This window comes from Bos indicus x Bos taurus, chromosome 2 (genome assembly GCF_003369695.1).
Source record: "Bos indicus x Bos taurus breed Angus x Brahman F1 hybrid chromosome 2, Bos_hybrid_MaternalHap_v2.0, whole genome shotgun sequence".
Lineage (NCBI taxonomy): Eukaryota > Metazoa > Chordata > Mammalia > Artiodactyla > Bovidae > Bos > Bos indicus x Bos taurus.
In genome coordinates, this window is record NC_040077.1 from 120,393,115 (window position 1) to 120,521,829 (window position 128,715).

Below are 128,715 nucleotides of genomic sequence, written 5' to 3' on the forward strand. Positions count from 1 at the left end.
TTTCTCGAGTTTTATCTTTACATTTTATGCAAAAGTTGTATTCTACGCAGATTAAACAACATACCTGTGTTTGTTTTAATACAAAATATTATTTTTCACCAATCTTCACATTGATGATCCAAAAAGATCCTGTACTCCTTACCCTCTCAAAATAGAGGCCCACTTCTCCCGCCTCCCCTCCCCCGCCCACCTCCGCTGCAGGGACGCCAAGCGAGACCTGGATGTTGTTCCAAGTACAGACCCTGAAGGAACAGCTGGCTTTCGCACCCCTGGGAGCTGGGGAATGGTGGGGGCGGGGAGGCGTTTCGCAGGCTGGAGTCCCGGCCCTGCCCCTCCTCTCCCCCGCCCGCCGCGGGGGCGGAGTCACTGGGTCCCCGCCCGCGGAGGCGGGGAGGGAGCCGAGGCCGCCGGCAGCTTTGGCTCGGCTGGTTCCGGGTTGAGAGGCTGCGCTGGGACCGAAGCTGTGGCCTCTGAGCCGGCGAGGGTAAGAGGCCGCGCGGGGACGGGTCTTGGGGCCGGGATCGAACAGCTGAGCTTGCTCACGCCCCTCCTCTCCTCTGCCGGGAACAGCCGAGGGGAGGCTCTTCCCCCTCCCCGAGAATTCCCCATCCCCAGCTTCTCCCCCTCCCCCCACCGCACCCATCCTGGTATTACAGCCCCCCAAGGCCTCCGCCCCCCTCCCTGATCCTCTTCTCTCAGCACCCATACCTCGGGACTGCCCCTTTCCCTAGACTCTTCTTGCTGGGAGCACCCTCCCCCAGACACCCACGGCCCCCTCCCTCCAGCACCCATCGCTCCGGGTCACCCACTACCTCGAGACCACCTTCCTGGGCTCACTTCTCGGATAGTCTCTACCCCGGACCTCTTACTCGCATTACCCCGCTCTCGGACAACACCTCTTCCTTCTCTTGTAGCTCCTGCTTCTCCGGGCCTGCTCCTGGCACCCATTCCCAGGAGCTGCCCCCGACAGCGCCGCGCTCTCCCCGCCGCCCCCTGCATCTCGGGGGACCCTCTCCCACCGCCCCTGGCGCCATGGCATGCAGTCTCAAGGACGAGCTGCTTTGCTCCATCTGTCTGAGCATCTACCAGGACCCGGTGAGCCTGGGCTGCGAGCACTACTTCTGCCGCCGCTGCATCACCGAGCACTGGGTGAGGCAGGAAGCGCAGGGCGCCCGCGACTGCCCCGAGTGCCGGCGCACGTTTGCAGAGCCCGCGCTCGCGCCCAGCCTCAAGCTGGCCAACATCGTGGAGCGCTACAGCGCCTTCCCCCTGGACGCCATCCTCAACGCGCGCCGGGCCGCGCGACCGTGCCAGGCACACGACAAGGTCAAGCTCTTCTGCCTCACGGACCGCGCACTGCTCTGCTTCTTTTGCGATGAACCCGCACTACACGAGCAGCACCAGGTCACCGGCATCGATGATGCCTTCGAGGAGTTGCAGGTGAGCTGTTTGCTCGGCCTGGGGCGGGGGGCGGGGCGGGGCCGGGGGCGGGGTCAGGGCTGGACCGCGCGGGCAGGGCCCAGTCAGAATTGCCATAGGGCGGGGCCGCCGGCAGGGTCAGGGCCCTATCAGAATTAGGACGGGGCGGGGCCGCGGCGAGGAGGCGGTGTTGAGGGTGGGGCCTTGAGCCGAGTTCTCCAGGCTGGGTCTCAGAACTGAAGCCGGGAGTGGGTCCATGGCTGGGGAGAGAGCCCCAGTGGAGTGCGACGGCGGGGACAAATAGGATCAGAGCTGTACTGGCTGGGGCAAGGTTAGGGACGCGGCCGAATCTGAGCTGGGCAAGGGCAGGGCCACTGTGGGAGGTCCTAGAGTGGGACCTGGAGACAGGGCCCACATAAGAATGGTTCAGGATTGAGTTGGGGACAAAGACACAGGTGGGGAATGGGAACAAAGTCAGGACTGGACAGGGGTTGGGGCCGCCGTCCGAGGATGAGTCTGGACTAGACATTGTAGCTGAGCTGCAGGTTTTGGGGCATGATGTCCTTGGGGGTTCGATCAGGTGTGCATCAGGACCTGGGGATCAGTACCTGGGCTAGATCACTCTGAGCAGGTCAGGGTTAAATCTAAGAGAGGGTCTAAATGAGGGTCAGCAAACTGCTGAGAGAGTGGATTTGGGTGCCAGGGGCTAGGGCAAGGTGTGTGAGGGTCTAGGCTGGGATCAAGTTCAGATACTGTAAATATCATTCTGAATTGAAATCACAGTAGAGGCTAATTGAGAGTGAGATAGGACCTATAGGCTCAAGATCTGGGTAATAAGACCCTGAGGTGAGGTGATTCAAGAAAAGAGAAAGAGTGGACCTCTAGGAGTTTCCAGGGACTTTTAGTGACCTCTTTAGCTCTGTCGCCCACATCAGGACCTTGAGGACTATGTGAAACAGTACATGCAGGGTAGCCTGATCATAGTCAGCCTAGGACTGTAATTGATCTCCCTGCAGCCTTCCCATCCTCACTGACCGACTCCTGTTCAACTCTCAAAGCCCTGCTCAAATGCCCTCTCTGTATAAGCCTTCTCTAAACTCCAAAACAATAGCATTAGCACTGCAGTCTTTGTTAATAAGTATAATATTAAAAAAAAAAATAGTGTTCCAGGAACTTCTCTGATGATCCAGTGGCTAAGCCTCCACACTTCCAAGGCAGGGGGCTGGGGTTGATCCCTGGTCTGCAACCAAGAGTTTGCATTGCTGCAACTAAAGATCCCGCATCCCATAACTAAGACCCGGCATAACCAAATAAATAAATAAAAATAAATATTAAAATAGTGTTCCAAGATTAGCTATAATTAGGAAATAAAGTACATTCTCTATACCCTCCTTGGAGAATTCTCAGTGTACATTTGCATATTAAAGGCTTAGAGAAATCTTGTAGCAAAGAAACCCATCTTGCTGTGTTTAATAAAATGATTCCCAAGCTTTTTGTGAGCCTGGAATCTCTTTCTCAAGCTAAACCATTTAAATCTAGCAAACCTTGTGTCTTTGGCCTCAGGATACCAGACTAGCACACAGTCACCAAGAGAAGGGACAGTCTCTTAGTCGTCATATCTGTGGACCTAAAGCCTGGCACAAGGCCTGGCCCGCAGCGCACATCAGTAAAGGTTGAATGAATGACCATCCCTGACCTAAGTTGGCCCAGACTGTAGAGCCTTTGGAAGCAGAAGGTTTTTGACTCCTTAAGCAGGAGCTAAATGACTATTTTCCCTGTTGTAGGGGGTCACCCCCATTATACATGAGTCTCCGTGAGCCCGCCTGCATCAGCAGATACCCTGGCCCTAGGAGAAATGACCCTGTGTTCACCTCATCTGCTCCTTGTTCCTTTAATTCCCAAAACACCGCTGACTCCCTTTCAGTTTGGCTGTGTGGGGATGGAGAGCAAGAGCTGGGGGCTCTGGGAGCTGGCACAAGGATGGCATTGGCCCTCTACTCCCAGAGCCCCTTGTGCCAGGCTCTGGTGCTTCCATCTCCCCGTCTATGAAGTCACTTAAACAGGGAGAAGGAGAGAAGCTTGGACAGGACTGAGCACAGGTAGTAAGAGACTGGAGGGACTCTGAAACCATCTGTCCATCCTCTTCATTATGTAGACTCGGAGACAGGTCCAGAGAGGTGATGCAACATACCCAAAGTCACACTGCCAGATAGTGAGAGAGCCGGCCTAGAAAGCTCAGCCTGACCCCAGCCAGATCCCGTCCCTGCCACTCAGCCCCTCGTCTCTCTGTCTGACTTTCTAGCTAGGGAGAACTCTGCTTTCCAACATTTGAATCCCCTGTCTGCAAACCAGCAAATCCAAATCATGGTGTTGTGGGGTTTTGTCGTCTGTTCCATGACCTGGGGCAGGCAGGAGAAAATGAATATATATTTTCTCCAAATGTTTATTGAAACACTGTCATTCTTGGGTGAAAAGAAAAATAAGACTGCTACTCACTCATCCTCTAGTGTACTGTCCTGGGGTCAGTTACATTTAGGTTCCAAACCTTCCTTCAGCCCTCTCTGTCTAATCGGCACATTTCTTCATGGAAGCCTCCAGGCTCTCGCCTGTAAACTGGCATCAGAATGATTCTTTCCTACCAGGATTTTCACGAGGCTGACCTGAAATGAATCTGCTATTGAGATGCCTGGCACAGGTTAGGGGCTGGGTCAGCACGCACTCCCATCCTTTCTCCTTCTACGTATGAGACCTCAAGTGCCCAGCTGGGCAATTGCCCAGACCTGCCTCTCACCTGAGAAGGAGGCCTTGTTTTGGTACCTCCTTTGGGCTTGGCAAGAAAGTGGCAGAGAAACATCCTCTCCTGTGGAGAAGTAAGCTGCTGGGTGAGGCTCAAGCCACTCCCCACCCCCATGACTCCCTCTCTGTTCATGGGGAAGTGGGGCTCATTAGCTATTTATGCACTGGAAATGAGACTGGGCTTGCCTGTCACACCCCCTCCTCTCCCAGCAGCTGGTGGCTTGTCCCCAGGGCTCCTGAGGCCTGGGCTGGGCCCCTCTCCTGGAAAATAACAGACTCCGAGCCAGCAGGGCCTTGGAGATCATCTGGTACAAACTTCCTTTGACAGATGGGGAAATGGCAGAGCAGGGAGGAGAGGATCCTCCCCTTTCCCAAGGCCCTGAGGCCAGAAGAGGCTACTCCTGGCTCATCAGGAGTCTCCTCACAGCTCCCCCCTCCCCCCACCTCTCCTAACAGTTAGCCTGGAGCTGTTTTCATTTATTATAAATCCTAGACGCAGCAGAGGAGAGAGGTAGACTCTGGCTTTGTACTCAAGCAACTCCAAGTCTGCAGTACCATTTCTGGCTCTGTGACCTTAGGAAAGCTCCTTATCATCTCTGAGCCTCAGGAACCTCCTTCACAGCATGGGAATAACGGGGTTGAATTCAATAAGATGACATTGGCCAGAAGTTGGTGCTGCACTTGATGCATAGTAAGCACTCAATACATGACAGTTCTGGTTTGTTACATCGTACTTGGCACTATTAACATTTGGGGCCAGATAAGTCTATGTTATGCAGTGCTTCCCAGGTGGCACAGTGGTAAAGAATCCGCCTGCCGATGTAGGATGATGCAGGAGATGCAAGTTGGATTCCTGGGTCGGGAAGATCCCCTGAAGAAGGAAATGGCAACCCACCCCAGTATTCTTGCTGGGAGATCCCATGGACAGAGGAGCCTGGCAGACTACAGTCCATGGTATTGCAAAGAGCTGGACACCGCTGAGTGACTGAGCACGCACACACACAAGTCTATGTCATGCAGGGCAATCCTGTGCACTGTGGCCTGTTTAGTAGCATCCCTGGCCTCCACCCACTGGATGCTAGTAGCGTGACCCACCCCAAGCTCTGACAGTCAAAAATGCCTTCAGGCTTCATCAAATGTCCCCTAGGGTAAAAATCACAACAGGCTGAGAACCCAGGCCTGGAGAAGTCCTACTCAGCTTTCCAGGCTCAGCTCAAATAGCCCCTCCTTCATGAAGCTTTCCCTGACCTGCAAGTAGAATGGCTTTGTACCCTAGATTCCAATACTGGGGTCAGATCCTGGCATCCTCACCGATAAGCTGTGTGTCCTTGATCCAATCACTTCATTCTCTAAGCCTCCACCTGCTAACATGGGGATAATACGACCATCATGGCAAGGATGTCGTAAGAGGGAGGTTGTATCAAATGTGCCTGACACTGTGCTTGGCATACAGTTAGTGGTAGCAATTTTTAAATATCTTTATTTTTTCTGAGTATAAAATTAACATAAGAAACAGAGCTATATAATGTAAAAGTTAAAACCCCCCCATAGTCCCACCCCATGAAAAATAGGATTTTTTTCTTAAAGATTTGTTTACAGTTCTACAGAAATTTTGTCATGTAAACAGTGTGTGTGTGTGTGTGTGTATGCCTTCCCTTTTTTTCCACTGCTGAGCACTGGCCCACAGAGCAAAGTGGAGGGAAGGAACCACCATCTCAGAAGGGTTTGGGGCTTCTCAGTTAATATTACTGAGTCCTAAGTGCTAAGCACTTTTCGTGTACTGACTCATTTAATTTTTTTTTCATCTAATGTTTTTCATAACACCCTGTCAAATGGGTACTGTAATTTACTCTTTTTACAGATAAGGAAACAGAGGCTCAGAGGAATTCTGTGACTTGTTTGGTCACCCAGCTGGTAAACAGCAGGGACAGGATTTGAAGCCTGGCTGAGTGGACCATGCATAGCCTCTGAGCTACCTCTCAGGGCCAGGTGGCTGTCTCCCCCGCACCCTGCCTGTCTTTGTAGTTCAAGTGTACAGGGTCAGGCTCCGGACATCGTCTGCCTGTGCCAGCTGATGCTCCAAGGGCAGGTGCTGAATGTCATCTTACTTGGGCACAGCATCCGGCTCTCTGGCCATCTCAGCTTCCTAACCTCCAGGCAAGGGGTTGGATGCAGTCCCAGCCACCCCCTCCAGGTCTCATGTGACCGCTGGAGCCTTTCCCAAGGCCTCCTTCATGCCAAGGGAGACAGCAGTGGATCAGCCTTGGATGGGAGCCCTGAGGAGTTGGGCATGGGGCTCCAGAGACCCCCGAGGCAGCCACACAGGGAAAGAACAGAGCTGAGGGACTGGATTCAAATCCTGACACTGGCTTCTTCCAGCTGAGCAGAAGGTGCTGCCTTCTCTGCACCCTCTCCCAACCTGGGAAGTGGAAATCAGAACAAAACATAAAGAAGGAGAGCGAGTTGCTGCCTATCCAGAGACAGCTGGTGTGAAGGTGCTTTATTTGCTACTGTGGACAGCTGGGCTGTCTGTGTCTGGGGGAAGTGGCCTCTGCTGTTACTTTTGCAGGAGAGGGCAGGACTTGTGTGCACAAAGCAGGCTCCACTGGGGCAAGGCTGCCAGTGAGTCAGACCCACGGCCGCAGTTGGCATCTCTACTTCCCTCTTCACAGGTGTGTGTGGGCAACCAGGAAAAGCCCAGTTCATCCAGAACACCTTGGCTGAGCACAGGTCATGGGGCTGAAACTCAGAATGGAAGCTGGGGACCCCAGGATGTTTATTTTCTAGAGAGGAAAGGATCGGGTAGGAAGTGACAACAGAAACAATAACAACCCCATAAAACGAGCCAGAGTGTATTGGACCATTGTTATGTGCCAGGTGCTGTTACGGGCCTCGAATCCTTACAGAAGCCCTTTTTCTTTTCCCCGCTCCCCGAGTGGGACTAGGATCAGCCCCATTTCACAGATGAAGATGATGAGGCTGAGAGGCTCAGTAACTTGCCCAAGATCACGCTGCAAGTAGGAGGCAAAGCTGGGTCAGACTCTGGTCTGACTCAGAATTCTTCCCCCCTCACCAACACCACCCTAACTGCCTCAGGGAACATCCAAATGAGACCTCAGAAATCCGCTTCCACCCTCTCCCCACTGTGCAAATGGGGAAACTGACTTGCCCAAGTTTGGTCCAGAGCCCAGCTCCCTGGAATCTCAGTCCAGTGCTGTTTTTACAGCATCATTTACTTTCTGGACCTTGAATTCTGTTTGAACACAGAAGTGGTTGTCAAGGATGTGGAGATGGTGTCCTTCTTGGATTCAGAGATTTAGTCAGTAATTTACTCGGTTGACACTCCTCTGCTGGCTCACTGAGGGCCAAGGTCCTGGGCCCAGGAGAGAACAAGACAAGCTTGGCCCTGCTGTGGTTCTTGGGAGACAGGCCTATAAGCTGCCGCGTCATGTCCTAGGCTCCTGTGGGCACAACTGAGGGTTGGCCAGGTTCCCCAGCTGACAACTGGGTCTTGAGAGCAGAGAGAGGAGACGTTACACAGGGAGAAACAACACCCACGGTCCCATGTGCAGGGTGCCGGGGCAGATACCCGTTCTCGTTTCACCCTCACAGCCGCCCTAGGAGACAGGTCTCATTGCCCCATTTTTCACATGAGGAAACTGAGGCTCAGAAGTTGTGCCTAAGGCCACACAACCAGTACATGTTGCTGAAGCCAGAACTTGGACTCAGATGATGATCTGAGTCAGCCAGGGACAGGCATGAAGGTGAGCCGGCGGTTCATCGTGACTGGAGGGCGAAGGGTGGGAAAGGGGCTTGAATGCACCAGTCCTGCCCAAGGAGCTGGACACCAGTCCTGCCCAAGGAGCGTGGACTTGACCCTGGAGATGCGGGGGAACTAGAAACAGGCTGGAGCAGGCAAGGCGGGCCTGGTCAGTGTGCCTTAAGGGGTGGTGTGTGGGTGGGCCTGGTGGGCAGCCTGGAAGAGGGGGCACAATCACGCGGTGCTGCCCTGCCAGAGACCCTGAGGCTCAAAGTGGGCAGGGCAGGCTCAGAGGCCGAGAAGATGCAGCAGGGTTCAGGTCTGACAGAAGAAACAGAAACAGGAGAATCAGGGGTCTGCAAATAGAAGAGAGACCTGGGGGAAGGGAGAGAAGAGGCAAGTTCAGTGTGCCCTGTGAAGATCTGGGGCAGCTCTGGGCCAGAGGAGGGAAGAGAAGGCAGTACTGGGTGTGGAGGAGGGGAGGAGTCTTGAGCACCAAAGGGTCTTGAGTACCTATCGTGAGCCACGCCATGCTGGGCCCTTTCAAGGGTCTCGTCTCATTTTATCCTCATCACATCCCCTGCCAAGTGGCTCTGGTCCTCGTTTTATAGATAAGGCTCTGAGAGGGGAAGATGTGATCTACCCAGGGGCATGCAGCCAGGATTTGAAACCAGGTTTTTCTACACCCAAGTTCATGCTGTTACCACGGGGCAGAAGCGTGACACGGGTGTGAGGGTCCCTGAAGCTGGTGGAGATGGCTTCTGGCAGCACCTTTATCCTCTGGGCTGGAGGAGGAATGGCCTTGCAGGAAGGGAGGTCTGGCCTTGGGGGCCTGTGAGCCCTGGCTCTCTGTCCTCCCCCACAGCTGCTGCCCCAGGCCTGGCCTCTCTGTGCATGCGGGAGCCTCAGAGTCTCTCAACTGACATATTTGCATAATTGTGTGCTTAGGTCTGCACCAGCCCTAACTCTGCCCCCTCTCCAGCGGCTCTGCCCTCAGGAGGGCGTCCCCCCACCCCCCACCCCCATTCCTGTTCTGCCCCAGCATTGATGGGCCTGCAGAGTCCAGCTCCCCCAGGCTGACCTCCAAGGCCAACTCCACCCCACACCCTGCTGCCCTCATCCCAGCCAGCCCCACTGGCCTTTCCAGCTTGAGACTCCACCCACATACCTGACTCCAGCCACCCCCAACTGCCCCTCACTTCCTGCACACACCTGTGCCCCTACCTGACCAGTTCTCTCCACCTGGAATGCTCTGGCCCCACCCTGGAGACTAGAAGGGACCCTGCCCAGCCATCCATCCATCTTCCCAGATCTTTCCGTCAGAAATAAACTCTCTCTAAGAAACTTCCTATTTCACATACAATTATAATTATTGTGATGATAATGACAACTACGAGTGGCTGAGCACTTCCTGGGCCTCCGGACAGGTCCTGTATTAAGTCACCTAATCCTCACAACAACCACAGAGCCGGTGGTGTCATTAGCTGTACTTTATAGATTTGGCAACTGAGGTGGGAGGGAGTCACAAACACAGCCGGGCTCCTGGGTGTTCCCTCCACGTTTATCCTGTTCTCCCTTTGCAGTCTACCTGTTTCTATTTCTGCCTCTCCTACTCACTGCAAACTCTCAAGGGCAAAGGCTGTCTGCAGCCCCCCAGCCCCCTGGAGTGACTGGCCTAGAGCCTGACTGTGGGTGCCCAGACGTGATTGCTGTATTGCTGACAGAAGGACCGAGTGGTTTCCAGCATGGATTTTGGAGTCACTCAGATCCCCACTCCTGATTCTTACAAGCTCTGTCCCCTTTGGCACACTGCCTGACCTCTCTGAGACTCTCTTTCCCCCTCTGAGAGACCGAGTGACAAAGGCACCAATCTCATGAGGTTGTTGTGCGAACTAAGTGACACGCTGACTGTGAAATTCAAACCTAGGCCACACTGCCTCCAGACCCGGTTCTGAGCCTCCAGGAGGGTCAGTGTCCTTCCGCACAGTTAGCTCTATCACTTAGGAGTTCGTCAACAGCTTCGTTTCCTGTCTGACATCTGCTGGGAGATTTCCCAGTTGGTTCTCTGTCAAGCCGTGTGGCCATGGGCCACTCAGTCCCTTTTTCTTGGACCTCAGTCCCTGTTCTAGAAATCCAGATGGCTGGACTAGATGGTCCCTGGGGCCCCTTCCTATTCCGGCCGTCTGAGGAGGAAAGGAGGGGCCTGACACAGCAAACCATAGGGACGTGGAGAAGTGACCCAGGAACCTCACACGGGACATGGTGGCCCCCCGTCTCCCAAGCACCCAGTGTATGCCAGGCTCTCCACTGTAAGGCTAAACAACACTTCTTACCGTTATCTCATTTCACCCTCCAACCCTAGGAGATATTGTTATCCCCATTTCTCAGATGAGGGACTGGGGCCCAGAGAGGTTAGGTTACCTGCCCAAGATGACAAAGCCAGTCTCCTAACCCAGGGGGTCAGGTCTGATCCCAGGCCTGGAAGGAGGGAAGGCAGGGTGAGTAACAAAGCCCAGGCTGCTTCCTAGTCCTGCTCTGTGGGTTCTACATTTTGTTTTTCCTAACTTAGCTGTTCCCTCAGGATCTGTAGCTCACCTGAGGAGAGCTGCCTGCCTGGGGACTCTGCCCACCCTTTCAGAGGTGAGCCCTGACCCAGCCTAGCCTCTCCCCAGGGCAGATTCATGATATAAACTCTGTGCCTGGCCCTCTCCTAGGTACTGAGGGTGTGAAAATCTCTCAGACACAGTCCCTGGCCTAAAAGCCTATACCTCAGAGGGAAGACTGACAGATAACCTTGCTGTTAAGATGCAGCATGTGCCTGATAGTGTGAGGGAAGGCTCTGCACACAGGGATTGTCTGATGACAGAATGGAGTTGAGATATGGATTCTCAGTGGGGGTGATGTCTGTTCTAGGTCTTCCAAGATAAGCACTCACCCCACTCCAGCACTCCTGCCTGGAAAATCCCATGGACGGAGGAGCCTGGTGGGCTGCAGTCCATGGGGTGGCTAAGAGTCAGACACAACTGAAGCGAGTTAGCAGCAGCAGCAGCAACAAGTAGAGAAAACCATGTAGCTGAGCCTTCCAGATAGAGGGAACAGCATGTGTAAAGGCCTGGTGGAGGTCACTGCAAGTTGCTTCATGCATCTAGAGCAGCACTGTCCAGTAGAACTTTCTGGAATAATGGAAGTGTCCTGCATCTGCACCATCTGATACCATAGCCACCAGTCACCTGTGGCTGTTGAGCACTTGAAATGTTCACTCTAGTATAGCTGTTGTTTTTCTAGCTCTAGTATAACTGTTGCTCAGTTGTGTCCAACTCTTTGCAACCTCATGGACTGCAGCACACTAGGCTTCCCTGTCCTCCACCAACTCCCGGAGCTTGCTCAAACTCATGTGCATTGAGTTAGTGATGCCATCCAACCATCTCATCTTCTCCTGCCTTCTCCTCCTGCCTTCAATCTTGTCAAGCATCGGGGTCTTTTCCAATGAATTGGCACTTCACATCAGGTGGCCAAAGGATTGGAGCGTCAGCATCAGTCTTTCCAATGAATATTCAAGGTTGATTTCCTTTAGGATTTACTGATTTGATCTCCTTACTGTCCAAGGGACTCTCAAGAGTCTTCTCCAGAACCACAGTTCAAAAGCATCAATTCTTTGGCATTCAGCCTTATTTATGGTCCAACTCAGTACAGCTTAGGAACTGAATTTCAATTTTATTTTATTTCATTTGAATTTAAATAACCATGTGTGACTAGCAGCTACTGCATTGAATGTTAGGTCTGGATGAAGAGAAAAGGCTGGAAAAGAAATCTTGGGTCAATACTGAAGGACCTTGAATGCCTCACTCAGGCTTGGTGCCCTTTTCCCCAGAGTACGTGTGTGCTCAGTCACTCAGCCGTGTCCAGCTCTTTACAACTCCATGGACTATAGCCAGGTTCCTCTGTCCATGGAATTTTGCAAGCAAGAATACTGGAGTGGGTTGCCATTTCCTACTCCAGGAGATCTTCCTGACCCAGGGATTGAACCAGTGTTTCCTATAGCTCCTGCACTGGCAGATGGATTCTTTACCACTGAGCCAACTGGGATGCCCTCTTCTCCCCAGACAATGTGGAAATCCTACAGAGGGCCCTGGGGAGGAGATGCAGGAACACATCCATTCTGGAGAACCATCATCCCAGCTGCTCTGTGGGGCAGGGAGGAGCCTGGAGCCATGGCCCAGAAAAGAAGTGATAAAAACTGAACCGGGGTGGTGGGTATAGAGAGGAGAGGACAGATTCCAGGGCAAGCCCGATGACCGATTGGATTGGTGACTGGGCCATGTCAAGGGTGACTCCTAGATTTCTGGCTTGGGTAGCAGCAGGGGTAGGGGGTGTGCCCTGCACAGAGATGGGGAACATGAGAGGAAGGGCAGTTTGGGGTGCCATATCACTATTCCAGCTTTCACTGTGATGTAAATGTCTCTGTCCCTGTCTCCCACCCTCCCACCCAGCCCATCTACACACCTCCTGAGGCTTCATAGATTGGGACTCGCCCCCATCCTTCTCCCTGTCACTGACACAGCAGCATGTGGGGCCCAAAGAGGCCTCATTCAGCACATGTTTGTGGATGGATGAAAGAGTGTTCCATTGCTCCTGGGATCCTGTTGTTCCCTGACCCTGAAAGCAGGGAGGAATTTGGCCATGTCCCTGGGGTGCCCTGAGCAATGTGAAGAACGTGGCCTCCAGGGCAGTTTTCTCAGAGAATCTGAAGAAATGCCTGAGTGGTTGGGTCTATGAGGGCCACCAACCAAGAGAGTTGTAGCATTTGGTTCATCTCCTCAAACTCTGCATCTCAAGCAGACTGTCCCAAGCTGGACAGACCCAAGGCCATCAGGGAGGAGCAGTCATTTTGTATTCGTAGGTGAACGTGATCTGTCTATTCCAGTGGCTCAGATGCATGAGAATCTATTAGGAATAACTCCCAACTGTTAGTAATAGAGAGCTGCCCAAAGTAACTGAAATTAGGTGAGGGTGTATTTCTCTTCCACGTAAAACAGGTCTATAGGAAAATAGCCCAGGCAATGGTCTGCCAGGGCCAACTTGCCCCAGTTCCTGAGAACTAAATGTGCAAATCTTGTCTCAGCTCTGCGTCTGATGACCTCACTTGGAGAGCTTGAAATTGGCTTTGAGGGAGCCTTTACACCATGGAAATTGGCCAGCGCTATAAACTGAAGCTGTTTATCTTTTTTACAGAGGGCAAGCTTCCTAGCACATCCCTGAGTGCAGTGATGGTGTGGCTAACCCATCAGAGACCCAGGCTGCTTCTTCCTTCTGTTTCACTAGTTTCGGCCTGTCATATCCGCCTTTCTGGTTGCCTTATGGCCTGAGATGGTACTAGAGTTCCAGTCGTTAATGTCTGTGCAAGCTCTCTACTCCCATAAAACTAGCTATTCCGAGTTTTCTATCTAACTTGTATTTTCAAGGCTGGGTCTTCATCCTTCACCTGTCATCTGAGGTGTGCCCTCCATAGAGAAGCCTTCTCTGACACCCTACTAAATTCATCACCCATCCTACGCGGCTTTATTTTCACTAGAGCATAGACCATGTGTGCATGCTGTGCTGCTTCAGTCGTGTCTGACTCTTTGTGACCCTATGGACCATAGCCTGCCAGGCTCCTCTGTCCATGGCATAGACTATAATGGATAACTATCTGAAGGCTTCCCTGGTGGCTCAGTGGTAAAGAATCTGCCTACCAATGCAGGAGATGCAGGTTCAATTCCTGGGTCGGGAAGATCCCCTGGAGAAGAAAATGGCAACCCACTCCAGCATTCCTGCCTGGGAAAACCTATGGACAGAGGAGCTTGGAGAGCTACAGTCCATGGGGGTCACAAAAGAGTCAGACATGACTTAGTAACTAAACAACAATATTATCTGTCTTCCCCACTAGACTGGAAGATCCCTATCAGTAGGGACTATGTCTGTCTGGTTCTCTGCTCTGTTCCCAATGCCTCACACTGCCTGGTACATCATAATTGCTCAATAACTATTTGTTGAGTGAATAAGGGATAGTAAGCACAGATCATTTTGTTTTCTACATGCTTCCCTTAGCGTGTCATTGTGACCATTTTCTCACATTGCTATCTAGCCTGTAAAATTAGTTGGATTAGATGTTTTCAAGGGCTCTCCCTGCTCTGACGAGACAAGTGATAAGGAGGTGGGGTGAACAGGTAAGTCAGCTCCCTGGCACCACTCACACCCCAGGCTGACTAGAGAGCCCAGGCCAGAAGCTATTTCCATGGAGATTCACTCCCAAAGAAAACTTCTTGGAGCCTGATTTCAATGCCAGGCCATTGATGGGTGCAGGGGAGATAGAAAATGGTAGGGTAAGCCCGCCCTGCATGGGGATGGATGAAGGACAGCCAGAACGACCAGCTGTGATAGCATGGACTAAATGTCCAGAAGTACTGGGAGCCAGGGCCTCCCAGGTGGTGCTAGTGGTAAAGAACCCACCTGCCAATGCAGGTAGACATGAGACACAAGTTTGACCCTTGGGTCGGGAAGATCCCCTGGAGGAGGGCGTGGCAACCCACTTCAGTATTCTTGCCTGGAGAATCCCATGGACAGAGGAGCCTGACAGGCTGCAGTCCATAGGGTCGCACAAGAGTAGGACATGACTGAAGCGACTTAGCATGCACACACTCACTGGGAACCATCCATCTCTATGCCCCATTCATTCATTTGACAAATAATTATTGAGGCCCTACTGTACGCTGGGCACTATCCTAAGTGCTGGGGATAGAACAGTGAACATGTCAGTCAAGACTCTTGCCCTCCTAAAACTCACATTCCAGTGGAGGAGAGGAACAGTAAACACACTGTCAGATAAATAAGCAAGATCGTGGAGACCATGGAACAGGATGCGATGGAGGGTGGAAGGGATGCCACTGTGCGGGGCTGGTGAGGCAAGACCTCTCAGAGGAGGCAGCATCTGAGTTGTTACGTTAATGCTATAGAGGAATGGGCGGGGAGGGGGCGGGTGGCTGTGGGGTTGTGGATCTGAGAGTGAAGTGCACCAGGCAAAGGAAGCAGCAAGTGCAGTCACAGGGCTGAAACAGCCCAGAGTGAGGAACAGGAAGATCGCTTTGGCTGGCTGGGATTGATGGGGGAAGGATGGTGGAGACAGCGGTGGGACGAGCATGAGGTCACTGAGACACTTGCTTCAGGCACAAAGCTGAAGCAAATGCCCCAAAACTCAGTAATCAAGATGAATAATTTTTAATGAAATTTTTAAAAATCACAATTAATGCCCAAAAAACTGCATGATGAACAAAATATCAGATTTGTAAATAGAAACAAGATGACTAGCCATGTCTTACTGAGCCATATTGGAACCAGAGGCAAAGGAAAAATTAGTCATAATGATCCTGTCCTTTAAAATTTTGACATGTTGTCTATCATGGATTTTTGTTGTTGTTCATTACTGAAGAAAATTCATCACCTGGTGTCATGATCATGGTCTCCAGAACTAGACTTCCTGAGTTCCAATTCTGGCACTACCTTTCCGTGCTTAGCTGTAAGTTTGGGGTTATTGGGAGGATTAGATGACCCCATACAAGCTAAGGTCTGAGGACAGTGCCTAGCCCAGTGGAAGTGCTCAGAGGATGTGGGGAGTTTGTCACAGCCCTGGACAGTGGTACGGCCTTGGTTCCTGCCAGAGGATTCTAAGCAAGGAGTCTTGACCAGCACATCAGGGGGTCTGAAAGTATGTGGAGGTGGATTGGAGACTGGGGGGCCAGAAGCTCCTAGAATGGCCCTAGTGGAGGCTGTTACAAAACTCCGGATGAAAGATGGGCACAGACTCAGGAGATACTTGGGAGACAGACTCTACAGGACTTCGTGGTTGTTGAACTGTGACGGGAGGAGGGTGCTGGGGCAGGGGAGGCACGGGGTCAGGACAGCTTCCAGCGCCTGCAGCAGTTAGCCCTGGTCTCTGCATCACCGTCACCAGGAAATACCGGGCTGGCTCTGGCCTGCTCTGCCATTCCTGTCTTGTCTGTGTTCCAGAGGGAGCTGAAGGAGCAGCTTCAGGCCCTTCAGGACAGTGAGCGGGAGCACACAGAAGCGCTGCAGCTGCTCAAGCGACAGCTCGCAGAGACCAAGGTGAGCCTGGCCTGGAGGTGGGGGCGGGGCTGCCAGAGGTGGGGGTGGAGCTTCGTGGAGGCGGGGCCAGTTGGGCACTTGAAGGGCGGGGAATCGAGCCTGCTGCGGGGGAGGGGCTTCGAGGGTCCGAGCTCCAGGTGAGAAGGGTAGGGCATGCGAAACGTGGAGGCTGGGGCTTCTGCGAAGGTAAAGGGGCAGGGACCTTCTCCCAGATGACAGAAGGAAAGGATATGGGCTGGTGCCCGGGGTTAAGGATAGGATCCTCGCTCCCTGCTTTGGGTGAAATTTGAGGTGGGATCAGGGACCCTCTAGGAAAACCCTGACGTCCTACCGGACTGGAAGAAGGTACCTAGTCTCTTTTTCCTCTCCTGTTATTAAACACACCCATTTTCAGAGTTAGCAATCCCTCCAATCTCTTGGAGACAATGTTCCCTCCAAGCCCTCCTGATGATTTGTGGCTCAGCCCTGGTATAATCTCCTCTCCGAAACTCTGATGAAGATATAAACAGTAGGGGCAAACCCTGCAGGCTTTGGATACGATGGTCTCAAAAGAAAAGTCTTTTTCCTTGAGCCGAGAGGAAGGCTATGGGGTCTGATCCAGGCACTCCTTGCTGTGTGACTTTGGGTAAACTGCATACTTTTCTGCACTCTTAATCTTGCCATCTGTGCAGCAGGGACTCTGCCAGGCTCTGTCCAGCCGTGCTGTTCTGGACCCTAGCACACTTCCAAGGGGCTCCTTCCAAGTCCTCCACAGATATCTCTCTAACTGAGCAAGGCTTGCTTTACTCTCTGCTGTCCTTCTGGGACCACGCACCAGGGACCTAGACCTGGCTGCTAAGCTCTTGGGTGATTTCATTGACCTGGTAGCTCAGTGGTAAAGAACCTGCCTGCCAGTGCAGGAGACAAAAGAGAAGTGGGTTCAATCCCAGTGGGTTGGGAAGATCCCCTGGAGGAGGGCGAGGCAACTCCCAGTGTCCTTGCCTGGAGAACCCCATGAACAGAGGAGTCTGGCAGGCTACAGTCCATGGAGTCGCACAGAGTCGGACACGACTGAAGTGACTTAGCACACACAGCACAGTGCTCCATTTGCAGAGATGCCGCTGCCAGCAGCAGCTGGAAGCGAGCCTTAGGAATGTTCTGGGCCTCCAGAGGTCACTGGAGAGGCCATTGGAGATTCAGACTTGTGCCCCAGCTTGGCTGCCAACCCACTGTGGGGTCTCAGGGAGGTCATGACAGACATTTCTTCAGAGAACATTCTGGAGTGCCTCCAGGCAGGCCCCTCAGTGGGCAACAGATGAGAAACAGACCCAGAACTCCGGCATCTTTGCTTCTCACAGCCTCAGTTTCCCACCTGCAGGGGAATCCGGTACCTCTCAGGTGAAGAGAAGCAAATGGAAGCCTCTGTCTGGGTGAGAGGGGAATATTATGGTCTGTTTTTCTCCCCAGCATTCTGTTCTTCTCTCCAACCACCCCCCCTCCATTGTTTTTCTCCACTGACCTCTTCTTCCCCTGCCTTCCTGTCCATCTGTCTACCTCTGGGGGGTCCTGTGGGGCCACCTTCCCCTCCAGTTCCCCCAGCCCTGCTTCCTGTCTGGACTGGGGTGTTTATACAAGAAATGCCTATGGATGCTTTGGAGGTCATATTTCACCTGGTGCCTGACTCGGCTCAGCTTTCTTGCGGCGCCTGCCCCTCCAGTGGCCCGGCTTGAGGGCCCGTCTGATCTCCCTCCCCGGGCCCAATGTTTTCCTTGGTCGGCCCTGACCGAGTGACGCATTCTTGGCAGGGTATTTTTCTGAAACAGCCCCAGCTCCTCCGAGCCCCAGTGTGTTCCCAGGGATATGGTGGGCTGAGGTGGGGGCTGCTTTCCCAGTCGAGGCACTGAAGGGATTGGGGGTGGGGCAGGCCTGGCTCTGTCCTAGAAAAAACTAGAGTAAATGGGGCACACCAGTTTAGCTGAATCTTTCTCTGTGCTGGGAATTGTGTTCCCCATCCATTGTCCTGCTGAACTGCACAGAACGCCACCTTCATGAGCACAGGATTCCCCAGAACCGATACACTGTCCGGCACACAGTAAATCAGTTCAGTTCAGTCACTCAGTCATGTCCGACTCTGCGACTCCATAGACTGCGACACACCAGGCTTCCCTGTCCATCACCAACTCCCAGAGCTTGCTCAAACTCATGTCCATTGAGTCAGTGATGCCATCCTATCATCTCATCCTCCGTCGTCCCCTTCTCCTGCCTTCAGTCGCCTCCTGCCACAATTGTGCCTTCAATTGTGCCTGCTGCCACAATGATAAATAGTTGTGGAACAAACGAGTGAGGAAAAAACACACCTTTTGAAGTAGGAATTGTTGTCTCCATTTTATTAGCAAGGAGACTGAGGCATAGAGAGATTGTGGGACATGCCTGAGGCCCCATGGCTAGTAAGTAGCTAATTGAGAGCTAGTTCTGTCAGATCATAGGACATATTCCAGCCTCACGCTGGGTTGTCCTCAGCAAGATCTCTGGCTCTGTGGTCTGCAAGCCGGGGAGGCCTAGAGAACCCATTAGGGACACACTTAGGGCTCCTAGGGTGGCTGTCACTCTGATGTTTCACTTCTGAGCTGCCCTCTCCCAGCTTCTTTCTCTCCTCTTGTGTTGGAGACACTGGGCCCCCACCAAGAAAGATGATGGAGTCTGCACCCACCTCTGCATATCAGTCTTGGACGAGACCCTTCCCTCCTTCACCATTCAAGCAGGTTCTGACTATCAACCTTGTGCCAGGCCCTGGGATGGGCACAAGGAGTGCAGGGTTAAGAAAGATGTCATTCCCACCCAGGAGGGGTTCATTCATTAGCTGGGGAGCCACATAAAACGTGGGGCAGCATATTAAGAATATTTACAAAATATTGGGAACATTTAGCCTGTTTAACTGGCTTCAAAAGTTAGGGAAGGTATCACAGAGAAGGGAGCTTTTGGTCTGGGTCTCACAGGATGAGTAAGAGTTTGCCAGTTGAATAAAGCATTTGCTGGGGGAGGGGTCCACTCTAGGTGGGTAGACTTACAGTGCAATGGCACTAGAGTGGTAAGCTGGGATTAGAGTAAGGACTTTGAATTCCAGACTAAGGAATTTATCGCTGTACTAGTCATTAAGGCGCCAAGAGATGTTCCTGAACACAAGACTGACTGTGGCCCAGTTTGCACTTTAGAAGGATCACTCTGGTAGCAAGTTTGTTGGCAAAGATTAGGTGTAGTTGACACATTAAACCAGTGAGTTGGTGGAACCCAGGGGCATATGTGGAGGAGGCAGGTGGAAAGATGACTGTAGCGCTCAGGAGACATGTAAGGCCTTCAAGATGGATGGATCTGGAAAGCAGCCTCAGAGCAGCAGGAGTTGAAGACGAGGGAGGGCATGTCATGTATGAACAAAAGGAGCAAGGACTGGATGAGTCCTCAGGAACAGGGATGGCAGGGAGGGAGCAGCCACAGCGGTGGGAGGCAAACCAGAATTCTCGATTGGTAGAGGCTGGCTGTTGGGCCAAATGCTGCTGCAGACTGGCTGAGGAGGAGCCAGAAGGGCTGGCCATGAGATTTAGGGTTCTTTGGAGGCAGCAGCAGATGGTCCAGGGCGGGCAGGCCCCATCTTCCCCACCATGACCTGCCGCTGCAGGAACCTCACCTTCCCTGGGTGAGGGGGCTCCAAGAGGCCACAGGCAGCCTGGCCCCTCATCCCCAGCCTCTCCCTTCATCACCCCCTTTGTCTGCCTGGCGAGCTGGGTGGGCATGCGCAAGGAGGCTGGCCCACTGCCAGCAGCTCTTCCTGCCGGCCCACAGCCACGACCAGGAGGGAACAGGCCCTAATTGAGCCTTTGTGGAGCTTCCCACAGAGCCCTGGGCACTGAACACAGCGGGGTCTCTGACTCTGTGAACTCCCAGTCAGAATCCCACAAAGTCAAATTGCAGAGGCAGGCCCCACATGCTGCTGCTGCTGAGCAGCCCTTTTGTGTCCTGTGTCATCCTGCCTCTTGCTGTCCCCTCAGCCCGTCCCCCTCTCCACCCCCAACTGACATCCTGCTCACCCTTCAGGCCCCAGCTCAGCAGCCATCTCTCCACGAAGACTTTACTCTCCACGAACAGGGATGTGCCTGTTCCAGTGTTTAAATAACCAGGCTCTGGGGCTGTACCTCAAACAACGTCATGTACGTTGTGAACCTCCCCTCACTTATCGTAGCCCTGCAATGTCATTGTGTTACCCTCTTCCCAGATAAGAAAACCAAGGTTTAGAGATACCAGGCGACTAAAGTTGCCACAGCGGGAGACCCAGTGCCCTTGGGCACTGAAGCTATCTATGCCTTTTACCACTCAACCCCCCCTTGGGCCTGGCAGTGCCCTTGGAGACAAAGAGAATCAATCAAGTCCATGCTTATCTTTCTGTGACAATGGCTTTAACCCCCAACTCTTGTTCCCTGGCAAGAGGGTCTGGGGGTAGTGGGACAGGTTGCGTGACCCCCAGACTTGCCCAGTGTGTTGCCATTTATAAAGCTCTCTGACATCTGTGACCTCCTTGGCATCTTTGCTTAGGCTGCATGAGTGATGTTTTTTAAAAAATAAAAATTTCCCTGTCTCCTAGACTGAGCTCAGCATCTGCTCCCTGCCCATCCCCCCATATCTCTGGCCCACTTCCTCATCCCTCCCGTCCCCAAGCCAGAAATCCGGATATCATCCTCACACCTGTCTCTCCTTTACCCTTACAGCCAGTCAGTTGGTCACCAGGGCCACCGAGGCTCCCCCTACAGATGTCTTTCAAGCCATGTCCGTCTGCTGCTCCTCTAGCTCAAGCCTCATTGTCTTGCCTGGACCACTTCATTTGTTTCCTAACGGAGACTTTGTTGTCCCTGATCAGGCCAGTTCTCTTCTGCCGCCATGCTTTTTGCCATTTCCTCACTGAACGTACCTTTCCCGCCCTTTTCTCTCTGCGTGCCAAGACCCTCAGTTTCCTCCTCTCACACAGGGATCACCCCGTCCGTTCTCCCTGACTAACCCCTGATGACCGTGTTCACAGTCTTCCACCAAAAGCCTGCGGACCACCATCGGGGAGGCGTTCGAGCGGCTGCACCGGCTGCTGCGGGAGCGGCAGAAGGCCATGCTGGAGGAGCTGGAGGCAGACACGGCTCGCACGCTGACCGACATCGAGCAGAAAGTCCAGCGCTACAGCCAGCAGCTGCGCAAGGTGCAGGAGGGGGCGCAGATCCTGCAAGAGCGGCTGGCTGAGACCGACCGGCACACCTTCCTGGCCGGCATGGCCTCGCTCTCCGAGCGGTGAGTGCCTGCCTGCCCCAGCGTCTTCTCCACATGGGGCACCCCTCCCCGGCCCCTGTAGGATGCAGGGAATGGAGGCGGATGGGGGTGGTTAGTGGAGAAATCATTCATTCAGATCTCCATCAAACGCACAGGACATCTGCTCTGTGCCATAGCCTGGGGTGAAGGCTTTGTGTACGCACGCTATTTTATACATCATATTTATAATCCTATAAGATAGTACTTGTTTTGCGTGATTTGTATTATAAATATACATTTTATAGTATTTATCATAACAACTTTACCCTACTAGCCCCTTGGAGGTCGTCACCGCTGTCATCCCTATTTCACACATGTAGAAACTGAGGCACAGAGGAACTGGAGCAACTGGCAAAAGCCCTTCATCTAGTACGTGGGGGAGCCAGGATTCAAGCCCAGGTCTCTGGTTCCATGGCTACCTTTAATAATAAAACTTGGGACTTCCCTTGTGGCCCAGTGGTGAAAACTCCTTGTGCCCACTGCAGGGGGCAGAGATTCCATCCCTGGCTGGGGAACTAAGATCCCACATGCTGCATAGTGTGGCCCCCCCAAAACAACAAATAAATAAAACTTTAAAATAATAATAACACTTAATTATTGGTTTTCCCTTGTGGCTCAGCTGGTAAAGAATCTGCCTGTAATGTGAGAGACCTGGGTTCGATCCCTGGGTTGGGAAGATCCCCTACAGAAGGAAAAGGCTACCCACTGGAGAATTCCATGGACCATATAGTCTGTGGGGTTGCAAAGAGTCGGACATGACTGAATGACCTTGACTTTTACTTTCAATGACCAGTACTGATAGCTGATGTCATGTATTGTGTTGACCATGAGGCACACACTGTGCCAAGCGTTTTACATGCATTAAGCCTCACAGTGTTCACAAGCCTAGGAGGCAGGTGTTATCATAGTACCCATTTTAAAGATGAAGAAACTGAGGGTGATAGCTAGAGAGTTAGGAAGTGGTAGAAGCAAGCAGTTGAGTCTGGGTATGGCAGACTTCCCACGCATGGCCTCTCCCTATGCCAGCGACCCTGAAGGTGCTGGGATGGGAATCCAGCCCCCAATGTGGTCTTCTCTCTTGCTCTCTTTCCAGGCTCAAAGGGAAAATCCACGAGACCAACCTAACCTATGAAGACTTCCCAACCTCCAAGTACACAGGCCCCCTGCAGTACACCATCTGGAAGTCCCTGTTCCAAGACATCCACCCAGGTAAGGCCCTTCCTGCCACTCACCAGAGGGCCCAGGAAGAGGCAAGGATCATCACAGGTTGGAGCTGGATGGGCCACTGCCCAGTCCAGCCCCCTGCTCTACACACAGCATGGGGGCAGGGAAGAGGGATGGGAAGGGTGCCTTAATAAGCGCCTACTATGTTCCGGGGCCTGTGCTGGGCACCTGCAGTAGCTCAACCCAGGGAATCTTTATAATGATACAACTCCAGGAGGTTGGTTCTACTAGTGAGCCCATTCTCTAGATGAAGAGACTGAGGCTCTGGGCTGTTCACTCATTCACTCTATGAGTACAGAAGAGATCAAGCACCTGCCTCATACCAGGCACTATTCTAGGTACTGAAGATAAAGCAGTGAACGAAACAGGCAAAACTTCCTACCCTCGTGCATCTCAGTTACATCCTAGGGTGTGAGAGAGAAAGAAAACAAAATTAAATAAGATACATAGTTTATTAGATAGTGATAAAAGATGAGGAAGGAGGCTAACAGATGTTGAGGTAGGATAAAATGTTTAGTAGTGGATTCAGTCAGAAGACCTCCCGGAGAAGGAGGGAGTAAAGGCCTGAAGGAAGAAGGAGAAGAGTGAGCCACGTAGATACCCTGGGAAGAGTGCTCCTGGCAGTGGGAATGGCAAGTGCAAAGGCTCTGAGGCAGGAGCAGCTGGGCATGTTCAGGGAAGAGGAAGGAGACCAGTGTGGCTGGAGTGCAGTGAGTGAGAAGGAGAGTGGAGGTAGCAGTAGCCAGACCATGAGGGCCTGTGGGCCCAGGTGAAAACTTTCAATTTTGTGCTGAGTGAGATGGGAGCCAGTGGAGGGTCTGCGACAGTAACGTCAAGTAATGTGAGTTTTTAAGTTCTTGAAGTATTCCTCTGGCTGCTGAGTTGAGAATAGACGCGAGGAGTAAAGGGTAGAGGTCAGGAGCCTCTTGCAGTAATCCAGGTGAGAGGTGGTGCTGGCCTGAAGCAGGGTGATACCAGTGCACATGGTGAGACGTGATTGGATTTAGGATCCATACTGAACAGAAAGCCAACAGGAGTTTCTAATGCACTGGATCTCAGATGTGAGAAAGAGGGAAAAAAAAAAAAGGAAGACTACAATGATTTTGGCTGAGGTGACCGGGAAGATGGAGTTGTAAGCATGCGAGGTTCGTGATGCCAATTAGATGTCTCAGTGCAGATGTGGAGAAGGCAGTGGAAATGACACGTATGCAGTTCAGGAGGAGGGTCTGGGCCAGTGGTGTCCGCATGTGGACGGTACCGAATGAGCCAGGAGGAGATCACCTAGGAGGTGAGTTGAGGGTAGAGAGAAAAGAGAGAGGACCATGCTAACAATTGGAGCCCTGGGGTCCTCCTAGAAGTCAAGGACAGGAAGGGGACCCAGTCAAGGAAACTGAGAAGGAACAGCCAGAGAACAGGAGGGAGACCTGGTCCATCCTGGAAGCCAAGTGGAGAAAGTGTTTCGAGGAGGGGAAGTGGCTGGTGGTGGCCAGGCTGCAACGCCAAGTGTGGGAGGATCAGCACTGACTGTTCTCTTGGTCCCGATGGCCTTGACAGGAGCCACTGTGGTGGAGCAATGGAGGCAAATCCTGATTAGAGGCCATCCTAGAGAGAATGGGAGAGGAAGTGGAGACAGTGCTTTCAAAGAGTTTTATTTATGGGAAGGAGAGAGTGTGGTGGGAGCCATTTAAGATAGAAGAAATGATAGCATATTTGGGGGGAGGGGGGCTTTCCTGGTGGCTCAGCTGCTAAATAATCCACCTGCAAAGCAGCAGACCCTGGTTCGATTCCTAGGTTGGGAAGATCCCCTGGAGGAGAGCATGGCAACCCATTCCAGTATTCTTACCTGGAGAATCCCCATAGACAGAGGATCCTGGCAGACTACAGTCCATGGGGTCGAAAAGAGTCGGACATGACTGAGCAACTCAGCACAGCACGTGGGGGAAGTGGGGCACAGAAAAGATGCAATAGAAAAAGGTAGAATTGAGGATGAATGAGAGAGCATTGCTGGAGTGCTGTCAGGTGTGGGGTCCACCCCAGCCTCTGCTGGGAGCCCGCAGAAGGTAGAATACATGGGCACCGAAGCAGAGGGGCAGGTGGTGGGAGCTCGTGGGAATTGTGTTCTGATAGCTTTGCCTTTCCCAGTAAGGTAGGAAGCAAGATCATCCGGTGGGATGAAAATGGGAGGTTGGCTGAGAGGGGAGAAAGTCTGAAATGGATTTCTAGTAGAATCAGTAGACCCTGGGACTCTGAGATCAACATCTTCCCAACATTACACAACCCACCAGGGCATCAGTCTAACCTACTGGCAGCAGGGAACCTTCTGTGTTGAGTCAGGTGCAATGTCCAATAGAGAGGAGACAAGGATGCAGAGGAGACTAGTCCCTAAGAGATAGACACTATTATTATTTTTTAGATGAGGAAACTGAGGCACAGAACTGTTAGGAATTGGTCATGGTCATAACCTGGTAAATGGTACAACCACGATTTGAACCAGATCCATCAGACCCAAAGGGTGTCCCCTTCCCTACTAAGCCTACCAGGCATTCTCTGGCCTCATACCACCAACCCAGGAAGGCTGCTGGGGAGGCTGAGGCTCAGAGAGGCTCGCCGATTTTCCCAGGTCACACAGCAATCAGAGCTCTTTGCACCTGTCTGGATTCATTCTTTCAATCTACAAACATTGGAAGTCCTTTGAGGCACGTTCAGGAGAGACAGATGAGACAACAGACCCTGACAGTCCATGGGAAAAGGGCCATCATGAGGGACTTACACAGGGCCATGGGAGCCCAAGAGGCAACAGGAAGCTCTGGGTGGGTCAGGGAAGGAGCCAGGGGAACACTGAGCAGATGGTGTTTGCACTGAGCACTGAAAACTGAAGGTTTTCCCACTCAGGGAGGATTCGGCCTAGAGGTATCCCCAGACAGTCCCTGGCATTGAGAACAATACACGCAGAGAAGCATCCCAGGATGCTCACGATTGGCCTCCAGGTACAGATGGAGAAGGACTGAGGATGATCACTGAGGGTGTGTGTCGGACAGGGATGGGGCTCCCCTCTAGGTGATTGAAGGCCGCCTCTGATGCATCATGACCAATTTCACAAAGATGAAGGGATACCTCCTAGTACCCTTTAGTCTGGATCTGTGCCCTCGTTGACAAAGGGGGCAGTAGTTGGGGGAAGGGCCCATTTTCCAGCCAACTGGGTAGGGCTCTGGACTATCCTCCTGGGGTGGGGGTGGGGGGTCTCTGTGTGCTCCCAGCCTTGGAGGGACCTTCACAGTGGGACCCAGCAGGATGAGGGCCACGCATGGGTGAAGCGGCATAATTCAAAGAAGCAAGAAGCCCAGCCAAGGGTCCTGACCCCTCCCCTGACCCAGGGAAGCCCCTCAGGCAGATGGTCTCAGGAGCTGATTTATCTCAGCTGCCACCTGCCCCACCCCCATCACAGCTCAGCAAGGCAATCCAGGCAGTTAAACCTTATATATCAAGGCACTGTGAGATCTGGGCCCTGCCAGTCTCTCCTTCTCCCTCTACATCACACCCAGACACAGTGAGCCATCTTCATGTCTTACATGAGCCATATTCCCTCTCCTGCACACTTTTCTCACTTTTGCACAAGCAGTTCCCTTAACCTAAAACCCTTGACACAAACCTCAGTCTTTGAGAACTAACTCCTACTCTCTTTCACATCGTAGTTTATAAACACCTCCTCTGAAATGCCTTCCTGGATTTCTCCAAGTAGCCCTGGGCTTTCCTGGTCTTGCTGTCTTATTAATGTCTGCATGGCTGTCTCTCTCACTAAACTGTGAGCTCTAAGAGGTCAGGGGCTGAGTCTGATTCATCACTCTACATCCCCAGCAGCCAGCGCAGTAAATGTTTGTGGATGATTGAATAAAGAAATGAATGAGTCCTGGTCTCAGTTCTGTTACTAGAATAGCCTGGTATTAAGTAGGTGCTCAGTGATTATTTGTTAAATGAAGGAACTTGCTGCACATCCTTGGATAAGTCCCTTCCTCCCTCCAAGCCTCTGTTTCCTCCTCTATTATAGGGATACTAGTGTTCCCTGGATAAGGCAATGGCACCCCACTCCAGCACTCTTGCCTGGAAAATCCCATGGACGGAGGAGCCTGGTAGGCTGCAGTCCATGGGGTCGATAGGAGTCGGACACAACTGAGCGACTTCACTTTGACTTTCAACTTTCATGCATTGGAGAAGGAAATGGCAACCCACTCCAGTGTTCTTGCCTAGAGAATCCCAGGGATGGGGGAGCCTGGTGGGCTGCCGTCTATGGGGTCGCACAGGGTCGGACACGACTGAAGTGACTTAGCAGCAGCAGCAGCAGTGTTCTCTTCTTGACTCCCCCGCAAGAGAGCAAACGGATGTGGGAATTTGCATTGCCCCAGGGCAGGCTTTCTCAGCCTCAGAACTATTGACATTTGGGGCTGGATAATTCCTTGTCTTGGGAGCTGTCCTGTCCATGGTAGGATGTTTAACAGTATCCCTGGTCTCTACCCAACTAGATGCTACACACACATACACACCCAGATGTGACAACCAAATATATCTCATTCATTGTCCAATGTCCCCTATGGGGCAGATCCACCCCAGTTAAGAATGACTTCCCCAGAGAAAGCAGCCTGTAGCAGAGGGGCTGAGAGAGCCCCAGTGTGTGCTCTGAACATCCTGCCAAGGATAGCAGCCCCTGGGGGTTCAGAGAACAGTGGCCTGGTTAGCGGGGCCTCTTCCTTTGTCTGTAGGGCCTGTGAAGTCACTCTGGCTCTTCTGCCAAAACCAAGGCCCTTTATGTCTAGATGGGAGGGGCAGGCGCCCCCAGGGACCTAGCCCTGGATTCTAGCAGCTTCCTGCCTACCTGCCTTCCAGTTCAGGCTTCCTACTGAGTCACCAGAGAATTTTATCTAGCACCTGTTACTCCCCTGCTCTGGAACCTCGACTCTCTACCTCCCACCCACACCCCTGCCCCACCCCTCAGCTGACACTGGAAATCCTCCTCCAACTGCCTGGCCTGACTGCCCCATCTCCTGGGCACCAACTTCCTCCCCACCCAGGACAAGTGGCCATTGTCCAGAGGACACCAGACACTGCTTCCTTTGCTCCTGCCACCTCCCTCTCTGGGCTGCTTTCTCCTCCCCCTGCTTATCTGAATCCAATCATTTTGGGTTCCAGCATATTCACTGTCAAGCTGTGTGACCCAGGGCAGATCTCCACCCTGTCTGAGCTTGTTTCCTCATCTGTGAAACAGATGGTGGAAGGTGTGATTTATGCCCACGGTAGGTAGGAGAATTAAATAAGATTATTTATTTGTGATAATAATCCTGGAACTTAGTAAACGAATGATACCTATTTCTTATGATTATTATGAATCATCAGATGTTCCCTCAGTCTTGCTGAACAGGCTTTCTGGGGCCTAAAGGAAAGAACATGAGTGAAAAGATCTTAGCTCGAGTTCTGGTTCCACATCCACCCCAAGTGGCAAATTAAGCAAGCCACTTAATTCAGAGAAATCTCCTTGGAACCTCAGTTTCCTCTTCTCAAAAATGGGTACAATAATTTGTGCTGCTGGGGCTGCTGTGTTGGTCTTATGAACTAGAGGATGTGAAAGTGGTTTTTTTTTAATGCCCTACTGGGTCCAGCTGAGGGCCTGAGTAGGCAGGAGGAATCAGACTTTTTAAAGGCCTGACCAGAGGAAAGAACTGATGGTATTTCTTGCTCTGTCAGGCTACAAAGTTGTCCTTGAGAACAAGGAGGCACAAATGACTTGCTGCCCAGTCTTTGGAGCTGCTGGACTTTGGAGTTTCTCTGTTGCTTGGGTCGCTGCAGTATGTGGTTGATGGTGACCAGGAGACAGATCCTGGGCCCCCTGCAGTCCACGCTCCTTCCTGAATGCCTTTTGACCTTGAGGTCTCAGTTCAGTCCCTCAGTCTTTGCAACTCCATGGACTGCAGCATGCCAGGCTTCCCTGTCCATCACCAGCTCCCAGAGCTTGCTCAGACTTCTGTCCATAGAGTCAGTGATGCCATCCAACCATCTCATCCTCTGTCATCCCCTTCTCCTCCTGCCTTCAATCTTTCCCAGAATCAGTGTCTTTTCAAATGAGTCAGTTCTTCGGATCAGGTAGCCAAAGTATTGGAGTTTCAGCTTTAGCATCAGTCCTTCCAATGAATATTCAGGACTGATTTCCTTTAGGATGGATTGGTTTGATCTCCTTGCAGTCCAAGGGACTCTCAACAGTCTTCTCCAACACCACAATTCAAAAGCATCAATTCTTCTGCACTCAGCTTTCTTTATAGTCCAACTCTCACATCCATACATGACTACTGGAAAAACCATATCCTTGACTAGATGGACCTTTGTTGGCAAAGTAATGTCTCTGCTTTTTAATATGCTGTCTAGGCTGGTCATAGCTTTTCTTCCAAGGAGTAAGCATCTTTTAATTTCATGACTGCAGTCACCATCTGCAGTGATCTTGGAGCCCAAGAAAATAAAGTCTGTCACTGTTTCCATTGTTTCCCCATTTATTTGCCATGAAGTGATGGGACTGGATGCCATGATCTTAGTTTTTTGAATGTTGAGTTTTAAGCCAACTTTTTCACTTTCATCAGGAGGCTCTTCAGTTCTTAGTTATTCTTCATTTTCTGCCATAAGGGTGGTGTTATCTGAATATCTGAGGTTATTGATATTTCTCCTGGCAATCTTGATTCCAGCTTGTGCTTCATCCAGCCTAGCGTTTCTCATGATGTACTCTGCATAGAAGTTAAATAAGCAGGATGACAATATACAGTCTTGACGAACTCCTTAACCAATTAGGAACCCGTCTGTTGTTTCTTGTCCAGTTCTAACTGTTGCTTCTTGACCTGAATACAGATTTCTCAGGAGGCAGATAAAGTGGTCTGGTATTCCCGTCTCTTGAAGAATTTTCCACAGTTTGTTGAGATCCACACAGTCAAAGGCGTTCACATAGTCAATAAAGCAGAAGTAGATGTTCTTCTGGCACTCTCTTGCTTTTTCGATGATCCAGCGGATGTTGGCAATTTGATCTCTGGTTCCTCTGCCTTTTCTAAATGAAGCTTGAACATCTGGAAGTTCTCGGTTCACGTACTATTGAAGCCTGGCTTGGAGAATTTTGAGCATTACTTTGCTAGTGTGTGAGATGAGTGCAATTGTGTGGTAGTTTGAACATTCTTTAGCATTGCTTTTCTCTGGGATTAGAATGAAAACTGACCTTTTCCAGTCCTGTGGCCACTGCTGAGTTTTCCAAATTTGCTGGCACGTTCAGTGCAGCACTTTAATAGCATCATCTTTTAGAATTTGAAACAGCTCAACTGGAATTCCATCACCTCCACTAGCTTTGTTCATAGTGATACTTCCTAAGACCCATTTGACTTTGCACTCCAGGATGTCTGGCTCTAGGGCAGTGATTACTGTGGTTATCTAGGTCATGAAGATCTTTTTTGTATAGTTCTTCTGTGTGTTCTTGCCACCTCTTCTTAATACCTTCTGCTTCTGCTAGGTCCATACAGTTTCTGCCCTTTAGTATGCCCATCTTTGCCTGAAATATTCCCTTGGTATTTCTAATTTCCTTGAAGAGATCTCTAGTCTTTCCTATCCTATTGTTTTCTTCTATTTCTTTGCATTGATCACTTAGGAAGGCTTTCTTATCTCTCCCTGCTATTCTTTAGAACTCTGCATTGAGATGGGTATATCTTTCCTTTTCTCCTTTGCTTTTCATGTCTCTTCTTTTCTCAGCTATTTTAAGGCCTTGTCAGACATCCACTTTGCCTTTTTGCATTTCTTTTTCTTGGAGACGTTCTTGATCACTGCCTCCTGTACAGTGTCACAAACCTCGTCCATAGTTCTTCAGGCAGTCTGTCTATCAGATCTAATACCTTGAATCTATTTGTCACTTCCACTGTATAATAGTAAGGGATCTGATTTAGGTCATACCTGAATGGTGTAGTGGTTTTCCCTACTTTCTTCAATTTAAGTCTGAATTTTGCAGTAAGAAGTTCATGATCTGAGCCACAGTCAGTTCCAGGTCTTGTTTTTGCTGCCTGTGTAGAGTTCCTCCATCTTCAGCTGCAAATATAATCAGTCTGATTTTGGTATTGATCATCTGTGATATCCATGTATAGAGTCTTCTGTTGTGTTGCTGAAAGAGTGTGTTTGCTATGACTATCGCATTCTCTTGGCAAAACTCTGTTAGCCTTTGCCCTGCTTCATTTTGTACTCCAAGGCCAAACTTGCCTGTTACTCCAGGTATCTCTTGACTTCCTACTTTTGCATTCCAGTCCCCTATGATGAAAAGGACATCTTTTTGGGTGTTAGTTCTAGAAGGTCTTGTAGGTGCTCATAGAACCATTCAATTTCAGCTTCTTCAGCATTAGTGGTTGGGGCATAGACTGGGATTACTGTGATATTGAATGGTTTGCCTTGGAAACTAACAGAGATCATTCTCTCATTTTTGAGACTACATCCAAGTACTGCATTTCTGACTCTTTTGTTGACTATGAGGGCTACTCCTTTCTTCTAAGGGATTCTTGCCCACAGTAGTAGGTATAATGGTCATCTGAATCAAATTTGCCCATTCCAGTCCATTTTAGTTCATTGATTCCTAGGAAGTTGATGTTCACTCTTGCTGTCTCCTGTTTGACCACTTCCAATTTACCTTGATTCATGGATCTAACATTCCAGGTTCCTATGCAGCGTTCTTTACAACATCGGACTTTACTTCCATCACCAGTCACATCCACAACTTGGCATTGTTTTCACTTTGACTCCATCTCTTTATTCTCTCTGGAGTTATTTCTCCTCTCTTATCCAGTAGCATATTGGGCACCTACTGACCTGGGGAGTTCATCTTTCAGAGTCCTATCCTTTTGCCTTTTCATACTGTTCATGGGTTCTCAAGGCAAGAATACTGAAGTGGTTTGCCACTCCCTTCTCCAGTGGACCACATTTTGTCAGAACTCTCCACCATGACGCATCCGTATTGGGTGGCCCTACACATCATGGCTCATAGTTTCATTGAGTTAGACAAGGCTGTGGTCCATGTGATCAGTTTGGTTACTTTTCAGAGATGCTTAAATGGATAGAGAACACACCTGGAGACCAGATGGGCTGCCTTGGCTCCTTCTTTCTGTTTGTGTAAAACGGTGTCCCAGGACCTAGAAAAGAGCTCTGACCTTTAAAATGTTGAACCCCAGGGGTCAGGATTTGTTCATTCTCAGGAGAGTCTGGCACCTCTCCTGAAAATAAAGGATGGGTGGAAGGTTTGCCAGTCCCCATACGGGGACTGACTTCTCAGAGTTCAGTTTGGTTCAGTCCCTCAGTTGTGCCCAACTCTTTGTGACCCCATGGACCGCAGCACGCCAGGCCTCCCTGTCCATCACCAACTCCCAGAGTTCACCCAGACTCACGTCCATTGAGTCGATGATGCCACCCAACCATCTCATTCTCTGTCATCCCCTTCTCCTCCTGCCCTCAATCTTTCCCAGCATCAGGGTCTTTTCAAATGAGTCACCTCTTTGCATCAGGTGGCCAAAGTTTTAGAGTTTCAGCTTCAACATCAGTCCTTCCAATGAACACTCAGGACTGATCTCCTTTAGGATGGACTGGTTGGATCTCGTTGCAGTCCAAGGGACTCTCAAGAGCCTTCTCCAACACCACAGTTCAAAAGCACAATTCTGTCCGGAAGTACAGAAGGGAGTACCGAAGACAGGACCTCTTTTTATGAGGGGTGGACCTCAGCCTAGGTTTTAGGGTGCAAGAGCCTCTTAAGAATCAGGTCACACCCTCTGCCTAATAAGGATGCCAGGCCCTGCCCCTAGCCTCGCCCTTTGGGCTGTTGGACCCTGCCTACTGTGGATCAGGTCCCGCCCCCAGCCTCGCCTCTACTGCCGGAAATGACCAATGAACAGCAGACCCCGCCCCTGCTGCTGCTCCTGCTGCTGCTAAGTCGCTTAAGTCGTGTCTGACTCTGTGCGACCCCATAGACGGCAGCCCACCAGGCTCCCCCATCCCTGGGATTCTCAAGGCAAGAACACTGGAGTGGGTTGCCATTTCCTTCTCCAATGCATGAGAGTGAAAAATGAAAGTGAAGTCGCTCAGTCGTGTCTGACTCTTAGCGACCCCATGGACTGTAGCCCACCAGGCTCCTCCATCCATGGGATTTTCCAGGCAAGAGTACTGGAGTGGGGTGCCATTGCCTTCTCCGGACCCCGCCCCTAGGCCCACCCAATGAGTGGCGGGTCCTGTCCCTTGCGGCTCCGCCCCCAGGAGTTAGCACTCAGTACGGATTTCCTCCATCCTACAGCTCATCCCTGTCGGTCCAATCTCAGAACCACTGAAAACCCACTTGGCTGCCTCCTAGAGTGCCCTCCGTACTCATCAGTGGCACTGTAAGCGCCCACGTTGCCCTACTTAGACGTAAGAGTACGGAGCTGAGCCCTCCAGCGTGCTAGTCTCTCGCCCCCTCCCCAGCCCCGTCCTTCTTCTCCCAGCCTGGGTTCTGCCTGTCGCTGGTCTCCTCAGATCATCCTGGCACCTCCAAGGCACTCACGACAGCTGCCCACACCTTGGCATTGTGCCCATCTCCTGTCTCTCTTGCTCCTCTGCCACGAACACCTGAGTATGACCCACATTCCACAGCCAGAGGAGTGGCCCCATGTGTATCTGATTAGATTTTTCTTCTCTCCCGAGCTCCCCACAACACACACATACCTCCAACACCCCCTTCACCTCCTACCTCTTGACCCCACGGTGGGAACGCCCACATTCCATGTGGCAGGAGCCTTCTGGTCTGACAGGCTGCGCTGTGACCAGAGGACAGGGTGAAACGTTCCTCTGCTGACTCGGTGTCCTCCTCCTCATGGCTCCCCTCGTCTGTGTCTCTGGATAGAGAATTATGTTTCCTTTGACCTCTCTATTCACAGGGCTAATTGTTTCCATACAGCCCTCTGGCTTCTAAGAATAGGAAAGGAGGGTGTAACACTCAAGACTAAATTTATTCCTGACAGAGCTCAGGAAAGGAGCTTGCTCTAAGTCAATGGTCAGCTTTGTTAGTCGACTGAGAACAGGAGCACAGTTCGAGGACTGGCTGTCACTCCCTGTTAGAGATGATGGCCATCACTGAGGCATTTTATTTCTCTGTATACACACAGCCAGGCGAGGTGGCTGAATTTGGAGGTGATGTTCAAGCCAAGCATCATCATGGCCCCTCTCCACCAGATAATGAAAGCACCAGGGAGTCAGATGGAGGAGTCCCTCCTTTGCTCCAAGGAACTAGTGACAGAATTTATTCTTCTTTTCTCCCCTCTGTCTTACTCTGCTGTGGCAATGCTCATCCAGGCTAACAGGAGCCAATTCTCAATTCCTTCTTCTGGCTAGGCATCAGCTCCTTCAGGGGGGCAAGAGTAAACAGAGTCTTTGACAAGAGTTCATGAGACTTTGAGAGCCAAGCCTGCGAAATCAGTGTGGCCACCTCAGAGCTGGGTGTCCCAGCCTGCCCAAAGACCAACACAAGCAGGGTCAGTTTAATTTGGTGAGCCTTTCTGGAAACCTTCCCCATGCCAGGCTGTGGGGAAGATTGTATATGTCAATAAGTAGATGCTGGGCACGGGGCACACCAGGGAGAACCTGGCTGGAAGAGTACGTGGTCCTTGACCTCCTGGTGTACATGATAAGTTATGGGCACAGAAGACTATACTAGGTGTCAGGAGAGAGGCACAAACAAAGTTGAGAAATTTCAGAGGAAGCAGCCAGGAAGGCTTCCCTGAGATGAGCGCTGGAATTGAGCCTCATGGGGATGATTACAACAAGCAGAGGTGAGGTGGAGGAGGGAAAAGTCTGCGTGAAGGCTTAGGCCTGACTGGAAGGGTGAGTGAGAGGTAGGCAGGAAGAGAAGGCTGGGGCTGGATTGCACCTGGTCTTGATTAGTCCTGGCTCTGCCAGTGTTTGCCTGTGACCTGAGACTAGTCAAGTCTCCTCTCTGGGTCTCAGTTTCCCCATCTGTCAAATGGGAGAACTGGCCTAGAATCAGTGGTTTTCAACTTTTTCAGACCCATCATATACATTTTTTTTTAGCATTTGGGTTTATTTTTTTTTTCATCATATACTTTTCATAACAAGTAATTTGTAATGACTCAAAATTAGTGTGACCTTCTCACAATTTCAAGTATATATGTACCTATATATATGTATATATTCGGAAAAAATAGAAGGAAAGTATTTATAATAAAATACTGTATATGTCAATATGTAGATGCTCACTCACAACCACCCCCAGAAAACATAATGAATGAGTCAGGTGCTCACACCATAGGTAAAACATCATTCTGCCTCAAATGCAGTCTGAAATAGGTAGGTTATCTTGGTCAATGGTGTTCTTCTTAGAGATGTACTTTCAAAAAAAAGCAAACAATTCTTAGTGAAGTTCCAGACAAAACAAATTCAGTGTTCCCCCAGTTTATAGGGTAGTTGCATTTCAAAATATTCAGTATATATTAAAACTGTACAAAAATTATTTCATATTTATGTATAAAATTGAGTTAAACTGTAGTTCTGGGTCATTGTAAAGATTTTTTCCATCCACATGAATATCTGGGGGAGCATCTGAAACTTATTGGTGGGGGGTATGGGACCACCCTGCACATTTCATTCAGGGCATTTAGCATCCCTGGATCCTACCTATGGAGACAACTCAAACACCCCCACAAGTTTCCAGATTACCCCATAGAGTGATTATCCAGCACCTGAAGAATCTTTAAACTCCCTCCCAGCTCTGAAATCTTCCAGTTCTGGACCTCATTCAGGTTTACTCAGCAAATTTTTGCAGAGTACCCACTGTGAGCCTTGCCCCCCAGGAAATCATCAGTGAACAAGCCACCATAGCTCTTGTCCCCTACCACCGAGTTTCAATCCAAAAAGCTCTTAACTGTCACCGTCCCATTTTACAAAGGAAGAAGCTGAGGCCCAGAGAGGGCAGGCTTGTATTCAGCATCACACAGCCTCCTGGGGGCCAGCCAGAACCTGGCCTCAGGGAAGCACCATAGAGTGGGTCCACAGCCTTCTCTCCACTCATCTTCTCTTCCTCCCCCATCCCCGCAGTGCCAGCCGCCCTGACCCTGGACCCGGGCACCGCCCACCAGCGCCTGATTCTGTCCGACGACTGCACCATCGTGGCCTATGGCAACCTCCACCCACAGCCGCTGCAGGACTCGCCTAAGCGCTTTGACGTGGAGGTGTCGGTGCTGGGTTCGGAGGCCTTCAGTAGCGGCGTCCACTACTGGGAGGTGGTGGTGGCGGAGAAGACCCAGTGGGTGATCGGGCTGGCGCACGAGGCCGCGAGCCGCAAGGGCAGCATCCAGATCCAGCCCAGCCGCGGCTTCTACTGCATCGTCATGCACGACGGCAACCAGTACAGCGCCTGCACGGAGCCCTGGACGCGGCTCAACGTCCGCGACAAGCTCGACAAGGTGGGCGTCTTCCTGGACTACGACCAAGGCCTGCTCATCTTCTACAACGCCGACGACATGTCTTGGCTCTACACCTTCCGCGAGAAGTTTCCGGGCAAGCTCTGCTCCTACTTCAGCCCCGGGCAGAGCCACGCCAATGGCAAAAATGTGCAGCCACTGCGGATCAACACCGTCCGCATTTAGTGCAGTGGAGGGCGACCATGGGCGCCTGGGCTTGGCCACCAGCAAGAGCCTTGCCCCCACAGACGGGAGGCCTGGACTCCAACCCAGCGAGGCCACCCCTGAGATCTCAGGCCTGTTGTTTACCCTTCAGCCTCATTTCCCCATCTGTGCAATGGAGGTTGTGCTCCGTGACTCGGGAAATGTCTTCCAGCACTGATGTTCTGTAGCTCTGACCTTGATGGGGATGCAGTTGTGGTCCAAGAACCAGACCTGGCTTCTCCTCATGGCAGCCCCTGCCTAACCCCTCATCCTCCTCTCGGGCAGGTGACTGCATCCCTGTCTCCTTCCTGCCCACATGCCCTGACCTCAGGATGTGTCAGAGTGTTGCCAGCAGTTGGCAACTGCAAAGAGAACCCTCTTATTCTCCCAGGCCTGAGACTTGCCCCTGACCAAGCTAGTGATGGGCTGTTTTGTCCTTGATCACAGCCCATGGTGGACACAGGTGGTAGCTAGCCCCTAAGTCGCCTGAGAACCACCCTCTCCTTCCACCCCTGTACCACAGGTTTTATAGTTCCTGATTTTCCCATTTATCTGTGGGTAAAAGTGATATTGGGCTTCCCTGGTGGCTCAGTGGTAAAGAATCCACCTGCAATGCAGGAGATGTGGGTTTGATCCCTGGGTTGGGAAGATTCCCTTGGAGAAGGAAATGGCAACCCACTCCAGTATTCTTGCCTGGAGAGTCCTATGAACAGAGGAGCCTGGTGGGCTGTAGTCGAAAAAGAGTCAGACATGACTTAGCGACTAAACAGCAACAGCAACAATACAAATGAGGCTGTGGCCTATGGAAGGCACCCAGTAGTTGAGCCCACGTGTTTCAGCCAGTAAGCCCACAGGCCTTAGGGCAACAGGATGGCACACCCCAAGGCTCATGTAGGACAAGCACCACTGGATGGTGGAGGTCCCCAGCAGCTCTGAACAAAGGTCCAGCCGGGCCTCTTGACTTGGTAAGGGTGTAGCAAGGCTGGGGAGAGCTGTTGTTTAGGCCTGAGCACTGGGGTGGGCTGTCGGTTAGGCCCCCCCATCAATCTTGGCATCTGTCTCAGCTGGGATACCATTGCGGAAAACATGAGCTGCTTTAGCTTTTTTTAATTAGACAAGGATTTATTACCAGGTCCCTAGTGGCTTTGCAAAATCACTGCAAGGGCTAGAGGAGCCGACTCTGCTGAATTTCCAGGAACAGCTCCCAGCCGCCAAATTCATCACGTCTGCTATGACCAGGAACGCTGCTCCCATCGGCAGGCAGCCACTGCATCAGAAGCTGCTGGCTGCAGAACTGTGCAGTCTCTGCTACTGTCCATGCCAGTAAATGATGTCCTGAGGCCTGCCTCCCTCCAGGCAATTCGGTTTCCAGATCCAGATCTCTACAAGGGATTCTGTTTGGGGAAACATAAATCAGATCCAGAACCTTGGCTGCAAGGGAGTCTGGGAAATGTACTTTTCTTCTTTCCAGCCTCATCCATACAAAAGGCACAATAGAAGAAAGTGAGAATGGGTCTTGAACAAGCTCACTTTCAGTTTTTGCCTTTGGAATCCACCTCTAGGCCTTGGCTTTGAGGCAGCAGAGCCTCTAGGTGTCCTGCTCCAAGGCTGTGTCCCTGTCCAGGACAGGCACCCCTAGAGTGAGCCTGCAGAACCAAGCTGAAAGCCTCCCACCCTAGGCTTTCCATTCCAGTTCTGGGGCCTAGATTCTGAACTTGGGGTCTTTGGTCATACCCATCTCAAAGGAACCAGACTAGCTGAACCTGGGGAGCTCCCACCTCACAACTGCTGCCCATGGGGACCTCCCTTGGGCAGGAGGAATCCTCAGTCTCACCCCACCCATTCAGCTACCAGAATCTGGGCCACCCCCAGCAGTATTTTTATCTTAAATGTTACCCATTTTGTGAGTTATGATGAATTTGTATTAAATTAAAGTTACAGGCTGTGAGTGGTCAGTGCCATTCATTTTGACACACACATCCTGGCCCAGGCAGCATACATAAATCGACATGGCTAATCCACAAAGCAACCCGGCTGAGTAGCAACATACCCATTTTACAGAGGGGGAAAATGAGGTTCATAGAGAGGACGTGACTTGCCTACAGTCCCATGTCCCACACTAAGCGAGTTCAGAATTGAGCCCAAGGCACTCTCATCACAACTTACCAGTCAAGGAAGACTGTCAGTCTTGGCCTGGAGGAAGGCATGGTGGTAGCCTTGGAAGCAGAGAGGAGCTCATGAGACAGTGGCAAGAGACTGGGCCCTAGAACCCCAGAGACCTAGGCTTAAATCCAGGCTCTGTCACTGCGTGCCTCTAGAAAAATGAATTAACTTCTCTGGACCTCCGTTTTCTCACATGGAAAATGGGGATAATCACACCAATCTCACATGATTTGTTACAAGCTGCAAAGTGCAGTGCATTTAGGGAGGACCTGCCTGTCACTAAGCTGCCTCCCATAATCTGTGCCTAGAACTGGGTGGGTTTTCTCAACCTCTGGGCTGGCTCTGCTCTTAAGGAGTCTATCTTCTTTCTTGTGCTTTGTGAGGGGGTGTGGGACCACCCAGGCCAGGCAGTTCCCCAGGTTCGCTATGTCAAAGGAGTCCATCCCACCTCCACCTGGCCAGGAGTCACAGCCCTGCATGTGGGCACACAGGTGTGTACACTAAGGAGAAAGGCCACTGGGACCCCCTGGAGTTGTGCAGTGCAGTGCAGCAGCCTTGGAAGCAGGACTCCTGGGCCTAGTCTTGCTTCTGTGCTGACTTGTTTTGTACCCTGAGGGTCCCTTCCTCCATTGCCTCACCTATAGAATGAGGGAGGTTAGACCGGGTGCTCTGTAAGGCGCCAGGTGGATCTTCACCTATACCTGGAGGCAGGGAGGAAAGAGAGAGGGAACTACCCAAGTCACTACTTGTTTGTGGTTCTTGGAAGATGGACATGAATGAGGAGGAGGAGGGGCTGTTGGCAAGGGCGGAGGGAACGGTGTCTGGATGGCTGATAGCGCCCCAGTTTACAGAGAAGCTGTAGGGAGTGGGCCTGGGACCAGAGAACCCCATCACCCCCTCACCCCATGCTCTCAGATCCCTGTGACTCCTCCCAAGCCCACTCCTCTATTTTGCTCAGGGCATCTGTCCCCTGGAGGAGTACCCTGTCCATGGTCCTTCCTTCCCCTCCCCCCACTCAGGCTCAGCACCTGGTCCCAGAAAGGCTGCTTGCTGCCCCATCTTCACCCCTGGTTTCCAAGTGTCTGGGAGTGTAGGGATCTAATCTGAACACCCAACTGGGGACTCTGGGAAATCAGGGGACCTCCAAGAGGTATGAAGTGTCTGGAGACTTCCTGAATGAAAGAATCTGCGGTTGCCAGTATAACACCAGGAACCCACTTAATACAGGTAAGTGAAGAGGGGAGACAAAAGCAGTCCAGCCTTGGGGTGGAAGCAGGGATCAGCAAGGATCTTCCCCAGGGCAGGAAAGAATTGATAGAATGACAAAAAACCCCATTCACAACCATGTTCATGGCCAGCAAGCGAAGCAGTGGGACTTCCTGCACCTTATCTAACATCAAAATAAGTCCATGAAATCAGTATCATTATCTCAGTATTTGAGCAGGGAAACACTACTTCCCAGGGGACCCACAGCTGGTACTCAGTAAAGCTGGAAATCAGACTCAGGCCTGTCCAAAGCTAAAGCCCAACTCTTCACTGGCCTCCCTGGAAATGCTTCTCAACTTTGAGAACAGCTTCAGTGACAGGCAGCACCCACCAGAAGTGTGATCCCCCTGGGATTCAAGGAGGGAACTTAACCCAGACTCCACACCATTGAATTATGCAACTGTGAGTTAAGTTTCACCTATAGACTCCACCTCATGTGCCTCCCAGATCAGAGGTGGACTCGTGAAGGCACTGTGACCCGGAGCGGGTCTCTCTCCCTTTCTGGACCTCTGTTTCCCCATTTCTATCAAGGAGGTTCAGATTCTAGCTAACTGATTGCCAAGGCAGTGGTTCTGATGGCCCAGGATCCTGTAAGTCTTATGTTGGTCCCAGGGCTTGGCCCGCTCAGCACCTAACAAGGCCATTAGCTCTGGGTCTTTCTCTCTGGGGTGGCAGCAGGAATAGAAAACAACAGAGATAAGGTCTCCTAGCAGCACAGTCTCAGCTCGGGGCTCTGGGGATGGGCCTCCCCTCCTGCCGGAGAGGCCATCCCAGGAGGCTGACTGCTCACACCTGGGCAGCATTCCTGGCTTCATCCCCTCCTGTCTGAGTCTTGGCTCTATTCACTCTCCCCAGATGCTCCACCAGAATGTAAGTTGCAAAGGACCCTGTCACAGGCTTAAATACAAACGGAAAGGCATGGGATGAGGTTGGGGGAGGGGCAGTGTGCTGACCGAGGTGCTGAATCTTCATTCCCACCAGGGAATGGTAATTTCTCCTTAGTCTGGGACATCTGCAATTCTAGCCAGTGTCTCTGGGGAAGAAGGAGTGCTGGGAAGCAGAGGAGAAATGAGAAGGAAAGGGAATGACAGAGGGAGGGAGGGAAGGAGAAGGAGAGAAAGAGAGAGAAAAGGAGAGACGCATTTAGGAGGCGTAACCTCTAAAAAATAGAAAGAGATGGGGACTTTTATTTTGAAATATGCTCATTTTCCTTTGTTTTTCTTTTCTATCTGGTTTAAATTATGTGGATTTTTGTTTACCCTAGATAGAGTATAGAACAGTCTTCCATCTTCTTTCAAAATGTTGACAGTTCTATCATATTTCTGACTGTTACAAAATGCTCCCTATTCACCCTAGGAATTCAGTGAAGTAGGGGAAGAGTGGCCACTTTGGACCCGAGGACCAGGGGGCTTGCTACTCTGATGTCGTGTCAAGGGAGGGCCTTTCAGGAAGCTAGAGCCAGAGGCACAAAGCCTCGGCCCTGGTGAGCTCCCCAAAACCATGGGCTGCAAGATGATCAAGTCTGAATGCTCAAGGCACCTAAGGGCTCCTCCAGCCCAATCTGGAGGCCCAGAGAGGGTTGGTTTCTAGTTCAAGGTCATATAGCACATGACAGAGCCAAGCCAGGGAACCCAGGTGAGGAAGAGGAATAAGCAGAGTCAGGAAGTCCTCTCTGGGTGGAGATAGCCCAGTTGAGCATGCTAGTCAGGATCATAGACTCCAGGATGGCTGCTAAGAGACCACTGGCCTCAACTCCATCATTTCACAGGTAAGAATACTGAGACCCCGACGGGAAGTCCATGAGGCAGAGCAGGCCCAGACCCAGGTCTCCAGACTCACAGCCATCAGTTTCTCATGCAACCTTTAATCTCCCCCCTGTGGATTCTGATGCCTCCTCCTACCCCATGGGAACTTGGAGTCAGAGCCAAAGGAGAAGGGGAGTGGCCAGGGTCCCTGCAGCTCCAGGCACTAAGAGCTGGTTACCTTTCTCCATCCTCCTCCCGGAAGAGAACAGAGAATTGGCCTGGACCCCAATGGCCCCTCCTCCAGGGCAGAGTCAGTCGGTGCCTACCCACACCTGGTACCTCCCTTACTGGCAACAGAGTCCAGAGCTAGTAACAGCCACAGCAGGGACAAAGCCACCTGGGCAGCTGCTGGAGCCACTGGGAGTCACAGGTAAGAGAGGGCACTGTGGGTGATGGCCCAAGAAGGTCCCCTGATTCCACAGGGATTTGGGATTTTTTTTCCCTAAAGAAGGGGCTTTTGCCCCTTCTCTCCCTGTAGGCTGAGCCCCTGGGCCTGCTTCCTGTGCTCACTGCAAACCCCAGGTGAAGCCCCTCGATGACTAAGCTGCCAGATCTACAAATCAGGAATGGGGTCCCAGGCTCAGCAGCTCTTCTCCTGCCCCTGGGAGGAAGGAGAAGCAGATAAGGGCCCCAGGAAGTCCCAGGAAAAAACAGAGACCAGCTGGAGGTGTGTGCTTCTCACAGGTGTGGGCTGTGGGCCGAGATCTAGACAAACCTGCTAAGTCTGGAGTGGACCCCCACTCAGTCTCACTGACTCACCAGTGACCCTGGACAACTCCCGGCATAGCCACCTTACTGATGTCCATTTCTTGTTGGTTCAATGGAAAAGATGGGTGGCCCTGGGCTATGGGACAAGTTTAGAACCTCCAGTTCTAAGGTTCTAGCTTGAGGCAGCCTCATGGAATTTGTCCAACAGTCTCCATCCACCCACTTCACCTTCCCTCTTCTTTGGGGGTCTCCCTCTATCACACTTCTGGAATGCCCTCCTCCACCCCTTTCATTCCTCCATCAATACTTACCCTCCTGCGTTCCTTAGAGTAACTGACTTGTGGTTTTCGATGGCTCCTTCCCCAACCCATGCACATGTATAAAGAAACCTCTTTTAAAGAACAGCTAGTGGTCAGATTTCAGACACCACACCAAGCAGGTGGGAGAAAGATAATAGTGGGACTAGGAAGGCAGAAGAGACCTCCATATAGGCAGCAATACAGCAGCAGTTACTGTGTGGACACAGATCTGGCCAGAAACGACCATGGCTCTCATGTACTGAACCGATCCAAGTCCTACTCTTGACCCAGCCTTCAGCCCTCACTCCCCCTCGCCAGCAACAAACAGGCTAATGGTGACACAATACTGCCTTTCTGGTTTGAGGATCTCCTGGTGGAGGAAAAAAATGATGATGTGTATAATATTAGCATCAGAGCACTCAGAATATTAAAATCAGGACTTCCCTTGTGATTCAGTGGCTAAGACTCTGTGTTCAAATGTAGGAGGCCTGGGTTCAATCCCTGATCAGGGAACTGGATCCCAGATGTTGCAATTAAAGATCCCAAATGCTGCAATGAAGATCGAAGATTCCAAGAGCTACAACTAAAACCCAGGGCACCCAAATAAATAAATAAATATTTTTTAAAAAAGAACATTGGGATCTCAAGTGGAGAGTGTGGAGCAGATTTCGGTCCTTAACACTTCCACTTGTGTAATACCCGTCTACCTCCTAGAATATCCTTGCCCTCCTTTTTCTTCCTGTTGAAATCTTACTCATCCTTCACGTCCCATTCAAGGTGAAGCTGTCCTGGTCATTCAGGTCCAGTGGAACCCAATGCTCTGCACCCTTGAAGCACTTTGGGTCTCCCACTACTACTAGATCATGAGCATCGTGAAGCAGGGATCATGTTCCCTGGGGTCATGGGTACAGAGAGGGTCACAGAAAATGTTTGCTGGGGAATTCCCTGGTGTCCAGGGGTTAAGACTTTGCCTTCCAATGCAGCGGGTGTAGGTTCAATTCCTGCTCTGGGAGCTAAGATCCCATATGCCTCGAGGCCAGAAAATCAAACAACATAAAACAGAAGCAATATTGTGAGAAGTTCAGTAAAAAGACTTTAAAAGTGATCCACATCCAAAAAAAGAACTTATGAAAAAAAGAAAGAAAGAAAATCTTTGCTGGCTGGAGCTGGTTAGTGTCCAAGCTGGAACCATGGTTCATGTGTCCAAGTTGGGAGGGAGCGCAGAGACCAGGAATGGCTCCTCCCTAAAGATGCCCAGGAGAGAGCACCAACACACCCCTGGCCAGGCTCTGCGCAGAGAGACCAGGAAGAGCTGGCAAAGACTAGGAACATTGCTTGATTGTTTTTTTTCCCCCCCATTATGAAATAACTTCTGCTTTTTGCAAAAAGATTACTATAGACATAAACCTATAAAACAGAAAGTCCCCTCCTTCTGCTCCGAGGAGTCAACACCTGTTTACAGTTTGTTGCAGGCCCTTCCAGCCATTCTTGTTTATACATAAACAAAGATAGCCTTTTCCTTTATAAAAATATGTTCGTTTTTAATTTCCTACGAGTTCTATGCGTGTGCGCATTGTGTCCGACTCTTTGTGACCCTGAGTTCTGTAAATTCCTACAATTTCCTGGTCAAAAGGCTTCCTCATTTTATTCTATTTTTAAATTTTACCTATTTATTTATCTCTGGCTGTGCTGGGTCTTCGTTGCTGTGCTCGGGCTTTCTCTAGTTGCGACCAGGGCTACTCCCTAGTTGCACCAGCTTGTGGCGCACAGACTTAGTTGCCCTGAAGCCATGTGGGATCTCCCCGGCGCAGGGATCAAACCCAGGGCCCCTGCATTGGCAGGCAGACTGTTCACCGCTGGAGCATGAGGGAAGTTCCTTGCTCATTTTAAATGTCTTGCTTTCCTAAGTAAACTTTTTTTCTTATAACATGTTCATTGTAAAAAAATTGTGACATACAGTCAAGACACACAGAGTACATATTTCCCATCAGCCACTGTTCAGAGATAACCACTGCTCGTGTCTAGGTGATTAGGTTTACAGGTTTTTCTCCATGTGAGTACATATGCTTGTTTACAAAAATTGGAACACACTCTCCTGTTGTTCGCTAGTTTATTTTTTTTCTCCACTTAATAATAGATTGTGTGCATTTTCCCGTATTGATGAATAGTCTTCTACAGCATCAATTTAATACAATAAGGTTGCTTGACCTTGAGGTCCCCCTAGTAGCCTGTTTTTCCTGACTCCCTTTCTGAGTATGGAGCCTGCTGCAACAGTGAGCCAGAGCCTGTTGCACCAGGGTTTAACCTTGGCCTGCTCCCTGCTTTCAGGAAGGGAAGGCCCTGGAAGGCCTTGAACCCTGCCACCTCCGCCCCTCCTGGGATAAGGTTCCAACACCCCACGGATGGGCCCAGGGCCCCCCTGCAACTTCTCCACCGCCGCCCACCGGTGCAGTAAGTAGACACCTGCCGCTTTCCCCTGCTGCTCTCTTAGACCCTGGGCTCCTTGAGTCCTGGAGGGTGGGGGACTTGGGCGATCTTGACCTTGAAGTGGAGTAGGGAGGCTGGAATCAAGTGGAAAGGGAGGGGCCGAGTGCCACTTGCCCTTGTACTTCAGCCAGCTCTTCAGCCAGCCATTTCCTCATGTTGCTGGGACTGGGGGAGTAACAGGGGCAGCTGGGGGTGGGGGGAGGGTGGGGGAAGGAGCTGAGCCACTTGAAAGTTTTCTGGTTCCCAAAGTAAACACCCAGCTTCCCAGCCCAAGCCCATGCTCTGCCCCAGGAATTTACCAGCCAAATAGTAAGGAATTAAGTGTGATCCTGGACCAGACTCTTATCCACTCTTTGGGCCGGGGGGCGGTGGTTGGGGGGCCTCAGTCTCCCCTCCAATGTACCATGTGGTTCTTAAGGCAAATTCCCTGCTCTGGAATTCTGTAACCCAATTCAAACCCATGTTTTCCCAAATGCTCTCTTTTCTCTCCAAGCCCCTGAAGACCTTATGATTGGTTAAATCTAATTGTGCACCAGGGCTTGTTTGAGGGATCATTAACATAATGTGTATGATTAGCTGTCAACTTGTTTAATCCTCACAACAAGCCTAAGAGGAGGTACCCACTTTTATCCCCATTTCACAGATGAGAACACTAAGCCCAAAGAGTTAAAATGATTTTCCACATTAAATGGTAAAGCTCAGATATGAACCCAGGGCTGTTGGACCCCCAAACCCACGTTCCTTATTATCATCCCATCCACATACCACTGTGCTGTATGTGCTGAGATCATTCTTCCCTTGCTACAGTTGAGGAAACTGAGACCAGAGAGGGGAGGTGGATTCCTCAAGGTCATACAGCATGTTCATGGCAGAGCTAGGTGAAGCCAGGCTTTCTGCCTCCCAGCCCACCCTCACCTCCTGTGCTGCCCTGGATAGCTTTCAAAGAGGGAAGCTGCTGAGCTAGAAACAGTCCTTGGACTGGAGTCAAATGCCCAGAACTGATTGGGGCAGTCAGGTAGAAAAGGTTATGTTTGTTCAGCCCAGCTTGGTTCTACCCTCCTCTGGCTCAGTTCCGGGAAGTGTTGACTTTGGGCAGGTCCCAAAGGAGAAAAGGTGACATTACTTGTGGGTGGGGGAGGGCTGGGCCTGAGGAGCCCCTTCCCCACTCTCCTCTTAGCCCCACTGTGCTCTCCACTCCTCACTCTGCCATTCAACCTCTTACCTGACAAACCCTTATTGAGCAGCTACTATGTGCTAGCACTGAGATGAGCAAGGACAGGTTTATCTCAGGTCTCCATCAAAGAGGCGACAGTGACCAGACAGTCACAGCACACGTGCAGAGGGCTGGGCTTGGACAGAGAAGAGAAAATCAGAGGGGCCACTGGAGGAGGTACCATGGAAGTTGAGACCTGCAGCATGAGTGAGAGTTGGGGACAGGGTTCCAGGCAACGGGAACAGCATGTGCCAGGGATAGGAGGCCAGAAATGAGATCATGTGGTTAGAGCATTGAATGTGAGCCAAAGAGGCAGCCTCTGCATCTCAGCTTCTTCATCTGGTAAATGGAGACAGCAGCTTGCTAGTGGGCTAAGACACGGTATGTAAAGCGCCTTGGGTTATAGCATCACTGCTCTCCCTTTTAGGCCACAAACATGTGCCTAGCAGCAAGTGCCAAACACTGGGGGAAATGAACCATTGCCTGCTTGTCCAAGGTCACTCAGTCTTTGCCTCCAAGCCTGTGACTGCTCTGTACCAGTCTTCCTTCAGACTTGCAGCCCCAATATGGGGCCCCAGCTACTGAGGCCCAGGGAACAGCCCGCCCTTGGGGAGCACTCCACTACCCCTGCCCTGATGCCTCTGTCCCTTCGTCCCCAGACGTGGGTGGCCTACCGGCTGCAGTGATCATCATCCCAACCCTGCTCTCCTCGTCGTCTCTCCTGATCATCAGCTTCATCTTATGGAAAACTTGCCGCCGGTTGTCCCAGGTCACCCAGCCCCGCCTGCCATCCACATGAGGGGCCCAGGTAAGCCACTTAAGCACCTTCAGCCCGGGGGGGGGGGGGGGGGGCGGGGAGGTTCTAGACCAGTTTTATTCTTTGTCTCTCATAAGAGAAGAAATTCTCCTTATTGTCTTGCGGCAACAAGGGATGATGTACTGAGTTGGATAAAGCCTCACAGAGGCCACAGCCACATGTGTGGCCTCACAGTCTCCTGTACCTCTGTCCAGGTGCTGCTGGATGTAATCATCAACTCCGCAGGTCAAGGAAGCCCATTCAGCAGCCCCCGTAACTGTGGCTCTGGGTGACTATGAGACCAACGCTGCCCTTACCACACTGCCCCCTTACCTTCCAGGGATGCTCCCTGCCTGGTGGGGCCTCCACAGGGAACCTGACCAAGGAGCAGGAAGTCCTCCTCCGGGGACTGAATGAGAATGCTCCGAGTTTCACCCCAGCTGTGGCATGGCTTAGCACAGTATCCAAGGCTTGCAGTCCTTCAACCTTTCCACTTCTCATATCTCTAAACACTAGCACTGCCAGTGCTTTCCTGAGGTCATGGTGTTTCAGCTTTTTCTATGGTTCTTAGAGGAGAACATAGCCCTTTAGCCCCTGGCAGGCAAGGCTTGGATGGCACAGAAATTTCCAGGAGACTCCTCGTCTACCACCTGAGACCTGGGATTCAGAGGAGCAACAAAGTGAGGAAATTGGGTCTCACACAGCTTAATACAAAAGCCCAGAATTCTCACCACTGCCCTAAGATGTCAGGATGTCTGCTCTGATTGTCTGCCAGCCACAGGTTCACGGCATCTTACATTCATCCAGTGGTACCCAGGTGTGTAACATGTGCCGGGCACGCCAGGTGCTGGATTTATAACGACAAATGAGACCCAGACTAGAATCTAGTGGCTGTTACAGAGCAGTGATAACAGGGTGTGAGAAGTGCTTGGATAGAGTACAGGAGTCTAGCAGGGCGTAAAGAAGAGATCAACTACAAGCTAGAGGAGGAGGGTTGGGGAAAGTTTCCAAGAAGTGGCATCTAAACTGGGACCTGCAGGATGATGGGAAGTTGCCAGAAGGAAGGTGGGAGAGGATAGTAGAGGCAGAGAGAAAAGAAAGTACAGTGTAAGGTGATGGCACACTATGGCCCACTTTTTAGTTTTATAAATACAGTTTTACTGAGACATAGTCACATCCATTCATTTATGTATTGTCTCTGCTTTTGCTTTACACAGCAGAGTGGCATAGTTGTCACAGAGACTCTTTGGCTCACAAAGCTTAAAACATTTATTATCTTGTCCTTGAAAGAAAAATATTGCTGGCTCCTAGAAGTTAGAGAGCTTATACTGCCCCTTAGGAACACAGTGGCTGTAGGGTTGAGGGTGAGAACTCTACAGTAAGCATCTCACAGCGAGTGCCTCTCCTCTTAGTCATTGTGGATTGATCCAGAAGTAGACACACCTGATTTAAACTGACCTAATCAAATTCTCTCTTCCCAGGAATCTGAATTGTGGAATGTGACACCCAGAAATGGAGCTGAGTTATATTAATGCCTGGGAACCTCTGCTGCTGAGGCCCCTGGAGCTACCCTGCTCCTTTCAAAGACCCATTCATCAATAATCCTTTTGATTCTGAAAGTCCTTGCAATCAATTCCCCAAACTTTTAATTTTCATTTCTTTCAGAATCAGTTTGTTACTTCTAAAGAAAAAACTTTGAAATTAACAGTGAAGACAGATGAAGCTGGTGGGGTATACAGTCAGCATGGTCCAGTGTATGTATAATAGGACCCACATATGTAATTTTGCATTTTCTAGTAGCCACATTTTAAAAATTGAAGTTAGTGAAATTAATATTAACAATGTTTCATTTCACCCAATATAGATAAGTATTATATTTCAGTATCTAGTCAAAATGTTTAAATTGCTAATGAGATGTTTTACATTCTTCTCTTTGAACCATGTCTTTGAAATGTGGGTGTATTTTACACATATAGCATATCTCAAATAAGACTGGCCACACTTTGAGTGCTCCATAGCCACATGAGGCTGGTCGCTTGCATAATGGATAGCACAGATTAAGATATTCAAGGTGATGAAGGATCTGCTAAGAAGTCCTGGCCTCATTCTGAAGAGATACATCCCCAGAAGAGATTCAAATCTAGAAGTAACATGATAAAATATATATATAACTTTAGGAAGATCACTCTGACTTCCACTTATAGAATGGACAGGAAAGGAATTGAAGCTTGAGTTAGGGAGATCAGTTAGGAGGAGCTGAAGAGAGAATGAGAGGTAAAGATGTTGATGATAGACTTTGGTGGCAGCAGCTGAAATATTAAGATGCAGTCCTTCCCATCACTCCATCTCACATATCTTCCCCTATTCTCTCTGGCAACCAAAGAGGCAAATCTATGATCTTTAAGGCATAGTCCCTGGCAGTTATGCCCACAAAGTGGTCCACAGTAGGAGATCAATCAACAGATGTGTCTTTCCTCCCTCAATGAAATGTCCTCTGAATGCTCCTGCCCGCACCTAACTGCTGATACTGAAATTTGAAAGACAGGAATATTGGCCCAATCTATGGTAAACTGGAGATCCTGTCCTAGGAATTTTCCAGCAACTCTAAGAAGAGCTTTCTGCTGCATGGGTGAAGGTGGAAAGTTATATTTAACCAGAGTTGTGGTTTTGCTTAGAGAGTATACATACAACAAATAAAAAAGAGGCAAGGAAGTAGTGGGTGAATGCAAGGGAATGATAATAAAAATAACTATGGAATTTAAGCCAGCATGGGAATATTTAAGAGATATTCATAAAAATTCCAGTTCTCCAACCCCACCCCTTGCTTCTGGACCCTGGGAAGAAATGCACTTTTCTGTCCATTTGAGGCTAGGTGTGGCCATGTGACTAGTTCTGGCCAATTAGATTACAGACTCTAGATGGAGCATTTAATTGCCAAGACCCTCCAGTTTCTCTTTTCCCTCTCATATACTGACCAATGTTATTTGAAATGGTGGCTTTTCCATCAGCCTGGGTTTCTCACTATGAAAAGCAGAGTCCTCTGTTTGTTGACCAACAATGTTCAAGTTGTGTGAGCAGGAAATAAATCTTTCTTCACTATATTAAAGCTTAAAATGCAAGCCTTAAATATAAACCTGAAATATTGGGATTGTTTTTTACTACAGCACCACATAGCCTAGCCTGACTGATATAACCAGAAGAGAGGACATTAATAGGGAGGGAGAAAATGAAAAATGTAAGATTAATAGATTTCAGTTCCTGGCACTGAAGATTGATGAAGTCCCAATAGGAGAGAGAATAACTGGAGAGATACTTGGTATTATTAGAGCGGTAAATTCATGGCAAGGTCTAGGACAAGATCTCTGAAGCAAGAAACTGAGAGAACAGTGTCAGGAGGATCATCTCTGTGTGTATTGAAATTGTCAAAGATTCAGACAGAAATAATGTCGAAGAGGGTTAACAGGCAGAAGCCAAAATTCTTATTGTTTCTCTTCCCACAAGGAAGACATGAATGCCATGAAGGTAAGACTTCTGTGCTCACATTTATGTCCCCAGTGCCTGGGACGGCACCTGCCACAGGGAAGACACTTAATATACACTTGCTGAATGAATGAGCAGAAGAAGGGGAGGATAGTACACCATACATTTTGACAAATAAATTTAATTCAGGCAACAGAGTACTTTCCAGTTCTTACTCCTTTGCTTCTGTTTTTTTCTGCAATACTTTCCCCCCAGACCACAGTGGCTGTTCTCTTTGTCCACGAGTCTGCTTGTTGATCTATCTTCTTGTTGCCAGAAATCTCAAGGAGCTACTTTTTAAACTTATCCCCAGAGGCTTGCATGCTGGCAACTCTAGCTAATACCATCCCCCATGTTACAAAACACCAGTGTTATTTTCTCCTCCACCTTCTCCCTCATTCCCACATCCAACTTCATTGCCAAATATCTTTTGTTTATTTCCAGACCTATCTCAGATTCATCCACCCCTACAGCCAATGCCCCACTCCAGATTCTCATTATCTCTTCCCTGGCCTAGAACAAGTGTCCCCTCCTAATCAGCCCGCTTTCTCTTTGCTTCTAATCCCTGTCTATTATCTAGTTATCTACTGCTGCATTAAAATTACCTTAAATTTTTGTTAAAGCTTAAAGCCACAAATATTTATTATCTCGAGGTTTCTGTGGGTCAGGAATCTGGGCACGGCTTAGGGGGTGCCTCTGGCTCAGGGTCTCTCACTTGACTGCCAGCAAGTGTTGACCAGGGCTACAGTCATGCCAATGTTCACCTGGAGGAGGATCCAACTTCAAGCCCCACTCATGGCTATTAGAAGCCCTCAAGTCTTTGTTATTGGACAGAGACATCCATTTCTGGACACCTAAACCTCTCCATAGGACAGCTTGTAACATGGAAGATGTCTTCCCCAAGAGCAAGTGAGCAAGAGAGGGTGCCAAAGACAGAAGCTACAGGTTTTTTTGTAATTTAATCTCAGAAGTGGTAACCCATCACTTCTAACATAGTCTATTCATTAGAATGGAATCAACAAGCCCAGTCCATACTCAAGGAGAGAGAATCATAGCAGGGTGTGAATACTGAAGTTTGAGGTCACTGGAGACATCTTGAAGACTGCATACCACAACCTCTTCACTGCCTCTAGTGAGCCACCTAAAGTGCAAAGCTGATTTCTTCTCTCCCTTTCTCAGAAACTTCTGTTAACTTGCCAGCACTACCACATTTCCCTTCATAATATGCCTCAATTGCTATTGCATTATCATCTTCCATCCTGTGCTCCAGTTCTTAAGAAAGTGCACCGAATTATTGCACCACTATCCCTTTACACACCATTTCCCTGGTTTGGAAAACTTCCCTCAGGCTTCTCAGGCTTTTCTACCTGGTCAGCTCCTACTTTTCCACCAAGGTTTCTGCTTCCATCCACTGCTTCTGCCAGGTCCACCCTAACTCTAGCAGGCAATTTCATCTATCACTAATCAGACCCCACTTGCAACCCTCTGTTTTCCACTAACACACAACTTACCACACCAAATTATAATTATTTCCATTTGGATCTCTCACAGGATCTCAGATTCAACACATTCAGAAGTTCATTTCTGCTGACTTTTATATCAATAAGATTTAGCAGGAGTGGACCTTACAGACTTACCATCTTCAATGGAGATGTATGACAGTGAAAAGTGTTAGTTGCTCAGTCGTGTCCAACTCTTTGCAACCACATGGTCTGTCCATGGAATTCTCCAGACAAGAATACTGGAGTGGGTTCCCATTCCCTTCTCCAAGGAATCTTCCCGACTTGGGGATCAAACCCAGGTCTCCTGCATTGTGGGTAGATTCTTTGCCATCTGAACTACCAGGGAAGCCCATCTTCAATGGAGATGTATAGAACAAGTTATAGAACCTCACTATCTCGACTGGTGTTATTTAAATGCCCAGAGAGCAATCATTTGGTAATAGGGTCTTACTAAATAAATACGTGTGGGGCTCTAAAGACAATCATGGTCCCCACAGGATTCCGCAGGAAGAGGGCTGGGTGAGTATGATTGAAAAGTTTCCTCCAGAGTGGGCAGAGCTGCTTCCCTACCTACCTCCACTAGTAATTAACACTATCAGTTCTAGAGAAGTTACTTCATTTCAAAGTCTCCGTTTCCTATTTTATAAGTGGAGGTCACCTAAGTGGTTCCTATGGTGACCACGAATCAGCTGCTGTTCTGAGTATTTTAAACATGCTAACTTATTTAATCCTCAGAATTAGGGTATGAGATAGGTGTATTATTTCATTTTACAGATGCACAGGAAACGCAGATAATAGCTGCTTAGGATTCCAGGATTCCAACACAGGCACTGAGGAATCGGCGTTCCTGTTATAATATCCACTTCACAGGCTTGCGAGGGTTAAATGAAAAAGATGAGAGTGAGGGGGTAGGGCAGAGCATGGCACAGTGAGTATCGTTTTCAAAGGTAAAACACATTGGCCTGCAAGTCAGGAATTCATTCAAAGCCCGTGATTTTCTGCGTGAATTCATGAGGCGTCTCCTCTAGGGAGTGAAATGGATGAGTGGGGAGGACACTGAGGACAAGCCTCCCAAGATCGATAAAGCTCTCACGTCCCGTTACTCATGGATACTCCTATTTTGCAAGGCGAAGTGGAAGTAGCTGGTGGGCAGAAGCCCACTTCCGGTGTTATGGCGGGCCTTTCTAGCCGAGCAGGGGCCCGGCTGCACCTTCGCCTGCTTCCTGCGTCCCGGGAGGACCCCTTGCCGGTGGGGGCCCTCCCTAGGCAAAGGTTCTATTTTCCATTCGTGGAGGCTGCGAGCTCCGTCTGTCTAGTCCTTCAACCAATGGACTCGGCTGTCTCTTCTCGCTGTTTGGTAAAGTCTTCCTCCGCTCAGGAAGGGGGCGCCAGAGCGCGGGGGCTCGAAACCTGGGAGGCACTCTGACGCGAAAGTGACGTCACGACGCCGGAAATCCGCGTCCCCGGGGACTTGGGATGAGACGTGAGCCGAGCAAGCGAGGCTAGTTTAGAAGGTGTTTAAAGGCATCGTTTCCACTCCGGATAGACTCGGAGACTCAAATGAGAAAAGTGAGCTTCTAGAGGCAGGGATATGTTCATATTCCAGCGAGAACCTCTCCGAGGACTAGCGCGCTTCCCACGCGACTCCTCGGAGCGGCGAGGGACGTCCTCGGGGTGGTTTGCTCCACCTGAGAAGTCCCTGAAGCAAGTGTCTCTGGAATACACCTATTGCACAGATGGGGAAAACAAACGGAGAGACAGACAGTGACTTGCAGGGTCGGGTTGCCGGATTGAGCAGCTAAAATGCAGGACGCCCAGTTAAAGGTGAAGTTCAGATAAACAGCAGTGTTAATACATGGGTCATATGTTTACTGAAAAAGTAGCCGTCTTTTTTCTGAATTCAGCTTTAACTGGGAGTCCTATATTTTACATGGTAATCCTACTCCAAGGTCACCCAGCTGAGTGGAAGAGCAGAAAGAGCTATTGAGGTATCTTGTATCCCTCCCCACCTAAGATTCACTAGTATGTGGACCCGGGCTCCTCCTGGGTTGGAATCCTGGAAGCCTGCCGGGCCCCTAGTCTTTTCTAGTTAGTGGTCTGCCCTTAGCGGGATCTAGGCTGCTGTTCAGGAGCTGAGGAGAAGGGCCTAGATATTTCTGCCTCGAGGTTCAGGGATAAACCCCCGCCATCCCATCCTCCAAGATTCGGTTCAGTCGCTCAGTCGTGTCTGACTCTTTGTGACCCCATGAATCGCAGCATGCCAGGCCTCCCTGTCCATCACCAACTCCTGGAGTTTACCCAAACTCATGTCCATCGAGTCGGTAATGCCATCCAGCCATCTCATCCTCTGTCGTCCCCTTCTCTTCCTGCCCCCAATCCCTCCCAGCATCAGGGTCTTTTCCAATGAGTTAACTCTTTGCATGAGGTGGCCAAAGTATTGGAGCTTCAGCTTCAGCTTCAGCATCAGTCCTTCCAGTGAATATTCAGAATTGATTTTCTTTAGGATTGTGGTTTAATCTCCTTGCAGTCCAAGGAACTCTCAAGAGTCTTCTCCAACACCACAGTTCAAAAGCATCAATTCTTCAGCGTTCAGCTTTCTTTATAGCTGGAAAGACTATACGCGACTCACATGTATACATGACCACTGGAAAAACCATAGCCTTGACTAGACAGACCTTTGTTGGCAAAGTAATGTCTCTGCTTTCTATATACTGTCTAGGTTGGTCATAATTTTTCTTCCAAGGCCACAGTCACCATCTGCAGTGATTTTGGAGCCCCTCAAAATAAAGTCTGTTACTGTTTCCATTGTTTCCCCATCTATTTGCCATGAAGTGATAGGACCAGATGCCATGATCTTAGTTTTCTGAATGTTGAGTTTTAAGCCAGTTTTTTCACTCTCCTCTTTCACTTTGATCAAAAGGCTCTTTAGTTCTTTGCTTTCTGCCCTAACTGTGGTGTCATCTGCACATCAGGTTATTGATTATTTCTCCCCACAAGCTTGATTTTCCAGCTTGTGCTTCATCCAGCATTTCTCTTGATGTACTCTGCATATAAGTTAAATACACAGGGTGACAATATACAACCTTGACGTACTCCTTTCCCGATTTGAAACCAGTCTGTTGTTCCATGTCCAGTTCTAACTGTTGTTTCTTGACCTGCATACAGATTTCTCGGGAGGCAGGTCAGGTGATCTGGTATTCCCATCTCTTGAAGAATTTCCCACAGTTTGTTGTGATCCACACAGTCAAAGGCTTTGGTGTAGTCAATAAAGCAGAAGTAGAAGTTTTTCTGGCACTCTCTTGCTTTTTTTGATGATCCAAAAGATGTTGGCAATTTGATTTCTGGCTCCTCAGCCTTTTCAAAATTTTAGGATTAAGAGCTTAATTGTAATTAAATGTATGTCAGGTGATGAGTTATGGGGAGTGGGAGGAGGAACGACTATGGAGGGGATCATGGGATAGTAGGGTGGGAGTGTTACAGTTTTAACAATGGTCAGGAAGGCCTCACTGAGAAGGTAGCATCTGAGCAAAGATCTGAAAGTGTGAGGGAGAGAGATCAGAGAGCTATTGGGGTTATAAGGAAATGCACCTGGCATGTCAGAGGAAGACAGAAATAATGAACTGCTTCCAATGGGATAGCTTTCTCAGGGATTTTCAGTGGCAACTGTGACTGTGTTCCTTGCCTTAAATGTTACCTTTAGAATCTACCTTCTGTAAAATGTGATCACCCCCCCACACACACACACACATAATTAGATGGGAGGGGCACTTTGAACAGGGTGTACAGAAAAGGCCTTCCTGATGTGCTCTTTAAGATGGGAATGAGTCAGCCCTGGAGAGCTCGAAGAAATGCAGTTTAGGCAGAGGGGACAGCAAGGGCAAAGGCCTGGAAGCAGAAAATAATTCCGATAAACATGAGGAACTGAAAAGAGGCCAAACAGGCCAGTGCTTGGTGAGAAAAGAGCGGCAGGAGATGAGGTTGGAAAGTGGTAGGAAATCTCAGGCAATTTAACTTCTATTGGGGCATCACAGTGGGAAGCCACCGAAGAGTTTTCAGCAGCGGATTGACAAGATTGGGTTCATATTGCAAAAAGATCCCTCTGACTGTTAGAAGCCTACGTCGAATAATTTTGCAGGTTAAGTTTACACAGGCTTAGCTACTCATCCGCTAGGTGCCAGGAAGAGGGTTTAAAATGGAACAAAGGGTTGACTGGAAACTCCCATCCTGTTGCCTTCCCTATGGCCCCTTTGCAGCTGGAATGAGCTGGCTTGGGCAGGTGGGTTTCCTAAAGGGGGAGGGGTGGAGGGGGTGGTGACACCCAGAGAGTCACCATCTTCCTCTTGTCACCTCACCAGGGATGGACAGAGGTGACAACTTGTGTCTTTTGGACCCCCTGGCTGGACCTGCCTTAAACAGGCTGGGGGTGAAGGAAGTGGATGCTACCTCCAGGTCTCCCTCTGCCCCTTGTGAATAAGCTTTCATTTATCCTCTCAAAGGTCTTACCATGCTTCTGCTGCAGAGGCATATAGGGTTCCCTGCTGCCTGCAGAATTAAATTCAGACTCCTTGCTTTGTTGTTCAGATTTGTAGGACTGAGCCCTTAACCTGTGGGATCTGATTCTATCTCTACTCTAGGTAGGTAGTATCAGAATTGAGTGGAGTTGTAGGACATCCAGCTGTTGTCAGAGAATTGTTTGGTGGTGTAGGGGGGAAAACGCACACATTGTACCAGGCTTACCCAGGAAGAAGCTCAAGTGAGACAACTTGAGCTTCTTGAACAACTTGAACAACAAGCTCAAGTAAAAACAACTGCAATGCAGAATATCTAGACCAGGCAAATCCACAGAGGTGGAAAATAATTAAGTGGGTACCAGGGGCTGGGGGAAAGGGAGAATGGGGAGTGAGTGCAAATATGCAGTTTCTTTTTGAGGTAATGGACATGTTCTAGAATTAGATACTGGTGATGGTTGCACAGACTCTGCAAATATACTAAAAACCACTGAATTCTACACTTTGAAAGGGTGAGTTTTAGGGAATATGAATTATATCTTTTTTAATTGCAAAAGAAAAATCTCTAGGATCACCCGTTAAAGCTGGGGGAACTCTAAAATCTAAACTCCTTTGCTAAGCAGCTCACACACTCCACATGCATAGTTTTGTGACCCTAACAATGTGAAGTCCTAACGAGAACTGCCAAACTGAGGAGCCGTGGGCCTCAGGGCCCTTGACACTGTATGCGGCAGTAGTCTATGGCCAACCATGTGCTAACGGTCACTGCCTGAATAAGCAAAACCAGCCATGTATTTGTATTGCTCCGATTGCCTTGCTGACCTGCAAGGAGAGGATGGGTAGGGGATCTCCTTAGAACCTCCCAGGTACCCACCTCTTCGCTCTTCATCTTTGTTAGGAACACCCAAAAGCTGTGTCAAATATTCGATTGCCCCCACTTTAGGCCAGGACTTAAGCTGGGTACGGGGGACACCCAGAGACACCTCTTCAGCCATGAGCTGCAGCTCCAGTGCTACAGGGAGGCAACCCTGACCGCCACCCCAACCCCTGACAGCTATGCCTTCCTCATGCTGCCAGCGTGGAAGCTTGGGGAGACAAGAGAGGTGAATCAGAGAAGCTGGAAGCCAGTAGGGGAGGCCCACACTGCAGCGTGAGGTTATCACTGTAGGATGGGGAAGTCTCAGCCCTGGCCTAACCCAGGCTGCTTTGTGAACTGAACTGCCGATTCCACTAGAGTATTAAAAAACCTAAATATTTTATTTGCTTCATATTTACAAAGGTGAGAAGGAGACCAAGGGAGACCCCCAAGAACACCCCCACACCTGGCTGACCAGGCCCCTTGCGCTGCAGAGGAGGCAGACACAGCTGGAAGGGACAGGATTTATGTTGCATACTTGAACTACAGTGAGTGTAAGACTGGTCCTATTTACAGGGCAGAAACACTACAGGTGGAGCGTGGGGGTTGGCAGAGCGAGCACCAGAGTCCTGGCCAGAGGGTGCCTCTGCTTGCCACTTTCCCCACCTCTCCCAGAGGCATCTCTGGGGCCCCGCTGGGGTTCTCCGGGGGGGAACGGGGCCCGCTCACATGATGCTCGCCGGGGTGAAGACGGGGCCCATGCACAAGGTGTCCGTGATCTCCCAGCCACAGGACAGAGGCTTGCACATGCCCTCGGCGTCCTCGTCCTGTTCTGCAGGCAGCAGCTGCCCTTGCAGGGCTTCCCTGCAAGGGAGAGGGCGTCTCTGAAGGCAGCTGGCACATGGCCCATGGGCCAAGAACTCCCCATGGCTCCTGCACTGGAAGACCTGGTGCCCAGCACCCAGGGGCAAGGGCAGGGGGAGGCCTGCTGCCCTCTCTTCCCCCAGTGCTGTCTTCTCCCCAGAGCCTAACCCACAGGGAAAGGAACCCACTTTCACTGATGTGCCCATTATTGTGCCAGGCACTTGGCTTACAGTATAAGTGTATCCTCCCAAAACCCTGTAAGGGTGACTTTATCGTCCCCATTTTACTCCAAGCAAACTGACTTAGAAGTTACCTGCCCAAGGTCACAATCCTAGAAGGAGGCAGAACTAGGACTCAACCCAACACTCACTTCAAAGCCCACATTCTTCATACCCCAAGCTTGGTACTTAAAAAAAAAAATCTGCCCTTCCCTCAAAAATTCTACAAACTGTTTCTCCTACATCCTCACATTAATAAACAGCTCCTGTTCTTACCATGAGTTGGGGATCTTGTTCCCACACCCAGTGGATCCCTGCTGAGCCCCATTCCTGAGCATCCCCAAAGGCACCCGCTTCTCTCCATTCCCACTGACACCACCATGTCTAGCCAGGAAAGCACAGTCTCCCAGAAAAGTCCAACCCATGTTCATCTTTCCAAAAAGCAAATCTCTTCTGAGTTGCCGGCAGTTTCCCTCCACACTCAGGCCACACAAGGTCTGGCCCCGGCCCGCCTCTCCCACCACGCACAACGGTGCAGCTGACTTCGGGCTCATATCCCATCCCAGGCACATCCTGTGCACATCCAGTCTCTGCCTGCATCAGCAACCCTTAGCTGAGTCCCACAGCACAGTGTAGTCCTTGATAACAATGAGCATTCAAAACATGCTTCCCTGACAATCCTCTAGCTACAGCGGGGCAGGGGATGTACCTGAGTTACTCACTGCCTAGTGCCCCTGACAGCAAGTAAATACACCCTTGGTGCAGAGAGGTGGACGCTGGGTGGAGGAAGGGGTAAGAGCACTGCGTTCGGTATCAAGAGGCCCGGTCGGGGCAGCATGACAGCCTGTTCCCTACTTCTACCAGGATCTGCTTCCCAGGACCCTCCCTCTTCCATCTATATCTTCCCTCCCCTCCTTTCATACTTCCAGCCTATTCTGGTCCCCCACCTGCAGGAAGGCCTCCCCCTTTGCCAATGTGTACAATTCAGCAGCAAATCAGTAGTCAGTCCAGTCAGGCCATTCCCTTCCAGGTGGGAGGTACTCTGGGCAAGTGCCCTCTGTCTGAACCTCTGTTTCCTTATCTAAATGGGCTTTGAAAGATAAGTTTCTTAGAATCCCTCACTGGCTCCCCACTGCCTTCAAGATCAAGGCCAACGTGGGCCTCCGAGGTCCTTCTTGACTGAGTTGTCCCTTCATGCCACTGCAGCTAGACAGAACCACTTAAAACTCTGGATGAAGTGGACTCTGAAGCCCCCCTCCACCCCGGCCCAGGCCACCCTCCTGTCAGCTTGCCTGGCCCTCCAGTGCCTGGCTAACTCCTCCCTCACCCATCAGGTGGTGCCTCCTCCCCAGCTCACTGGCCACCCTCCCTCCTTAGTGACCTCTGCAGTCTGCTGGTGTGTGTCTATGTGTCTCTGTGTGTGTGTGTCTATCTGTGTATATCTGTGTGTGTGTGTGCGCGTGCAGGTCTGACCCTTGGCTCTCCATATTCTCAGATGTTCTTTTACCCTCCAGGATCCAGCACAGAGCCAGATTCTAAAGTAGGATGTGCCCACGAGGCCCCTTCGATATGGAGGATTTTTGGACATGGCCATTGCAATACATCAGAATTTTATGTTCCTAGTAACGTGTGCATCTGACTCCGTGCAACTTCATCCACCTGTGTTTGCTGACGATGGAGCCGGGATAGATAAGGAAGCCTGTGTGATTATTGGTTTCTTACGTTTGGTGTTTTGTGGGGTTTTTTTGGCCTTGTCAAAACACTCGTGATTTCAAAATGGCAGCATCAGCCTGTCCCGTGCAGGGAGTAGAAGCGGCAGGTTTGTTGACTGGATGAACTACAGGTGGCTCTGATCCCGAGCCCGTCAGGCCTGCCGTTTGGGACCACTGTTCCTGGGGTGGGGGGAGCTCAAGCCCCCAGCATGTCCCTGGGGGCACAGGCTTCATTCATTCCCCAGGACCCGGCATAAAAGCCCCTCCCAATGGCTCCTGCCCTCTGCAGCCGTCTCCCCAGCCCCATATGGGGGGAACTCTTCACTGCTGACCAGCTGTGTGACCTCAAGCAAGTGACCTCTGTTTGTGTCAACACTGATCCCATAGTGTTGTGTGTTTGAGTAAAAGAAAATCATCATACGACGCCTAGTGTAGAGCCTGACAGAAAGGCCCGGGACTTTCAGGCTTGTCTCGCTGGATCCCAGTGCCGGCCTGGTGAGGGCATGCTCAGTGAGTAGCCACCCGACTGGTCAGCTCTGTCTACACCTGCCCTTGTCTTCCCTTCATCCACCCAGTAGCTACAGTGGTCTTTCTAAATCCAAATCAGACCATGTCACCCCCAGACTTCCAATCAGTCCCCACCAGCACTGCTGGAAGCTCTAAGCGACCCTTCGTGGCCCTTCCCACGTCCAGCCCTGCTCCCTCTCCAGCCCCGACCAACCTCATGTTTTTCGAAGGCATGTTTGCCCCCAATTCCTTCTAAAATCCAAATCGGACCATGTCCCCCCTCATGGAAGGTCCCTCTTCTGGGGGACCTTGGAACAGAACCCCCTTCCTGCCCTTCCAGCCATTTAACTCCCGCCAGGCTTTGACTTCATCCTTCTTTCCTCAGGGAGGTAGATCTGGGCCTCGGGGAGGTGGGGGTGGGGATCTAAGCCTCCAAAACCCGGCCCCTCCCCGCAGCACTGTATTCTCAGGTGCGCCTGTCTGCTTCTGTGTCCCTCCAGGGCTCTGAGCTCCCCAGGGGAAACTCGGTCTCATTAAAGACCACAGCCAGGTGCCCGGCACAGGCCTCACTTGAAATCAGTAGCCCAGGATTACTTGTCCCATTGGGTTACACAGGGGCAGGGCCCCAAACCGGAGGCTCCCCATGTGGCTTCAGTCCAGCCTGCCCCCCTCTCCAATCCCCATTCCATTTCCCAGCAGGGCCCCCTTACCAGGCCACCCGGGACATGGCATAGGTGATGCGGCAGGTCTGGGCACCCCTGAGGAGGGAACCCACGCCCACGGTGTAGGCGCCCATGTTCTCAAAGACCAGCCAGTCCCCTACGTGTAGTTGCGGCAGCCACAAGCCCTCAGCTACGCAGTCACAGCCACTGGCCACCGGGCCCCACAGGCTGCTGCTGTACAGGGGCTGTTCCGTGGATGGTTTCTGCAGGAGAGACGGACAGTCAGCTTTCCCGGGCATACGTGCACAGTCTGAGCACTCCCTCCCTCCAAAGCCTGCACGGCTCCCAGAGCAAACAGGATCAAGACCAGCTGGGCCTCCTAGCCTGCATTTAAGGCCCCCCCCTTCTCTGCATTCATTGCCTCCTATACTCAGAAGCCACAGTGCCTGGTCTTAAATGCAGGCTCCAACACTTGCTAACTGTGTGACCTTGGGCAAGATACTTAATCCGTCAGTTTGCTCATTTGTAAAACGGGAATAGTAGCAGTTACCTACCTGCCAGGGTTAGTGAAAAGATACATGAGTATAGGATGAGTGTGTGAACCAGCGTCTGACACATGGCAGGGGCCCAGTAAGTTAGCACCATCTTTATTAATCGCTGGCATTGCCGTCAGCCTCTGGCTTCAGTCTTCACTGGAGCATCTGCTGCTTTGCAGACCCTGGGTGTTTCCCCACCTCTGCAGCCCTTCCCCCTCCCTCAAATCGAGATTGTCCTCTGGGCCCAGCCCTGAGGCTCCTTCTACGCAGGCTGTCACGATCCCCTCCTTCCAGGCCTGGCCCAGTAACAGGAGCCAGAAGGACACCAGTGAGTTAGACCCTCCCTCAGGCTCGCACGGCACTCAGTCTGGTGAGGAGGACCGGCCTCCCATAGACAGTCACAGGGTGGCCTGGCAGAGGTCACAGAGGACCTCACAGACTCAACAGAATTACTTCCATTTCAGAGAAACTGAGGAATTCTGAGAGGTTAAGTGACTTACCCAAAGACACAACTAACAATGACGTAAAATTTTTACTTTTTCCTTAAGTGACTTCCAAATCCAGAAAAAAATCTGTAGCACAGACCATCTGAAGACAACCAAGATATCAGTGCCATTTGTCACAGTGTAGGGATGCTGCTAGGCAGGTTGTGACTGGAGCTGTGACTCCCCCGGTAAACCCTGCTTCTGTCCCCTCCCTCCCCTCACCCCTGGCTCCCCAAGCCATCCCCATGCTATTCCCTGAGGTCCCAAACCTACCAACTCCTAATTTTCCTTTAGATCTCAGTTTTCTCCTGGAAGCCTTTACTAAGGCTCTGCAAGCTTTGCCTTCATAGCATTTCCTATCATTTATAATTCGATATTTAAGAAGTGTATCTCCTCAGGCCTGTCTTCCCGTCAGACTATAAATTTGGTTGAGTCTCGTTTACCCCCATCTCCTCCAAGCCTAGCGGTCTGGCATACAGTAAGTGCTTTTGTGAAGACTGCTTAAGGGAATGAATGAATAAATAAATGAATAGGGAATACCTGAGTGATGGGAAAGAACAAAAAAGAAAAAGAAGGTACAAATAGAAGCTATTCAAGAGCCTTAGGAGGAGGCAGCAGAGGAGACCAATGGAAGGAGGAGGAAAGGTGTTTTGGTACCTCAGCCAGGAGCAGGAAGAGCCACAGGCACCATGAGCAGAAATAATACTCATTTGTTACTGCATAAGTCATTAGTCTCATTAATAAAGACACGCACATATTATTAAAATCAAACGTGAGAACTATCCTATACTCATTCATTCATTCAACAGAAACTTATTAAGCACCTACTATGTGCCAGGCTCTGATTTAAGAGCCTGGGATGCAACAGTGAACACACAAGAAAACAAAGTTCCTGTGCTCATGAACCTCACATGCTAGAAAAATACAAATCAATACATTCTTGTTCATACAACTTAACACTCTTGTTCATAAGCTTATTAATGAGTAAAATTCATCTCAGTTGCTCTGAATTAATTACCTTAGCTCCAATTGTTAAAAAACAATTTGGACTTTTAAAGACGTGTGAGGGGAAATGCTATATAAATGTGTCCATGAGGATCCTTAAGAAATCCTTAAGAAAATAGGTTTCAAAGCTTCTTCCACAATAAAATGAAAAGAAAAGGCACCCTTGAGTTATAATCAGATTTCTCTCACTTATTAGTGGTATAAATTTAAAATGGGTAGAAAGGAAAGATTTTAAAATTCCACAGGAAATAAGGCAATTACCATTTAAAACCTTTTTTTAAAAAAGGAAATAAAAAAGGAAATAGCAAAATAAATGTTCCAAAAGCATGTGGGAGCAGGCTTTTAAGTCTCAGTTCTGTTTTTGAGTCGGAAAACTAAGCAGAAATGGACAAGCCCCTGTAAAAATACAAGAAGCCCGATCAGCTACTAAGGCCCCCTTCTGAGAGCAGGCAGAGGGTCCCACTTCACAAAGCACACCCACCACTGCTTCACACTTCATCTGGGCGGCAGCTGCATTCCCATCTTACAGATGAGAAAACTCAGAAGAAGTGACCTGCTCCGGGTTCTGGAGCGAGTGGCACAGCTCCTGGGGGTCCCAGACAAGGGCCCTCCCAGCTGCACCTGGATGGCAGCTTTCCTCAAAGAGGCCCAACAGGAGACCAGATCCACAGAAGAAACATAATGAAACATTTAAAATGGCACATGGCCCTGAGGGAATCCCTAAATAATTCTCCAACTTTTAAAGTATACATAAGTTAGCTCCTATACTGCATAAAGTATACAAAAATATTTTAAAAGGAAAAAAAAAATGGGATGAACAAGGACGGCACACAAAAAGGAAGAAACATAACAAAAGCCTGTGATCAAAATCTCACTTGTGAACATACAGGCAAAAATCCAAAATGAAACCCTAGCTAATCAAATCCATACTCTTTTTCAAAAAATCACTTTCAATGGTCAGATGATTTAAATGGAAGGCAGGGACAATGAGCAAGGTGATCACTGGCTTCATCGTAACACGGAAAATATAGATCTACAATTCAAATTTAATTTTCCCAATCATGGCATTCAATAGCCTATAGCACCCCTTCTTGATTAAAACTACAGACAAAATTAAACTCCACAATAAAGAGAAACTATTTAAAATAAGGAGCCAACTCTAACTTAATGGAGATATACTAGAATGGCTTCATTTCAGAACTAGAAGCAACCTTAACTGCTACAGTTAAGCCCCCTCATTTTCCAGATGAAGAGACTATAGAAACAGGGCCCAGAGAGGTTAAGTAACTTGCCTAATGTTACTCAGCTACTAGATGGCAGAGCCAAGAACCAGACCCATGTCTTCTGACTCCAAGTCTGAACCTTTCTGTCATTTCTATTTTACATAGCATGAGAAATGCTGACAATAGCTATTATCTGGAAAAAAAGAAACAAAAAGGTATAATATAGAAAAATAAATAAAATATTATACTGCAGACAAAGCTTGCCCACCTAGAAAATTCAGAGGGGAGAGGAGTAGTTACTAGAGATTAGTGAGTTTTTACATGTAAGCCGATGTCTCAGCTTAAACACAAAAGGGACCATCTCCACTCACACAATGATGAAAGCATTAAGTCACTAAACTCAGGGATGTACTTGGGCCACAATAATACTTAACCCATGAAAATAATAAAACCTTGAAAGGAGAGATGAAATACAAGGACTCTACCTTCTCCTAGCTGGAAAAACTTAATAAAGCCAAAAAGAGAATTTCCTCCAATTTCAGAAATAAATAAGCTACTACTAATTAAAAGCCCCAGAGATCGGGATCCAATTTCATTTTTTGCATACGGGCAATCAGGTGACCTAGCATCATATATTAGGCAATTCCCAATGATGTGCTTTGCAAGCCTTGTCAAAATCAAGTTTCCAGATATATGTGGATTTTTTGTGTGTGTGCTCTAATCTATGTTTTGCTGGTCTATGTTTTTATGGCCACTCTCCAAACCAAACTGTTTTAATAAACTCCTACTATTTTAGTGGTTACTCCAGATACTTACTTTGTAATATGTATACTTGCTGCTGCTGCTGCTAAGTCGCTTCAGTCGTGTCCGACTCTGTGCGACCCCATAATCGGCAGCCCACCAGGCTCCCTCGTCCCTGGGATTCTCCAGGCAAGAATACTGGAGTGGGTTGCCATTTCCTTCTCCAATGCATGAAAGTGAAAAGTGAAAGTGAAGTCTCTCAGTTGTGTCCATTCCTAGCGACCCCATGGACTACAGGCTCCTCTTTCCATGGGATTTTCCAGGCAAGAGTACTGGAGTGGGGTGCCATTGCCTTCTCCGAATATGTATGCTTAAGGTAGTCTAAAATCACTCAACATCTTTACCCTCTGCTCAAGCAACTGAAGGGCTTCCCAGGTGGTGCTAGTGGTAAAGAACCCGCCTTCCAAGGCAGGAGACTTAAGAGATGTGGGTTTGATCCCTGGGTTGGGAAGATCTTTTGGAGGACGGCACAGCAACCCACTCTAGTATTCTTGCCTGAAGAATCCCATGGACAGAGGAGCCTGGCAGGCTACAGTCCATAGCGCCGTACAGAGTGGGACATGACTAAAGCGACTTAGCACACACACAAGAAATTCAAAACCTTAGAATGCCAACTCAGTCACTCCACCTCCCAACTTACATTCTACTGCTATCCAGTGAAGGCTGATAGATCGAAGTTGCTATTTCACTATCTTCTGCCTTCCATTGTTATGGGGGGAAATAAGCTGTAAGTCTAATAAATATTCCTCTACAGGTATTCTTTTATCTGTCTCATTTCTCTCACTAGTTTTATGATCTTCTGTCTCTGGTGTTCAGTTTCACTAATATGTTGTCTACGTATGGATTCATTTTTAGGTAATATACTTGGAATTTGTTGGATTTCCTGAATCTGAGAATAAACGTTCCTCTCGTTTACTCTCTGCCAGCAATTCATTTTTAATTTATTTATTTAGCCTCAGCTCCAAATCTACCCTTCTTCGCCCTGCTTTGTGATACTAGAGTGAGACATTTCTTCCTGACTAGGCAGCTCTATGCTCTTGATGATGTGGTTTAGTTGCTATGTCTGACTCTTTTGCAACCCCATGGACTATAGCTCACCCCTCTCTCCATGGAATTTCTCAGGCAAGAATACTGGAATGGGTTGCCATTTCCTTCTCCAGGGGATCTTCCTGACCCAGGGATCAAACCCATGTCTCCTGAATTGGCAGGCAGATTCTTTATCACTGAGCAACCAGGGAAGCCCAGCTAGCTCTATGTTAGGCTTTGTCTATATAAGTTGCTTGAAAAACACTGCAAGGGCAGATCAGGAAGAAGGAACTCTCTCCCTTTCGGCTTGCTGTTTTCCGTGTGACCACCTTTGGTTCAGGGTATGAGGGTGTGGTTGCGTTCACCTCAATGGCCTTCAGTTCAACTTTGGCCTGCACAGTCCAACAAGCTTCTCTCCACTCCACAGCAGGCTACTTCTGCAATTCAGTTGTGTTGGCAACCCTCTGAAAGGCTGCACACCATGGCCTTTCCTCAAAGGTTTCAATCTCAGACTTGCAGGGAGGAGCTCTCCTCTAAGCTGCTTCATTTTCCACTCTCCCAATAGCACCCCATTCCAGTACTGTTGCCCGGAAAATCCCATGGATGGAGGAGCCTGGTGGGCGGCAGTCCATGGGGTGCTAAGGGTCGGACACGACTGAGCGGCTTCACTTTCACTTTCCACTTTCATGCATTGGAGAAGCAAATGGTAACCCACTCCAGTGTTCTTGCCTGGAGAATCCCATGGACTGAGAAGCCTGGTAGGCTGCAGTCCATGGGGTCGCACAGAGTCGGACACGACTGAAGCGACTTAGTAGTAGTAGTAGTACCAGATATAGTAACTGCTTTTATCCTTTTTAGTAATTAGCCATCTTTAAAGTTAGCAATTCTTTATGTTAAAATTTCCCTGTTCAAACTACCTGTCTTGTTTCTGTATCCTGATACAACCTCTTCCTGAAACTATGATTAGACATTACACCCTCTGGCTCTACCACTTCCTTTGCCTTTATTTTCTTTCTGTCTCTTTGTGCTACATTTGCAAAGTTCCTTCAGCTCTATGTTCCAATTCCTTCTTTATCTTCTCATATCTTCTCTCTTCAACTGTCTCTAATATCTCGCTTTGTTGTTGTTTAGTCGTTAAGTCATGTCTGACTTTTTTGCTACTGCGTGGACTGTAGCCTGCCAGGCTCCTCTGTCCATGGACAGGCTGCTCTGTCCTCTGTCCCAGGCAAGAATACTGGAGTAGGTTGCCATTTTCTTCTCCAGGGGATCTTCTTGACCCAGGGATCAAACCCACATCTCTTGCATTGGCAGGTGCATTCTTTACCACTGAGCTACCTGGGAAGCCCCAATATCTTGCTTACCCTGTGTATAATTTCAATGTTCATATATTTCACTTCTACAAATTCTATTTAGTCCTTTTAAAAATCTGTTAAGTCAAATTTTTATATTTGCTTACTCTTTGGTAAGCAATTTTCAATTTACTTATTTTCAATTTTTTATTTCTTTAAACACAGTAAATATTTTTGTTTTATTTTTCAGTTCAGTTCCAACTCTTTGTGACCCCATGGACTGCAGCACGCCAAGTTTACCTGTCCATCACCAACTCCCAGAGCTCACTCAGACTCATGTCCATCAAGTCAGTGATGTCATCCAACCATCTCATCCTCTGTCGTCCCCTTCACCTTCTGCCTTTAATCTTTCCCAGCATCAGGGACTTTTCAAACGAGTCAGTTCCTTGCATCAGGTGGCCATAAGTATTGGAGTTTCAGCTTCATCATCAGTCCTTCCAATGAATATTCAGGACTGATTTCCTTTAGGATGGACTGGTTGGATCTCCTTGCAGTCCAAGGGACTCTCAAGAGTCTTCTCCAACACCACAGTTCAAGAGCATCAATTCTTTGGTGCTCAGCTTTCTTCACAGTCCAACTCTCACATCCATACATGACTACTGGAAAAACCATAGCTTTGACTAGAAGGACCTTTTTGGCAAAGTAATGTCTCTCTGCTTTTTAATATGCTGTCTAGGTTGGTCATTCTTTAGGAGGAAGCATCTTTTAATTTCATGACTGCAGTCACCATCTGCAGTGGTTTGGGAGCCCCCCAAAATAAAGTCTGTTACTGCTTCCATTGTTTCCCCATCTATTTGCCATTAAGTGATGGGACCAGATGCTGTGATCTTAGTTTCCTGAATGCTGAATTTTAAGCCAACTTTTTGACTCTCCTCTTTCACTTTCATCAACAGGCTCTTTAGTTCTTCTTTGCTTTCTGCCATAAGGGTGGTGTCATCTGCATAGCTGAGGTTATTGAGATTTGTCCCAACAATCTTGATTCCAGCTTGTGCTTCATCCAGCCCAGTGTTTCTCATGATGTACTTACTCTGCATATAAGTTAAATAAACAGGGTGACAATATACAGTTTTGATGTACTCCTTTACTGATTTGGAACCAGTCTGTTGTTCCATGTCCAGTCCTAACTGTTGCTCCCTGACCTGCATATAAGTTTCTCAAGAGGCAGGTCAGGTGGTCTGGTATTCCCACCTCCTGAAGAACTTTCCATAGTTTGTTGTGATCCACACAGTCAAAGCCTTTGGTGTAGTCAATAAAGCAGAAGTAGATGTTATTCTGGAACTCTCTTGCTTTTCCAATGATCCAGCAGATGTTGGCAATTTGATCTCTGGTTCCTCTGCCTTTTCTAAATCCAGCTTTAACATCTGGAAGTTCACAGTTCATGAACTGTTGAAGCCTGGCTTGGAGAATTTTGAGCATTACTTTACTAGCGTGTGAAATGAGTGCAATTGCGCGTTAGTCTGAGCATTCTTTGGCATTGCCTTTCTTTGGGATTGGAATGAAAACTGACCTTTTCTAGTCCTGTGGCCACTGCTGAGTGCATACTGAGTGCTGTAGCATATTGAGTGCAGTACTTTCACAGCATCATCTTTCAGGATTTGAAATAGCTCAACTGGAATTCCATCACCTCCACTAGCTTTGTTTGTAGTGATTCTTCCTAAGGCCCACTTGACTTTGCACTCCAGGATGTCTGGCTCTAGGTCAGTGATCACACCATCGTGATTATCTGGGTCATGAAGATCTTTTTTGTGTAGTTCTTCTGTGTATTCTTGCCACCTCTTCTTAATATCTTCTGCTTCTGTTAGGTCTATATTGTTTCTGTCCTTTATTGTGCCCATCTTTGCATGAAAAGTTCCCTTGGTATCTCTAATTTCCTTGAAGAGATCTCTAGTGTTTCCCATTCCGTTGTTTTCCTCTATTTCTTTGCATTGATCACTTAGAAAGGCTTTCTTATCTCTCCTTGCTATTCTTTGGAACTCTGCATTCAAATGGATATATCTTTTCTTTTCTCCTTTGCCTTTTACTTCTCTTCTTTTCTCAGCTATTTGTAAGGCCTCATCAAACAACCATTTTGCCTTTTTGCATTTCTTTTTCTTGGGGATGATCTTGATCACTGCCTCCTGTACAATGTCATGAACCTTGTCCATAGTTCTTTAGGCACTCGGTCTACCAGATCAAATCCCTTGAATCTATTTGTCACTTCCACTATATAATCCTAAGGGATATAAATTTAGGTCATACCTGAATGGTCTAGTGGTTTTCCCTACTTTCTTCAATTTTTAGTGTCTGATAATTCCAGTACATGAAGTAATTACAGGTTTAAATCTGCTGTCTATTGCTTATGCTGGCTCCCCATCATGGTGACTTGTTTCTTTGTGTTTGTGATTTTTTATTGTGAGCTCATGTGCTTGAAACTTTATCTGTGATAATTATTAAAAGCCTAGTTGGAAGATTCCTCAAGAGAGAGTTTGTGTTTGCTTCTGCAAGATAAAATAAATTCTAGGCTTCAGGCTTCCAGTGAAAATAAAAGTGAAAGTGAAAGTCACTCGTCGAGTCCGACTCTTTGCGACCCCATGGACTTTACAGCCCATGGAATTCTCCAGGCCAGAATACTGGAGTGGGTAGCCTTTTCCTTTTCCAGAGGATCTTCCCAACCCAGGGATCGAACCCAGGTCTCTCACATTGCAGGCGGATTCTTTACCAGCTGAACCGCAAGCAAAGGCCAAGAATACTGGAGTGGGTAGCCTATCCCTTCTCCAGGGGATCTTCCTGACCCAGGAATTGAATCCGGGTCTCCTGCATTGCAGGTGGATTCTTTTCCAACTGAGCTATGAGGGGAGCTTCTAGATCACATAGTTAATATGAATTTGGGCAATGAACCCAAGAAAAGACTGGCTTGTGGCTTCAAATTCTCAATTTTTTGCTCTCTTCCAACCACTAACAAGATCAAAACAGACACATTTTCTTGCTGTCCTCCTCTATGGGGGGGGGGGTTCCTAATATTCTCTTATACTAATGATGATGTACTTTGTTTAGGGTTCCCAGCTTTATATGAGGGATCTTATCAGATTCTCTATCTTGGCTAGTCCCTAGGAACACTCATAGCTATCAAAACTGAAGATCAGTGCTAAAAGGATTCAGCATACATCCCCAGAGAGAAGGCCAATTTCAGAGTTAGGTTTTCTCTCTGGATTAATTCACTTAACATATTTGAATAGTCACTATTGTACATGCTTGGGACACGCTAGTGAACAAAATAGACAAAGATCCTTGTCCTCACAGGGTTTATAGTCTAGCAGGAGGGAGGAAGACAAAGAAGTAAATTCTATACTATGCTATAAAGTAATTTAAAAAACAGATTAGGTGAGGGGTACAGGTGTAACATTAAATACGGTATAAGGTGTCAGGGTGTAAGGAGATGATTTTTCAGCAAAGACCTAAAGGAGGTGAGGAGCAAACCAGGGTGGTACCTGGAAGAGAAGTGATCCGGTCAGAGGGGAAAGCTGGTGCAAAAGTGCTGAGGCAGGAATATGCCTGGTGAGTTCAGGGAGCTGCAAGGAGGCTGGAGTGATTAGAGTAGGATGAGCAAGGGGATGTGGGTGAGGGAGGTGGTGTGAGAGGTAACAGGGTCAGATCTCAAAGAGCCTTGGGAGCTACTGGAAGGGCTCTGGCTTTAATGCAGAGTGAGACAGGAGCCCAAGCAGAGTTTCAGGTAGAAAAGAGACATGATTTGACTTACACTTGAAAAGGATCCCTCAGACTGGTGGGTTGACTGACTTTTACACTAAGTGAAACGGAGATGCCTGCTTTTGTTTGTGTATTGACCTCTGAAGAGTCCCTGCTATCTTGTAAGTCAGGACACAGTCTTCTTTGTCAGTGGGGAGGCTGTTCAGAGTATCTCGTCTACCACATTAGAAACTCCCAGGTTTCTAAACATAGCACAAAGCTGTTGTCCAAAGAACAGGATAAAAACTAGAGATCATTGAAAAATAAAAGTAATGGATAGTATGGCAAAGCAGAAATGAAATAGGATTAGAAATCATTACTTAAGAATTTTTAAGACAAGAACTAACCAGATCCAGACCTGAAAAAGTACTACTGCAATGTACTCCAGATGGAACCCTACTTTTTAAACCATAAAATAATTAGAATAAAATATAATGACAAATGAAAGAACCCGGTCTTGGCAACAAAGTTGTCTCTGTACAGAGCGGGGTGATCAGAGCTTGTAACCTGAATTGTGCCTCTGAAAAGTCTCGTAAAACTCCCATGGTACTTGCCCCCTCTGGGACCCTCCCCACACCTAACTATACCTTGCATTCATGAAGTACTAATACACATTTATTGAACTGCATTTTAGACCACTCAGTGAATATTTAAAATGTTTATAAATAAAAAGTCTACCTAACATATCAGTAAAGAAAATCATGTCTTGGAGAAGATGATGGCAAACCACTCCAGTATTCTTGCCTGGAGAAGCCCATGGACAGAGGAGCCTGGTGGGCTATGTCTGTGGGGTCGAAAAACAGTCAGACACAACTTAGTGACTAAACAAGGCCATGCCAAAAATATTTTCAAGAGTAAAGGATATTTTCTTACCTCAATTGTTGCTTTTAAAATAGCATTTTAAAAAGATAAAATTAATATGCCCAAACATTGTTAATAAAAGACAAAGTTACTAAGTTATTATATATCCAGGGCATCTCTGGGAGGCAGAGGTTATATATTGGCTTCTAATTTAAAAGTGTTCACTTTATGAAACATGATTTGGCTTTGGTTGGCCTTTTATAATTTACATAAAACAAAGTCGATTTTCCTCAATTCTGTGATTCAGATATTTCCCACACTGAGCAAATAATGAAATTTGAATTAATACAAAAAAGAAAACCATGTCTCATAATATGTTTTTTTTTAAGTTAAAACAATGTGCACTATGACACTTAAAGAAATGAAAGTAAAATTTAACAATAGTCATATCTGAATGGTGGGATTAGTGGATTATTACTTTTTGTGCTAAATTTTCCCCAGTAAATGTTCTATGTATTACACACACACACACACCATAAATATATGGTAAATCTATAACCTGCAGAGCAGGTAGAAAGAGATAAATATCATTACTATTAATTGCAGAAGACTTAGTTAAGACATATGAGAGCATGTTGAAATATCTATTAAAGAAGGCTTTATACTTGTCAAAGAAACAAAAATGAAAGACTGAGGTATACCATTTCAGATAAATTAGCCAGCAAGAAAAAGGTCACAGTGTGGAATGCTGGTGAGCTTATTGTGAAATAGCACTGCTGGTAATAATACATATTAGTCCAAGCGTGGACGAAAACAGTCTAACAATACGTATCAAGAGGAATAAAAACGCTCAAATCCTCTTACTCAGTAACCCTATTCCAGAGACTCACCATAAGAAAATGGTTTTTAAAAGGGAATATACTTTAAGCATGTACACTGAGCCACCTATACAAGAGACTAACAAAGAACAATTTTTTGACAGAGGATACTCAAAGAAACATGAACAAGAATAATAAAAAATTAGCAATGCCCAAATGCTAATGAAGACATTTTATAAGGAGGCAGCGATTTTACAGGGAGATAATCATTTTATAGGAAAGTAGTTCAGAGTTTGGTCTTTAGCAACAGACAGATAATCAAAGATGAATAAGACATGAACCCTACCCCAAGGGTCTACAGTTTAAAACACTGCCATTTATCAACTGTGTGACTTTGAGTAAGTTCCTTCACCTCCCTACCCCTCAGTTTTCTCACCTGTAAAATCAACTATAAAAACCATTTATAAGGGAATATCTGAACACTCACTAGGTGACAAGGGATACTATGGAATTGCTTCGTTTTTAGTCTGATGATGATACTGTGTTTCTTAAGTCCTTATCTTTTAGTTGTTAAGTACTAAAATATTTTTGAAGAAAATGCAGTAACATTTGTCTGTACTTTTCGTACTTTTCTTATGACATTGCTGTAGTCTGTGTACTTCTGTGTGTGTGTGTGTGTCGCACACACACGTTTCTACTCAGCAAGACTATATTTCCAAGGCACAAGCAATCCTTCCGTACCTACTACCTTCTGCAGACCTCAGTGCATGCGGAAGGTGCTCAAATATTTGTTAAATTAAACAAGCAAACAAAAAAAGGCCACACATATTCCAATGATGAGAAAAATACCCTGAAGCAAGGATTACGTTTAATACACCTTTTTCTACCTGAGGTCCAAAATCAAAGTCCATGGGCACGAAGAGCAGGGTAGAAAGCTGCCCTCCTGGCTGGTGAGGGGCTCCTTCCTTGGGGAGGGAAGTGCAGATACCGTGGCCAGGCTGGGCCCTCCCGACACACTCCTAGCACAGCCGTAGCTCATTTACTAGGCGTGCTCCATCTACACAGTCTCCATGGCCACACTGTGGGCCCACCCTGGGTATGGTCTCCTAAGTGGTGGGCAGCCCGAAGAAGAAGCCCGGGCACCCCCCAGAGGAGCAGCAGCATAGACCACTGAAAGACTTAGGAACATCCTGGTGCCCAAGCCAGGAATACCAGCTGGAGACTGAGCCACCAGGCTCCTGGGGCAGGTGTGGTGCTGGGCTGGGACCACAGCTCCGCTCCTCAGAGGAGCTGATGAAGGGAACGGGGAGTGGGTCAGGGATGGCCTGCAACAGGAAGAAGGGACTGGGACCCGGAAGGGACTAGGAAGCAACTGCTGCCTGCTGTGTAACCTGGGGCTTGGCTGGCCTAGGCCGGTCCTTCCCCTGTGCGGTAGGATGTGGGAGACCACAGGAATGCCAGCAACGCTAGTACATCACTGTAGAAAACTGAATTCCTGAGCACTTCACTATCGGGGAGGCTTACTCAGACAACGACACAGCTATGGAATGAGGACTCATCCAGTTGTGGGGGGTGGTGGTGGGCGCCTGGAGGAGGGAAGCTCCCTCTGCCTGCAGTAGAGGACGGGCAGGAAGAGCTACAAAGAGGAGCCCACATCTGGTTGACTCTGGGGGTGGAGAAAAAGATGGAAAGAAAAACAACAGCACGTATTGAAAGCTCACGGTGGTCTAGGTGCTGGTTAGGCACTTAAGCTTCCTTCCTGAAGCAGGACCACACAAAGGCCTGTGAAAATACAAGTGTGTCTGATTTCTTTCCCCTCCTAACGAAGCCCACTAAAGCTGCCAGAGGCCCTGGGCTGGATTCAGTAGGCTAGGAGGAACCTTCTATCTATTCCTCTTCCCTTGTTAACATGGAAAAACTCAATAAAATGAATTTTTAGACTTCCCTGGTGATCCAGTGGTTAAGAATCTGCCTTGCAATGCAGGGGATGAAGTTTCGATCCCTGGTCAGGGAACTAAGATCCCACATGCTCTGGGGAAACGAAGCCCACGCAGCACAGTGAAGACCCAGCCCACGAGCAGTGATCAGAGATGGATGTCAAGATAGACTCAGGAAGCTCAAAAACAGGAAACCAAATGGATAATTGCTAGAGTTAGATTGCCTAAAATATTATATGGTCATCAAGAAGCATGTTGTTAAAGATTCGTGAATGGCATGCACACCCCATATGAAGTGAAAAAGAATCAGGTTACAAATGAATATGATCCCAACTTTATGGGGGAAAAGTATAACACGTTTTTTAAAAGACTGAAATCTAAATATTCAAGGGGTCTATCTCCATGTGGTGGAATTAGGGGTGATAAGCTTCTTCCTTCTTAGTGTCTGTTTTCTCCAACAAATATGTTTTACTTTTTTAAAATTAGATAACAACACACACCAAAAAAAAAATGTTCTTTAAATGCACCCACACAATTGAAAACAGGCCCAGCAGGGCAGGCTCACCTTCTGCAGGATGGGGGCGGGGCAGGCGCTGTCAAACAGGACTGAGTTGAAGACTCCATACACGCCCTCGCCAAGGTGGTACACAACGCTCTTGGGGGAGGAACTGGTTTCCTCTGCAGGGAGGGGAGGGGTCGGGGGGCACAAGCAGCATGTGAGGGGGTGGGACAACGGCGGGCTCAGCAAGCAGACAGGAGGGCTGCCCCTCCTCAGCTATGGGGCTGCTCCTGCCTCCTCCTGTGTTCATGGCTGGGTTGGAAACACCTGGCAGCTGAGCAACCCTGCCTAGAACACCCTCCAGGCTTGCACCTGAGCCCCTCGATGCCCCAGCAAAGGCTGAAAAGCAGCCCACCAGAACTCAAGACCCCAAGAGACTGAGTCAGCGGCTCAGAAGTATGCACAGTGGGGCAACGCATGAGCTGGAATGAGAAGTCGGGTCTCCAGGCTGGGCTAGAAAGTATAATCCCAGATCTGGAAAGGAGGCCAGAAGAATTCCATCGCTATGCACACATACACACAAAGAAGACCTTCCACCTGGAGCCTACCACCCATCTCTGGGAAAAACACCCAGACCTTCAGGCTGGGGGTCCCAGAGCAGAGAAAAAAGCTCCAAGATCAGAGTCAGACCTCTCACTCAAGAGTCTGCTGAGAGGACTGATCTATCGGAAGGCCAGTGAGGAGCACTGATGTTGGCAGTGTGGACAGAAAAGCCTTGAGTCAGCCTGAAAGTGTTAGTCGCTTCAGTCGTGTCCAACTCTTTGCGACCCCACGGACTGTAGCCCGCCAAGCTCCTCTGTCCATGAGTCAGCCTAGCCTGGACTTGAACCCTGGCGCTGCCCCCTTCTCAGCTGTGTGACCTTGGGTGAGTGACTCATCCTCTTCATGCCTATGTTCTGTAGTCTGCAAAATGGGCTTAGACCAGTATAAGTTGTTGTCAATTATTTTCATTATGTTATGAGAAGCAGTAGGATGAGTAAGAGCTTGGACTCTGGAAAGGAGACAAACATGGGGTCAAATGCAGGGTTTACCACTTACTAGCTCTTAAGCAACTCACTTGTATTCTGTCTGGCTCTCAATTTCCTCATCTGTACTATAAAATGTGTGCTCAGTCATGTCCAACTCTTTGCAACCCCGTGCACTGTAGCCCGCCAGGCTCCTCTGTCCATGGGATTTTCCAGGCAAGAATACTACAGTGGGTTGCCATTTCCTTCTCCAGGGAATCTTTCTGACCCAGGGATCGAACCTGTGTCTCTTGCATCTCCTGCATTGGCAGGCAGATTCTTTACCACTGCACCACATAGGAAACCCATATACAATAGGTTTAATAAAGTATCTGTTCTCCCCAAGGTTGCTTTGATCTCAATCTTCATAAAATATAAACATGCACAGGGGGAAAAAAAAGATGCTAAAAGAGTGTCTTGGGGGTGAGGAGACATGACTGTCAATTTCCCTAAAGAAGGAGCCAGTCTTCAGATTTCCCCACCCCCTAAAATCAGACCCAGCCTAGCCAACAACCGTCCTTGGCTTTAGGGAAGAACAGGCCTCCACTGCCCACCTGGAACCTACCCTCCCTGCCTGGCTGATCCAGAAGAACCTCCTTCTTGGCAATGATGCTGACTGCCAAGGTGAAGGCCGAGGTCACGTAGTAGCGCCCCAGCTTGGCAAGGATGTCCACACCGCAGCCCTCCGGGAAGTATAGGTCCAAGGCTGAGTTGATCACAGAAGCAATCTGAGGGTAGAGAGACAATTACATGTTTGAAATGTGGGGTTTATGCTGGAGACTAGCTACAGCTCCAAGTCTTACTTCTTGAAAGCAGCTTTGATTTCAGGAAGAAGAACTTGGCAGCTGCTAAGACCCCAGCTGGTAACCACAGACAGCTGGCCAAGGCAGGCAGGCAAAGATGGAGCAGGGTCAAGACCCTTACCCTTGAAAATCACCCTTCAATGCCCCCCACAATGGAAAAAGGAACTTTTAATCTGACAGTTGGTACTCAGATGGCAGAATCTGTGATGCAGATCTTTCTTTGCTGAGTAACCAGTATGCTAAACAACATATTTTTATAGACAAGATAGAGAAGGAAAAAGAAGACCAAAGTCACCCCTAATTCTAACCCCAGATTAACCTATTCAATGCTAACTTATTGGAATCACTCCTTTAATTTCTTTTTATACAAACCTGAAAATCTGATTTTTTATTATAAACATAATAGGGCTATAAGTATACAGGTTTTTATAACCTGCTTTACTCAATAAATTGAATGATCTCTCTATGTATGTAAATCTATGTAAATTCTTTTTACATAAGAATATACCATAATTTACTCAGGGACCTCAAACAGAGCCTCTGTGACAATCTAGAGAGGTGGGAGGTTCAAGAGGAAGGGAACATATGTATACCTATGGCTGATTCATGTGGATGTTTGGCAGAAAACAAACTTCTGTAAAACAATTATCCTTCAGTTAAAATAACTTTTTTTAAGTAATTAAAGAGAAAGATTTAAAAATAAAAATATTTTAATAAATCTTATTTGCATTTACCCATAAAATATACTGGTATCATTTCCATATGATAAATATTTTTATAAAAACATTTTTATAAAAAATTATATCTTTATAAAAGTAAAAATATTTTACATAAAAAGAATGTACTGTAATTTAGCCAATCCCTGAGCGACTTCACTTTCACTTTTCACTTTTCACTTTCATGCATTGGAGAAGGAAATGGCAACCCACTCCAGTGTTCTTGCCTGGAGAATCCCAGGGACAGGGGAGCCTGGTGGGCTGCTGTCTATGGCGTCGCACAGAGTTGGACACAACTGAAGCGACCTAGCAGCAGCAGCAGCAGCAGCAGCAGAGTGTTAGTTGGACCAGGGAAGTCCACTGAACTTCTGTTACGAAGAATGTTGCAATGCTCATCTTTGAAGCTAATTCTTAGTGTCCGTCACAGATTATTTTCTTAAATTCAGTTCCAAGATGTTAATATTCCAGAATGAGGCACTTACTAAGGAAAAGCGACCCCTAGTGGTTCCAGTGGGGATTGCAATGACACATTTTTCCTGATTTAATTGAGGGCAGGAGGAGAAGGGGAGGACAGAGGATGAGATGGCTGGATGGCATCACTGACTCGATGGACGTGAGTCTGAGTAAACTCCAGGAGTTGGTGATGGACAGGGAGGCCTGGCGTGCTGCGATTCATGGGGTCGCAAAGAGTCGGACACGACTGAGCGACTGAACTGAACTGAATCTTGGCATCCAGTCCCATCACTTCATGGCAAATAGATGGGGAAACAGTGGAAACAGTGACAGACTTTGTTTTTTGGGGCTCCAAAATCACTGCAGATGGTTACCGCAGCCATGAAATTAAAAGACGCTTACTTCCTGGAAGGAAAGTTATGACCAAAAGAGTAGAGACATTACTTTGCCAACAAAGGTCCATCTAGTCAAGGCTATGATTTTTCCAGTAGTCATGTATGGATGTGAGAGTTGGACTATAAAGAAAGCTGAGTGCCGAAGAATTGACGCTTTTGAACTGTGGTGTTGGAGAAGACTCTTGAGAGTCCCTTGGACTGCAAGGAGATCCAACCAGTCCATCCTAAAGGAAATCAGTCCTGAATATTCATTGGAAGGACTGATGATGAAGTTGAAACTCCAATACTTTGGCCACCTGATGGGAAGAGCTGACTCATTTGAAAAGACCCTGATGCTGGGAAAGATTGAAGGCAGGAGGAGAAAGGGACGACAGAGGATGAGATGGTTGGATGGCATCACTGACTCAATGGACATGAGTTTGGATAAACTCCGGGAGTTGGTGATGGACAGGGAGGCCTGGTGTGCTGCAGTCCATGAGGTCGCAAAGAGTCGGGCACAACTGAGCGACTGAACTGAACTGAAACTTGCAGGTGGGAAGGAGACAGATGGACTAGAAGTGGATAGAAGGTTGGCTTTTCCTTCCCCTGCCCAACTTGATTTCTCATCATCCCATAGGAGGGTGAACAGGGCACACCCAGGCCCTCAGAAAGCCTTATGACTTATGCAGATATGGCCCGATTAAGCCTCAAATATGTGCATGTTCAGAGTCCGGGCAGAGCTGGGTGCGCAGCCGGCCCTGCCATGGACTCAGGAAATGAAGTAGCTTCTGTGAGCCTCAGTTTGCTCAGCTGTAACACAGGGTTAATAATGAGATAATCCAGGCAAACCACCGAGCGCAGTACATAGTACAGAGGACCCACTCGCAGTGGGCTTCCCAGGATCACTGTAGCCCTCCCTCCAACCCTCGCCCAGCCCAGCGCAACACCTGTGACCCCACTTACCTCCTCGAATCTCACTTTGGCGTCCTCCACTCCGGGGAAGCCGCCACCAAGGTCCAGGATGTGCATCCTGTGGCCCAGCTCAGCACCCATTTCGAACACAACCCGGGCGTCCGCAATGGACTGAGCGTAGGCCTGAGGGTCAGGACAGCCACTGCCAATGTGAAAACTGGGGAGGAAGAGTCTTGGCTTACACACAGGACCCCGGGTATCACCACTTCAGCCTCAGCCAGCAGCAGCCTTGCCCAAGCATACTGGGCGCTGTGCCCATTTTCCAGATGCAGTGACTGTGGGCCTAAAAGGTTGAGGGGGTTGCCAAGGGCCATGTGGCAAATGAAGGTGGACAGGAGACTAGATCCAAGGACCTTTGGCACTTGGTGCCCCTCTCCTCCCTCCACGCTGCCTCTGGAGGCTGAGCCTTCCTAGGATGAAGGCTAGGGCCCCAAAGTCAGCCAGAACTAATGTATATCTCACTGAGCAGTGTGGCCGGCCATGCTTCAGTTTCTCCATCTATAAAGTGGGGATAAGGTCCCACAATTGCGGGACGTGTATTTAGCACAGTGCCTGGCCATGCGAAATGCATAGCATAGGAAAGTTATATCATCAGGTCATAGTTCTGGCTCCTTCCACATCCCCACCAGAAAAGCGGCAGAGCCAAGGTGTGCCAGGATGACCTTTGGCTTCAGGCCAGGGACACTTCCTGCAAAGCCAGGTCCCTCCTGGAACCTCCTGGGACAGGACGTTCTGCAGACTATGGGGTTGGGGCGGTGGGACACTCCAAACCTTCTTTCCAAAAGGAGGAAACTCTCAAATAGCAGAATTCCAGACCCAGGGACAGGCCTGCCTTGGGGGCCCTGGGGGAGGTTCCACACAGAATTGAGTAAGTCCTGGGAAAGAAGCAGGAGGCAGCGGGTATGGTGGGGGATGGCGGGGTTCCAGCACTCACCTCACACCTACCACCTCTACATGGTCCCTCTTGGCATTCTCAAGCAGGTGTCGGCAAGATTTCAGCGAGGCTCCGAACTTGAGGCTCAGGCGGCTCAGAGAGTGGGAGTCCTCCGTGGCAACGCACAGAACCATCCTGAGGGGGGAGACAGGGCGCAGCACCTCGGCGGGGGTGGGAGCCCGCTTCCCCTACACCAACCACGTCTTCTCTAGTCAAGGGGGATGAACCCTCATGGCTCAGAGCTATGTCCAACCCCATAAGCCCCGGCCCCCTTCCTCCCCCTGCACAGCCAGTCAACCTCTGAGTACTGTCCAATCCACTCCCTAAATGTCCCCGGACCCTTCCATGGGACCCCTGCCCTGGTCCCAATTTCACCAGTTTCCCCCTGGGCAGCCCTACTTCCTCCCAATCAGCCAGGCTTTTCCAACTTCTCTTGTATGGTGGGGTGGAGGGGACCTTTTTTTTTTAAACAGTCTTATTGAAAACACCTATATCCTCAGTATGTGAAATAGTCAAAACGGAAGCTGCTTTGGGTGAACCCGAGTGGTGCCCCTCTTGGCCCCTCCAGCGTGTCCAGTGACCAGGTGAGGGGGACACCCTGAAAAAGATGTCCAGCCCTGACCCCTTCCAAAGCCCACGTGCATCGGGGTCCTTGCCCTGTGACCAGCATCACTGACTTCTTCACCCCCGGCCGCACATGGTATGATCCAGCAACATCAATTTCTGCTTATCCTGCAAATGCCCTGTGCTGCTTCCGGCCTCCATGTGCTTGCTCCTGCAGCTCCCTCTGATGCACTGTTTATGCCCACTCCAGATGGCAGTCACCCCTGAAGGCCCACCTCAAATGCCGCCTCCTCCGTGTAACTTTCCTGACCACTGCTCCCTCTGCCACGGCTTTGACCTCTGCAGTACCCTGGGCTTTGCCTGGACTGTAATCCATCATTTCTATCTCCACCCTAGTCAGGCTCTGGCATCCTGGGTCCAGCCCAGGAGTGCCCGCCCCAACCTCCTGTGGCTATGGCCGGCTCCAGGGCAGGATCCTCAGCCCCAGCCCTATTTCGCCTACTCCCCCCACCCTCACCCACAGCCCAGCCTCCCACCTGAGTGGTTCTCAGCTTACTTGGCACTGGGGTGGCTTTTCACCACCTTTGCCAGCTCCATCTCGTTGTCAAAGCTCAGCAGCCGGACCCCGTGCTTGGCAGCATACTTGATGTGTGCAATTTGCTTACAGGGATTGGCATAGATGATCTTACTGGCAGGGACACCAATATGCTGGACCAACTCCATCTCTGCCTGTGGGGTCCCAAAGGTGGTGGTGAGGAAGCGCCAGAGCCTGCTGGGCCCATGGAGGCCAAGGAAGCACAGATGAGGGGCAAAGTCATAGCTATGCCTAAGGAGGTCCATAAGAAGTGGGCCTCACTTTTAGACAACAGATACACAACAATCAGAACTCACACTGATTCCCGGTTGACAAGAAGGGCTGCCACGTACAGCTGTGCAGAGGGTGAACCGCTCAATCCTAGGGAGGGTGGGGCCCCATTCAGAGAATCACGCATGCGTATTCAGTCGCTCAGTTGTATCCGACTGTTTGCAACCCCATGGACTATAGCCCACCAGGCTCTGCTGTCCATGGAATTTTCCCAGCAAGAATACTGGAGTGGGTTGCCATTTCCTATTCCAGGGGATCTTCCCAACCCAGGGATCGAACCCAGGTCTCCTGTGTCTCCTGCATTAGTAGGCATATTCTTAAACACTGCACCACCTGGGAAGCTCCATTCAGAGACTACATAGTATACTGGTATGTTTACTACAACTTCCTAATCGCAAAGAGTCGGACACGACTGAGCGACTGAACTGAACTGAACTGAATGGTGAGCATCTTACTCTAACAAACTCTATGTATTTGTAACAGTGTCTTCAAGATACATTTTTTAATTCCCACAAAGGCACTGTACAGATTCATGGTGGCCCTGAAAACAGACTTCTGACATATTTTCCTGGCAGATTTAAATGGATAGAGAATATTATTTGATGTATTAGAAAGTTTGCCAGCTCAAGAGTCTTCTTGGCACAGGTCATCCACATCCAAAGGCCGGCCCTGTGTGTGGCACTGTGTCGGGTGCTCCAGCAAGGCCTCTTCCTCCTCATCTTTCCAGAACAGTGCTTCACCTGATTGCTGCACTAATGATACAGACAACGATGATGGTGTTGGTGAAGAAAGCGACCATGGGCATGGAGCACCTACCACAAGGAGGCACCGAATGAGAGGCTTTACATGGGCCTTGACAAACTTTTCCCATGAAAGGCCAGAGAGTAAATATTTTACGTTTTCTGAGCCAGTAGTTTCTGCATAGCTAAACTGCCTTTGTAACACCAAGCAGCCACAGATAAAGCATAAGTGAGTGAACGTGGCCGTGGGCCAGTAAAACCCTGCAAAACCCACCATCCATAATTTGTCAACCCTTGTTTTAGATTCGCTCTTATTTCCTCCTTACAATACCCCGCCAGAAGGTTATTAGCTCCATTCTACAGAGAAAAAAACATGCTCAGAGAGGCCACACAGCAAGTAGGAGGCAGAACCAACTTTCAAACTCAAACCTGACTCTCCATGATTAACAAAGAAGCAGTTTTGAAACATGGTAGAGACACACAGGGCCATCGTTAGCCATCCTGAGTTTGTAACAAGACTATGTAATTTTAATGTAGCAACTTTTCAGCATGAGGTATTTATGTGCATTATCTCATGTGATGTCTGTAACTATCCCATGAAATATTTATGGCCACATCCTACAGAGGACGAAATTGAGTTCAAAGGAGCCCACCTGTCTGAGTGACACAGCCGGTGACACAGCAGACGGAGAAACAAAGGTCCCCCTCCAGAGCTGAAACTGCCGTCATCAGAGCTTGCTTCCAAAGACCCTGCCTCTCTGCAGATATGAAAATGTGGTTCCGCTCCTGGCTTCACCCATGAGGTGAGAGGAAGCGGCAAGGGTTGCACTTTGGGGACCTGTGGTTGAGCTTGGATTATAGTTATTTAAATAATAACCATTGTCACTCATTGACGGATTACCATATGCCAGTCATTGCATTAAATATTTTATAGACATTCTCATCATCCTCATAATAATCTTATGAGACAGGGAACAGAGGCCCCGAGAGGCCTTAGGTGACTTGTTCAAAGTCACATGGCTTGCAGGTGGCACAGCTGGAATTCTAACCCAGGACTGTGCGACTTTAGCACACTGGCTCTCAACCACAGCACTTCGGCGGAGAAGACACCTCAATGCTGCCCTGGCAAGTGTCTCTTGAGCATCTATCGAGTCGCCAGGCTCTGTGACAAATGCAAATGAAAGCAAAGCGCTGAGTAAAGCAGACAGGGTCTGACTGTGGAGCTTTCAGACAGATGGGAAAGAAGGGGAGGAACGAATGAACACTGAATAGTGATAGAGTTACAAATGGATAGGAGCCATAGAGAAAAAGTATGGGATACTAGAGAATGTGGGATGCAGAGACCTGGGTGAGAGGTGTGGCAGGCAGCTTTCTGAGGGTCAGAAATTTAAGCTGAGGAGAAAGTGTGGGGAAAAGGGAACCCTTCTAGCCTGCTGGTGGGAATGTAAATTGGTATAGTCACTAAGGAAAATAGAAGGGAGGTTCCTTAAAAAAACTAAAAATAGAGCTGCCATATATATGATCCAGTAACCCCACTCCTGGGCATATACCCAGAAAAGATGAAAGCTGCAATTTGAAAAGATGCATGTACCACAGTGTTCATTGCAGCACTGTTTATAATAGTCAAGGCATGGAAGCAACCTAAGTGTCCAATTACAGATCAGGAGATGAGGAAGATGTGGTAGATACACACAATGGAATATTACGCAGCTATAAAAAATGAAACCCTGCCATTTGCAGTAATGTGGACGGAACTAGAGATTATCACAGTAAGTGAATAAGTTAGAGAAAGAAAAACACCACATGATATCACTTATATGTGGAGTCTAAAATGTGACACAAATGTACTTATTTACAAAACAGACTCAGACATAGAATGTAAACACATGGCTACCAAAGGGAAGGCAGGGGAGGGATAAACTGGGAGTATGTGATTGACAGATGCACTCATCCATATGCAGAATAGGTCAAGTATTTACCATATAGCACAGGGAACTATGTTCAATGCTATAATAATGGAAAAGAATTTTAAATATATATACACACACACACACATATATATAACAGAACCACTTTGCTGTACACCCCAAACTAACACAATATTGTAAATCAACTGTACTTCAATGAAAAAAATAGATTTGAGCTGAGCCCTGCAGGAGGAGTCAGCCAGGCTGGAAGGGAAGCAAAGAATATTTCTGGTACAGGAAGCGGCCTGTGCGGAGGTTCTGAGATAAGACTGTGCTCAGCCTGATGGAGGAGCAGAGAATGCTGGTGTGGTCTGGGCAGGGTGACCAGTGTGGGAGGACGAGGTTGGAGGGAGGCAGGCAGAGCCAACGGGGAGAACAAGAAGGCCGATGTGGATTTATATTCGACGCTGCAGGTTGTGGGAGATGGTTTGATGGAATCGCAAGAGGGAAAAGGACATGGTCAGATGTGCATCTTGAAGGCAAGGCCTAAGTGCTTGTCACTCCAGACATCATGTGGAAACGGACCAAGGGAGGGCCCGGAAGGACCTCCCCGGGGACACGACAGGCTGTGCTAGGAAGGGGGCAGGGTGTGGTCTGGAGGCAGGGCTGGCAAGCTTGCTGATGGATGGCACGTGGGGATGTGGGGTAAGAGGGGGACTTCACACCCAGCAGACCTAGGGGCCCCTCTTGAAGGGAAGATTGTGAATGCATTTGAACACGCTGGGCTCCAGGCATCCTGTAGTATCAACTAGGAGTCCGCGTGCCAATGCAGGGGACACGGGTTTGATCCCTCGTCTGGGAGGATCCCACAGGCTGCAGCACAACTGGGCCCATGCACCACAACTATTGAGCCCATGGTCTGCAACGAGAGGTCACCGCAGAGGAGCACCGCAACAAAGAGCAGCACCTGCTCCCCATAACTAGAAAAAGCCTGCAAAAGCAACGAAGACCCAGGGCAGCCAAAAAGTTAATTAAAAAAAACAAAAACTGGGGAGGTGGTGGCATCTTGGGGATATTTGAAGCCATGGGAGATGAAATCCCCTAGGAAGATGGAGAGTTTATAAAAGAAGGGAGCCTGAGCTGGAATCCAGAGGAACACTTCCAGCTAGAGAGAGGGGCAAGCTGGCATAGGACTGGCAGAGGGGAAGAGACAGCGTCTCCAGAAGAGGCAGGACAATGCAGAGGTTACTATGCCATTCCTGCCGAGGTAACCCTGTCTTACAGTTCACATCTGGGCGGGAGACGCCTGCACTGTCAGAGGCCTCAGACTTCACTGTCAGACTTCACTTTGCTGTGCTTCACAGATATTGGGGTTTTTCTTTAAAATTGATAGTTTGTGGCAACCTTGAGTGAAGCGAGTCTACTGGCACCATTTTTCCAACAGCGTTTGCTCACTTCACCTGTGTCACATTTTAGTAATTCTCTGGATATTTCAGACATTTTCAGTGTAATTGTATCTGTTATGGTGATCTGTGATCAATGATCCTTGATTTGACTATTGCCATTGTTTTGGGGTGCCACGAACTGCGCCCATATGAGATGATGAACTTAATGGATAAATGTTGTGTGTTCTGATGGCTCCACCCACTAGCTATTCCCCAACTCTCTCTCCCTCTTTTTGGGCCTCCCTATTCCCTGAGACATAACAACCCAACCATACTGAAATTAGGCCAATTAATAATCGTACAACAACCTCTAGCTGTTCAAGTGAAAAGTAGAGCTATCCGTTAAGAAACAGCCACCCCAAACTTCAGCAACCACCACCCTGATCAACGACCAGCCATCAACATCGAAGCAAGACTGTCCACCAGCAAAAAGATCACAACTCACTGAAGCCTCAGATGATAGTTAGCATTTTTTAGAAATAAAATACTTTTGACTTAAGGTATGTACATTTTACTTAAGGTATGTTTTTTTAAGACATAATGCTACTTACTGCACATTTAATAGACTACAATATAGTATAAGCATAGCTTTTATATGCACTGGGAAACCAAAATATTTATGTGACTCATTTTATTGTGACCTCTACTGTAGTTGTCTGGAACCTAACCCACAATATCTCTAAGTTATGCCTGTGTTTTTAAAAAGACTATATTTCAACGGCTGCAACTAGAAATTATTATTCTAAGTGAAGTAAGTCAGAAAGAGAAAGACAAATACTCTAAGATGTTATTATATGTGGAATCCAAACTATGACATAATTGAACCTATCTAAGAAATAGAAACAGAATCAGGGGCCTAGAGAGGAAACTGGCGGTTGCCAAGGGGATGGGCTGTGGGAGAGGGTTGAATTGGGAGTTTGGGATTAGCAGACACAAACTGGTATACAGAAAAAGGATAAACAAAAAGTCCTGCGGTACAGCACAGGGAACTATATTCAATACCCTGTGATAAACTGTAACGGAAAAGAATATGAAAAAGAATATATATATATGTATAACTGAGTTACTTTATTGTATAGCAGTAATTAATACAGTATTGCAATTTAAATATACTTCAATTATAAATAAATTCTAAAAACTAAAAAAAAAAAAGAGTGTGTTTCAAATGGGGAGTTACTATTCAGTGGGTATAGTGTCAGTACCGCAAGGTGAATAAGTTCTAGAGATCTGCCGTACGACACAGTGCATATTGTCAACAACTGCTTGTTGTTCAGTCGCTCAGTTGTGTCCGCCTCTTTGGGATCCCATGGACTGCAGCACGCCAGGCTTCCCTGTCCTTCACCATCTGAGTTACTTATATACGTAAAAAATTGTGAGGAAAGATCTCACGTTAAATGTTCGCTCCACACACACACACATGCACACACTCCAAAAAACAGTACAAAACAAACAAAACATTTTTTCGTGGTAAGAGCAAAAAAAACATAGGAGGATCAAGGAATGTCCCCTACAAGGTCTAAATGCATCAACACAGACAGATCTCCAGCCTGGTGAGTTTTAAACCCACTGAGGCACGGTGCGTACCAGATGAATATTTTATATTTTGTTACAAAATCACAGCATACTTTATATATTTTCTATGGATCATATTTGTAAGTATTTTTAGAATATAGCCACCAAACTCAAACTCAGAATGTTGATTATCTCTGGAGATATAAAGCTGATGTTCTACTTCTCTTCTGCAGATGAATCAATGTATTATTTGAATAATTCAAGATGAGTGTTTAGTATAAAGTGCTCACTGGATCCTGCAGATCACTGGGGACATTGGTAAGAGGAAATTCCTTGAAATGATGAGTGGAGGTCAGGAAGCAGTGGCTTAAGGAGTGGGTGCTAAGGGAAAGAGACAAGTGAGTATAGATAAGTGAGTGTAGACAACTCAGTTTGGTTTTCAAGAGGGAGCAAGGGATTGGACCGGGGGGAAATGTGGTGTCCAGAGAAGGCTTTTTAAGATGGGAGGATGCTGAGGGAGACAACAAGAGAGGGCAAGGGATGGCGCGGGAGAGATGACAGAAGGTCCTTGGGAAGGTGGGTGGGTGGACCAAAGCCCCACATAAGGAATGGTTGGTGCCCTTGACCCTGGAGCCTGTCTGGGGCATATCTGTACACAAAGCCCCAGCTCACGCCTGTCCCTTGGCCATGCATGTGTGTGCGTGCTTAGTCGCATCCAATTCTTTGCGACCCCATGGACTGTAGCCCGCCAGGCTCCTCTGTCTGTGGGACTTCCCAGACAAGAATACTGGAGTAGGTTGCCATTTCCTTCTCCAAACTGTCTTCCCAACCCAGAGACTGAACTCATGTCTCCTGCGATTGCAGGTGGATTCTTTACCACTGAGCCACTCGTGAAGCACCAAAGCATGATGCTGTACAGGGTGGCCACCAGCTCTAGCCTACCAGAAGAGGGCAGCCTCGGGCTTCCAAGAAAAGCTGTACCACCTCGGAGTAAAAGCACCCAAGGGCTAGGTGATCCCACCTACCCAGGAGGGGTCCCATCTCTGCCATCCCCTCCAGAAGACCTTCATGAAGACAGCAGCCATAAAGTCAGAGGCCCTCGCCATAATCAAGTGGCCCTTCCCTGTGCATCCCTCAAACCTCTGGGCCTCCTTCCCTTATATGCTAACTGCTTCCTCATGGGACTGTTGTCAGAATCACCGTGATAATAATTACTTTACAGAGTTGTTTCGAGAATCAAATGAGATCATGTACAGAAAGCTCTTGGCAGAGAGCCTGGCACAACAGATGCCCTCGGCAAACAGTAGATGCTTTTAACATTCCCCACTGACTTCTAAGCCCTAACACCACAGTTTTGCTCTTTGAAGGCCAGTCCTGAAGCTTGAGGGCCAGCACAGGGCCCACCTCTAGGTTTCCAGAAGCAGAGGAGTCTAGTCAGTAAGGTTTGGTCTTGTTCTTCACTCCTACACTAAGCAGGCTGGAAAAGGGTCCCCTTTCACCTCGATCAGAGCAGAGACTCTGAGAGCTGCAAGGGGCAAGTCCTGGCTCTGCCATCAGCAAGTTTGGTGCAGCTGGTCCCCAATTTCAACTGCAAAATGGTGATCTCCTCCTCAGATACCTCACCGGGTCTTATGTAGGCCATGCATGAAACTTGGTGTGCAAAATAAGAACTGATGCAAAGGGGCTTCATGGGTGACAAAAGAGAGACTTATCTGCAAAGGACACTAATGTGTATCTCTGATGAAGGTGAACCTGCTCATTCCAACCCCCACCATTGGTGCGTACCTTTCTTCCACTTAGAATCCCTCCATCCCTGCACGCCGCCCAGGCAAACTCTCCTTCTGTCTCCTTCAGGATCTCTTTCTAGAATCCTTACAACACCCAGCCATATTGCTGATCAGGATTTAAAAGGGGTTCCCTCTCAAAACAATCACTGCTGCTGCTGCTAAGTCGCTTCAGTTGTATCCGACTCTGTGCGACCCCATAGACGGCAGCCCACCGGGCTCTCCGTCCCTGGGATTCTCCAGGCAAGAACACTGGATTGGGTTGCCATTTCCTTCTCCAATGCATGAAAGTGAAAAGTGAAAGTGAAGTCGCTCAGTCATGTCCGACTCCTAGCGACCCCATGGACTGCAGCCTACCAGGCCCCTCCGTCCATGGGATTTTCCAGGCAAGAGTACTGGAATGGGTTGCCATTGCCTTCTCCAAAACAATCATTACTAACCATTTTAAAAAATAACAGTAATAACAATATCACAAACCAATGCCCACCAGGCTTTCTCCCACCTCAGGGCCTTGGCGCTTGCTGGTCCTTTTGCCTGGAATGCTCTTCCCCTAGTTATCCACCGGGATTGATCCTTTGTTTTCTGCAGAACACTGTTCAGATCTCAGTGAAGCCTTCCTTGGCCAAACTTTCTAAAAGTACAACCCTCTCTCCCAACAACCATGTCTCTTCCCTACTTCCCTTTCCGACCGTAATTTTCTCCACAGCATTTACCATCTAAAGTACCATAGATTTTCATTGTTTGCTTGTTCTTTAGAAAGCAAGTTCCATGAAGGAAGAATCTTTTTTTTGTTTTGGTCACTTGCTAAGTCCCACTGAGAAAAGAACCTGACCCCACAGTAGGTGCTCAATAAGTACTTGCTGAATGCATAACTATGTCAAACCTGTCTATGTCTCGGAGGAAACTATGTCTCATAGGAAACTCTATAGCTAAAAGACTTTATCAAGTGAGAACAGAATGAAGATAGATAAGCTGTGCATTCAATTCAATGACAACAGAGTCTGTTTTACTCAATACTATATTGCCAGCTGAGGAAGGCTTTCTAATCTCTCCTTGCTATTCTTTGGAACTCTGCATTCAGATGCTTATATCTTTCCTTTTCTTTGCTTTTTGCTTCTCTTCTTTTCACAGCTATTTGCAAGGCCTCCTCAGACAGCCATTTTGCTTTTTTGCATTTCTTTTTCTTGGGGATGGTCTTGATCCCTGTCTCCTGTACAATGTCACGAACCTCCGTCCATAGTTCATCAGGCACTCTATCTATCAGATCTAGTCCCTTAAATCTATTTCTCATTTCAACTGTATAATTATAAGGGATTTGATTTAGGTCATACCTGAATGGTCTAGTGGTTTTCCCCACTTTTTTCAATTTAAGTCTGAATTAGGCAATAAGGAGTTCACAATCTGAGCCACAGTCAGCTCCCGGTCTTGTTTTTGCTGACTACATAGAGCTTTTCCATATTTGACTGCAAAGAATATAATCAATCTGATTTCGGTGTTAGCCATCTGGTGATGTCCATGGGTGGAGTCTTCTCTTTGTTGTTGGAAGAGGGTGTTTGTTATGACCAGTGCATTCTCTTGGCAAAACTCTATTAGACTTTGCCTTGCTTCATTCTATACTCCAAGGCCAAATTTGCCTGTTACTCCAGGTGTTTCTTGACTTCCTACTTTTGCATTCCAGTCCCCTATAATGAAAAGGACATCTTTTTTGGGTGTTAGTTCTAGAAGGTCTTGTAGGTCTTCATAGAACTGTTCAATTTCAACTTCTTCAGCATTACTGGTTAGGGCATAGATTTGGATTACCGTGATACTGAATGGTTTGCCTTGGAAATGAACAGAGATCATTCTGTCGTTTTTGAGATTGCATCCAAGTACTGAATTTCAGACTCTTTTGTTGACTATGATGGCTACTCCATTTCTTCTAAGGGATTCCTGCCCACAGCAGTAGACATAATGGTCATCTGAGTTAAATTCACCCATTCCAGTCCACTTTAGTTTGCTGATTCCTAGAATGTCAACGTTCACTCTTGCCATCTCCTGTTTGACCACTTCCAATTTGCTCGATTCATGAACCTAACATTCCAGGTTCCTATGCAATATTGCTCTTTAAGAGCATTGGACCTTGCTTCTATCGGACCTTGCTTCTATGCTTAATAAAGGACAGAAATGATATAGACCTAACAGAAGCAGAAGATATTAAGAAGAGGTGGCAAGAATATGCAGAGGAACTGTACAAAAAAGATCTTCACGACCCAGATAATCATGATGGGATGATCACTCACCTAGAGCCAGACATCCTGGAATGTGAAGTCAAGTGGGCCTTAGGAAGCATCACTACGAACAAAACCAGTGGAAGTGACGGAATTCCAGTTGAGCTATTTCAAATCCTAAAAGATGATGCTGTGAAACTGCTGCACTCAATATGTCAGCAAATTTGAAAAAGTCAACAGTGGCCACAGGACTGGAAAAGGTCAGTTTTCATTCCAATCCCAAAGAAAGGCAATGCCAAAGAATGCTCCAGCTACTACACAATTACATTCATCTCACACGCTAGTAAAGTAATGCTCAAAATTCTCCAAGCCAGGCTTCAGCAATACGTGAACCGTGAACTTCCAGATGTTCAAGCTGGTTTTAGAAAAAGCAGAGCAACCAGAGATCAAATTGCCAACATCAACTGGATCATCGAAAAAGCATAAAACATCTATTTCTGCCTTATTGACTATGCCAAAGCCTTTGACTGTGTGGATCACAACAAATTGTGGAAAATTCTAAAAGAGATGGGAATACCAGACCACCTGATCTGCCTCCTGAGAAACCTGTATGCAGGTCAGGAAGCAACAGTTAGAACTGGACATGGAACAGCAGACTGGTTCCAAATTGGGAAAGGAGTACGTCAAGGCTGTATATTGTCACCCTGCTTATTTAACTTATATGCAGAGTACATCATGAGAAATGCTGGGCTGGAGGAAGCACAAGCTGGAATCAAGACTGCCAGGAGAAATATCAATAACCTCAGATATGCAGATGACACCACCCTTATGGCAGAAAGTGAAGAACTAAAGAGCCTCTTGATGAAAGTGAAAAGAGGAGAGTGAAAAAGTTGGCTTAAAGCTTAACATTCTGAAAATTAAGATCATGGCATCTGGTCCCATCAATTCATGGCAAATAGATGAGGAAACAGTGGAAACAGTGGCTGACTTTATTTTGGGGGGTTCCAAAATCACTGCAGATGGTGATTGCAGCCATGAAATTAAAAGACCCTTACTCCTTGGAAGGAAAGTTATGAGCAACCTGGACAGCATATTAAGAAGCAGAGACATTATTTGTCAACAAAGATCCGTCTAGTTAAGGCTATGGTTTTTCCAGTGTTCATGTATGGATGTGAGAGTTGGACTATAAAGAAAGCTGAGCACCAAAGAATTGATGCTTTTGAACTGTGGTGTTGGAGAAGACTCTTGAGAGTTCCTTGGACTGCAAGGAGATTAAACCAGTCAATCCTAAAGAAAATCAATTCTGAATATTCACTGGAAGGACTGATGCTGAAGCTGAAACTCCAATACTTTGGCCACCTGATGCGAAGAGCTGACTCATTTGAAAAGACCCTGCTGCTGGGAAAGATTGAGGGCAAGAGGAGAAGGGGACGACAGAGGATGAGATGGTTGGATGGCATCACCAACTCAATGGAGTTGAGTCTTGGTAAACTCCGGGAGTTGATGATGGACAGGGAGGCCTGGCGTGCTGCGGTTCATGGGGTCACAAAATGTCAGACACAAATGAGTGACTGAACTGAACTGAACTGCATTGCCAGCCCTACCTAGCAGAGTGTCTAGCATACTGCAGGAGTAAAATGAATAGAGATAGTAAATAAACAAATCTAAAGAGAACAGTCCATTCTAAAGGAGATCAGTCCTGGGTGTTCATTGGAAGGACTGATGCTAAAGCTGAAACTCCAATACTTTGGCCACCTCATGCAAAGAGTTGACTCATTGGAAAAGACCCTGATGTTGGGAGGGATTGGGGGCAGGAGGAGAAGGGGACGACAGAGGATGAGATGGCTGGATGGCATCACCAACTCGATGCACATGAATTTGTGTGAACTCCAGGAGTTGGTGATGGACAGGGAGGCCTGGTGTGCTGCAATTCATGGGGTTGCAAAGAGTTGGACACGACTGAGTGACCGAACTAACTTAAAGAGAGCAGGAGGGAATTAAGACAATCAGATCAGATCAGTCGCCCAGTCATGTCTGACTCTTTGCAACCCTGTGAATCGCAGCAAGCCAGGCCTCCCTGGCAGCAGAACTGGCAACAATAACAAAATTCTAAGAGTATTAGTTAAAAAAAAAAATACAGTCACACATTAATATTATAAAAGAAAAAAATAAAACCAATGATAGAAAGATGTTTTTGTTATGTCTTAATTAGAAGAATATCACATATAGCTCTATGCCAAGAAGTTTTAAAATCTCCATTAAAAAGGTGACCCACCTGCCCAGGGACACATGTGGTTCCAATGCGGAACTTCAAGGCTGGCAAATTCCTCCCTCATCCCTTAAACTCCTCCCAGAGGACAGGGGCCACCACAGGTCACTCCTGCCTCCCCTGGTCCACCCGATTGCAGCAGCTGCAATCGGGCCAGGTGTGAGCATTCAGTAAGTCAGTTTGCAGGTAGGGGATAGGGGCTCACCTTGTTGGCACAGCTGAAGCCCAGCCCCAGCTCGGCCAGGACCTTCAGCACGCCCGGGCTGCTGTTGCACTTGACAGCGTAAAAGGATCGGACTCGAGGCAGGCACTTCAGAAAGCAGAAGTGCTTCCTCACCACGGCACCCAGGTCGGCCACGAAGAAGGCAGCGACCTCTTCCTGTCCAAGAAGAGGGGTGAAGATGAGACCCCACTCAGCTCCCTGCTAGGGCATGCCACCCACGTTCCCCCCAAGTACCCTGCTCTAAAATTCTCTGGGGCTCCCCAAGCCTACAGGGTGTGCAAGGTTCTGTGATCCAGCTCCAGTCCCTCCCCTCACGGCAGCTCAAACTCCAGCTCTGTCTTCCATCATTTTCCACCTCCCAGCCTTTACTGTCACCACGCCTCCATGTAGAATACCCTGCCCCCGTAGGAGTCTGGCAAATTCTTAATCTACCTTCAAGTTTCAGCTCAAATGCCACCTGCCCCAAACCAATAAGGCAATTCTGCCTTTAATGCTCGCACTGCATTTTGCACATGTTGCCAAAGTATCAGAACTGGGTTATATATACATCTTTCTCCTCCAGATCAATTCCTTGAAGACCAAAGCTATGGCCTTCAGCCACTGGCTTTCACGTTTAGGAACTCAATGAAGCCTTGAGGTAGTCCCATTGTAGAACTGCAGCCCAAACCTGTGGACAACTGTCTGCTGATGGCTGGATGTGTATGAGGCCATGGGTGAGACTACATTATTTAAACCTTTCCTGCGCCTCAGTTTCCCTTTTATGCAACACCTTTTTACTGATGCCCACTTGGCATCTGATCAAGCATATTTATGCAAGTATGCTAAATAAGGTACAAAGATGAACAGACAGGGCTCTAGCCGTAAAGGGCCTTGAGTCTGGACAAGAACTAACCCTGCAAGCAATTACAAGCCCATTCAGGAAATGCTAAGCAGGAGTTTCTACAAAATGCAGCCGGAGAAGTACAAAACCTGCCTGGGGCAATCAGGAAGAGGTGACACAGATGAGTGATAAGTAAAGAGTAGAAACGGGTATTGGAGAAGGAAATGGCAACCCACTTCAGTGTTCTTGCCTGGAGAATCCCAGGGATGGGGGAGCTTCGTGGGCTTCCGTCTACGGGGTCGCACAGAGTCAGACATGACTAAAGCGACTTAGCAGTAGCAGCAGAAACAGGTAAGAGGCAAAGAGGCTGGGAGAAGGGTGTTCCATGCTGAAGGAACAGCCTGGACAACAGAGTGATAATGGAGCACATGGAATCATTGGGGAATATGAGCAGAGTAGTTCAGTTCAGATGGAGCACGATACATACCCTGGGAAAAGCCAGAAATGGGGCTATGAAGGCAGAGGGGTTCTGACTTGGATCCTGTAGGCAGTGGGAAACTGCCAAAGAATTTAGATTTTGAGCAGGGCTGTGATAAAGTTGGAGGGGGTGGGATGAGGCAGGGAAAAGTTTAGGGGGGTTATCAAGAGATGAGGCCTAAACTACAAAGTGAGGTTCCAGAAGAGCACGTGTGTGCGTGCTAAGTCCCTTCAGTTGTGTCTGGCTCTGCGACCCTATGGACTGTAGCCCTCCAGACTCCTCTGTCCATGGGGATTCTCCAGGCAAGAATACTGAAGTGGGTTGCCATGCCCTCCTCCAGAGGATCTTCCTGACCCAGGGATTTAACCCTTATCTCTTATGTCTCCTGCACCCTGAAGGATAATTTAAGGAGGCTGAATTTACAGAACTTGTGGTGCCCAGGTGTGGGAGAGAAAGTGAGGATTCCCAGGTTTCTGACTTAGAGGGCTGGGTAGATGATGGTAGTGTTGTTCATGAAAGTGGAGGACACAGGAGGGGCAGGATTGGGGCAAGGACCAGGTATTTGCAGATGAAATGAGCCGTTCTCTTGCATACAGCAAGGATAGAATACCAAATGAGTGAAAACAACCAGATGAGGGCCCTAGGGGGCAGCTGAGCCTGCTGTGAGAATAGAGGTCCCACCCCCACCCCCAGACCCTCACCGTGGTGGCCTGTGAGGCCCCCAGAGTGAGCTCCTCCAGCAGGTCTCGGGTGCTGAAACCCTCCTCCACCATCACAAAGTCCGTTTCTCTCAGGTAGCCAGCCATGCCGAGGGGGAGGACCCGATGGGCTGGATGGAGTTGCCGCTGCCTCCGGCCGCCTTAGAAAGTATGCAATACACTGCGGGAGGAGAGTGAGGGACGGCTGGGGGACTGGCCTCAGCTGCGCCCCTCCCCTCCCCAAGCCAGGGCACCCAGTCCTGTCACACCCTGCCCCCAGCACAAGCCTGGGGAGCTTAGGCTCACTGAGGAAAGTGAGGACGATCAGGACTTCTGGCCTGGGACAAGGTATTATATGCCTAGATGTCATTGCCTCTCCGAACCTCAGTTTCCCCATCTGTAAAATGGATAAATTGCTTTGGTGATCCTTTCCAGTTCTGAAATTAGGGTTTTGGTTAAAAGGGAAAGAATGAGAGGGAAAGGGCAGAACAATCGAGGGGAGAAGTTTCCAGGTGCCCCCCCCCCTATCGTGACCACGCCCAGTTAAAGTGGCCGCAGGTGGCTCCACCAAGGAGTCTCAGCTCTCTCTCTGACCCTGGATATGCCCGACCCCCTCTCAGAGTCTACTTTCACCGTTTGTAAAGTCGGGGGCGGGCTGGTCCTGATGTGCTAGGATTCTAAGCATGCATAGGAGCTCCACATGGTGGGTGGGGGCCGCGGACTGAGATTCTGTCCTGGTGAGCCCTCCTGAGTGCACAGCCGAGGTCCCGCCCCCACAAAACCCCCTTACCAAGCCCCGTGCTCCTTCGCGGGGGCCAGAGCCAGGCGCGCTGCTAGGGGGGTCGCCGGTGACCTCGAAACCTGTGCAACACCCCGAGGAGTGGCAGTTGCGGAGCCGAGGCCCCTGCTGAGAGGAGGCAAGAGTAGCCAGAGAGCAGGTCAGCATCGGAGCCGAGAGCGCCCGCTCCCGAGGCTCCCCGAGGGTCTCCCCGCACTCGCCTTAAAACGCATTTACACGGCTTCGGCCCATAGGTCTCCCCAGCGAGTGAATCGGATCCTCCGCGCCTCCGCTCGCTCGCTCCCCCCGGCTCGGGCCCCGCGGCCTGCGCCCCGCCCGCCCAGCAGCTACCGACCCCCCACGCCCCGCCTTCCACCCGCCACCCACTTATATAAGCCCCGCCCAGACCCCGCCCCTGGCACACAAGCCCCGCCTCCACTCGGCGGCCCCTCCGTAGCCCTGGCAACTGGGTGCCGCCATCCCATTGGTCGATTCCGACATAAAGCCTTCAACTCTGCTAGCCAGCTCCGCAAACCTGAGCCTCAGTCCCAGGGAGACCCCTGCGCGACTCGCCTACGCTGGTAAATCGGTATTGCAGGACCGCCAACTCAGAATTCTGAGCGCCTACGCCATGGGACCCTTAGCTCCTGGATCTTGGGTCTTAGAGAATGTGCAGAAAGCCAGGAGATTTACTATTCGCTGAGAAGCCTTTGCTGACGGTGTCTCTCCTCTGATCTGGTGAACTGCCCACTCGTCCCTGGAAGCCCAGGCCAAATGTCATCTCCTTGTATTACTTTTCTCATCAAGTCCTTTTCATTTGTCTCTTCCAGCATCCTCCAACTCAAAACCCAGATGAAATGTCTTCAACGATGCTTCTTGTCATATTCTCAGCTCAGGGCAATACCTCCCTGCATCCCATCTTCTGAATCGGGCAAACTTCTACTCACTTCTCAAGTAAAATGTGTCCCCCCCTCTCCAAGAAGCGTTCTCTGACTTTCTCAAAAGAGCTTCTTCTTTTATATCTAATGAACTCCTGCTCCTGCGCATCCATCAAAGCCCAGTATGTCACCTCCCCCATTGAGCCTACCAAGACTTTCCTAGCTTGGAGAAGCAACGGAACTCACAGTACTTACCTCTGGGTGGACTCCTTCCTTTTTCCGCTTTTGTTTCCTCATCTCATAACATGATATTCCTGTTGTTGTTTTACACTTCTTGTTTGGTTACACTTCCCGGTTGGTTTGAGAGCTCCCAAGGGCAGGAACTGAGTGCCTGCCTCCTCAGAGTGCCCAGCACTGGGCATAAACAAGAGTGCTGAGGAAGATTCAATATCTCTGCTATTCAAAATCGAACTGAAACGTTCATCTGAAACTGTAATTGTACTAGAACAGCCAAGACATTCTTGAAAAAAGAAGAGGATGTCTTCTACAAGATAGCAAAGTATTTTATAAAGGAAATGGCAACCCACTCCAGTATTCTTGCCTGGAGAATCCCATGGACAGAGGAGCCTGGTGGGCTACAGTCCACGGGGTCGCAAAGAGTCGGACACGACTGAGCAACTTCACACACACACATGGTCTTTAAAACAGCATGGTGCTGGTGCAGGAAAAGGCAGTGGTAGAACAGAATAGAGTTTAGAACAGTCTTGTGCATGTTGGAGAATTTGGTACACAGTGAAGGCAGCATGTCAAATAAATCAGTGTGGCCAAAGAGCTTTTGGTCTGACATATGTGTTCACATCCCGTTGTCAGGCTATAGGCTTCTTGAAAGTCAGAGGCAATTCTTTTTTTATATACATGAACTTTTTTTGTATTGGGATATATTCAATTAACAAACCATGTTGTGATAATTCCAGGTGAATAGTACAGGGACTCAGCCTTACCTATACATGTATCCATTCTCTCCCAAACTCCCTTCCCATCCAGGCTGCCACATAACATTGAGCAAGGGTTCCATGTGCTACCCAGTAGGTCCTTGTTGGTTATCCATTTTAAATATAGCAGTTTGTACATGTCCATCCCAAACTCTCTAACTACCCCTTCCCCATTTTTTTCACCCTGGCAACCATAAGTTTGTTCTCTAAGTCTGTGAGTCTCTTTCTGGTTTATAACTAAGTTCATTTGTATCATTTCTTTTTAGATCCCACATATAAGGGATGCCCTTTGACATTTCTCCTTCTCTGATTTACTTCACTCAGTATAACGATCTCCCAATCCATGCGTGTTGCTGCAAATGGTATTATTTCATTCTTTTTAATGGTTGAGTAATACTCTATTGTGTATATCTTCTTTATCTATTCCTCCATCAGTGGACTTTTAGGTTGCTTCCTTGTCTGAAAGTCAGAGGCACTTCTTGTTCTGCATCAGTATCTCCCTAGGGCACCCTGCACAACCTAATCAAAGCATCCTTAGCACACAGATGGTATAGAACCTTGAAGTCTGGAAGAACCATTTTCTGCTCCCCACCTAGCGTAGCTGCATAACTGATGGATGTCCTTGGTTGGACCATCCTGCTGAGACCAGGGTCACGTCTGCCTGGTTTGATTTCCCCCTGTGAACTGAGAGCATCCAGATTAATGATTTCTGTGTGCCTTTCTGCCTGGAACACTCGTGCTTTCTATACTAGGAACAGCCTTTCAGAAAGCAGTCACTTTTACCAGAGGGGTCATTTGGCAGATCCATTCTGAGACATCTGTAGCCATTTGCACCGTAGTATGAATTAGTGACTGAAATCCTCCTAAGAATAAGCATCTACTGACTCGGAAGGAGTAGACCAAGATGGCCATGGCAGAAACCTCAAAGGGAGCCCTCAAGAAAAGATGACAGTAAGAGGAGGGAGGGGCACCCAAACGAACTGTCTTTACTTTTTAAAAAATCATTGTTGAGCTGGCTTTATGATGCCATAGTCTAAGTTTGCCTCACTAGCTCTTTTCATCACCTGATATAGTGTAGGCATGTAACAGACATATTCAATGTGCTAACTGAATGAACCAATAAAGATAAAAAGAAACAAACCATAATCCAGTCTGTCCATTTGAAAACTGTTAAGGGTTGGTAGTCAGAGCAGAAAAACCATCTCCTGAACTGGATACAAATACACTGTGGATTTATCTTTTACCCTACTGGGTATATGATGTCACTGAATCACCATGACAACCCTATGTCATAAGGCTATAATTGTCCCCATTTTACAGATAAAGAATCTGAGATTCAGAGAAGTCAGTAACTTACTCGGGGTCACACAGCAAGTCAGGGTGGACCCTAGGCTTAAACCCATCTGACCTGACCCTTCACCTTCATGCTTAACTGCCAACCAGTGGCTGAGCATTCAGGCCCCAGCTCAAAAAATGTCAGCCAGTCATGCTGCTGGCATCCAGGCTGAGATCTGGTGGCTCTTCTCCTGCTAGTCTCTATGCACTGTTATCAATGCGCACTGTTATCAATGCACTCTGTGCAGAGCCCTCAAAAACATATTGCCGAAGCAGGACAAAGAGACTTTGATCATTGTATAAGTCAATTTCAGCCTGTTCTGCTTAAATCAGTCATAATTGTATTCACAAACACTCAATAATAAAAATGCCTCATGTGTGCCTATGGAACAACAGACTGGTTCCAAATAGGAAAAGGAGTACATCAAGGCTGTTTATTGTCACCCTGCTTATTTAACTTATATGCAGAGTACATCATGAGAAATGCTGGGCTGGAAGAAGCACAAGCTGGAATCAAGATTGCCAGGAGAAATCTCAATAACCTCAGATACGCAGATACCACCACCCTGTGGCAGAAAGTGAAGAGGAACTAAAGAGCCTCTTGATGAAAGTGGAAGAGAAGAGTGAAAAAGTTGGCTTAAAGCTCAACATTCAGAAAACTAAGATCATGGTATCTGGTCCCATCACTTCATGGCAAATAGGTGGGGAAACAGTGGAAACAGTGTCAGACTTTATTTCTTTGGGCTCCAAAATCACTGCAGACAGTGATTGCAGCCATGAAATTAAAAGACGCTTACTCCTTGGAAGGAAAGTTATGAGCAACCTAGACAGCATACTAAAAAGCAGAGACATTACTTTGCCAACAAAGGTCTGTCTAGTCAAGGCTATGGTTTTTCCAGTAGTCATGCATGGATGTGAGAGTTGGACTGTGAAGAAGGCTGAGTGCCAAAGAATTGATGCTTTTGAACTGTGATGCTGGAGAAGACTCTTGCGAGTCCCTTGGACTGCAAGGAGATCCAACCAGTCTATTCTAAAGGAGGTCAGTCCTGGGTGTTCTTTGGAAGGACTGATGCTGAAGCTGAAACTCCAATACTTTGGCCACCTCATAAGAAGAGCTGACTCATTGGAAAAGACCCTGATGCTGGGAGAGATTGGGGCAGGAGGAGAAGGGGACAACAGAGTTGGTGATGGACAGAGAGGCCTGGCGTGCTGCGATTCATGGGGTCGCAAAGAATCTTACACGACTGAGAGACTGAACTGATGTATGCCTAGAACTGAAGAGTTTGTAAAATACTTTCCTGTTCATCATTTTATTTGGGCTTCCCAGTATTTTATGGGATTTGATATCAGATAAATTTAGGTTTGGCTGAGGAAAACAGAAATGTCAAATGCAATAGAACCATGAACAAACAGGTTTACTCTACTATGCATGAAGTACTGCCTATGAAGTAGGCAGTCCAAATCTGGTATGGAAGCTCCACAAGGTCATCAGGAATGAAAGTGCCTCCTTTCTTTCAGTTCTACCTGGCTTCTAACCTCATGGTTCAAAATGGCTGCAAGAGCTCCAGCCACATTTGTAGGACTCCTATTTAACCAGTATACATGAATGTAACCAAATCATTCATGGCCAGTGTCCTTTCTGGTTGATCAGTGCCCATCTTTATATTGATTGTTAAATATTTTAAACACCAACCCTGCACATTCCAGGCAGGAGGAAGCAGCCACCCCCAAATTCTACACATGCTAATTTTCCAAGGGTTGCCATAACAAAGTACCAAACTCTGGGTGGCTTAAAACAACAGATATTTATTGTCTCACAGTTCTGGAGGCTAGAATTCCAAAATCAAACTATTGGCAGCACCACGCTCTGTCTGCTAATTCTAAGGAAGAATCCTTCCTGCCCCTTCTGTTAATAGCTTCTGCTGTCCACAGTCAATCCTTAGTGTTTATTGGCTTATAGATGCATCGCTCAGGTCACATGGCTATCTTCTTCTCCCTGTGTCTTCATATCATTCTCCCTGTGAACATGTCGGTCTCTGTGACCAAATTACCCCTTTTAATAAGGACTCCAGTCATATTAGATTACAGCCCACCCAAACGACCTCATTAAAACTAGATCACCTGTGTAAAGACCTTATTTCTTTTTTTTTTTAAAGACCTTATTTCAAAATAGAATATGAAATAAGAAATTTCATAATATGAATATGTAAAGACCTTATTTCAAAACAGAATATGGTATCATATTCTGTGATCCTGAGGATTAGAACTTTAACTTATCTTTTGTGGGGACACAATTCAAACCATACCAGCACTCCAATATTTCTTGTAATATTGTTGGCAAAATATAGATACAGGGTGCCACCTAGCTGCAAAGGAGGCGGGAAGGTCTAGTTTTTAGTTGGGTACATTGTTGCTTTCTCCCACTCCCATTAAAGTCAAGATACTAAAGAAGAAAGGGAGACTGGATATTGGGTGGAGCCTGGCAATCTCTGCCACAAGTAGGAAAGGTTATTTTCTCCTTTTACAGATACACCAGCTCAGAATAACTATGGGATTTGCAGGGAAGTAAATAAACATATATTGAGCACCAATTGTGTGACAGACACCCTGCTGAATACATATCACATTTAATCTTTAGACAACCCTGCAAGACAGGCATTGTTAGTCCCATATTACAGATGAGAAAAGTGTGATTAAATCCATTGTCTGGTGAGTACAGAGCTGAGACTTAATTCTGCCCTGACTGATATTATGTCTGTGAGACGGACCCCAGGAATGGGGCATGAATGCTGAAAACAAAGGATTCTGAGACGAAGCCAAGGGCAAACAGCAGGAGCCTCAGAGAGGCTGGAACTCAGAGTCAGACACAAGGTGAATTGGCAGAAAAGGCACCAACCCCAAGTTAGCACTGCAAACTCCCCAAAGGCATTAGTGAGATGGAGACCCTTAAGAAACTAGAAGCGAAAAGCTCAAAGCAGCCATAGGCATTGTTAGGTCAAAGATGTATTCACATTAAGATGGAAAGTAACAGGACTTCCCTGGTGGTCCAGTGGTTAAGAACCCACCTTCCAAATGTAGGGGGATATAGGTTTGAGGAACTAAGACCCTAAAGCCCATAGGGCAACTAAGCCCTTGCACTACAGCTAAGACCTGACACTGCCAAGTAAATAAATAAAGAAAATACTATTTTGAAAAGACAGAAACTAACAGTAACCACCATTTATTGACCATCTTCTGTGCTCCAATAATAACGATAGTAGCTTTATTATCAGTTCAGTTCAGTTCAGTTCAGTCACTCAGTCGTGTCCGACTCTTTGTGACCCCATGAATTGCAGCACGCCAGGCCTCCCTGTCCATCACAAACTCCTGGAGTTCACCCAAACTCATGTCCATCGAGTCGGTGATGCATTCCAGGCATCTCATCCTCTGTTGTCCCCTTCTCCTCCTGCCCCCAATCCCTCCCAGCATCAGTCTTTTCCAATGAGTCAACTCTTCACATGAGGTGGCCAAAGTATTGGAGTTTCAGCTTCAGCATCAGTCCTTCCAATGAACACCCAGGACCAATCTCCTTTAGAATGGACTGGCTGGATCTCCTTGCAGTCCAAGGGACTCGCAAGAGTCTTCTCCAACACCACAGTTCAAAAGCATCAATTCTTTGTCACTCAGCTTTCTTCACGGTCCAACTCTCATATCCATACATGACTACTGGAAAAACCATAGCCTTGACTAGACGGACCTTTGTTGGCAAAGTAATGTCTCTGCCTTTGAATATGCTATCTAGGTTGGTCATAACTTTCCTTCCAAGGAGTAAGTGTCTTTTAATTTCATGGCTGCAATCACTATCTACAGTGATTTTGGAGCCCAAAGAAATAAAGTCTGACACTGTTTCCACTGTTTCCCCACCTATTTGCCATGAAGTGATGGGACCAGATGCCATGATCTTAGTTTTCTGAATGTTGAGCTTTAAGCCAACTTTTTCACTCTCCTCTTTCACTTTCATCAAGAGGCTCTTTAGTTCCTCTTCACTTTCTGCCACAGGGTGGTGGTATCTGCATATCTGAGGTTATTGAGATTTCTCCTGGCAACCTTGATTCCAGCTTGTGCTTCTTCCAGCCCAGCATTTCTCATGATGTACTCTGCATATAAGTTAAATAAGCAGGGTGACAATATACAGCCTTGACGTACTCCTTTTCCTATTTGGAACCAGTCTGTTGTTCCATGTCCAGTTCTAACTGTTGCTTCCTGACCTGCATATAGGTTTCTCAAGAGGCAGGTCAGGTGGTCTGGTATTCCTATCTCTTTCAGAATTTTCCACAGTTTGTTGAGGAGCTCCACCTGTGGCAAAGGTCATGCGGGAGGAGGCTCGGCATACGCAAAGGCGGGATCAAGCCTCAGGAGTCCCCCTGGAAATTCTCGAGCATCTACCCCCAAAACCAGAGTCTGCCTACTTTCTGCTCTCACCTACACCTCTGACTTTATGGGGGGCTGTCCCCCACTACCTCTCTCTGAAAAAAGAGTTAGCTTACAGCTCCAGTTAATAATTCCTGGGTGTGACAGTGTTTCAACCTACAAACTCCTTTGGAAGTCCTCTAGCCTGCCTGAATAGGTTTTTCCGGCCACATGTGGTTGTTCAGAGCCTCCCAACTGTGAGAGGCAGGAGATGTTCTAAACTGTCTAAATACAGATTCCTTTGAGCAGCTAAAAGATTGATTAGAAATTGTATTGGTGAAGGGTTTTTCACTTGTTGGACCAATGTTTGCTGCTAAGTTTCCATATCCCTTACCTGCTGTGTCCCTGGCAGTGTATTGATTAATATGATTGGTGTAAGTAGTAGCTCTAATGTTTGTAACCTTGGACCCTTGAGTTAATTCTTTTTCTTGTTATAGCCCACCACACCTTTGCCCTATAGGAATGCAACTTTATCTAATGCTTTTGGAGGGTGGCGCCTGACTAATCACCTTTAGAGAAAAATAAGTTTTCTGAAGAAAGGGTCTTAAAATGTTAACAGGCCTCCAGGCCAGAAGATGATGCAAATCACCTAAACTTTTGCATATGATAAGTTTGCAGGAAGAAAGCCTGGCTTACTGCATGACTCTACCCCTTCCCCCATTATCCTCTATGCATAACTTAAGGTATAAAAACTACTTTGGAAAATAAAGTACGTCCTTTTGTTCACCGAAATTTGGTCTCCCCATGTTGTTCTTCCTTTCGCCTTCTGGCTGAATTTTTCCTCTGAGGTGGGGAAGCTCGTCAAGCCTACTAATTTTGCCTGGGCTTCTAAGATCTGACTGGGGAGGCCTTAGTGTCTCCTCTCCTTCGGGAGAACGGGAGGACACCTGCGGCCTTCGTAGGTGACGTAAATTCCCTGCTTTGGAATTTTGTTCAGCCTCTTTTCTTCACTGAATTTCTTCGCTGAGCTATCCTTATTTCACCACTCTTTATATCCTTAATTAACGTTTAATTAAGCAGTTGTTTCCTGATCCTCGCCAACGCCGTCCCCGCTTCGAATTCCCTGAATCCACCGGGGCTGGACCCCAGCAATCCACACAGTCAAAGGCTTTGGCATAGTCAATAAAGCAGAAATAGATGTTTTTCTGGAACTCTCTTGCTTTTTGATGATCCAGCAGATTTTGGGAATTTGATTTGGTTCCTCTGCCATTTCTAAAACCAGCTTGAACATCTGGAAGTTCACGGTTCACATATTGCTGAAGCCTGGCTTGGAGAATTTTGAGCATTACTTTACTAGTGTGTGAGATGAGTGCAATTGTGCGGTAGTTTGAGCATTCTTTGGCATTGCCTTTCTTTGGGATTGGAATGAAAACTGACCTTTTCCAGTCCTGTGGCCACTGCTGAGTATTCCAAATTTGCTGGCATATTGAGTGCAGCACTTTCACAGCATCATCTTTTAGGATTTGAAATAGCTCAACTGGGATTCCATCACTTCCACTAGCTTTGTTCGTAGTGATGCTTTCTAAGGCCCACTTGACTTCACATTCCAGGATGTCTGGCTCTAGGTGAGTGATCACACCATCATGATTATCTTGGTCATGAAGATCTTTTTTGTACAGTTCTTCCGTGTATTCTTGCCACCTCTTCTTAATATCTTCTGCTTCTGTTAGGTCTATACCATTTCTGTCCTTTCTCGAGCCCATCTTTGCATGAAGTATTCCTTTGGTATCTCTAATTTTCTTGAAGAGATCTCTAGTCTTTCCCATTCTGTTGTTTTCCTCTATTTCTTTGCATTGACCACTGAGGAAGGCTTTCTTATCTCTCCTTGCTATTCTCTGGAACTCTACATTCAGATGCTTATATCTTTCCTTTTCTCCTTTGCTTTTTGCTTCTCTTCTTTTCACAGCTATTTGTAAGGCCTCCCCAGACAGCCATTTTGCTTTTTTGCATTTCTTTTTCTTGGGGATGGTCTTCATCCCTGTCTTCTGTACAATGTCACGAACCTCCCTCCATAGTTCATCAGGCACTCTATCAGATCTAGTCCCTTAAATCTATTTCTCACTTCTACTGTATAATCATAAGGAATTTGATTTAGGTCATACCTGAATGGTCTAGTGGTTTTCCATACTTTTTTCAATTTAAGTCTGAATTTGGCAATAAGGAGTTCATGATCTGAGCCACAGTCAGCTCCCGGTCTTGTTTTTGCTGACTTTATAGAACTTCTCCATCTTTGGCTGCAAGAATATAATCAATCTGATTTCAGTGTTGATCATCTGGTGATGTCCATGTGTAGAGTCTTCTTTTGTGTTGTTGGAAGAGGGTGTTTGCTATGACCAGTGCATTTTCTTGGCAAAACTCTATTAGTCTTTGCGCTGCTTCATTCCATATTCCAAGGCCAAATTTGCCTGTTACCCCAGGTGTTTCTTGACTTCCTACTTTTGCATTCCAGTCCCCTATAATGAAAAGGACATCTTTTTTGGGTGTTAGTTCTAACAGGTCTTGGAGGTCTTCATAGAACCGTTCAACTTCAGCTTCTTCAGCATTAGTGGTTGGGGCATAGACTTGGATTACTGTGATATTGAATGGTTTGCCTTGAAAACGAACAGAGATCATTCTGTCGTTTTTGAGATTGCATCCAAGTACTGCATTTTGGACTCTTTTGTTGACCATGATGGCTACTCCATTTCTTCTAAGGGATTCCTGCCTGCAGTAGTAGATATAATGGTCATCTGAGTTAAATTCACCCCTTCCAGTCCATTTTAGTTCACTGATTCCTAGAATGTCGACGTTCACTCTTGCCATCTCCTGTTTGCCTGCTTGCCACTTCCAATTTGCCTTGATTCATGGACCTAACATTCCAGGTTCCTATGCAATATTGCTCTTTACAGCATCAGAACTTGCCTCTATCTATCACCAGTCACATCCACAACTGGGTATTGTTTTTGCTTTGGCTCCATCCCTTCATTCTTTCTGGAGTTATTTCTCCACTGATCTCCAGTAGCATGTTGGGCACCTACCGACCCGGGGAGTTCCTCTTTCAGTATCCTATCATTTTGCCTTTTCATACTGTTCATGGGGTTCTCAAGGCAAGAATACTGAAGCGGTTTGCCATTCCCTTCTCCAGTGGACCACATTCTGTCAGACCTCTCCACCATGACCCGCCCATCTTGGGTGGCCCCACACGGCATGGCTTAGTTTCACTGAGTTAGACAAGGCTGTGGCCCGTGTGATTAGATTGACTAGTTTTCTATGATTATGGTTTGTGTGTCTGCCCTCTGATGTCACTTGCAACACCTACCATCTTACTTGGGTTTATCTTACCTTGGACGTGGGGTATCTCTTCACGGCTGCTCCTATTATAGGGGACTGGAATGCAAAAGTAGGAAGTCAAGAGCTACCTTGAGTAACAGGCAAATTTGACCTTTGAGTACAAAACAAAGCAGGTCAAAGGCTAACAGAGTTTCACCAAGAGAATGCACTGGTCATAGCAAACACCCTCTTACAACAAAACAAGAGAAGATTGTACACATGGACATCACCAGATGATCAATACCAAAATCAGATTGATTATATTCTTTGTAGCCAGAGATGGAGAAGCTCTATGCAGTTGGCAAAAACAAGACTGGGAGCTGACTGTGGCTCAGATAATGAGCTCCTTATTGCCAAATTCAGACTTAAATTGAAGTAGGGAAGACCACTAAATCATTCAGGTACTACCTAAATCAAATTCCTTATGATTATACAGTGGAAGTGACAAATAGATTCAAGGGATTAGATCTGATAGACAGAATGCCTGAAGAATGATGGATGGAGGTTCATGACATTGTACAGAAGGCAGGGATCAAGACCATCCCCAAGAAAAGGAAATGCAAAAAGGCAAAATGGTTTCTGAGGAGGCCTTACAAATAGCTGTGAAAAGAAGAGAAGCAAAAGGCAAAGGAGAAAAGGAAAGATATAAGCATCTGAATGCAGAGTTCCAAAGAATAGCAAGGAGAGATAAGAAAGCCTTCCTCAGTGATCAATGCAAAGAAATAGAGGAAAACAATAGAATGGGAAAGACTAGAGATCTTTTCAAGAAAATTGGAGATACCAACGGAATATTTCATGCAAAGATGGGCATAATAAAGGACAGAAATGGTATGGGCCTAACAGAAGCAGAAGATATTAAGAAGAGGTGGCAAGAATACACAGAAGAACTATATAAAAAAGATCTTCATGACCCAGATAACCACGATGATGTGATCACTCACCTAGAGCCAGACATCCTGGAATGAGAAGTCAAGTGGGCCTTAGGAAGCATCATTATGAACAAAGCTAGTGGAAGTGATGGAATTTCAGTTGAGCTATTTCAAATCCTTTAAGATGATGCTGTGAAAGTGCTGCACTCAATATGCCAGCAAATTTGGAAAACTCAGCATTGGCCACAGGATCAGAAAAGGTCGGTTTTCATTCCAATCCCAAAGAAAGGCAATGCCAAAGAATGCTCAAAGTACCGCACAGTTGCATTCATCTCACACACTAGCAAAGTAATGCTCAAAATTCTCCAAGCTAGGCTTCAACAGTACATGAACTGTGAACTTCCAGATGTTCAAGGTGGATTTAGAAAAGGCAGAGGAACCAGAGATCAAATTGTCAACATCCGTTGGATCATTGAAAAAGCAAAAGAATTCCAGAAAAACATCTGCTTTACTGACTACACCAAAGTCTTTGACTGTGTGGATCACAACAAACAGTGGAAAATTCTTCAAGAGATGGGAACACCAGACCACCTGACCTCCCTCCTAAGAAATCTGTATGCAGGTCAGGAAGCAACAGTTAGAACTGGACATGGAACAACAGACTGGTTCCAAATCAGGAATGGAGTATGTCAAGGCTGTATATTGTCATCCTATTTATTTAACTTATATGCAGAGTACATCATGTGAAATGCCAGGCTGGATGAATCACAAACTGGAATCAAGGTTGCCAGGAGAAATATCAATAACCTCAGATATGCAGATGACACCACCCTTATGGCAGAAAGTGAAGAGGAACTAAAAAGCCTCTTGATGAAAGTGAAAGAGGAGAGTCAAAAAGTTGGCTTAAAACTCAAGATTCAGAAAACTAATATCATGGCATCCAGTCCTATCATTTCATGGCAAATAGATGGGGAAACTGTGGAAACAGAGAGACTTTACTTTTTGGGGCTCCAAAATCACTGCAGATGGTGACTGCAGCCATGAAATTAAAAGATGCTTGCTCCTAGGAAGGAAAGTTATGATCAACCTAGACAGCATGTTAAAAAGCAGAGACATTACTTTGCCAACAAAGGTCCGTCTAGTCAAAGCTATGGTTTTTCCAGTAGTCATGTATGCATGTGAGAGTTGGACTATAAAGAAAACTGAGTGCCGAAGAATTTATGCTTTTGAACTGTGGTGTTGGAGAAGACTCCTGAGAGTCCCTTGGACTGCAAGGAGATCCAACCAGTCAATCCTAGAGGAAATCAGTGCTGAATATTTATTGGAAGGACTGATGCTCCAATACTTTGGCTACCTGATGTAAAGTACTGACTCATTGGAAAAGACCCTGATGCTGAGAAAGATTGAAGGCAGGAGGAGAAGGGGACGACAGAGGATGAGATGGTTGGATGGTATTGCCGACACTTCGGACTTGAGTTTGAGCAAGCTCCAGGAGTTGATGATGGACAGGGAAGCCTGGTGTGCTGCAGTCCACGGGGTCACAAGGAGTCGGACATGACTGAGTGACTGAACTGAACTGAACTGAGCTAACATTCTACTAACATTTTACTACTAGTAATTACTATCCTGCAGTTTTGTTGTAAATTCATGCTATGGGTATGGCAGGGCAGAAAACAAGCTTGAGAGACTAACAAACCTGCTCTAGGTCATGCAGCTAATGAATGGCATCACTATGCTACATACATTTCCTCCATCCTCACAACAAGCCAGCAAGGTGGAAATTATTTCTCTCATTTGTCAGTGGAGGAACCTGAAGCCCAGAGAGGCCAGGTGATTTGCCCAAAATCACACAACTGGTAAGTGGCAGAACCTGACCCAAACTCAGGGCTATGTTCTGGTAATGCAAAGTCATGCTAAGTCGCTTCAGTTGTGTCCGACTCTGTGTGACCCCATAGACTGCAACCCACCAGGCTCCGCCGTCCCTGGGATTCTCCAGGCAAGAATACTGGAGTGGGTTGCCATTTCCTTCTCCAATGCATGAAAGAGAAAAGTGAAAGTGAAGTCCCTCAGTCGTGTCCAACTCTTAGTGACCCCATGGACTGCAGCCTACCAGGCTCCTCTGTACTCTTTCCAGGCAAGAGTACTGGAGTGGGGTGCCATTGCCTTCTCTGATGTTCTGGTAAGGAACTTGAAATGGTGCAGCCCAGAGTTATATTGGAGCAGACTCTGAACCCCAAGTCTTGGAACCCCCAAATTCTAGTTAGTGAGTTGTCTGTGCCCCTGACACAGAGTCAGGCAGGAAAGAGACCCAATGTGTGCCTCAGAGCCCAGCCTGGGACTGGGCACCAAGGAGGCAAAGCTTGAGTGTGTGGGCTGAATGTGGGATTATAGTCATAGACCTTCCCTAGACAGACAGGATTCTAAGATGCTGAATTTGGTCCTTTGGATTTCTTTACGTTTATTTTCACTCTTTTAGGCTGAACACAAATGTGAAAAATAATAATAATAGTATGCAACAGTTAAGGATTCACACACTATCTCTCAAGCCAGCCCTGAGTCATTTCTAACAAATGTGATGAGAAAGCAACAACAACAACCAAATTAAACATAAAAAATACTCAGATGAAAGTTTTTGCTTTGGCCAGAGTCCCCTGGGAGTAGAATGGAAAGGGTGTTGATTCTTCTGCATTCTTCAACGGTTCGCAAATGAGTGTGTATCAGAAGCACCTGGAAGTCTTGCTAAATAACAGATTTCTGGGGCCCGCCCTCGAGTTTCTGATTCAGTAAGCCTGAGGTGGGCCTGAGAATATGCATTCTGACAATTTCCTGACCATTTCCCAGGTGATGCGGATGCTGCCAGCCCAGGAACCAGACTTTGAGAACCCCTGCCCTAAATGAAGAGAAGGCAATGGCACCCCACTCCAGTACTCTTGCCTGGAAAATCCCATCGACCGAGGGGCCTGGTAGGCTGCAGTCCATGGGGTCGCAAAGAGTCGGACACGACTGAGCGACTTCACTTTCACTTTTCACTTTCATGCATTGTAGAAGGAAATGGCAACCCACTCCAACATTCTTGCCTGGAGAATCCCAGGGATGGTGGAGCCTGGTGGGCTGCCGTCTATGGGGTCGCACAGAGTCTGACATGATTGAAGCGACTTAGCAGCAGCAGCAGCAGCCCTAAATGAACTTGAAGTACAGCAGGCAAAGGGGTCAAAACTACGTACCCTTGAAAAATCTCATCAGGCTCTTAACTCTATCCCCTCTCTGGTAGGGAAGTAGAGTGAGCCCAAAACCTACCTGGGCTAGCCGAACAACTGTACAGTTTCTAAGTAACAAGAGAATACACTGCATGTGTATATAAGCTTTGCTCTGTTTCCTGGGGCCACACTCACTGGCTGTGTGACCTTGGAAAATTTATTTATTTTGTGTGAGCCTCACTTTGAAGGTTAAAGTGTTAGTTGCTCAGTCATGTCCAATTCTGTAGCCTGCCAGGATCCTCTGTCCATGGAATTCTCCAGGCAAGAATACTGGAGTGGATTGCCATTCCCTTCTCCAGGGGATCTTCCTCACCCAGGGATTGAACCCAGGTCTCCTGCAGTGCGGGCAGATTCTTTACCATCTGAGCCACCAGCCAAGGTCATACAGCCAGTGAGTGTGCACCCAGGAAATGGAGCAAAATTTATATACTCACGAATTTTGTTCTTGTTACTTAGAAACTGTATAGCTGTTTGGCTAGCCCAGGTAGGTTTTTGCCCCACCCTACTTTATACATCTGTAAAATGGGCATAATAGTAACTACTTCCTAGCATTGATGTCAGAAATTCATAAACTTATAAAAACTCTTGCCTAGAGCTCTGCTGGTGGTGCAGTGGATAAGAATCTGCCTGCCAGTGCAGGGGACACAGGTTCAGTCCCTGGTCCGGGAAGTTTCCACATGCCGAGGAGCAACTAAGCCCATGAGTCACAACTACTGAGCCCAAGTGCTGCAACTACCGAAGCCCGTGAGCCTAGGGCCTGTGCTCCGCAACAAGAGAAGCCACTACAGCGAGAATCCCGCACACCGCAAAGAAGAGTAACCCCTGCTCGCCAAAACTCGAGAAAGTCCTCTTGTAGCAATGAAGACCCAGTGCAACCTAAATAAATAAAATTATTTTTAATAAAGCTCTTGTGTAGTATCTGGCACACACATTCGTATAGGCATTCTACATAGTAGCTGTTAGTATTATTACCCTGAGCCGGGGTGTGCAGGGGACCAGAGGAGAAAACCTAAACTGTGTCAAAAACTAAAATTGTCAGAGCGACACTGCTGGGACAGGATGGGAGAAGCAGCTCCACAGGAATGCTCTGGGACCCAAGCCGAGGAACACCCAGCAGGGGTCAAGGGCTCAGTGTGAGGGGATGGGTGGATGGGTAATGGAATTCCATTCCAACCCCATGGGATTGCACAGGGGCAGCACCAGTGTGCTGGCTACTGAGTCATGGAAGCCTGACCCAAGTTGGGCTTCTTCCTAAATTGCTGTAGTGTCATGGTCTCCCCTTGAAAACTGCTCCCTCGCCCCCAGAGTGGCCAGGTAGCCATGTCTGTACCTCAGGGTTCCTGCTCCCCTGCCCCACGGCCAGTAGAATCACAGAGCATCCATATACCTCCAGTTAATTGGCCAACCAGAGACGGAGACTGTGGTCAAGTAATAGGTCAAAGCCAGGGTCAGTGAAATCCTCTCCAGAGGGAGCCAGAGAGTAAGTACTTGCCTCTGTCTCTGAGGCTTCCCTTGTAGCTCAGTTGGTAAAGAATCCACCTACAATACAGGAGACCCAGCTTCAATTCCTGGGTTGGGAAGATCCCCTGGAGAAGGAAATGGCAACCCACTCCAGTATTCTTGCCTGGAGAATCCCATGGACTGTAGCCTGCCAGGCTCCTCTGTCCATGGGGTCGCAAGAGTTGGACACGACTTAGTGACTAAACCACCATTGAGGCTTCCAGCCCTGCCTGATATCTATGAGAGGGCCTGCATCCTTTGGGCAAACCCCTTCACAGATGCCATGTGGCTATATAGGGCCTTCCCAGGTGGTGTAAGCGGTAAAGAACACACTTGCCAATGCAGGACACCGGGTTCGACCCCTGTGTCAGGAATATCCCCTGGAGAAGGGCATGGCAGCCCACTTTCCAGAATCTTAGAATTTATATATTAAGTCTATGTACTTTATGCTTCATAAAGGCAAGTCTCTTGTGTTCACTGAAATATCCTAAGCTCCTAAAACAGTACTTCACACAAAGCAGATAGTCAATAAATATTTATTGAATGAATGAATGAGCCAACTCGGAGTCACAGCAATGACGGCACAGTGCTTTTCAGCAGGTGGTGCCACGGGCCTGGCTCTGTTCTTGGAGCTTTTCTGTGATGTCCTCTGAGGTGCCCAGGCTCTCCATGGGTCAATCTATGATGCTGGTTTATGTATTCCCTAGCCAAGGTGGGGATGACCCAAGACAAAACCAAGATGTCCATTTTGCTATTACCTTGGCTCCTCTTTTTCTCTCCATCCACCCCAAAGCTACCCTGTACCCCAGTATTATTTCCCCACATGGCAACCATTCCCCTCTTGTGTGTCAGGGACAGGGCAGTTCTGTGCAAAGAGCACCAGGCAGGAACCCTTGGAAAAGTCACTTTCCTCTGTGGGTCCACACTCCCTCCTTCATGACTCCATCTCTGAGACTCTCGGTGGCTCAGATATCCTGCACAATCTCTTTACATCTCTGCCCTGGGAAATCTAGGTTGAGATGGTACCCTTTTCTCTGATGGAAGCCTGTGTGTCTTCTTCTTACAGGGAATGGATGATGAAAGTATTTTCAGGTCAGAAGCTTCTATTTCCTAGTCTCCCAGTTTGGGACCTAAACACAGCGGAATTTAAATCTAAAGCTGCCACACCGAAGTAACTCTATGACCCGGCAATTTGCTTGAGTGTTCTGAACCTCAGCTCTCTCCACTGTGAAACAGGTTTAGTAATATCTCCTGCAGAAGGTTGTTGAGAAGAGTAAATTAAAAGATGCACACAGCTCTGCACATCACCTGACACACAGAAAGTGTTCTAAAAATAGTAGCTGCTGTTAGCTTCTGAGCCCCAAGTGGATCCCTGCAGGTGCACATGGCTGAGGTTGGGTGGGGCGCGTTTCTGGAGTCCTCTCTGCTCTGCAGGTGTGGGCCTGGGCACTGTGTGCAGCTGGCTCCTGCGGTGGACATGGGTGGAGGCTGTGGCTGTTCTGGAGACACCAGTTCCTGATGCTCAGGCCTCTCATTTCCCCACTGCGGAGATGGAGCCCAGAAGTCTGAGTCACAGAAAACACTTGAAAAAGTCTCTGGGAAAGCTCTCTGGGCCAGGAGCCCTTAGAAGATGTTCTTCCCACATGTTTAGTTTGTTGAAATATTGTATTTGTCATTTACATCTGCAAAACAAAATAACTCTGAAAATATAATGGCTTCAAACAGCAAACATATATTCTTTCACACCGTTTCTGAGGCTTAGCAATCAGGAGGCAGCTTAGCTGGGTGGCCTGGCTCAGGGTCTTTCATGAGTTTGTGGTCAACCAAGGTTGCAAACAAATGAGAGCTTTAACTGAGGCTGAAGGATCCTCTTACTGGAAGCTCAGTCACATAGCCAGGAAGCTTGGGTTCTTCGCCTTGTGCATTTCTCCCAGGGGATGCCTAACACTGGGCAGAATAAGCAAAATAAAAGAGAGAAAGTACAGGACAGAACCTCAGCATCTTTTATAACCTAATCTCAAAAGTGACATGCCATCATTTCTGCCACGTTCTAGTCACCAACAGACCAGCCTGATACAAGGTGCACGCAGGGATCACACGAGGAGGCAGGGCTCCCTGGGAGCTATTTTGAAAGCTGCCCATCACAGGTATAATTTCCATATAATGAAATCCATAGATCTTAGCTATACAGCTTGATCAGATTTTTAATATATATTTGACCCTCCATGTGATTGATTGATTGATTGATTGACTGATGTTTGGCTGCACTGGGTCTTCACTGGGCTTACTCTTGTTGCAGGGAAGCGGGGCTACTCTTCAGTGTGGCGTGAGGGCTTCTCTCGCGGTAGCGCTAGAGCTCGGGCTCAGTAGCTGTGGGGAATGGGCTTAGTTGCCCCATAGCATGTGCGATCTTCCTGGACCGGGGGTCGAACCCGTGTCCCCTGTATTGGCAGGTAAATTAACCACTGGACCACCAAGGAAGCCCAAGCCCAGGTTGATGAGTTTTAGCAATCAAATATTCTCCTGAAGCTCACACTCCTGTCGAGGTTTAGAATGTGTCCATCCCCTCACAATGCCCCGCATCCTCAGAACGTTCCTCAGAACAGCCGTCACCTCACGCCTCGTCAGGGTGGGTCCTCTCTCCCCCAAGCAACCGCTGATCTTACTTCTATCTATACCCGACCCACACTTGTGCCTGATCTAGAACTTCATAAACGCGGATTTGGACCGCCTGTACTCCTTTGTGTCTGGCTTCTTGCGTTCTGAATGATGATTGTGAGATTCATCCCCGTGGTTGCGTGTGTCAGTGGTTCGTTCCTTTTTACTCCTGAGTGAGGCACTCTCGCCTCAGTGTGAGTCTTACCCTTCTTCAGTGTGCCCTGGGACGTGTGAGGACAAAGAATGTCACCTGCCATTTCAGTAAACAAAGGCTGTTGAGGCCATCGTGCCATCGGCCACTGCAGCCGCCCCAACTGTGTACCCTGAGGGGATTCAGGCTGGAGATAAAGAGGATGCTGGCCCTAGATATTTAAGATGCATATCAAAAGAGTGATTTCAAGGAGCCCAGACTCTTGCATCTTCCCATGTACAAGAAAGTGCTAAATTTATTAGCTTTTTCTTTAATTAACATTAATCATTTGATATTCTGACTACCTGGGGGATTTTTTTTTTTGCAACCCTATATGTCCTGTCTCCTTCCTTAGCTCTTCAGAAGAGTCCCTCAGAGCTATCTGAGAGGCTTTAGTCCTCAATATGTCCACTGAATAAATCATAATTCTCAGCTTTTAGGTTGTGCTTTTCTTCAGTTGATTCCTGACAGCTGGCAGTGAATTCTGCATTTTTCTCCTCCTGTTGAACTGTGACCTGCTTGAGGACAGAGGCTGTCTCTCTCTTTTTTTTTTTTTAGCAGCACTATGTGGCATGCAAGATCTTAGTTCCCTGACCAGGGAATGAACCCTCACCCCTTGCAGTGGAAGCAGAATCTTAACCACTGGACCACCAGGGAAGTCCCTGTATCTCATTTATTTAAGGGTCCCCAATATAAGCTCGGGGCTTCCCTGGTGGCTCCATGGCAAAGAATCTGCCTCCTAGGCAGGAGCCACTGGAGATGTGTGTTTGATCCCTGGGTTGGGAAGATCCCCTGGAGGTGGGCATGGCAGCCCACTCCAGTATTCTTGACTGAAGAATCCCCAGGGACGAAGGACCTGGCCAGCTACAGTCCACAGGGTTACATAGAGTTGGACACAAATGAAGTGACTTAGCACAGCACACAATATGAGCTCAGTGCTTGACTAGACAGTGAGTGCTGGGAACTTGAAAGTGGGACATGATAGGAAGTAGGGGTCAACAGGGAGCCAAGTGGTGGGGCAGGCAGGCTGGACACTGGTGGGAGACCTGGCCACTGGAGCCAGAAATCACTCCAAGATCCAGAATCCCCAGGCCTCGGGAGCTCAAAGAGATCTCCACCCAGAGGTTCTAGGACAGAGAGGGGCCTCCAGGCCAACAAACACAGAAGGGCCCGAGTCCAGGGCTGTTACCTTGGGCCACTGAAAATCTCACTGGTTGAGGACTGACTCAATAAGATGGTAAATCCTGATTATCCTTCTCTTGTTTCCTCCCTTTTCACCCAAACAGCATACCTGCTAACTAGCCCCAACACTCAGGCAAAGGTTGGAAGCCAGGCCTCTCTGAGAACTTCTGTTCAGCCCCTCCCTCTCACACTGCACACTGGCCTCACCCTTGGCAGAGCCTTGAGAAAGACCAGGGCTAAGCTTCCAACATCCAGTGGGCTTTTTGGAATCTCAGGGCCCCTGGAGCATGGACCTAGGGGTCAGGGTGCTAAGCCCTCCTCTACCACCTTCCGGCTATGTGACTTTGGCTAGAGAGCTCCCTTGTCCGTAAAATGGGTGCTAGCTAGTAGAGTGAGTGTAGGACCGATTAAGATAAAGTGCTAAGTGCAGTAGCTGGCAGAGAAAAGGTAATGCGACTTGGTGGGACAAGATACCACGCAGGACCGTCTCTGTTTATCCAGAAAGGTAGGATTAACACCAGAAGCCAGGACTGAGATCAAAAGGCAAAAAGTATTCCACCTTCCAAGCTTGGAGGACTGCTGGCTCCCCACAGGGCCTGGCAGGAAACGCCTTTTAAGCAGACCCAGAACTATTCACAGGGTGGAGGTGTGTCCCTCTCTCCCTGGGCAGAGCAGGGAGCAATGGATTGGTTCCGCTCCCTGCATCTGGGCAGCTATGTCCAACTATGCCCCCCATAGTATGTCTCTTCCCACTGGGCCTTCTGCAATGTGACCTGATCACTCCTGCATCAAGAGGACAAGTCACATCCCCTCCCCTTGAATCTGGGCTGACCTTGGAGATAGAATACAAGTGTCCCAGGTGATTTTTGAGACAAGGCCAAAAGGAACCTTGCAACTTCTTCCTTAGTCTCTTGGAAAGCTCACTCCGTAGACAGTCCCTCTTGAGACAGTCCTTCTCCAAGAACCCAGTGACTTTGCTGTGAGAAGCCAAGCCATGTGAACCGGCCGTGTGTTGTCCCTCTGGGTTAATTTTGGACATGTACAGAAGTAAGCAGCAGCTTGCAGCAAGCAGCAGTGAGTGGTAACTGGAAGCAGGGTCTCAATTTCCCAGGCCAGGAGTCCTAACCACTGGACCACAGGAGCCAGCAGTTAGGGCTAAGGTCCCTAGTCTTGCTTGCCTAGTCAAGAACAAATTCAGGTGAGGAGGCAGAAGGTAAAGTAAAAAGTTTATTGAAAAGAAAAGTATATGTAGAAAGGCACATGGGCGAGTTCACAGAGAGAGAGTCTGTCTTTGGAAAGTTTAACTCCTTTATACAGGGGCAGTTTTTTGGATTTTTCTCTCCCCTCAGGCCAATCACCTTGCTGTGTCCCCCATCCCCCGGTTAATTTGTCTCAGGACCCTTCCCTGGGGTGCGCCCCCACACCTTAGCCAAGATGGATCTCAAAGTGAAGGCTTCTGGAAGGAGCAAGACTCATTATGGTCTGGAATTATCACCTGACTTTTGACTCCAAGAAGGCTTTCTGCACCTGTGTAATGTCTTCCATATCCTTTACTCAGACAGGGTTTTGGTCTCTCTCCATAAACAAGACAGTTTGTGGAAAATTCTTAAAGAGATGGGAATACCAGACCACATGACCTGCCTCTTGAGAAATATGTATGCAGGTCAGGAATCAATCGTTAGAACTGGACATGGAACAACAGACTGGTTCCAAACAGGAAAAGGAGTACGTCAAGGCTGTATATTGTCACCCTGCTTATTTAACTTATATGCAGGGTACATCATGAGAAATGCTGGGCTGGATGAAGCACAAGCTGGAATCAAGATTGCCAGGAGAAATATCAATAACCTCAGATATGCAGATGATATCATCCTTATGGCAGAAAGTGAAGAGGAACTAAAGAGCCTCTTGATGAAAGTGAAAAGAGGAGAGTGAAAAAGTTGGCTTAAAGCTCAATATTCAGAAAACTAAGATCATGGCATCCAGTCCCACCAGATCAGTCACTCAGTCGTGTCCGACTCTTTGCGACCCCATGAATCGCAGCATGCCAGGCCTCCCTGTCCATCACCAACTCCCGGAGTTCACTCAGACTCAGGTCCATCGAGTCAGTGATGCCATCCAGCCATCTCATCCTCTGTCGTCCCCTTCTCCTCCTGCCCCCAGTCCCTCCCAGCATCAGAGTCTTTTCCAATGAGTCAACTCTTCGCATGAGGTGGCCAAAGTACTGAAGTTTCAGCTTTAGCATCATTCCTTCCAAAGAAATCCCAGGGCTGATCTCCTTCAGAATGGACTGGTTGGATCTCCTTGCAGTCCAAGGGACTCTCAAGAGTTTTCTCCAACACCACAGTTCAAAAGCATCAATTCTTTGGCGCTCAGCCCTCTTCACAGTCCAACTCTCACATGGCAAATAGATGGGGAAACAATGGAAACAGTGACAGACTTTATTTTCTTGGGCTCCAAAATCACTGCAGATGGTGACTGCAGCCATGAAATTAAAAGACGCTTACTCCTTGGAAGGAAAGTTATGAGCAACCTAGACAGCATATTAAAAAGCAGAGACATTACTTTGTCCACAAAGGTCCGTCTAGTCAAGGCTATGGTTTTTCCAGTGGTCATGTATGGATGTGAGAGCTGGACTATTAAGAAAGCTGAGTGCCAAAGAATTGATGCTTTTGAACTGTGGTATTGGAGAAGACTCTTGAGAGTCCCTTGGACTGCAAGGAGATCCAACCAGTCCATCCTAAAGGAAATCAATTCTGAATATTCATTGGAAGGACTGATGTTGAAGCTGAAACTCCAATACTTTGGCCACCTGATGCAAAGAACTGACTCATTTGGAAAGACCCTGATGGTGGGAAAGATTGAAGGCAGGAGGAGAAGGGGACGACAGAGGATGAGATGGTTGTATGGCATCACCAACTCAGAGGACATGAGTTTGGGTAAACTCCAGGAGTTGGTGATGGACAGAGAGACCTGGCGTGCTGCAGTGCCTGGGGTCGCAAAGAGTTGGACACGATTGAGTGACTGAACTGAACTGAACTGTCCTTCTGTGATTATTCCCTTGAGGTGTTTACAAGAGGTAAAGACTGGCTATTTACCTGTTTCTGTTGTTACTTCCATTTCTGAGAGCAAACAGGAGGCTTGTTATAAATTCCTCAACTGGAGCCCACGTATCTCTTATCTCAGGAAATGCAAACAGAAGGGTGGCTGATTGTAAATGTTCAACCTGGAGCCGGTCTATCTCCTACCTCAAGGTGACAGAGTCCGCTGAGCCTTCAAGCCATCCCAGCTCAGGCACCTGTCCCAAGAATTAAGCTGCCTCCAGGTAATTCCAGCCCCACCCATTTGAATATTGCCAGCAAAGGGTCCAGACATCATGGAGCAATGTATTAGTTATCTATCGCTGTATAACAAATTATCCCCTAAATGCTATAGCTTAAAACAACAAACATTTGTGATCTCACAGTTTCTGACAGTTAGGAATCCGAGAGGAGCACCTCTAGATGGTTCTGACTCAGGGTCTCTCGTGAAGTTGCAGTCAAGCTGTTGGCCTAGGGCTGCAGTCATCTCTCTCTGGGGTCAGCAGGAGGCCTCAGTTCTTCCCTAGAAGGGTCTTTCCATATATGAGTGTCCTCACTCATGGTAGCTGGCTTCTTGCTGGAAAAGAGAGGCACAGCCTCTGAGTGTATTCAACACAATTACCAGGTTTCCTCAGGGAAAAAATTCTGCCGAATTCAAAGTCATTTCTATTAGCCTTATTGGGATATGCTGGGAAATTCTCTGTGTTATATTTCATTGGGAGAAATAGCAGGTTTTTGATTTGAGAGTATTAAATCTGGAAAAGTAAATCAAAAAGAGGGAGAGAGGCAAAAACCACAGTATCTTTTAGAACCTAGACTCCAAAGTGACATCCTATCTCTTCTGCCATGTACTGTTGGTTACACAAACCAAGCTGATGGAAAGTGGGATGGGACTACACAAGGAAGGGGTCATCGGGAACCATCTTGGAGGCTACCTAAGGCAAGCAGAGCCTAGGCATCTCCCCTGTGCCCTGTAACATTCTTGACCCACAGAATCCTTGAGCATGATCAAATGCTGATTGCTTGCCCCCATGAAGCTCAGGGTGCTCTATTACACAGTCGTAGGCTTCCCCAGTGGCTCAGCAATAAAGAATCTGCCTGCAATGCAGCAGATACAGGTTCAATCTTCCTGGGTTGGGAAGATTCCCTGGAGAAGGAAATGGCAACCCACTCCAGTATTCTTGCCTGGAAAATTACATAAACAGAGGACCCTGGAGGGCTACAGTCCATGGGATTGCAGAGTGGGACACATCTTAGCAACTAAACAACAAGATAATGAGAACAGAGCCAAGAGAATTATTCATCTAGTCCCAGATGCCACTAGAGGGCGTCTGACTGCTCATTCCCCGTGGGTGTCAACTGAGTCTCTGGCATTTGCCCAAATAAAGGGCAATGAAAAGAAACAACCAAGGAGGTGACCAGGTGGCAAATGGGCAAGAAGACGAAGAAAGACTAATTCTGCCCATGTCCATGGGCCCTGGGATTGGGGCTGCAGAGAGCAGAAACTTGGGGGCAGCAGGCCAGTGGGGGCTAAGAGCAAGCCTTGTCAGGGAGTTTGAGGCTGCCAGCAGAGGAGGTTATTTGTCACAGAGTCCTTGAACAGCATGGCCTTGCGGAGGGGAGAGCACCTCCACGCACCCTGTCTGTAGATAATGAATGAGTTGAGCAACTGTGATGACAGGAACACAGCTGTGCTATAAGCAGTCACTGAAGGGTCAGCCAAGGGTCAGCAAGAGACACCTAAGGAAACAAGTCTTTTTTTTTTTTTTCTTTTCCCCTTCTAGTTCCTCCACCAGAGGGCAGGGAAGAGACAGATCTGAGCACTCCAGTCTCCTCTCCTGCCACAGGTCCTGCCTGCTGCAACTTTGAATCCAATAGAGATTGATCTTTAAGAAAGGAAAAACCAAGGTAATGTCTCAAACTAAAGACTGCACTAAAAACTAGGGAATTCCCTGGCAGTTGAGTGGTTAGGATGCTGGACTTCCACTGCAGGGGATGGGAGTTCCATCCCTGGTTGGGGAACTGGGATCTGGTATGCCCCTGGGGCAGCCAAAAAAATAGGAAAACAGGAGAGAGAGAGAGACTGCACTAAAAACCAAAAATGACTGAAAGTTTTGGAACCAGCTGGCAACTTCATAGGAGGTGGGGGGAGGCAAGAGCCTATCAGGAAAGGAGGAGTGATAGGTTAGAGCTGGTATTTTTTTAACTATCTGATGCTAAGTCGCTGCTAAGTCGCTTCAGTCGTGTCTGACTCTGTGCGACCCCATAGACGGCAGCCCACCAGGCTCCGCCGTCCCTGGGATTCTCCAGGCAAGATCACTGGAGTGGGTTGCCATTTCCTTCTCCAATGTATGAAACTGAAAAGTGAAAGTGAAGTCGCTCAGTCGTGTCCGACCCTCAGCGACCCCACGGACTGCAGCCCACCAGGCTCCTCCATCCATGGGGTTTTCCAGGCAAGAGTACTGGACTGGGGTGCCATCGCCTTCTTCAAACTATCTGATATATACCTTTAAATGTTGATATTCCTCAAACTAGTTGCTGAAGCCATTATTATTGTTGTTCTTGACTCCTCCTGTTTCGCCTCATTCATTCACTCACTTTTTCACTCCCCTTTCACCTCATATATTCATTCACTCATAAGCACGTATTGTGTGCCAGGCACTGTACTAGGCACAGTTATGGTAAGCACAGTGAATTAGAAGTTCAGTCAATTGACCACCAGGTCCTGTCCATTCAACTTTCAAATATCTCCTAAGCCTTTTTTGTCCACTTCTCCGACCCTAGATGTTTCTGCCTTGGCTCAAGCCTCAGTAGCTCTCATTGGATTATACTTTTGGCTCTGACCTCTTACCATCCAGTCTGTTCTCCACCCTTCCCAAGAGAGACCTTTCCAAAAGGCAAATAGGATTATCACTCTCTGATGAAGACAGCTCGTTGTCCCCCAGTGTCCATCGTTCCTTTAGTAAGAGTCTCTAGATTTTAGATGAGCACATGTCTGTCCAGAATTAAAACTGTTTCCTGGCACTCTGGCTGCCAGGGGTGGCCATGAGACTACATTCTGGATGGAGCAATGAATGACAGTGATATGTGCAAGCTGGAGGTGATGCCTTTCAAGGAAAGGCGTGTGTCTTCCACAGCCCCTTCATTCCTCCCTGCTGGCTGAAATGCAGAAGTGATGATCGGAGCTGAAGCCTCCCTCTTGGACCACTAGAAGGAAGCAGTATATTAAGGATGTCTGGGCACCAGGAGGGAAGGAGCCAGGCAGGGTCCCTGAGGATTGTGGAACCACTATGCCCACTCTGGCTTTCCTACCTGGGTTTTTACGTAAGCGACAAGTAAACTTCTATCTTGTTTAACCCATAGTTATTTTGGAGTCTTTGTTATAGTAGTTGAGCCTGTTTTCTAATTAATAAACTCTCCAACTCAAACTCTTCCCATGGCTCCTACTGTTCCCAGGTTAAGTCCAAGCAGATGAACCCAGAACTTAGGACTCTTTGAGATAAAAAGTGCCTGTCGGACTAGTTTCTCACCTTATCTCTTTCTCTTCTTTAGTATAAACTCTATGCTTCACTCACACCAAACTACTTGCACTTACTAAGTGCACTAAGCTGATTCATGCTTTGAGGCCTTTGCTTAAACAGTTCCCTCTTCCTGGAATGCCCTTCCTGCTTCTTCTTTGCTGCCTCCTTCCTGCTCATCCTTCAGGACTCAGTTCTGGAATCATGTCCTTTGTAAAGTTATCTCAGAACGCCCACCCCAATCCCAGATTATTCACCTCTACTAAATGCTTCCTTAGTACGCTGTGTATATTTCTCTGGTGTCTGGTAGACTAGGAACTTCAGCAGGGCAGGGACTTCCCTGGTGGTCCAGTGGTTAAGAATCCGCCTGCCAATGGAGGGGGCGCGGTCCTATCCCTGGTCTGGGGAGATTCCACATGCCGCCGGACAGCTGAGCCCATGCACCACAGCTACCGAGCCTGCATGGCCTACAGCCTGTGCTCTGCAACAAGAGAAGCCACTGCAATGAGAAGCCTGCACACAGCAACTAGAGAGTAGCCCCCGCTCGCCACCACTAGAGAAAGCCCGTGCACGAAGCAATGAAGAGCCCGTGTACCACAACAAAGACCCAGTGCAGCCAGAAGTTAAAAAAAAAAAATTTAAGCATAAAAAAAAAAATCAGCAGGGCAGTGAGAGCCCCTGTCTGGTTTGCACTAAATGTCCAGTCTCTAACATATCAGAAGAGCCCAATAAATATGCATCAGATGAATGAATGGCTAAATTAACCAGCCCACCTCATTTATCACACTATATTATCTTTCTCTGCTCACTCTCGTCTGTGTCCACTGTCATCTGAGATCCCTGACACAGGGACCACGGAGTTCTGACCACTAGGCATAGTAGGTGCTTAGTAAACGTTGTTCTAGGAGCAATTCCAACCCACTGCCCTCTGTTCTGCATCATTTTCCAACAGAACTTCTAGCTCATTTCTCACAGGCAGTATCCAATGTGCAGCCTTCCCCGCAGAGCGCGTATTGGTTGCTGTTAACAACATAAGCCTTTTCTTGGTAGGCTAGCCGCATTTATGGAAATTAACATTTGGCCACTGTGACCTCAGAACACTGAGAGCTGAAAGGCTTTGCTTGTTGAAGTGGCTTGGGCTTAGCCAGTTCTTTAGAAAACTATATCTCAGCATTGTGGTTTGGATGGCAAAGGGACAGGAAGCAAGTTACAGAGACTGGGAAGTGGGCACCAGGTCAGGGGAGGTTGTAGAGCCCCAGGAAGGCACAGTGGGTGTGCTCTGGTAGATGGGGGATGGGTAATTGAAACCCAAAGTCCATGGTAAGTAGGTCTTGGTTCACTTGGCAAGAGCCTCTTGTCCAGCCACTTTGTTTTAACCCCAGTGAGGGATAGATCAGTTTGGATGGACTTGGTTTTGCTATAGTAAGAAACAACAGGGGCAACCTCAGTAGCCGGAAACAACAAAATAAATTTCTTTTCTATATAAATCACTTTATTTATTTTTGCTTGTGCTGGATCTTCATTGCTGTGCACAGGCTTCCTCTATTTGCAACAAGCCGGGGCTACTCTTCATTGCAGCGTGCGGGCTTCTCATTGCAGAGGCTTCTCTTGTTGCAAAGCACAGGCTGTAGGCTCCAGGTGCCTGGGCTTCAGGAATTGCAGCACATGGGCTCAGTAGCTGCAGCTTACAGGCTCTAGAGTGCGGGCTCAGTAGTGGTGGCACAAAGGCTTAGTTGTTCTGCAGCATGTGGAATCTTCCTAGACCAGGGATCAAACCTGGGTCCCCAGCATTGGCAGGTGAACTCCTATCCACTACACCACCAGGGAAAGTCCACAAAATAAATTCTTGCTCATACTCTCCACTCATGTGAATCAAATAGGGGTTTTACCTCAATGCAGGTTCTCAGAGACCTAGTCCAAGAGAGGATCCGTCTCAACACAGGTTTCTGTGTCTGCAGAGGCAGGGCAAAGGGAACATAGAAACTCTGCACTGGCTCTCAAAAGCTCTGCCCTGAAGAGCCATGTATGTCACTTCTGCCCGCATTTCATTGGCCAAAGCAAGTCCTACGCTCTTGCTGAAGTTTCACAAAGCAGGGATATGTAACAGGGAGAGGCAGAAATTATCTTCGAATGACAGTGATCTACCACCAAAGAAAATGCCATTTGGTGGAAGCTTTCACTAACTGCAGGATTTCAAGCAAGCAATCAACCAGGCTGGGACTTGATTTTCCCAAACAGAAAACAGGATAGTGACAGTTCTGACACAGCCCAAGAGGTGTGATGACTCAGTAAAATTATATGCAGAAAGTTAAACACAGGGCTTGGGATAAATACTTGCTAAATAAATGATTCTTCAGGGAATTCCCTGGCGGTCCAGTGGTTAGGACTCCGTGCTCTCATTGCTAAGGGCCTCAATTCAATCCCTGTGTTAGAGAATTGAATCTTGCAAGCCTTGAGGCCAAAAAATAAACAAAAAATGATTTTAAAGTTAAATTATGGAGAACCATTATAGCCAAAAAGCAAGAGTGAAATGGAAACCCCGTGATCATGCAGGATCACTGAAGCTAGAACAGTAAAAACCCTAAGTTGCATTTTTCTCTCTTTTTTTTTCATACATGCAGCAGCTGGGATCAAAGGCTGCTGTTCTGCCTTGAGAAGGCCTTTGACCTTTATGGGCCCAAGCAGGCATAGCTGACCTCTTGGCCTGCTTTGGTTCTTGCCAGCTGGGCCGACGTAGCCTGTGAAACAGAACCGTGATTGTGGCCAGCCAGCCAGGCCCTCTGGAGGTCAGCATTGGATTTGGGAGTTGCAAGGAGAGCTCTCAGGCTGACTGAACCCTGGTCCTCCTAGGCCTGAGAAATTAACTCTGAGATGTATATTTTGTGCTAGTTACCTGTACCGGGCAGGCACATAACCAGCTCCTGTCTAAGCAGTCAGCCAGAAGCCAGGAGGAGATGGGGGCTTCTCACACCTAGCAGAACCCTCTTTCTGTGGGGGAGCAGCAGCTTACATCTCAGTGTGGATTTGGGAGGCCTCAGCTCCCTGTACCTCTATCTGGGAACATGCATAATGTCTCCTGCTTAGTGGACTTCCAATAGATAGATTTCCATGGGTGCTAAGTCACTTCGGGCATGATTGACTCTGTGACCCTATGGACTGTAGGCTGCCAGGCTTCTCTGTCCGTGGGATTCTCTAGGCAAGAATATTGGAATGGATTGCCATGCCCTCCTCCAGGGAATCTTCCAGATGCAGAGATTGGACCCACGTCTCTTAAGTCTCCTGCGTTAGCAGCTGGGTGCATTGGCCACCTGGAAAGCCCAGGTTTCCATACGCTGGGCCATTAAAGAAAAGTTGGCATTCTTCAGTTCTGCTGGTGTTTTTCATTAATCATTTCAGTCTCCTGATGGAACACCCCAGCCAGGCCAAAAGTTTGCATTCTAGAGCAGCTCCTCTGAGAGCAATACCGGGGAGAAACTGGAGGCTATAGGAGGCCAGCCAGAGGGCAGCTGAGATAATCCTGGTGAGACGGGAAGGTGGCCTAAACCAGGATGGAGCCAGAGGGATGGAAGGAAGGACACAGACATGAGAGGTGTTAAGGAGATAGGGCAGATACAACTTGCTGACCACTTAGATCTGGGGGAGGGATGGGAATGAGGCAGGCTGACTCCCAGGACTGCCTTAGGAAAGATTTTTTAAATTTGGCCCCAAAAGTACCTTGACAGCCAAATCTGACCTGAAAGACATTCTGACTTGAAGGAAGGATATGAGTATAATCCTTAGGCATCTCATACATTTAATGCAGAAATATTCATGTATTTTATTACACGGGGCTGCCCCCGACCACACTCACAGCGTTACATAATGCACTGCTCTACCCCATGTCACCTTTGTCTAAAGTCCAAAAGAACTCCAAATTCTGAATCACACTTGGTCCTAGATAAGGGACTGTGGGCCTATAAAAATAGCAGTGGCGGCAGCTGACCGCCACACTAGGCTCCTCCTGAGAGGGCCTGCAGGGCTGTCCTTGTCCCCATTTGCTTTCCAGTCATCAGTCCACAGAGGTCTCTCCTTTGAGCTCCTTGTAACTCTCTCAAGGCCTCTTCTAATTCACCCGTCACCAGTGTCCACTTGGCCACTCCTCAGGTTGCCAGCTCACTGTCTCCCTCCTTTCCTGGCCCAGCCTCAAGAATGAGGAATCTTGACTCACACCTCCCCCACCTCAAACTGCTCCCTTGTTAAAGGTAATGGACAAACTCCTT

The 128,715-nt window shown here is 48.1% G+C and overlaps 2 protein-coding genes and 2 long non-coding RNA genes across 10 annotated transcripts; 2 read left to right on the top strand and 2 right to left on the bottom strand.

The window, feature by feature from the left end:
• The first annotated feature begins 375 nt into the window (after positions 1 to 375).
• Positions 376 to 38,293, top strand: TRIM62 (tripartite motif containing 62). Its single transcript, XM_027516599.1, has 6 exons — positions 376 to 484; positions 915 to 1,440; positions 16,019 to 16,114; positions 21,159 to 21,415; positions 22,527 to 22,642; positions 35,777 to 38,293. Exons 2-6 carry the CDS (start codon positions 1,033 to 1,035, stop codon positions 36,325 to 36,327), a joined length of 1,428 nt encoding a protein of 475 aa, XP_027372400.1. The 5' UTR covers positions 376 to 484; positions 915 to 1,032; the 3' UTR covers positions 36,328 to 38,293.
• LOC113876988 lies at positions 37,436 to 48,555 on the bottom strand. The gene is made up of 3 exons (XR_003506653.1): positions 47,416 to 48,555; positions 38,512 to 38,561; positions 37,436 to 37,739 (listed from the first exon to the last, which is right to left on the bottom strand). It is a non-coding gene; the product is annotated as an uncharacterized LOC113876988 (long non-coding RNA).
• On the top strand, positions 38,624 to 50,222 carry LOC113876981. 2 transcript variants are annotated; one of them, XR_003506650.1, is made up of 5 exons: positions 38,624 to 40,644; positions 41,782 to 41,949; positions 44,915 to 45,037; positions 46,946 to 47,094; positions 48,564 to 50,222. It is a non-coding gene; the product is annotated as an uncharacterized LOC113876981 (long non-coding RNA). The 2 variants fall into 2 exon arrangements; XR_003506651.1 differs by lacking the exon at positions 41,782 to 41,949 and having other exon boundaries at positions 38,631 to 40,644.
• Positions 50,223 to 52,384: 2,162 nt separating this feature from the next.
• Positions 52,385 to 97,563, bottom strand: AZIN2 (antizyme inhibitor 2). Of its 6 annotated transcripts, XM_027516674.1 has the most exons (12): positions 97,461 to 97,496; positions 97,252 to 97,368; positions 96,465 to 96,642; positions 94,448 to 94,621; positions 82,070 to 82,242; positions 80,950 to 81,084; positions 80,007 to 80,172; positions 77,263 to 77,425; positions 75,700 to 75,812; positions 61,479 to 61,693; positions 58,197 to 58,331; positions 52,385 to 53,828 (listed from the first exon to the last, which is right to left on the bottom strand). In XM_027516674.1, exons 3-12 carry the CDS (start codon positions 96,567 to 96,569, stop codon positions 53,699 to 53,701), a joined length of 1,509 nt encoding a protein of 502 aa, XP_027372475.1. In that variant the 5' UTR covers positions 96,570 to 96,642; positions 97,252 to 97,368; positions 97,461 to 97,496; the 3' UTR covers positions 52,385 to 53,698. The 6 variants fall into 6 exon arrangements, with proteins under 6 accessions (XP_027372475.1, XP_027372439.1, XP_027372430.1 ...); XM_027516638.1 differs by lacking the exon at positions 52,385 to 53,828 and having other exon boundaries at positions 57,845 to 58,331; XM_027516629.1 differs by lacking the exons at positions 52,385 to 53,828; positions 96,465 to 96,642 and having other exon boundaries at positions 57,845 to 58,331; positions 97,461 to 97,563.
• Positions 97,564 to 128,715: the final 31,152 nt, after the last annotated feature.

Excerpts from the sequence above, each read along its gene's own strand:
- TRIM62 (XM_027516599.1), top strand. The coding sequence starts at position 1,033 with ATGGCATGCAGTCTCAAGGACGAGCTGCTTTGCTCCATCTGTCTGAGC. Across the intron at positions 1,441-16,018 it reads ATGCCTTCGAGGAGTTGCAG|AGGGAGCTGAAGGAGCAGCT; the intron begins GTGAGCTGTTTG and ends TCTGTGTTCCAG. Across the intron at positions 16,115-21,158 it reads GACAGCTCGCAGAGACCAAG|TCTTCCACCAAAAGCCTGCG; the intron begins GTGAGCCTGGCC and ends CCGTGTTCACAG.
- AZIN2 (XM_027516674.1), bottom strand. The coding sequence starts at position 96,569 with ATGGCTGGCTACCTGAGAGAAACGGACTTTGTGATGGTGGAGGAGGGT. Across the intron at positions 77,426-80,006 it reads CCAAAGTGAGATTCGAGGAG|ATTGCTTCTGTGATCAACTC; the intron begins GTAAGTGGGGTC and ends CTCTACCCTCAG. Across the intron at positions 53,829-58,196 it reads TTCACCCCGGCGAGCATCAT|GTGTATTCCAGAGACACTTG; the intron begins GTGAGCGGGCCC and ends TCTGTGCAATAG.